Source organism: Perognathus longimembris, chromosome 25 (genome assembly GCF_023159225.1).
Source record: "Perognathus longimembris pacificus isolate PPM17 chromosome 25, ASM2315922v1, whole genome shotgun sequence".
Classification (NCBI taxonomy): domain Eukaryota; kingdom Metazoa; phylum Chordata; class Mammalia; order Rodentia; family Heteromyidae; genus Perognathus; species Perognathus longimembris.
In genome coordinates this window covers 5,174,453-5,317,357 of record NC_063185.1, presented here as the reverse complement: position 1 = coordinate 5,317,357, position 142,905 = coordinate 5,174,453, and the positions used below count along the sequence as shown (strand labels likewise).

The following is a 142,905-nucleotide window of genomic DNA, read 5'->3' as shown; positions in this document are numbered from 1 at the left end:
ACACGGGGGTCAGAGAGCCATGAGCCCTGGCCTCAGCCTTGTTTGAAATCCTGGGCCAGGGGTGAGGCCTGAGAGGTGGGGTCGCCACCCCCAGGGTCCTCAGGCCTAGGCTACCCCGTTGCTAGGGCCCCTCTTTCCAGGCATCAGGTTCTAGGGCCACGTGGAGCAGCCCATCTGCCGGCTTACTTCTCACTTTCCCCCCTAAGGCTGCCTGTGACCCGGCTCCCGGGCTCTGGCCCGGGTGTAAAAGTGGCAGGGGGCCTTTATTCCCACCAAGTCCCTCTCAGCAGCTTGCCAGCCAAACTGCTCTTGGATTACATTTTGATGAGTTTTCAATTTAGGCTCTGCCGACCGAGGGGGGAAGGGAGGGGAAGGGGGTGAGGGTGGTAGGGGCGGGTGGGGGGCGGGCAGGGGAGCAGGCAGAATAAATGCAACAGATGGGTCCAATTGTACTGCCTAGGCAAATGAAGGAAGACATCTGTAGCTCCCCGCATACTGGTGGTCTGAAACGCAATTAGCCCTCTGTGAAAGAGGCCCCTCTCAGCCCCCTTGGCCAATCCCCTCGGAGGTGCTGCTCACGTTACAATGGCCTTGACCACAATCCATTGAGCAGAAAAAGGGGGGGAAAAAGAAAAGAAAAGAAAGAAAGAAAGAAAGAAAAAGAAAAGAAAGAAAGATTAATCCAGGAGTTGCTGGGCAGTGAAGGCTGCAAAGAGAGGTGTCATGTTGGAAAGTTATTTATATTTCTATTTTTATTCTTTTCTTTCTAAAAAATTCTCTGTGTGTGTGTGTGTGTGTGTGCATGTGTATCTACTGTTGATAGAGAGATAAATATCTTATTATTATTTGTCTCTTGGCAAGATTATGTGGTCCCACGCCTCTAGTGGTTATTAATCTGTAAATTGCATAGAAATCCTAGTTTTCTACTGACTTGTTTGGGGAAAAACAATGAATGAAGGTACAAGTCCCCGTGGCTGAATTTGGATCCCACCCCTTCGCACCCCTGAAGGGAGAGAAAGCTGTTATCTTTTTGGTCTTTTTTGTTTTTTGGTGCTGATCCTTGGGGCTTGAACTCAGGGCTTGAGTGCATCACTGAGCTTTTGTGACCAAAACTATTGCTCTACCACTTGAGCCACATCACCATTTTCAGCTTTAGTTAGTTAATCAGAGGTAAGAGTCATCCATGGACTTTCCTGTACAGGCTGGCTTTGAAACTGGATCCTCAGATCTCAGCCTCCCGAGTAGCTGGGATTATGCCACCAATGTCTGGCTCATTTTTGTCATTTAACTGTACCATTAAGTGGCAAGAAATACGTCATATTGTTGTACAACCGCCACCACCATCCATTTCAGGACATTTAAAAAAACGAAAGACAATTCTGCAATAATAACATCCACCATTACTTCACTCCCTTTAGCCCCTGGAAAGACACCTTTCTACTTTCTGTCTCTTTGAATATGAACACTTGAGATGCCCTCACTGAAGTAAAATCATGGAGTATTGATGTTTTTGTGACCTCCTTGTTTCACATAGAAAAAAAAAAGTCCTAACTGGGTGCTAGTGGCTCACGCCTGTTATCTAGTTATCCAAGAGGCTGAGATTGGAGGATTCCAATTCCAAGCCAACCCAGGAAGGCAAGCCCACTAGACCTTTAACTTCAATTAAGTACCAAGAGAGTTGGAAGTGGACCTGTGCTCCAAGTGGTAAAGCACTAGCCTTGAGCACCCAGGCCTTGAGGTCAAGCACCACACAAACAAAATCCTAAAGATTCAACAGTATTTTAGAGTGTCTGTAAGAATGCCCTTCCTCTTCAAGGCCAAATAGGCATAAACACTAGACATTTTCTGTTTGTCTATTGATGGCCACTTTGTCTTGCTTCCGCCTTGCAGTTAGTATGAACAACTGTTGTGAACAAGGGCAGATATATGCCTATTCCTGTTCTTGCATTCACTTTTTTGAGAAAACATTCATTCGTGTAGTTGCTAGATCCTAGGATAATTCTACACTTCATTTCATTTTGTTCTTATTTTACTTTTTGTTCTCAGTACTGGATTTAAACTTGAGGCCTTTGTGCTTGATCAGCTTGCTTGTTTGCTCACTGGTGCCTACATACCATTTGAGTTATGCCTGTAGCCCAGCTTTTTGCTAGTTACTCTGGAGGTAAAGTCACAAATACTTTCTTCTTTCTTTCTTTTTCCCCCACCCCCAGCTGATTTTAAACCATGGTTCTCTAGATTTCAACTGCTAAAGTAGGTAAGATTATAGATGTGAGTCACTGATGCCTGGTGTGTGTGTTTGTGTGTGTGTGTGTGTGCGTGTGTGTGCGCATGTGTGTGCATGCGTGTGCAAGTCCTGGGGTTTGAACTCTGGGCCTGGGCACTTTCTCTGAGCTTTATTCTTCAAGGCTAGCACTCTTCCACTTGAGTCACAGCTCCATTCTAGCTTTTTGGTGCTTAATTGGAGATAAGAATCTTACAGAGTTTCTTGCTGGCTTCAAACTATGATCCTCAGATCTCAGCCTCCTGAGCAGCTAGGATTACCGACATGAACAACCAGCACCTGGCTTTATCCAACTTTGAACCAATTGGTTTAAACATGCTTTGATGATCTCGCTGTTTGATTGTTTTGTTTTGTGCTGGTAATGGGGCTTGAACTTAGGGCCTGGGCACTGTCCTTTATTTATTTATTTATTTCTCAAAGCTGGTGCTCTAACACTTGGATCACATCTCCACTTCCAGATTTTTTGGTAGTTATTTGGAGATAAGAATTCCATGGGTGGGGCACCAGTGGCTCACACCTGTAATCCTAGCTACTCAGGAGGCTGAAATCTGAGGATTGCAGTTCAAAGCCAGCCTGAGCAGGAAAGTTCATGATACTCTTATCTCTAATGAACCATGGGAAAACCAGACATGGTGCTATGGCTCAAAGTGATAGAGTGCTAGCCTTGAGCTGAAGAGCTCAGGGACAGGGCCCAGGCTCAGAGTTCAAGATCCAAGACCAAAAAAAAATTTTTTTTTCATATACTTTCCTGTCTGAGCTAGCTTCAACTCTTGATCCTCAGTTCTCAGCTTCCTGAGTAGTTTAGGATTATAGGGCTGAGCCACTGGTGCTGGCTAGAGCCTACACTTTAGGGCTTTGGGGAACACTTTGAGATGCAGTCCTTATTTGATACCTTACCTACCCCGATGGACTTCTAGCATACCGTCAGGACCCCCAGCTTTGGTACCCACACTTATTATTGAGCCCTGCTGTCAGCCAGATTCAGTTCTAGTCATGAAGGACAGAGGAATGACCAGACAGCTAACCTCAGCTGACGCCATCAACAGCCAACAAATATCTCACCTGGCTGTGTGATGTCATTGAAAAGAAATGAATGAAGCTATGCAGAGCAAGGGGTAATAGGAGATTCTGCCAGGGAGTGGTTATCTCTCTTGTGGGGTCCCTGACAGGCTGTTTTGCTGACCCCTAAGTCAGGTGGAGCCATGGAGCCAGTATGATGCGTGAGCTGTGAGCCACAGCATAGAATCCTTCATCACCCCGAGTCCCTCCAGTGCTCTCTCCTCTCTTTGGTCACGGTGACCCCCAGTGTTCCCAGGCAGGTGTATATTCATCAGAGCTCCCTGAGGATACAGCAGAACAGAGTTGCCCTCAAAGCCACGGTGAGCAGGAAGCAGGAGCAAGAAAATACTGTGTAAGCAGAAGCCACCAGATTTTTGAGGTTCTTATTGCCAGTCAGCCTCATCCATTCTTATCAAAGTGTGGTAAGGGGAATAGGTCAGGAGCTCTCAGTTTCCTCTCTAAAATATTGCTTTTATTTGCCTTAATTAAGTCAAAACTAACATTAACTTAAGAAAAAGGTGGGCATGGTGGCATATTCCTGTAATTCCAGCATTCATAGGAGGCTGAGATAGGAGGATCATAAATTGGAGGCCAGTTGGGCTACTTAAGTAGGAGAAAGAGAGGGAAAGAGAGAGAGAGGATTTTTAACCAACTATATGAGAACATATAACATTTTATGAAAAACTATCGTTTAAAAAATAAGGAATGAGGGCTGGGGATATAGCCTAGTGGCAAGAGTGCCTGCCTCGGATACACGAGGCCCTAGGTTCGATTCCCCAGCACCACATATACAGAAAACGGCCAGAAGCAGCGCTGTGGCTCAAGTGGCAGAGTGCTAGCCTTGAGCGGGAAGAAGCCAGGGACGGTGCTCAGGCCCTGAGTCCAAGGCCCAGGACTGGCCAAAAAAATAAAAATAAAAAAAAAATAAGGAATGAGGGGCTGGGGATATAGCCTAGTGGCAAGAGTGCCTGCCTCGGATACACGAGGCCCTAGGTTCGATTCCCCAGCACCACATATACAGAAAATGGCCAGAAGCGGCCCTGTGGCTCAAGTGGCAGAGTGCTAGCCTTGAGCGGGAAGAAGCCAGGGACAGTGCTCAGGCCCTGAGTCCAAGGCCCAGGACTGGCCAAAAAAAAAAAAAAAAAAGAAAGAAAGAAAAAAAAATAAGGAATGAGGACTGGGGATATGGCCTAGTGGCAAGAGCGCTTGCCTCATATACATGAAGCCCTGGGTTCAATTCCTCAGCACCACATATATACAAAAGGCCAGAAGTGGCGCTGTGGCTCAAGAGGCAGAGTGCTAGCCTTGAGCAAAAAGAAGCCAGGGACAGTGCTCAGGCCCTGAGTCTAAGCCCCAGGACTGGCAAAGAAAAAAAAAAAAAGAATGAGTGAGAAAGCAGCATTGTTCTATATTTTCCAAAGCTCTTTCACTTACAGGTTTGTGTCTGCTTATTTAGAATAGAGGAGATAGAGTCACATGCTTGCTTCTGCATTGAAGTTGTTCTGATGGGTGTTCACATGTATGAAAGTCCTTTGTCCTTGGAACACGCTTTGAGAATCACTGGGAAGGTCTTCTGCTTTTTCCAGGACCCTGGGTGAGGCCCTGCTGGTCACCGAACATCAGAGACTCCATTCTGAAAACTTGGGTGTTAGAGGTGGTGAGAAATTGTGGTGTGTGGGTGGCTTGGTCCAAATGGTGATCTTCAGATCCTAACCTCCTGAGCAGCTGGGATTAGAGATGTGTGCCACTGGAGCCCAGCCAGTGATATTAGTTCTGTCAATTGGCTAAGGTAGAGTCTGTCAGACTTCCCATTGTAAATTCATTATAGTTTATTATAATTAACAGGCAGGAAAGAGTTCTTGAGACTCAATGCTGGGATCCTCATCAAACCAAACTCATTCGTTAGTGAGCCATCTGCTCTGCTGGGACTAAGGTGGGGGAGGCCTGAGTGCCAGGAGTTCTTCTGGAAATTGTCACAAAGCCCACTCGTGCTATGAGGTAAGTGCAAGCCAAGAGAATATGCAAAGAATTGGAAGCATCAGAAGGGATCTGGAGTATTGTCCCTCTCCCCAAGTCCTGATACTTCTACTTGCAGCCCTGGCATGTCCCCGCCCGCCCCCCCCCCCCCATCTAAGACACAAATCCCACTGATTCCCCTCTGTGCGGGGAACTACATTTCAGAAAGGGGAATGTCAAGGGGAATGTCCAATGAGTGGGCCCATCACAGTGTCCCACAGTGCTCCCTCCCTCTCTCCTTCTGTCTGTTTCTGTCTGCCCCTGTCTCTCTGTCTCTGTCTGTCTGTCTGTCTGTCTGTCTCTCTCTCTCTCTCTCTCTCATCAGCTGTGGGATTTGAACTCAGGCTCTGTCCCTGAGCCTCTCTGCTCAAGGCTAGTACTCTACCACTTGAGCCATAGCTCCACTTCCAACTTTTTGGCAATTACTTGGAGATGAGAATCTCATAGACTTTCTAGCCAAGGCTTGCTTTGAACCCTGATCCTTACACAAGGTGCTGAACCTCAGATGTGGTCAAGCTTCCCTTTAACAAGGAAGAAATGATATAAATGTCCCTTTTTGTTACTTAGGTTTCATGAAAATCAACTATAGATGGTGTGTAATTGGGCACAGACTAGGGCCTAGAATATATTCTGAAACAATGGGAGCCTTTTATCTTATATATTAGATAATATATAGAGAGATGTGATATATAATATAGTTATAGTTATATAACATCTGATATACATTATAAGCTATGTATAAGATATATAACATATAGATGTATTATATATAATTAATCACATCATATATACATATATAATAAGGTAAAATACATACACACATATAATAAAATCAAAGAAAAGTAAAATCTCCATGCAAAATAATGAACTATTTGAAAGAAAAAAGAGAGAGCCTGGGGCTGGGAATATGGCCTAGTGGCAAGAGTGTTTGCCTTGTATACATGAAGCCCTAGGTTTGATTCCTCAGCACCACATATATACAAAAGGCCAGAAGTGGCACTGTGGCTCAAGTTGGCCAGAGTGCTAGCCTTGAGCAAGAAGAAGCCAGGGACAGTGCTCAGACCAAGTTCAAGCTCCAGGACTGGCAAAAGAGAGAGAGAGAGAGAGAGGAAGGAAGGGAGGAAGGGAGGGGGAAAGGAAGGAAGGAAGGAAGGAAGGAAGGAAGGAAGGAAGGAAGGAAGGAAGGAAGGAAGGAAGAGCTTGCGATCAGGCACAGTTAGGAGAGCATTCAAGGACTGAAGGGGCTGGTTTTTGGGAAGTCACCTGGGAGTGGGCTATAGAGCCAGGAAGCATTGCAGTCTTCACCAAATGACTTGGGCTTTGACTCAGGATGCAGAAACAGAGCTAGGCAAACAAAATCTCAGGAACCTTCTGGTGTGGCCCCATAACAGGCCCCATGCAAGGTTTGTGCGAGGTCTGACACCCCCTTCCCATCCTATCCTCTGAGCCCAGAGGCTGTGAGTCTTTGCCACCAGGAATGTGGATGAGAAGCCAGATGTGATCTGGGAGGCCCTGGCTAGGTAGCTTGGAGGGGGCTCCAGCCAGAGCCGGCTTCACTCATGGAGACCTGTTTGCTGGCTGCTGTGAATGGCTTCTCCCTGTCAGATGTTCCCTAATAGGCCATGCACTGGCTCTCTCTACCACTTAGGCAAAGGACAGGGGCAACTGGTCCTGCCCCCCTCCAGCCCCTACCCCTATGACATGCCACAAAATCCTGGTTTCTCTTGACCTGCCACTCCAGCATACCTGGTATTTTCCTCAGGTGAACCTCCATTCTCCATCGGCCCAGTGGGAATGGTACTTGCCAGCATCTCCCTCTTTCTGTCACTCCCCAATTCCTCCCCTTCTTCTGTGCTCTCCTTCAGGCTATTAGGTCTCCACACAGAGGGCAGGTACAGCTCAAAGACCCGGCCCCCAAACCTAAAGAGAAGGCAAGTCCAGAGCTCCCCCATTAAATACCACAACAGCAGAGAGGTGAGAGTAGGAAAGAGCAAGTCTCTAGGATACTCTTGTCATCACCATTACAGGTGTTCTTCCAGGACAGGGCCAGGCCCAGCCAATGGCAGCCACTGCCCCTGCAGCCCCCAGAACACTCTTCTCCAGCCCCATTTGATCTGGGGCATGACTCCTGACCACTAACATACTCTATGAAAGGCACAAACTCCAGCCTTTCTTGCAGATGGTGGAAAGCCACTCAGTTCAGGAATCCAGTACCCCCACCCCAAATACACACACACACACACACACACACACACACACACACACACACACACACACACACTGTCCCAGGGTCCTCCCTTCCCAGTGACCATCACAGTGAATTGCAATGATTCTGTCCATCTTCTTCACTGGTCAGGGAATGCTGAGTCCCTGGACACACAACACGGCCCCTGGAGCTCAGTGAGCACCCCATAATCGTTCAATGGGAGTGGTGCAGAAGCCTGCTTCTTGCTCTTCAGGGACCTGCAGGTGGATCTGGAGCAGGATGGAAAGTGGGGTTGGTTCGCCATCTACTGGCAGGTTGGTGGAGTGGCAGTCTCCTGCTGTGGTCCTTCTTAGGCGTGCAGGTATCCTGGAGGGACTGGAGGAGGTCACTACTTTGATATCAGGGGTTTTAAGAGTAAAATGCACAAGGTGGGCTTGAGGGAGGAAGGTTTGTCTCAAAGTTACCTTAGGGTAAAGATGCTGCCTTCTGAGTCCACACCTGGTGCATTTAATCATTCTGGCTGTTACACTGTTTTAGCAACTGCACCTGTATATTTTAGTTGGTGTACTCATTAATGGTGAGTCACTGTGACCTAGATGCTTGAGCATCATGTTAAACCAAGGGTGGATTCTGCCAGACGCCTCCTTCAAGACTACCTATCCTTGAGATAAGTAAATTTTCCTTTACAAACACATTGTCCAGAAGAGTCATTTTCTCCAGCGTTTCTCTCCCAACCAGGATAAGTGTATTTCTTTAAGATATTCTCACTCCTGGGCACCAGTGGCTCACACCTGTCATTCTAGCTATTCAGGAGGCTGAGATATGAGGATCACAGTTGAAGCCAGCCTGTGCAGGAAAGTCCACAAGATTCTCATCTTCAAGTAATCACCAAAAAGCAGAAAGTGGAGCTTTGGCTCAAGTGGTAGAGCACTAGCCTTGAGCAAAAGAAACTCAGGGATAGCACCTAGGCCCGAGTTCAAGCCTTTAGGACCAGAAAGAAAAGAAAAAAAGGTGTTCTTGCTTAGTTTCCAGAATGCACAAATTATAATTACTTGGGAAAGAGGGTAGGGCCTGAGGGAGAGAGATTCTCTTTTTCCTTTTCATGTGTTTAAGGCTTAAAGAAACTCAGGCTTCTGTGCTTTTAATCAAGCTATTCATTAATTCAATGCCTATTTGTAAATTCCTGGCTGCTGTTTCCCATGCCTCATTTTCCTCAAGCTATCCTGCTCCTGAATGAATTACCCAGAATTAAGGAACCATAAATAATTTAAATGCAGCTACTAGTTTGCAAGAAGCATCCAGAATAAATAATAATAGAGTTGAGATATCACTCACTCCCACAATAACAGCAAATATCAGAACTGAATGCAAAGTTGTGTTCTGGGTTTTCTTGAATGTTGGCATTGGGGGGAAAAATCACCTGTGCCAAAATAAAATTTAAAAGTCCCCAGGCTCTAACAGTTGTTGAATAAAGATGAAAGGAGGAAGATGACCTAGGTCTACTACCATCTATCTCTGAAGTATCACCTCACCTGATGCTCAACAGTTGAGTTAATGCCACCGAGAGAGGGAGTCTCTGAGAGATTGAGGTTGGGGTGCTCTGCTAGGGGTCCCACAGAGCTGACTGAGAACAGGGACAGATTTCCCCTTTAAGTACTTAAGGAGGATGAGCAATTTTGTGTATGGAAAAGTTGCCCAATAGCGCCCCCTAGCATTCATAATTCTAGGTTAGGGCAGGGCTCTGAAGTGTGTGTGTGTGTGTGTGTGTGTGTGTGTGTGTGTGTGTGTGTGTGTGTGTGTGTCAGTCTTAGGGCTTGAACTCAGGGCCTGGGATCTATCCCTGAGCTTTTTTACTCAAGGATAGCGCACTCTATCATTTGAGCCACAGTTCCACTTCTGGCTGGCATCTCTCTGTCTCTGTCTCTGTCTCTGTCTCTGTCTCTGTCTCTGTCTCTCTCTCTCTCTCTCTCTCTCTCTCTCTCTCCAATTAGAGATAAGAATCTCACAGATTTTCCTGCTCAGGCTGGCTTCGAACTGGGATTCTCAGATCTCGGTCCCTGAGCTTTTTCACTCAAAGCTAGTGCTCTACCACTTTAAGCCACAGTGCTAATTTCGGTTTTCTGGTAGTTAATTGGAGATAAGAGTCTCATGGATTTTTCTGCTCAGGCCGGCATCAAAGGCATCAAACAGTGATGCTCAAATCTCAGCCTCCTGAGTAGCTATTATAAGCGTGAGCCACCAGTGCCCAGCTTGAAGTCAAGCACAGCAGAGTGCTATGGAAGTTTCAGCTGACAATGGGACTGCCTACATGTTGGTGGTTCCACACAATTCTATCATTGAGTGATGTCATGGTCATTCTGGTTTGTATAAGTACACTTTGCAATGTCCATACAATGGTGAAATCACCTAAGAACACTTTCTCTGAATGATAAACTAGGTAAAAATATTACCTGTACACAAGAATGGAAAATTAGGAACTGATTTGTGTGTGTATGTGTGTGTGTGTGTGTGTGTGTGTGTGTGTGTGTGTGTGTGTGTGCTGGTAGTGGGGCTTAAACTCAGGGCCTGAGCACTGTCCTTTAGCTTTGTTGTTCAAGACTGGCACTCTACCACTTGAGCCACAGCTCTACTTCCAGCTTTTTGCTGGTTAATTGGAGGAAAGAGTCTTACAGATTTCCTGCCTGGGTTGCCCTTTCTGGAGATTAATTGGAGATGAGTCTCACCTCCTTTCTTGTCTAGGCTAGTTTTGAACAATGATCTTCAGACTCCTGCTTCCTGAATAGCTAGTATTACAGGTGTGAGCCATGGGCAGCAGGCCAAATTCAGTTCTTTGAGCCATACGTGTCCAGAACAGTGTAGGAATGGGAGGAGTGAGTGGGAGGACAGAGGAAAGAAAAGCTGAATTAAGGATGGCCATTGTCAAACCTGGCCTTGACAGATAGACAGAAATACACAGAGGGTCTGCCAGGGTACGAGCTCAGAGCTCTTGGGCTGTAGCACAAGGTACTGGTGGCATTCTAATGTCTATGGTAAATCTGTGGCCTCCAAAAGTTTGAACCCCTGTGGTCTTGAGCCCCTCTGAGAACCACCACAGCTCTCCAAGCCAGGATTTGGCTACTGCTAAAGCTGGAGCATCGTTTATACCCATGCCAAGGCCTTGCTTGACTGGCAGCAGGCAAGAGATGAGCAGAAAAGGAAAGTCCATCTCCATGGAGGGTCTGAGCAAGCCTACAGCACTGACACTGCTGGGCACTTTGGGTGCCATCAAAAGAGAACTAGGCCATGTCACTTGGTGAGGCCCCTGGGTGACAGCTTCACCAGGCCTTGGTGATTTACAGTTCACGAGGTTCTGCATTCCCTCAGAGCCCCTGGAAAACTACTTGGGGAGCCTGCCATGCAGGAAGGATTTCTCATCACGTCTCCATTTTAATGATATAGTTTCCCCTCGGGACTCAGGGAGAAGGAAAATGTTTTTTATATGATATTTAGTGACCATGTGGAAAAGCCATATTTCCCACAGCATCCGGTGGAGAAAGAAGATGCACATTTGTAACAGAAATGTGAAAAGTGACACATGTGAGGGCTATGAAATACTTGTTGGCATGGCTCAAGCTGGTTTTGTGAATTATCAGAGGATGGAGACAAATGTTAAGAGTGCACGCCACTGGGGAGAATGGGAGCTGAGAGAGTTGGACACTGAATCACATGCCTTTCCAAAGGCTTAGATCTCTGATTCAAATATTATTCAGCCTTACAAAGAAAGGATGAGCTGGGAAAGTAGCTTAGTGGTAGAGTGCTTGCCTAGCATACAGTACCACATAAACAGAAAAGGCCAGAAGTGGCATTGTGGCTCATGGTAGAGTGCTAGCCTTGAGCATAAGAAGCTCAGGACAGTGCCCAAGCCCTGAGTTCAACCTGCAGGACTTTCCAAAAAAAAAAAAAGTATCAGGAGCTGGTGGTTGGTGGTTTATGTCTGCTTAAGAGGCTTAGATCTAGGGATCACAGTTCGAAGCCTGCCTGGGCAGGAAAGCCCTTGAGACTCTTATCTCCAACTAACTGCGAAAAGCTGGGCGTAGAGGTGTGGCTCATTATGATTATTCACTTTTTTAGTGGTGTGTGATATTTTATCGTGTGCATATCAGATAATCCATATGTTCATTGTTATTCCTGCTAATTGACATTTGGGTTGTATTCAGTTTTTAGTGACTAGATTAAGCCACCAGGAACACCTGTACAGGATCTTTGTGTGATAATGAGGTTGTTACAACCCTCTGGCTGTTTCTTTTCTCTCTGGTTTTAGTAAGTCTTATATTTCAGAGTGCCTGGTGATTTTTCCAATTAATTGTGGAACATTGCTTATGAAGACTTTCAGTGGCCTTTGCACTGACTGCCAAGAAAGGATTTACTTTATTTCTAGAAGACAGTTTGAAAAGAGAGATGGAGATCATTTGAGGGTAGGTTTTAGATCTTCTTTCTTTCTTTCCTTTGGTTCAAGACCAGGACTTCAATTTGGTATCCTACACTTTTACTCATTGACTAGAGCTCTACCAGCTGAGCCATACCTCCAACGCTGGTTTTTTTGCTTCTTTAGGACTGGTTGATTTTGGTTTGCTCTCGATTCTAGGTATACTCTATGGAGTCTCAACTGAAATCTTGGGGGTATTTAACAGAATCCTTCTTCCCTGGCTGGCTCCAACTTCCAATTTCTGTTCTTCTATTGCTGTGAGATAATCAAAGCCTTGCTTAGCGTGTGTGTGTGTGTGTGTGTGTGTGTGTGTGTGTGTGTGTATCAGTTATGTGGCTTGCACCCAGGGCCTGGGCGCTGTCTCTGAGCTTTTTCACTCAAGGTTAGAGTGGAGTTTCACAGACTTTTCTGCCCAGGCTGGCTTCCAACCGTGGATCCTCAGATCTCAGCCTCCTGAGCAGCCAGGATTATAGGCATAAGCACCAAGGCCTGGTCCTATGTCACTTTTAAATTGTCAAGGGCCTCACAGGAAAGAGAGGCATCAGGTCAGGTTTGAATGAATAGGTTTTCCTTCTCATTGAGCAGCTGGACCTCTGGTTCTCAGTTGCTCTTTCAAGGCTTTAAGTATTTTTAAAAATCTAGCACTTTGCCAGGCACTGATGACGCATGTCGGTAATGCCAACGAATCAGGAAGCTGAGATCTGAGGATCATAGTTCAAAGCCATCCAGGGCAGGAAAGTCCACGAGATTCTTGTTTCCAAATAACTACCAAAAAGCCGGATATGGAGCTGTGGCTCAAGTAGTGGAGTGCTAGCTCTGAGAAAAAGTGCCCATGTCCTGAGTTCAAGCCCTAGTACCAACATACACACACACACACACACACACACACACACACACTCAGGCATTTATAGTTATGTTTGGGGGGAAGGTTTGTCTATTACCACCTGCCCATGGCTGGTTAGCTCCTATTTGTTAGGTCTGCTCTGTGCCAGGCACCCTACCTTTAATGCTTTTTTTTTTTTCTTTTTGAATACTGACAAGAGTCCTCTGACACAGGGATTCACATCTTATAAGGAGAAGGCCTGAGGCTTTGCAGGATGTCTCAGACCATCTTCCCTCCCTGAAGATCGAGTTTCCTAGACTTTTCTGCCGGGTCTGGCTTGCACCCCCACTCCTCTTGGAGAACAGGCATGAGCCACTGGTGCCCAGCTCACAAGGCCCTTTCTAATCCGCGTGTGCTGCTCTTGCTTCATGCAGCAGCTAGGGGGAGAGGATGTTTGCAGAAACGCTGCAGTTCTTAGGGCCTGAGTGGTAGAGATGGGGCAGGGCGGGGCAGGGCTGAGACCCAGGATAAAACATTGTTCTCAAAGGCTCCTTCTAGAAAAAGGGGTCCCAGATTTGGCTTTCTCAACTCTTGGTACCTCCTCCTCCTCTTCCTCCTTCCTCCTCTTCCTCCTCCTCCTCTCCCTTCTTCTTCCCTCCTGGTTCTTCCTCATCCCTCCTTGTCATTCCAAGTCCTTCCTCCTCCTCCCTCCTTCTTCTCCCCCCTTTTTCCTCTCTTCCTCCCCCCTCCTCCTCCTGCACTTTCTCCCCCTCCTTCTTCTTGTCCTGAGGCTCAGACTCAAGGCCTGGGTGCTGTCCCTTAGCTAGGACTTTACCACTTGAACCATAGCTCTACTTGAGCCACAGGCCCGCTTCTGGCTTTCTGCTGGCTAATTGGAGGTCAGAATTTCCTGGACTTTCCTGATTGGGCTGACTTTGAACCACAATCCTCAGATCTCAGCCACCTGAGTAGTTAGGGTTATAGGTGTGAGACTCCAATGCCCCCCCTCCCCCCGCCCCCTGCCAGCTCAACTCTTGGTAGTTCCACTTCTACCATGAAAAACAGTTTTCCCAAAAGAGAAAAAAGGAAGAAAGGGACAGAGTGCATATGCTCTGATGTCATCTTCCTCAAGTGTAACTGCAAGAGTCCCTCCCTGCCTGGAGTCAGCCCAGATCCCCTGGGGAGAGAGCTTCCAGCTACAGGGCAGATCCCAGATGTGGTTCTGAGGAAAGGTAAGGGGAAGGGGAAGGGGATTGGAGCCCCAGTAGGTCAGGAGACCTGGTACTCCACACCCCTTGGGTATTTGTCTCTTGCTTGGCCACAGCACCATTAGGAGGGTGGGTCTCTGCTCCCCCAGATCTACTGGGATCCAGGGATATGGGCTAGCCTCTTCAGAGTGCCACTCAGTGGGCTGTGAGCTTTCTGTCAGCTCAGGCTCAGGCAGCAGAGTGGAAATGGTAGATCTTTGAAGAAAGAATCCTTCAAGATCCCTGTGCTTGTTTCTGGGGGAGGGGGGTGAGCTCTTGAGTTTCAGGCAAGGCCTGGGGGTACAGGTGCACAACCCACTGTTCCAGGCTCAGTCTATACCCCGAGGCATTCTGCAAGAAGGGCCAGAGGAGGAGAGCATCCGTGTATGTGTGTGTGTGTGTGTGTGTGTGCATGCGTGTGTGTGTGTGTGTACATGCATGCCTGTGTGAGCAGAAAAGCCTGGGGCCTTAGTGTCACACCAGAAGCCTTCCCAATTTCCTGCTGCATCCAAAAAGCAGGCAGGGCAGAGGGTGGACAGTGAGGCACACTTGCTCTTAGGAGGCCAGGTAGACAGGCTTTGAGGGAAGGTTGGAAGGCATCTATAGAACATGACATGTTCTATGACATGTGTGACATGGAAAGTCAGCAAGGTGTGGACATTCTCTATACTGTGGATGAAAGAGGTCAAAGAGAGGTCATCTTCATGAGGTGGTGGTAGGGGGCTTCATAGAAGAGATGACATTTGAACCAGACCTTGAAAGATGAGCAGCATTTGAACACAGAACTTAGGAGGAAATATGCATTGTTAGTGGGGTGGAGATGGGAGGCGGGATATGTGAGCCAAAGCTAGTTGCTGGTGCCTTATGCCTGCCATCCTAGCTACTAGGAGGCTGAGATCTAAGGATCATGGTTCAAAGCCAACCTGGGCTAGAAAAATCAGTCTGTGAGACTCTTAGCTCTAATTAAGCAGTGAAAAGCTGGACGTAGAGATGTGGCTCAAGTGGTAGAGCACCAGCAAAGTGAGGGTGTGAGGTTCTGAGTATCGGTACATGCATGCATGTGTGTGTGCATGCACGCACACACACAATGTGAGCTAAACCCTGGTGGCAGGAAGGGAGGGTATAGTTATTCATTTGGCTCTGTGTTGGGGATTCAGCTTGGCCTTGAAGGGGGAAGGGCGATGAGAGCGATCCCGAGACGCTGCCCTTCCCCCAGCCCTGGGACAGTGTGGAAGGTAGCCACTTCCCACCTTCCGGCTTCAACCGGAAGAGAAGCAAGGCAGCCCCTGCCTCTCGGCTCGGCCACGTGTGTAATGGTAGAGACCCGGTCCTTGGGGGGGCTGTGGTCTCCGCCCATAGAGGAAGTTCCATGACATCACCTGATGGACAGTCCATTAGCTAATCGTTAATATACAGTAGCCCCTCTCCTGCGCGCACCTCTGGGGGTATAACTGTTAGCCCCTCCCTTGAATAAACCAGAGCATCCTTTGAGAGTTCTCCGGGACTCCCAAGCGCCCATGTCTTCCTTGGCGGGTATGGGGCGTCTCCCGACCATGCGCCAACCGAGGCTACCTGTGGTCTCCGCTCCCGCAGTTAATTCCCTACTGGCCAGGGGGATGTGAGAGAGCAGCAAAGGACCACACACAGAAGAGGCAGAGAATCCCAGGACCCCCACGTGGATGGGGGGTAGAGCGAAGCCCAGCACCTCTGTGGAAGATGGAGGCAGATCTTGGTCCACACTGGGTATGTGGATGTGGCAGAGAGTTTGTGTTCTACAAATCCATGCAGCAATAAAGCTGAGCATTGGACAGTCTGGAGGGTGAATTCCTCAGGACAGAGCCGTAGGATGAATGGTGTGTGCTCACTTCCCACTGTGGCAGACATGTCCAGTTACCTTCACTTGATCCCGTGGAGTCACGTGAGCTCCATCTCAGCACTATCAGTTCATAAGGGAAAATCGCTGAGCACTGTACCCGGCCCATGAGAATCATCTAGAAAGTGCTGGCTTGCCAGGCATTGGTGGTTCACACCTGTCATCCTAGCTACTCAGGATTTGCAGGTTGAAGCCAGCCTGGGCAGGAAAGTCCATGAGACTCTTATCTCCAATAAATGACTCAGAAAAAGTTAAGAGTGGAGCTGTGGCTCAGGTGGTAAAGTGCTAGCGTTAAGCCAAAGAAGCATTGGTAGTTCATTGGAGATAAGAGTCTCATGGAGGGCTGGGAATATGGCCTAGTGGCAAGAGAGCTTGCCTCGTATACATGAAGCCCTGGGTTCGATTCTCCAGCACCACATATCTAGAAAATGGCCAGAAGAGGCACTGTGGCTCAAGTGGCAGAGTGCTAGCCTTGAGCAAAAAGGAAGCCAGGGAAAATGCTCAGGCCCTGAGTCCAAGCCCCAGGACTGGCCAAAAAAAAAAGAGTCTCACGGACTTTCTGGCCCGGCCTAGCCTCAAACCTCAATCCTCAGATCTCAGCCTCCTGAGTAGCTAGGATTGCAGGCATGAGCCATCAGCACCTGGCTGATGTTCTATTCTTGCCCCATATGGAGAGATGAAGCAATGCTTAGAAGTACTTCCACACCAGCACCTTTCCTTAGCTTTGTACAGAATGACTGTATGCACAGATGTGTGGCTTTGATTGGCTAGAGGTGGCCCTAAAATGGAACAGGTGTGTGTGTGGGGGGGGTCAGGCTGTCTGGTCTTAGAAAGCCGCAGAGCTATATCTGTGTTCTGGAGAGGGCCTGCGCCACGCTGGACCCAGCTGCCTTCACCAGTGTCCCCCCTCCATCCTGCCACAGTGGCAGCCACTGCTGATTGGAAAAGGGGCCAGAGGCTCACCTCCAATTGCAGCTCCCCAGCTGTACCACAGACCTCTGGCCCAGGAGCCCTACTTGGAGAAGGCCAGTGTGCTACTGGCCTTCTGCCTCCAAGTCCTGAGCTGGAAGAGCAGTGTGTGGGTCAGCGGGCTGCCACTGGGGGACCTGGAGACGTTGAGCCTCATCCACAGGGTTCCTTCTCCAATGTCCAGGTGGTGATTGGGGTAGAGGGAGGGTTGGGTGCCTCCCTGGAGGCCTTGATCTGCCTCTTCCATCTCAGCCCCTGATTTACAGACCCAAGGCCAAGGAGGCTGATGAATGGGACACAGTCCCCAAGAGCAGCCTCCCCCAGGTTCAGGGGAGCCCACTCCCAAGTCATCTGGAGTGTCTCCACAACCCTTCCCAGACTCCCAGCAGCCTCTCCCAACAAACACTGGAGGAAGGACAGAAATACAGCCCCACAGGGAACCTTCCAGATGCTGCTGCCTTCTGCTAGCTAGCAAAGACTTTCTGAAGCAGGCTCGAAATATCGGAGCTGCATGAGGGGAGGGCAGAGGTGTCACGGTCAGGGTCAGCCGGCTCTGCCTCACTCCACGATGAACTGATTCTGCAGTTGCCCAGTGGCCCAGGGGATAGAAGAGCAAGTGCACTCCTTGGCTCAAGGTAAGAGATAAGAACTTCATATAGTTTTTAGAGGCCCTCAGGGATCCTGGGAGCCTCTCTCAGCCTCACTCCACCACCCACACCCCGTGGCCCCCATCCCTGTCCAAGCAGGAGTTACTTTATGTCGTTCATTTCGTGGGAACTGGAGTTGGAGGTCGCATGCAGGAATGCGTGGACACATGTAGGAATTACATTTGTGGTAGCTCGATCGGGGCTGCCTTCGGCTTTCAAATACCCACAGGCACTCAGGGCTTAGGGGAAGCCTGTGTTTAATAAATGGAATGTATTTTATTCAGCTGGCATAGCCAATAGGATTCCTCCATTTGCAAAGGGGGCCACGTAGACGCCACATTGCCACGTTGTCGTGCAAAGGCTGGGGTGGGAGACTGAAGAGGAAGTTGCAAAGGCAGGACGGGGCCTGAGCATTTGTGGGAAAGATGCAGCCAAGCTCTGAGCTTCCAGGATGGTGGCTGAGAGCCGGACCTGCCTGAAAATGCATTGCCACCATCACCCTGCTTGCCCTCATTTCCCCATTCTCTCTTATTTTGGATTTAACCCTAAGACCAGCAATTACTTCACTCTGGGTGTCAGTGCCAATGAAGGGAGAGTGGACTTTCCAAAACAAGGATTGGAGCCCAGGCACCAATAGCTCATGGTTGTCATCCTAGTTACTCAGGAGGCTGAGATCTGAGGATTATGGTTCAAAGCCAGCCCAGGCAGGGACGTCTGAGACTCTTATCTCCAGTGAATTTACACACAAATATTTACCAAGCACTCATCTAGTACCAGATATATGCAAAGCTTACTAATGAGATGTGAAGAAGGCTGGCAAAAATCTGAGTTCTGGGAGCTTATGAGGACTCGAGAAAGACAAATGTTCAAGAGTGAATGGCTGTTTGTTCATGGCTGTGATCATGCTTAGCTACTGTATTTTCACTTCTCTTCAGCTGGGTTTAACATTTAGCTCTTCTTCCCCCCCCCCCCCCCCAGTTTTTGCAGCTTGACACTCAGGGCCTGGGTGCTGCCCCTGAGCAGCTCAGGTCTGGCTCTCTACCACTTGAGCCACAGCTCCACCTCTGGCTTTTTGGTAGTTAATTGGAGATAAGAGCTTCATGGACTTTCCTGCCTGGACTGGCTTTGAACATTATCCTCAGACCTGGGCCTCCTGAGTAGCTAGGATGATAGGTGTGAGCCACAGGAACATTCCACTTTTCTTGGGTGGAAAATGACTTAAATCAGGGGCTGGGAATATGGCCTAGTGGTAGAGTACTTGCCTCGCATACATGAAGCCCTAGATTTGATTACTCAGCACCACAAATATAGAAAAAGCCAGAAGTAGCGCTGTGCCTCAAAAGGTAGAGTGCTAGCCTTGAGCAAAAAGAAGCTCAGAGGGCTGGGGATATGTCCTAGTGGCAAGAGAGCCTGCCTCGTATACATGAGGCCCTGGGGTCAATTCCCCAGCACCACATATACAGAAAACGGCCAGAAGTGGCGCTGTGGCTCAAGTGGCAGAGTGCTAGCCTTGAGCGGGAAGAAGCCAGGGACAGTGCTCAGGCCCTGAGTCCAAGGCCCAGGACTGGCCAAAAAAAAAAAAGAAGCTCAGAGACAGTGCTCAGACCCTGAGTCCAAGCCCCAGGACCGGCAAAACAAAAAGAAAGAAAGAAAGAAAGGAAGGAAGGAAGGAAGGAAGGAAGGAAGGAAGGAAGGAAGGAAGGAAGGAAGGAAGGAAGGAAGGAAGGAAAGAAAGAGAAAAGAAGAAAAAGAAAAGAAAGAAAATGACTTAAATCATCAGACCCACGATACCCACCTCACTCTCCTAACAGCTGGAATTTCCCAGTTGGCTTCCAGGCTCTGCTGTGTGCTGGAACACCATTCCCCTTTTCTGTGCCCATGACCTGAGCAGGGGCGTTAGTGTCTTCTCACCATTTCTACATTTTCTCAGCTGCTATTCATTTCGTGTGGCTGGTAGTGGGCAATGTGGGCATGTGGACACCCCCCTCCACTCCCTCCCAAAGCACCACAATGGCTCCAATCTGGGTTCAGTGGTCAGCCTGAGCTAAAATTCCAAGTGGATATGATCTTCTTTTTTTTTTTTTTTTTTTTTTTTTTTGACCAGTCCTGGGCCTTGGACTCAGGGCCTGAGCACTGTCCCTGGCTTCTTCCTGCTCAAGGCTAGCACTCTGCCACTTGAGCCACAGCGCCGCTTCTGGCCGTTTTCTGTATATGTGGTGCTGGGGAATCGAACCTAGGGCCTTGTGTATCCGAGGCAGGCACTCTTGCCACTAGGCTATATCCCCAGCCCCTGGATATGATCTTCTTGACAAGTGACCGCATCGCCCTGTGCCATGATTTCTTGTAGAAAATGAAGACAATAATAGTATCTCCCTGCTTAGGGTCATCATCACAGAGATTAACAGAGGCACCACATGTAAAGCACCCCATACAGTCTGTGGGCACATGGTAGGTGTTCAAGAGGGCCATTTCTCATTGACCAGTTCAGTGGAGCTCATGGAATGCAAGGACATGGGGACTGAGTGTGCATGCGCACACAGGCACACAGACACAGATCTGCTGCAAAGAACAAAACAGAAGGATATCAGGCAAACCCCAGAGCACAACAGTTCCCAGAGACAAAGTCTGGAAATTTTGAAGTCATCCCTCATTAATGGTTAAATCATTTTAACCCTCATAGTCTTCCAGGAATGCAAATATTTGCTTTTTTTTGGGAGTGGGGGCAGTCCTGGGGTACTGTCCCTGAGTTTCTTTTGTTCAAGGCTCGCAGTCTACTACTTGAGCCACAGCGCCACTTCTGGCTTTTTCCATATAGGTGGCGCTGAGGAATCAAACCCAGGGCTTCGTGTATGCTAGGCAAGCACTCTACCACTAAGCCACATTCCAGCCCTTGTGAATCTTTTCAACACAACTGCAGCACCCTGAGAAAGCGGTATTTTGCACAGAGCAATCCAGACTCAGCCTGCACACTGAGGCCCCACACCTTCCCTGTCTCTCTCCCTTAAAACTCCATGTAGTGGGCTGGGGACATGGCCTAGTGGCAAGAGAGCTTGCCTCGTATACATGAGGCCCTGGGTTCAATTCCCCAGCACTACATACACAGAAAACAGCCAGAAGTGGCACTGTGGCTCAAGTGGCAGAGTGCTAGCCTTGAGCAAAAGGAAGCCAGGAACAGTGCTCAGGCCCTGAGTTCAGGGACCAGGACTGGCCAAAAAAAAAACAAAAAACAAAAAAACAAAAAAACTCCATGTAAACATCCAAACGAACTCTGGGAAATGGAAACACGAAGGGTTTTCTTTCCTTTATTTCTGCTTCTGTTTTTGTTTCTTTTTGTCTTATTTGTTCGTTTATCTGTCTTTGGGAATGCAAGAGGAGGCACAGAAACAGAAGGACAAAGGAGATGAACAAATGCAGCAGTGGTACTCACTGAACACTAGGTGGAAAATGAACTGCACAACTTGCAGGTGAGGAGGAAAAAACTGGGAGAGAGTGAGGGAAGGGGTGACCTTGTCCAAAAAATATATATATATATACTAATTTCCTGAGCTATGTGACCATTTCCCTTCTGTACATCACTTTTACAATAACTGTTTAAATTTAAAAAAAAACTCCATGTAAAGGCCACAGGTTGGTGGACATTGTTTTTCGGGAGTCATTGTGGAGCTGGATGGAACATGATTGATGTTGGTACTGATGGTTAAGGCAACACTTCTGTCAGGCCTGAAGGGCTAAGCCAGGCTCCTCAGACCAGACCCTAGGAGTCCAAGGCCTGAATGGATGGGGAGGACAGGAACCTGGGCAGACAGTAAGGTGAACTGTCTCTGCCTCATTGGACAGCCCAGGGGCAGGAAAAAAGCAATGCTTGCTCCTCTCTCCTACACTTCTGTAGTGCATTTGGGCTCTGTTAAGGTGGCCACAGAGGACATGGCGCTCAATCATGGAGAGGGAGAGACAGTTTTGAGTCAACACTTCCGGCTCCCAGCAGAGACCAACAAATGGGGCCTCTTCGCCTGGCAGGCACCAGACAGCACCCACCTTGCTGAACTGAGATTCCATCTATACCTACCACAGCTGCCTGAGACCACCCAGGAGGAGGTGGCTGAGTCTTCAGAGAAAGGCAATGCATTCACAGAGGAATGACATTTGAAGCCGGGTGCTGGTGTCTCACACCCATCACCCTTAGCTATGCAGGAGGCTGAGATCTGAGGATTGTGGTTCAAAGCCAGCCAGGAAGTCTGTGAGATCCTTATCTCCGCTCAATTAAAAAAACCAAAAATGCCAGGAGTGGAGCTGTGACTCAAAGTCATAGAGCAGTAGCCTTGAGCAGAAAAGCTCGAGGATGGCTCCCCCTAGGCCACGAGTTCAAGCCCCACAAGCAAAAAGATAAATGTATGTGTGTGTGTGTGTGTGTGTGTGTGTGTGTGTGTATTTATCTTTTCTCTTTTGGACATTACACTTGCTAGGCAAGTGCTTTGCCTCTGAGCTACATCCCAGCCCTGCCACATAGATGTATAAAGCAAGACTTTGTGGAGGGTCTGGTACCAGGAACTGGACCTGGATTCTTCTGAACACCTCCCACCATGCCATTGGCTGCCAGTAGCAAAGACATGCAGGAGTGAAGCATGAAAGCCCAGGGCAGCGTGCATAGTATAACACACCTGCACTTGTCCAGCAACCAGCTGAGAGCCAGGACTCCTGTCTCCCACACTATCTGATGTTTTAGCTTGCTGGGGCTTGAACTCAGGGCCTAGGAGCTGTCCCTGAGCTTTTCTGCTCACGTCTAGCACTCTGCCACTTGAGCCACAGCTGCATGCACTTCCAGCTTTTTGGTGGTTCATTGGAAATAAGAGTCTCACAGATTTTCCTGCAGAGGCTGGCTTTGAACCTCGATCCTTAGATCTCAGCCCTCCTGAGTAGCTACAGGCAATCCATTTTTTAAAGCTTGCTTCCTTTTCTCTTTTTTTTAAAATTTTTATCAGTCATGGAGTTTGAATTTAGGGCCTGAGCACTGTTCCTGAGCTTTTTTTTGCTCAAGGTTAGCACTCTAACCACTCAAGCCACAGTTCTACTTTCAATTGTTTAGGTGGCTCATTGGAGATAAGAGTCTCACAGCCTCTCCTGCCCAAGTTGGATTCAAACCATGATCCACAGATCTCAGCCTCCTGAGTGACTAGGATTACAGGCGTGAGCTACAGCACTTGGTTCTTTAGCCCATGGCATCTGGGGGTGGTGGAGATGGCCACAGTCCAGGCGGTCAGCTGACCTGACCCTCTAACCTGGACTTCTTTGCAGCAGCTCTGCCTGCATTACAGTCACTCCCTGCCAACTCAGGCCTTCAACCTAGCCAAGATGGAGGGGTGGGGAGAGGCAGAGAGGGATCAACAAGCCCAGCACCTCCATCCTGAAGAAGAAGCCGGAGTTAATGAACTTGGTTTGCACGGCAGGGCTGGGATTCTTCTTTTGGTTCACAGTGAACTCGCAGGCAGATTACAGTGAAATAAAACCTGGCATCTGAGTTACATTCTCGGCTGATTGGGAACATGCCTTTACCTCCCCATGACCGGGCCCTGAGAAGGGAAGTTATTATCTTTCTTTAGAGTTTGTAAACCCTTTATGGCAGAGGCAGCTTTAATCCTGCTGGGATAGGGAGGGGTGGTGGTGGAAGGGATGCAGGAGGCAATTGCTCCCATTTACCTTTGTTTTCCAATCACACACTCCAGTGGGAACAAAAGATCCCACATGAGGAGATGTGGAGCCAGCCAGGTGAGCGCCTCACAGGAAAGTCGAATTATTTTCTTCTCTTGACACATGCGTTGAAGGGGCTTTTTGTTGTTATCATTGCCCAAGTCCTAGGGCTTGAAATCAGGGTATGAGCACAGTTCTTGAGCTTTTTGTGCTCAAGGCTAGCACTCTAACACTTGAACCTCCCCTTCTAGCTTCATTGGAGACAAGGGTTTTACAGACTTTCCTGCCTGGGCTAGCCTCAAACCACAATCCTCAGATCTCAGCCTCCTGAGTAGCGAGGATGACAGGCGTGAGTGACCAGTGTCCAGCTGAGTCTTGCTTTCTAACTACTGAAAGGAGGCCTAGCTTGGATGTCTGCCTTACTTTCCTGTAAAGCTGTGAAGGCTTGGGGTAGGGGAGATCCTCAGAATAAGACAGAAGCAAGGGTTGTCAGAGCAAGAGCTCAGCCAGGCCGCCAAGCCTAGGGTTTCTGTGATTGCTTTTCTGCAGGGTAAGGATGTCATGATGTCATTCGGAGAGCCTGCCACAGATGGGCTAGGAAAGGGGGTCCTATTAAATGATCCGGTTGAGGGAGGTGTGTCACCAGGATCCAGTCAAAAATGACTCTTACCACATGCCCATTGGTGGCTCACACCCATCATCCCAGCTATTCAGGAGGCTGAGATCTGAGGATCACAGTTGGAAGCCAGCCCCAGGAACAGGAAAGTCCCACACAGTCTTATCTCCCATTAACTACCAAAAAAAAAAAAAAAGCCAGAAGTGGAGCTGTGGCTCAACAAATAGAACACTATCCCTGAGCAAAGGGAAAGTGGTCTGGGACTATGGCCTAGTGGCAAGAGCACTTGCCTCGTATACATGAAGCCCTGGGTTCGATTCCTCAGCACCACATATATAGAAAAGGCCAGAAAAGGTGCTGTGGCTCTAGTGGCAGAGTGCTAGCCTTGAGCAAAAAGAAGCCAGGGACAGTGCTCAGGCCCTGAGTCCAAGCACCAGGACAGGCAAAAAAAAAAAAAGAAAGAAAGAAAGAAAGACAGAAAAAAAGCTCAGACCCTGAGTTCAAGCTCCAGGACTGGCAAAAACCCAACAAACAAAACTACTCTTCAGTATTCCGCCCCCCCCCTCAAAAAATATAAGTCAGGGAATTGTTTTCCAAAGTGGTAGATTGCCAAGAAACTAAATATGGAACACAATTCAGACACCAATGTGCACAGAGGTTGCTACAGCCCCCTCCCCCCCCAGGGGAGGGTGGAGGGAGGAAAAGTGAGAGACTGTGATTTAAGCAAAGCCAGAGCAGGCTCTGTCAGGCACTGGAGGAGACTGCCGGGTAGACTCCTGAGGAAGTGGGGGCCTGGGAGGGAGAGGCTCCCCACAGAGGGGCTGGAGCCATAGGGACAGGCAGCTACTGCCATCCACAGACTTGGGGCTCTATCTGAGGCAGTGGGGGAGAAGGAGAAAAGGCCTGGCTTCGCTCTTTTCCTTCCATCTCCCATCTGTTCTCTCTAGTAGCTGAAGGCAGCCAGAAGCAACTGGCAGGTAAACTGAGGCCTACAGCCTGTGAGAGAGCAGAGCTGAGAAGGAGCCAGAAATAAATGGGTTTGAGAACAATGCAGGCACGCCAATCCACAAGCCCATGTCAGCAGCCGCGAGAGCAGAGCAGGGCCACAGCACAGAGTTCCTTCCTCAATGGCAACTCACATGGTTGCATGTCCACTGTGTACTGTGTGCCATGCCCTACCTGCTTCAGATAATAACTTACTGGAAACTTCCACCAGCCCAGCCCCACAGGGCCTCATGGGGAGCAGAAACTGCCTTGCAGGTGTCTCCCAATTGGCAGCCACCAAGCATAGAGTGGGTCTTCAGTGAAGTGCCATCCACTGAATGCCCCGGGAGGAAGAATATTGGTAGGTAGGGGTGAGGAAACAAGACTTTGAAGAAGAGCAAATGGCTCCAGTCAGCGAATAGAGTCATAGGGTCCATAGGAATCTGAGCCGGGGAGGCTCCTGTGCCTCCTGCCAGTGGGTTTCCTGTTCTCCAGCAGGCTGCTGGGGTGGCAGGACCACCCAGACCCTTCACCCCTCAGAAACACGTGCACCGATCCAGAACTGGGAGATGGGCCCCAGGAGGATCAGAAACAGGCCAGCTGTGAGCAGGAGGCTTCCAGCACCTTCACTGGGCCTGGTTACTGAGGTCCCCTGTGAATGCTCATTGGAGGCCAAGGGCAAGAAGCTAATCATGGGAAGGCTCACCTTGTGGTTTATATTCCTCTTCCCCTGGACCTGTAGGGGTCTGTGCTTGCCAGGCAGATTTCAAATGGAAGCATTACAAAGCCTCACATGGAATGACTTCTCCTTGTCTTTCTCCATCAACATACACACACACACACACACACACACACACACACACGCATGCACGCATACATGCATGCATGTGCACACACGCCAGCTTCTGGGCTCTACCAAGTCCAGGTAAAAGTGTTGGCTAGAAAACCACAGGGTAATTACAAGCTGTGAATTTCACTCTTCAGTTAAAAAGACAAAATTCCTCTGGCTTTTTCAAAGCAGAGCAAATGCTTTGTTTGGTTCAGCTCAGGGGGAAAACAGGGGCAGACAGAGGCCCTGTTAGAGGTGGGTGGGAGCTCCAAGTGCTGTGATAAAGGAATGCCCTCATCACCCTGGCCACAGGTCAAGGGAATGCTAAGATATCCAGGCCTGAGGAGAAAGACATTGGGCTGAAAGACCTCCCCCACTCCCCACCCCCCAAAACACCTCCTACAATAGGAGAACTACAGGCAATTGTTGAACAACTGGCTCTCCAGGGGAGGAGCTCTCATGACAGCGTTTCCTGATTTCCAAGGTGGAATTTCCCGCAATGACAGGGTCATTTTATCAGGGTGACATTGTTGAATGATTGGGTAAAAGAGGCAGAGGCACCATTCCAAAGCATTTTCCACCCCCATGTAGCACATGCAAATGGCCCCAAGGTGGCAGATGCAGCAAGATGTTTTAGAAATACTAAAACTGGCCAGATAGGGTTGTGCAGGCCTGCAATCCCAGCTGCTCTGGAGGTGTGGAGACAGGAGGATTACAGTCTTAGAATGGCAAGGCCAAACAACACCACAAAAAAAAAAAGGGAAAAAAAACCCCAAGAGACCCTACTTACAACAAATTAAAATCAATAATCCTAGGGTTTTGACTCAAGTGGCAGAGCGTTTGTCTGGCAATCAGGAAGCCCTGAGTTCAAATTCCAGTACTGCCAGCAAAACAAAAGTTGCAGTAAAACCAGTGAGTTCTGACTATTCACATTGTATTAAATTCAGCTTATTTAACTATACAATCATTTAACTTAATCAGAATTATAATAATTCTTATATTAGATTAAATATCATTTGCTAAATAATTAAATTCCATCTACCAATCAGCTCTCACGAGACAATATGAGTGCTCTATCATGCCATGGTATTGGGGGGGGGGGGGAATTCTACTCCCTGTTCTCAAATGCTGGCCAGAGCAATACAGCAACCTGAATGAAAATGCCACAAGACCAGGCACTGGTAGCTCATACCCAATCCTACTCAGGAGGCTGAGCTCTGAGGATCACAGTTCAAAGCCAGCCCTGGCGGAAAAGTCTGTGAGACTCTTATCTCCAATAAACTACTCAGGAAAAACTAGAAGTGTTGCTGTGTCTCAAGTGGTAGAGCACTAGCCTTAAGCACATAAAGCTTAGGGACAGCTCCCAGGTCCTGAGTTCAAGCCCCAGGACCAATACACACACAAAAAGTGAATTCATTGCCAGGGCCTGGTGTCTCATACCTGTTACCTTAGTTCCTCAGACCTGGAGTACTTAGCTGAGATGTGAAGGAGTATAATTCAAAGGCAGCCATGTAGAAAAATTCTGCTAGACTCCCTCTCCAAAAATATCCAGCAAAAAGCAGGGATGGGCGGTGTGGCTTGAGTGGTAGAGGTAGTGCTCTCCAATGGAGCAAGCTGAAGGACTGAGTTCAAACCCTAGGTGGCACCCAAACAAAGTGAATTTGTTTATACTTATCACATTGGCTATTCAAGATAATCTTATAAGGGCGTCAAAGCATGGCCTGAGACAGATGAGGAAACAGAGGACCAGAAAGGGAAGTGTGTCCTGGCCGCCCCGCTGCCCAATGGTAGGGGGGCGGATCTTCTCCTCACCCCCTTCTCGAATGTCATCCTAGCTCCTCAGAAGGCTGCAGTCTGAGGATTGTGACTTTTATTTCTAATAAGCCACCAAAAAGCTGGAAGTGGAGCTGCGGCTCAAGTGATAGAGCACTAGCCTTGAGCAGAAAAGCTCAGGGACAACATGCAGTCCCTGAGTTCAAGTCCCAGGACCAGTATACACACACACGCACACACGCGCACACACACACACACACACACACACACACACACACACGGCACAGCACATGCTTAGTTACCCACTACCTAGCAGCCCCTTGGAGATTCCCAAACAGCCACCACCCTGCCCCTCTCTCCAGCCTGGAGCTGTTGGAGTCCGATGCCAACAGGGATTATATATACTCCTGCTTGAGATTATATATATATATATATATATATATATATATGTATATATATATATATACATATATATATATATATATATATATTTGAGACTGAGTCCCCACACCCTCCAACAGTATGCAGATAGAAAATGGAACACAAACAGCCACAAACCCTGCAGGGCAGGCTGAGCCCACCTTCCACTTCTTGCTTCTCCCGGCATGGCCGCTGCCCTGAGCTTCGAGGGAGGAGACCCCCTCCTTGTCCGGGCCACATCCCCTACATCTTTTGTCATTTCCGATTTTCTGGCACAGAGGTTCACACTTTATGGCCTTTTTTTTGCAGTGTAATTTGGTTCCTGTCCCACCATTCGATTTGAATTAAATATCAAACAGATGTCTCTTTTTTTTTTAACAGAAGAAGTTTTAATATTACAGAGCACGCCCTCCTATAAGATCAGGAAAGCCATTCAGAGGAATAAGCCTCTTCAAATTAAAAAAAAAAAAGAATCACACTGGTTAACATTAAGATGCTTTCAAACGATACATTTCCAAGCACTAAGAGAGAGAAGGTGTTTCTAGCAAGCTATAAAGCAGCCAGGAGGAAAGCGGGGAAGATATACAGCCCAAGGCTGACAGGGAAATTGGGGCTCAGAGAAGGGGCAACCCCACCTGGGAGAAAACTCTGAGCATGGAGATGAGATTCACAGATGATGTTGAGGGGGGTCTTCCCCAAAAGGCCCAGAAAGGAGTGGGGAACTATACTCTGCAGCCTGTGTGGTCGGGCTGGGAAGGAAAGCAGTGTATGTGCAGTGGGGTGGGGGTGAGGGGGAAGGGCTGCTGCTTGGGGACCATGCCTAGTCTATGTGCTCTTTCCCACCTTGGCTTGACCCATGTCTCCCCTAAAATCCTGGGGTGAATTGTCTTTCTGGACATGCTAGAGGCATAGGGCATGGGCCTAGTATTCCTGCTATCTTGGATGGTCAGATCTCTGGCCTTTTGTGGGTAACTGGAGAATATACAGAAAGCTGTGACTCCCTGTTACATCCCCCCCTCCATACAAGAACATGGATAACCAGGTGCCAGTGGCTCACACCTGTAATCCTAGCTACTCAGGAGGCTGAGATCTGAGGATTGTGGTTTAAAACCAGCCCAGGTGGGAAAGTCAGTGAGACTCTTACTGCCCAATTAACCACTGGAAAACCAGAAGTGGTGCTGTGGCTCAAAGTGGTAGAGTGCCAGTCTTGAGTGAAAAAGCTAAAAGACAGTACCTAAGGCCACTCAGTTCAAGCCCTAGGACTGTCACCAGAAAAAAAAAGATAAATAGACATTTAGACAACTCTGATAGATTCTGATAGATGTTTAGACAACTCTGATCTTCCAACCCCAACACAGGCACCAAGCATTTCATCACCAAGAGGCTGGGTGGGTGCTCAGGACAGAGTCCTCCCTTCACAGAGCACAGGAACCTCTGTCTCCTGGGCTCCCGCCCACCCAGCACCAGGCAGGGACTTTATGGGAGCCAGAGTTGCTGGTCAGTCTCCAAACTTCCCTCATTTCTTGGCAGCAGGCGTACCTGGAGCGCTGTGTTATTGGACCTGCCGCCATTCGTGGCTGCAAGCCAGGGCTCCGCTAAAGTATTTCCATGTGGTTCTTTGACTCCCTCCACCAAAAGGCAACTCTCCAACTCCAGCGCCGGCTGCAAATGGCATTTCCATGTGCAGGGCAAAGGGCCAGAAGAGCTCTGGTGCCAGCCAGTTGGTTCTGAACCTTTTAGACACAGGGCATGTTCTCTGCACACCCAAGCTTTGCCCCTGGGGCCAATATGCAAAGACCCAGAGAGCTTGCTCTATGGGGAGCTTCAGGCTCTGCTGACAAGACACAGAACTAACACGTCTACAATGCCACAGGAGAGAGAGAAAGCTGAGTGGAGGAATTCAGAGCAAAGAAAAGCTTGGATCTAGGGAGTCAGACAGCAGATATCTAGATCCCAGCTCTACCTTGTGACCTTAAGGGAGAAACCGGCCTCTAGGAGCCTTGATTTGGTCTGTCTGTAAAACATAAAGATCTCTGGTCTCACAGTGGGAGGGAGGAATGGCAGTGTAATGCTTTAGCCCCATGTTGGACTATCACCCCAACACCAAGGCCTCAGTATTAGGTTGTTACCTCTTATCACCCTTCTCTCCTATATGACAGTCCCTTCTCTGATGGCATTTGTGGAGTCTAGGGACAGGAAGGTGGGTTTGAGCCAGCCCTCCTTCCCAAGACTTACAGTGGCCAACCCAAAAGGAATGGGAAGCGGGGTGCTGCGGCTCACGCCTGTAATCCCAGCTGAGATTTAGGGATTGAAGTTCAAAGCCAGTCCAGGCAGGAAAGGAGATTCTTATCTCCAATTAGCCACCAAAAAAAAAAACAAAAACAAAAAAAAACACAACCAAACAAACAATCCCGGAAGTAGAGGTGTGGCTCAAATGGTAGAAGCAGCTCAAGGAAAGGACCCAGGCCCTAAATTCAAGCCCCATGACTGACAAAAAGAAAAAAAGGAAAATGGGCACTAGTAACTCAAACCTGTAATCGTAGCTATTCAGGGAGCTGAGATCTGGGGATCATGGCTTAAAGCCAGCCCTGGCAGAAAAGTCCCTGTGAGACTTTTTTTTTTTTTGCCAGTCCTGGGCCTTGGACTCAGGGCCTGAGCACTGTCCCTGGCTTCTTTTTGCTCAAGGCTAGCATTCTGCCACTTGAGCCACAGTGCCATTTCTGGCCATTTTCTATATATGTGGTGCTGGGGAATTGAACCCAGGGCTTCATGTATGGGAGGCAAGCACTCTTGCCCCTAGGCCATATTCCCAGCCCCCTGTGAGACTCTTATCACCAATGAACCATCAGAAAACTGGAAGTGGCACTGTGGCTCAAAATGGCAGAGTGCTAGCCTTGAGCAAAAAATGCTCAGAGACAGTGCTCAGGCCTTGAGTCCAAGCCCCAGGACTGGCAAAAAAAAAAAAAGAGTCTCACAGGGACTTTTCTGCCAGGGCTGGCTTTGAGCCATGATCCCCAGATCTTAGCTGAGAAGGGCGAGGCCTGGCTCTTGCTTCACAGAGAATGAGCAAGCATACATAATGCCCACCCGGGGTCCTCATAGGTAATAAATGAACACATACTATCTTCATCTAGCAATCAAGCACAGACAGGGCCTCAGTCTCTCTTGCTCCCTCCCCTGAGGGGATGTGAGGCCCTGGGCTATTAAGGAGGAAGACTGTAGGATGGGCCCAGCCCCTCACGTCAAGAACCTCCTCCTCATGACTGCTTCTAATCTTCCCTATGGGATGAGGGCCCAGTACTAGTTTTGCTCTAGCCAGTCTTTTGTCTTAAACCAAACAAATCCCACAGGCCTCGAGCTAGTAAAAACTTGACTGGTAGCCTACATACACCTTTCTATCATCATTCTTGACTCGGTTTGCATTTTGGTGCTACATCAAAGGATTGGAGGATGTTTAAATGAGCAATTGCTTACTTACACTCCCTATAGCCTTCCTCAGGGCCTAGGCTGCCCATAAGGCTAATTTTCCAATTATTTCCTGGACATTTAACCTGGATTCATACTTGTCACTCATTCTTACTGGTTACTCATGACTGCATTGCAAACTTATGTTAGTGTCTAATTGACAAGCTCTCCTGGTACTGGGGGTTGAACTCAAAGCCTTAAGCTTACTAGGGAAGCTCTCTTACCACTTAAGCCATGTCCCCAGTCCTTTTGCTCTTGCTCCCCCACCCCCCTATTTTTCAGATAAAGTCTCAGGCTTTTGCCTGAGTTAGTCTCCAATGCTGATCCTCCTACCTCTGTCTCCCAAGTAGCTGAGATTACAGGCATGCCCTCACCACTGCACCTTCGATGGCCCTTCGATGGGTTGCGATATTTGGTTGCGATATTTGGGGCCTGTGTTTTAAGACCTATTGCCAAGTATTCATGAAATGGTTTTTCCTTTGGAGCAATTGTCTTAGGAACAATCCGTTCCCCACAGGAGCCGCCTGCCTGGGTGAGAGCTACCTGTAAATTCTCCACAGGCTACTCACATGTCTGGTGTCCAAGGACTTACAGCCTGTATCTAATTAACTCCTAAGCAGGCATTCAGCTGCCTGCTGGTGACCATGTTGGGGGGGGGGGCAGGGGGAAGCCAAGCTGGGGACGGGGTGGGTGGAGTGGGCCATTGCATGGAGGCCCCTGGATGTCTCTCAGGTGTTTGTCTGAATATCTTCTCTCTCCCCATCCATTCTGGACTTAACGAGAGCCATGGATGTCATGACTCATGACAGAAAATGACTAATGGTGAAAATGCTTCCATGGCAACATCGTGATATTGTGGGATGGTGAAAGGTGCTTTCTTTGGGCTCTGAAAGCCACTCTTGCAGATGTCCACCTGGGACCAAGCCCAGTGCTGCCCTTCCTGAGCCCTCTAGAATCCGTCTAGGAGGAGGTTGTGCCTTCAATCTCCCTAAGCCATTATTTGGGAGAAGTGAAAATGGCAACAGGTCAACCCCATGAAGGACTGGCTACGATGTGTAAACACACCCCAGAGCCAAGCTAATCTCCCAGGTCAGGTTCTGGTCCCACTACCAAGTCATTCCCTGTAGGAACAGAGGCTGGAGTGATGTCAGCCAGGTGTGTGGTAGGTCCTGTGCCAAAGGCCGGTGGCCACTAGAGCTGCCATTTTCTTGGCATCTCTTTTTGTCCTGCAACATTTGGAGTGCCCTGGGATGTGAAGCAGCCACAGCTGCCGGGCTATCGAGGGGCCCTGGGACCATGCAGGCACCCCCTTCCCTCAGCCCCTGTTGGTGCCCCTTTGGCCGAGGTGCACAGGGCTAATCAGAAACACCTGCGTACATGGAATTTCCTGCCCCAAGCTCAGCCTTCATTTCCTCTGCCAGTAAAAAGCCAAGGCACACAAAGGTGAAAGAAACCAGCCAGTCAATCACCGGGGCCATGGCCACCGGGGCCGTGCAGAGACAGGACTTGGCTAAATTAAATTTTAATTCTCACCCGATGGCTCGTCTGGGACAACCATGATTCAAACCTTGTCACGGGTCACCCTCGCCAGGCAGATCCCCAATGGAGGTCCAGGCAGGAATTAACCTCACCCAGTCCCTCACCTACCCCCTCGTCCCCAGTCCTCAGGCCCCAGGCCCAGCGGATGGTTTTGTCTGCCTCTGTTATCAAGTTGTAGATGGAACCCCTCAGAATGAAAGAGAGGGACCCCCTTTCTCCTCAGCCCCGCTGTGCAGCTGGCTGATTAGCTGCTCCCTGCTTTAGGCCTGCTTGAATTATGAGGTGCTGGAGAGATCAGAGTCATCCAGTGACTTGGGGACATTCAGCAAGACAACATCAAAGCTGGGAGGGCAGCTCAGGTCCCGGCTGGAAGGTAAAGGTCAGCGCGCTGCAGGGCCCAGCCAGGTTTAGGTGAGGAGAGTCATAAACATATGTCTCCATTTGTTTATTTGTTTTTGTTTTCCTAGAATATTGGTTCCAGAGACTCCTACAGGAGAGGAGAGGGAGGTTTGGAATGAGAAGAAGGAGGTAGCAGGAAGTAAAGCAAAGTGAAGCTTCATGGGAGAAAGCTGATGCGCCTGGCCACATAGCCCAGTCATCACAGAAGACTGAGTCATGACTCCATCACGCCAGCTCAGTCAGACGTGGAGGGAGGGAAGGAGGGAGGGACAAGTGAAGGGAAGGAGGGAAGGAGGGAAGAACAAAGGCAATATTCTGGCCAAGAACCTGGACTTGGGGTCACTCAGTCTTGTGCTCATGTTCTCTCATGCAAGTTAATGTCACCAAGCCTCAGTCTTATGGTCCACAGAATGGGAAATAATGCCAGACACACCTGGAATACAAATTTGTGGGTGCTTTATGCTGAGGAAGGAGAGGAGCCAGGGTCTTCAAGACAAAGCTTCTACTATGTCTATCTGTCTATCTACAATCTATTCATCTCTCTGTCTCTCTGCCTATCTCTATCCTCTATCTACTATCTATCTCTACCTATCATCTACCTCTATCTATTTACTATCTCTCTACCTTTCTACCATCTATCTATCTATCCATCTATCTACTATTATCTATCTCTACATATGTACTGTCTATCATTATCCATCTACTACCTATTTGTCTATCATTTGCCATCTATTTATTATCTATCTCTATCATCTGTCTATCTGTCTATCTATCTATCTATCTATCTATCTATCTATCTATCTATCTGGCTATCCATCTATCTATGTAGCAGTAAAAAGGGGTTCCAATTCCACAAGTTAGACTGATGAATACAGTGCATCTTGACTAATACTACTCCTTCCATCATTCTCCCCTATCTCTTCCTCATCCATTCATTAGCTTCTACTTTTAAGCCCTCAACAGGGACCACCCGGCAGGAAGTAAGGAGTCCCCCTTTCAGGAAGATATGACCCCTCAGGATACCAGAGCCCCCCTCCCAGCTTAACCTCTTACCCCATTACCTACATGGCAGGGCACACACAATCCCTTTGATCCTGCCTGACTGGTCTCTCCCTCCTCCTCCTCCCCATCCTTCTCCAGCAGCTCAAACAATCATGAGCTGGTGTGAATGGAGGACCTGAGGATACAGCTGGGCAAGAGAATTCCAGAGCAGTGGCTAAGGGCTGGCGGCCTTGAACAAACAGCCTAGCAGGACTAAAAAGCATCGCCTAGGAAGTGAAAGTGTCCCAGAAGTTTAAAACTTGCTGTTTAGGGACTCCGAAAGTTGAGATCTGAGGCCAGTGCTCTGAAGCCAACCTGGGTAGGAAAGGCTGTGAGACTCTTCTCTCCAATGAATCACCCAAAAAAGCCAGACGTGGAGCTGTGGTTCAAGTGGTAGAGCGCCAACCTTGAGTGAAAAAACTAAAGGACACCACCCAGTCCCCAAGTTCAAGTCCTAGTGCCAGCACAAAACAAAATAGAACAAAACATGATACATGCTCATAGCACTATACCTCAACCATGCATAGTCATAATAACTTCCAGTGTTTGTTATTTTTTTAGTCAGCTTAGCTGAGGCCCTGAGCCCTGTCTCTGGGCTTTTTTGCTCAAGGCTAGAGCTCTCCCACTTGAGTCATACTTCCACTTCTGGTTTTCTGGTGGCTCATTGGAGATAAGAGTGTCATGAACTTTCCTGCCTGGGCTGGCTTCAAACTGCAATCCTCAGATCTCAGCCTCCTGAGTAGCTATAATTACAGCCATGAGCCACCGGGTCTGGTACTTACACAATTTTCTTTTATCGACAATATTAAGCTTAATAAACCAGCACAAAAAGAGTTTGTAGAAAGCTGGAGAATTGACAAACAGAAGCTATAAGTCATGGTCATTCTTTTCCTTCCTTCCTTCCTTCCTTCCTTCCTTCCTTCCTTCCTTCCTTCCTTTTTGCTTTCTTTCTTTCTTTCTTTCTTTCATTCTTTCTTTCTTTCCTTTGCCTAGTTTTAGGGCTTAGGCACTGTCCCTGAGCTCCTTTTGCTCAAGGCTAGCGTTCTACCACTTTGAGACACAGCTTTACTTCCGGCTTTTTTTTTTCTATGATTAGAGATAAGAGTCTTATAGACTTTCCAGTCCAGGTAGCTTTCAACTACTATCCTCAGATCTCAGCCTTCTGAGTAGCTAGGATGACAAGCATGAACCAGGAAATGGTCGTTTTTGGAGGTAGAAAGGACCAGCAGTTGGGAGGAGAGGCTGGTAGCCAGTAGTGATGTTTCTTGGTTTGGGCACTGGTTAGGAAAATAAAAGATCTACCAGGCCATGCCACTTCCTATATGCATGTCATATTTAGTAGAGATAGGTTTCCTTGAAATAAGTTGTCAAATCCATAGCAACACAGTGGGTACAAATAAATAAAGAGAAAGCATCCATCTTCATTGAGAAAAGCTTTTACGAATAGAAAATTGGAACCATATATCTTCTTCTACCATCTGGAGTTAATTCTTTTAATGTCTGAGTTTACTTCTTTCCCACTTTTTCCATCAGTGATGTGATGAGTTTAGTAAGATTCTTGTATATAAAATTATATGCACTACTTCTTTTGCTTAATGTTCGTGTGTGTGTGCGTGTGTGTGCACACTGTTCATAAGACTTGAATTCAGAGCCTGGTTGATGTCCCTGAGCTTTTTGTTTTATTCTCAAAGTTGGAGCTTTATTACTTGAGCCCTACCCCCACTTCCAGCTTTTCAGTGATTCATTGGAGATAAGAGTCTTTCAGACTTTCTTATCTAGTCTGGCTTTAAACTGCAATCCTTAGATCTCGGTCTCCTGAGTAGGTAGGATTATGGGGTAAAACCTCGGTGCATGGCTCACACTGTTTTATTTTTATTTTTTTGGTACTGGGGATCGAACCCAGGACATTGCACTTGCTAGGCAAGTGCTTTGCCACTGAGCTACATCCCAGCCCAAACTGTTTTAAAGAATAGGTCTCAGCCAGGTTCTACTGGGCCTCTCTCCACAAGGGCATGTCACATTGTCCAGGGGAGGAAAGGAGGCTGCTGACATCCAGCAGGTGGAGACTGAAGATGGGCTGGGTCTCATTTCCAAGAGTCTGGTTCAGCTCCTTCCCCTGCTGAGTGTTTGATAAAAATGGGTCTTCCTCCTTCCTGTTGCCCTGAAAAGCAGCAGTCTCCATTTTCAAGTTCCCAGGCCAGAATCTTCTGTGGTTTTCCTCTGGATGGAACATATTAAAATAGTTTCTGAAAATGGATCTAAAGGACTCTGAACCAAGAGAGAAAATTGATATCAATATATAGGGAGCTGGGCTCAGGTGGCTTACGTCTGTAACCCTAGCTTCTCAGGAGGCTGAGATCTGAGGATGGTGGTCTGTGAGACTTGTACCTCCATGAACCACCAAAAAGCCAGCAGTGGAGCTGTGGCTCAAGTGATAGGGCACTAGCCTTGAGCAAAAAGGCTCAGGAACAGCATGTCGGCTCTGAGTTCAAGCCCCACAACAACAACAACAAGACCATTTGGGATGCCAGGCAACCAAAGGACACAGCACTAATTCTCAATGAACAGTTGAGAAGATGGTTTAGACTTGTTTAGGATCTTTCTCCTTATTAGTCATCTGTCTACTTTTACTGAGAAAATACCATCCACTGGGGATTCCTGGGGGTGAGGTACTGGAAGTGAAGAGTCAAGATAGAGCAGTCATCTTCTAGAAGTGGCTGGAAATGAGAGCCACCTCCTTCCTGCCTCTGGCTTCTGCTTGAACTCTTGGAGAAACCAGGATGCAGGCTGGAGATGGAGGCAGGATGGGGCTGGCAGGGCTGATTTCAGAAAGGCAGAGGGCTTAGAGTGGCACAGTTCCCAGCACAGGGCCACAGGGCTGGTCCAAAGGTCCCTGCCCACCCCTGGCTGCCATGTTCAAACTCAGCTGGGAAGGACGAGGGTGCCCCTACTCTCACTCACTCACTCACTCACTGGGGGCTCAGAGAAAATCCCTGTGCCCATGTATGCATGAAGTAGCTGGCCTTCCTGCTTTTCAGTGTGGAAGAAAATGAGAAGGTTCTGCTTGGGAACAAACTCTGGAAAGCAGTGACTTCTCTTTTGTGTTCTTCTTTTGCCCAAAGGAGCTGGTGAGCAGTATCTGGGGTGTGTGTGTGTGTGTGTGTGTGTGTGTGTGTGTGTGTGTGTGTGTGTGTGTGTGTGTGTATGAGTTTCTCCCTTCCTCTGCTTGCTTTCTTTAAATTGTTATTACAAAGGTGATGTACAGAGGGGTTTAAGCCAGGTAATAAGTATTACTTTTTGGACAGTGTCACTCCTTTCCTTGCTCTCTCCCAGTTTTCCCTTACTATCCCCACCCACAAGTTATAGACTTCCTTTTCCACATAGTGTCCAGTGAGTACCACTGCTTCATTTGTTCACTCTTTGTCCCCCCATTTCTGTGTCTTCCTTTACCCTCCCAAAGACATAAACAAGCAAACAAGGAGAAAAGAAAACAACAAAGAAAAAAAAAGATCTTCTTTCCATTTCCTGGAGTCCATTTGGATAAATATTATTTTATATGATCTGAGGCACATGGGCACTGTGCCTTTGTGTTCCTAAGAGTATCCTCCTTTGGTCTCCCTGTGTGCAAATGCCTAGAGTCCTATATAATTTATCATGTCCCAGGGTATTTCTTATCTAGCTTCTGCACAGGAGAGAAAACATGCATCATTTGTCTCTCTGAGAGATCTGCACTTCCAAAGCAGGATGTGGTACTGTACCACAGACCTGAGATGCTTGTGCCAGGAGCCTGCCCTTCCACAAGAGCTTCAAGAAATTCTTTGGTGGGGCTAGGAATATGGCCTAGTGGTAAGGTGCTTGCCTCACCTTAGGTTTGATTCCTCAGCACCACATATATAGAAAAAGCCAGAAGTGGAGCTGTGGCTCAAGTGGTAGAGTGCTAACCTTGAGCAAAAAGAAGCCTGAGACAGTGCCCAGGCCCTGAGTTCAAGCCCCAGGAATGGCAAAAAAAAAGGAAGAAATTCTTTTGCATTATGCCAAAGCAGAAACAGTACAAAGCAGGCCAGTTAAGCCATTTTTAATGGGTAATTCTTTATAATTATGTTTATGTTATTGTGAAAGTATCACCTTTCATCATTTCAAACACAAACACTGTATCCATTAATCAATAACCCCCACCTCCCTCCAGACCCTACACACTTGAAACTATTTTTTTCCTGGCAATACTGGTTGAACTCAGACCTTTGTACTTGCCAGAAAGGTGCTCTACCATCTGAGCCATACCTCCATCTCTTTTTGCTCTAGCTAGTATGTGTATGTATATGTGCCAGTACTGGGCAAAAATTGAGATCCTATCTCAACAAACAAGATGGATGTGGTGGTGTGTGGGTGCAATCCTAGCTATGTGTGAGGCTGAGGTAGGAGGCTCTAGTCCAAGGCCAGCTGAGTGAAAATGCAACAACCTAAAGCAAAAAACAAAAGAGCTGGAAGCATGGCTCAAGTGGTGGAGCACCTGCCTAGCAAGTGTGAAACCCTGAGTTCAAAACTCAGATAAGGAGGATCACCATTTGAGGACAACCCAGACAAAAAGTATATGAGAACCTATTTCAACAGGAAAAGCTGGGCATCATGGCATACAGCTGTCATCCCAGCTATTTAAATAGGAGAAGATTGTGGTCCAGACCAGCCTGAGTCAAAGGTAAGATCATATCTCACCAATAACCAACACAAAAAAGGTTGCGAGGGGGCTGGGAATGTGGCTTAGTGGTAGAGAGCTTGCCTAGCATGCATAAAGCCCTGGGTTGGATTCCTCAGTAACACATAAACAAAAGAAGCCAGAAGTGGCTCTGTGGCTCAAGTGGTAGAGTGCTAGCCTTGAGCACACAAAGCTCAGGGATAGTGCCCAGGCCCTAAGTTCAAGCCCCAGGACTGGCAAAAAAAGGTTGGGAGGTACGACTCAAGTGGTAAAGTGCCTTTCCTAGCAATTGTGAAGCTCTGAGTTCAGCCCCACACCCCAATCTGCCAAAACATTAACATCAGCTGATAGAGCTCCCCCAGAGTCAAGAAAACATTCCACATGTTAATGAGAAAAATGCTTTTTTTAACTATCGGAAAGAAAAACTGTAGTATCCAATGCTGTTGTCAAACTTGAGGTTTTAGTAAAGCATGGAGATGAGAGGTCCAAGAAGGTCTGGGTAGCACAAGGTGAGATGGGAGAGGGGAGAGAAGGAGAGAGAGAGAGAGAGACAGAGAGACAGAGAGACAGAGAGACAGAGACAGAGACAGAGAGACAGAGAGACAGAGATAGAGAGACAGAGACAGAGAGAGACAGAGACAGAGAGACAGAGACAGAGAGACAGAGAGAGACAGAGAGAGAATATACAAACCATTTTATATACAAACCATTTACATCTTCTTCCTGGCAATATGCTGGACTATATTTCCCAGACTCCTTTGTAGGTAGATGCCACCTTGTACGTGAATTCTGGTCAATGCTACAAATGGGCTTAAGGGATGGGTACAGATCCCAAATCTGTCCTATAAATGCTCTTGTGGACCACCCTTAATTACTTTTTCTAAACTGCTGGGAAAGTTCTCCAGAGGAGCACTAGAAGAGGATAAAGACATGAAATGAAGAGTCTGGGTTCCACTGACATCCTATGGAAAAGAGCCATGGAGGCCGGTCACCTGACCAGAAAAGGCTAGGCCAGGACATTCCACAAGCACTGAAGTAAATATGAAGTGCATCACTTGTTACAGTCACTAACCTTTTCTGAATTAAACAAGAGCCCTTTTGAAATTAAGCAAACCTCTATTTTTCTAAAACCACTCCCAACCTCAGGACTGGAGGTAGCTCCAAAGTATATTTAACAATCTAAGAAGCCATGGTAGCGCCTTGCCTGGAACCTATAGATTCCTTGGGGTGTGTGTGTGTGTGTGTGTGTGTGTGTGTGTGTGTGTGTGTGTGTGTGTGTGTGTGGGTATTGAATTCATTACTATCCCTTAGTAGTTTTACTCAAGGCTGGTGATACTCTAATATCTACTATCTAATATCTACTTCTTGAGCCACATCTGGTTAAATGGAGATAAGAGTCTCACAGACTTTGCTTCCCTGGCTGGCTATGAACCGCAATCCTCAGATCTCAGCATTCTGAGTAGCCAGGATGAGAGATGTGAGCCACCAGCACCCAATAGAGGACCTATTGACTCTTAAATTAGGTGTACCAGGAAATGGAAACAAGAGGGTTTTTTTTCCCCTTTGTTTCTGTTTTTTTTTTTTCTTTTTGTCTTTCAGCAGGTAAAAGAGGGCACAGAAGTAGAGGGACAAAGAGTGAATAAATGCAGCTGTGGTCCTCACTGGCCACTATGTGGAAAATAACTTGACAGCTTGTGGATGGGGACAGGAGGGAAAAACAGAGTGAGCAAGGGAAGGGGTAGCATTGTTCAAAAAGAAATGTGCTCATTATCTCACTCATGTAACTGTCGCCCCTCTGCACATCACCTTTATGATAACAATAAAAAATGAAATTAAAAAATTAGGGGGTGTTCTAACAAGAGCAATTTGCAGGCTCCCTGGGTTGTTATGGTAATGGATATTTATTTATTATCTATTTTCCAATTGTTACCTGTCCTTGGGTGACAGGCTCTGGGAGACCCATTTAAAAAAGAACTGAGAGTTCTGAACCACTAGGGGGCAGTGTGATGTAACAGCTGATGCACCCAGTAACTGGATCTGGGTCAAAGGGAGAAATGATGTGTGGTTTCTAAGGGAAGAGAATGGGAGACCTGGGGATGATGGAGAGGTCATGGATAACGGGAGAGAGACACCCACCTCTCACTTCCAATGGCCTCAAAATTGTTCCAAGGGCTAATAACCCCACCTGCATCCTTTCTGCAGGGACAAAAAAACTCTCTGGCAGATGGGAAAATACACACCTATCATCCTAGCTACTCAGAAGGCTGAGATTGGAGGGTTGTGGTTCAAAGCCAGCCCTGGGCAAGAAAATCCATGAGACTGTCATCTCCAATGAACCCTCCAAAAGCTGGAAGTGGAGCTGTGGCTCACGGCTAAAGTGCTAGCCTCACATAAAAAAAAGATAAGGGAGAGTGCTAGGCCCTGAGTTCATGACCCAGCACCAACACACACACATACACACACACGTGTGTGCGCGTGCACACGCAACAAGCAAAAGAAAGAGAAGTATGAACATAAACGAAACCATGTTGTTCTCTACTGAGCCTAAGGCTGGGCATGAGTCTGTAAGAAAACAGCCGTTTTTCTGGCAGTACCTTGTGGTTTCCTATGAAAACCAAGGCTGTGAGTTCTGCTTTCTGGAGTGGGGTGCTCGCTGTCCCCTCTTAATCCCCAGAACTAGTTCCACCTGAAACTAACTAGAAGAGGAAGGAAAAGATAGACCATGTAACCTCTTTGACAGCCAAAAAGGGCAACTGAAGAATCTGTAGCAGGGAGGCCTAGGAGAAAAGAGTGGGGGTGGGGGGAGTGGAGTGATAAATGTTCAGAAATTTGAGCCCTAGTGTTTGGCTGCCCTTTCTCTTTGACATATTTACCAGCTCAGGATTTTTGTTTTTTTCTTTTTTTGGGGGGGGGGGGCGGTTCCTATCCTAGGGCTTGAACTCAAGTCTTGGGCACTGTCCCTGAGATTTTTTTGTTCAAGGCTACCACTATACCACTTGAGCCACAGCTCCACTTCTGGCCTTATTTTTTTGCTGGTTAACTAGAGATAAGAGTCTCAGGTCTTTCTGCTCAGTTGACTCTGAACCACAGTCCTCACATCTCAGCCTCCTGAGTAGCTAGGAATTCAGGGGTAAGCTACCAGCCTCCAGCTAGCTCAGTTTTTTTGGTTTGGGTTGTTTTTAGTTTTCATTAAAAATCTGATCAAAAGCAGCACCGAGAAGCTGAAGAGGACCTTTGCTGACTGCTCAATGGGCTGGAAGCCTTGAACTCCAGGTCTGGAACTGCAGATCGGGAGATGATTTAATAAGCAGTTCAGGTTTTTTATCAGGATCTCAAATTCTTACCTCTAAAAGAAGATAATTAACCCAGGTTTCCAAGTACACAGGAGCCCAAGTTCAAAGTCTTCGTGGTGAAAAAGAAGATACTCTCGGGCTGGGTATATGGCCTAGTGGCAAGAGAGCTTGCCTCGTATACATGAGGCCCTGGGTTCGATTCCCCAGCACCACATATACAGAAAATGGCCAGAAGTGGCGCTGTGGCTCAAATGGCAGAGTGCTAGCCTTGAGCAAAAAGGAAGCCAGGGACAGTGCTCAGGCCCTGAGTCCAAGGCCCAGGACTGGCCAAAAAAAAAAAAAAAGAAGATACTCTCGGAGAGAAACAAAGGTGCAAGGCCTAAGTGCCTCTTCATATTTGTATAAAATAAAATACATACTGAAACAAACTCCAAGACATGGAAACGAGCTCTCTCATTCATTCTTTCCTTTCTTTAAAAAAAGTATTTAATGATTCTGTCTTCTGTGTCTTAAATATGGTTTATTCAAGTGTATATCTTCAGATGGGTTGGGGGAGGGTACAGAATTGGAGAGAAAAGAGGGTGAAAAAGCACAGCAGTGGAGTTCACTGGACACTGATGAAAGTAAATTACACAACTCGTGAGTGGAAATGGGAAGAAGGGACTAAGGGAGAATGAGGGAACAGAAGACACTGTAGGAAAGGAAATGTACTATCTGACCCACTCATGTAACTGTAATCCCTCCGCATATCACCTCTATGATAATAATAAAGTAAATTAATTTTTTTAAAAAAGTCTTCGTGGTGACAAGGTGACCAGGAGATACAATCCCAGGGAAGCTAGAGAGAAAAGACAAGGGGAATAGAATATGAGCATTCAAAATCCCCAATCTTTCAGCAGCTCCAAGGCAGAAAATCGCCCACCACTTGAGCATTTTCTATGCTTAAGCTGGAGAAGCCAGGGAGAGAGGGAGAATAACATTGAATCCACTGCCTTGTTCAGGGGCAGAAAACCTGTTCATCTTTGTGACCCTGTTCCCCAATAATTCTTGTAGACCAGAGCTCAGGGATAAACAACTCCCTTACTAGGTGGCTAGAACAGCAGTTTTTGAAAAATGGGAGTGTTGACTTCAATTTGAATGCTACTCATTGTAATCAGGACAACACCCCAAAAGCGATTCAATGAATGAAGTTCTTGCTAGAACTGGTGGGTTTTTGTTTCATTCATTGAATCAGGTTTCTCTTGTGATTCCTTCTTAGAGCCTCTGAGCTCATCTGATTCAAGGGCTACTGGTCTCTTGTTTCACCCCATTAGAAATAGCTTGGGGTGTGCCGTCAGCCAAAAGTCAGGCAAGTAAGCATAGACTTTCCTGCCCAGGATGGCCTCAAACTGTGATCCTCAGATCTCAACCTCTGTTTAGAATTATAGGCAGGAGCCACCAGGCTTAGCTCCCAGCTGTGGTTTTTCAGTAGAAGAAACCGGGATCCTTGGAGACATTGGCTAATTCTAGGGTAGAGCAAGGAAAGGACAGGATCAGCCTGAAGTCACGACCCACGAAGGCTGCATGTCTCTGATTACAAAAGTACCAGGACAAGGTGCACTCTTAACAATGTCAGATGGTGAGTGCCAGAGCTACGCAATTCTCTGTACCACCTTTGTAACTTTCCTCAAATTGAAACCATTAGTTTCTTTTTAATAAAAGTAAATGAAAGAAGCCAGGCACTGGAGGATCATGCCTGTAATCTTAGTTACTCAGGAAAGAAGCTGAGACCTGAAGATCATGGCTTAAAACTAGTCAGGGAAGGACAGTCCTTGAGACTCTTCTCTCCAATAAACTACTCAGAAAAAGCTGGACGTGATGCTATGTCGGAAGTGGTAAAGCACTAGCCTTGACCAAAAGAAGCTCAGGGACAGCATTAAAGCCTCAGGACTATCAAGAAAGAAAAAAAAATAGAAAAGTGGTGGGGAGATGTATCTCCATGATACAGTTTGCCAAGAATGTGCAAGGTCCTGGGTTCAATCTTTACCAAAACAAAATAAAACAAAAAAGTAAGCAAGACCAGTTTTCACCACAGAAAACATGAATAATAATGTCCTATAATATAAAGACAAATTTGATATTAGCATGATTAGCTGTGTTATAATTAGTATGCATATTGAGTTTTAATTAAAGCATGTAGTTATATTCTATTACCTATAACTAAAAGATACAATAAGAACATAAAAAGCAGCTAAAAGCTGGGCACTGGTGGCTCACATCTGTGATCCTAGCTACTCAGGAGGCTGAGATCTGAGGGTCATGGTTTGAAGCCATCCAGGGCAGGCAAGTCTGTGAGACTCTTTTATCTCCAATGAACCATCAGAAAACCAGAAATGGAGCTGTGGCTCAAGTGGTACAGTGCTAGCCTTGAGTGGCAAAGCTCAGGGACAGTGTGAAGGGCCCAGTGTTCAAGATGTAGGGCAAATGTTTTTCAGCAAATGGTACTCTTGATGAATGGATAGTTAGAAATAGCTCGGGATGCTGGGGTGTCATGTAGGAATAAGGATACCAACTCAGAAAGGAACTCAGCAAGGTGAAGTTTATATCTGGAAAAGTGTGCGCCATCCACCAAAAGTTTGGCAAACAAGCACCCAGAGCTATAGGCTGCTCTCTTTTTATCCCTAATGCAGCAGGCCCCGCCCCTCTGCTCCCGTTGGCTGAGCTCAGGTTCACAATCCACAAAAGGATGTATCCTAATTAACAAGATGTAACTAAAATTCAAGGAGCTTCTAGTATCCTAATTACAGTGCTCAAGAAAATGATACAGGTAACTAAATTGTAATTAACAAGGGCCTAGCCACCTGGCCAAAGCAAGAACACTTCAGGAAAACCATTCTCTCAAGATTAGTAGGAAATGAAATGGTAAAATTAAAAAAAAAATCTTCTTGAAGTGGGGAGGAGGGGGAAAGGAAGAAATTTGAGCTCTGCCTCAAGTCCTTGTTTTGTTTCAGCTTTGGGCTTAGACTCAGGGTCTGGGTGCTGTCCCTGAGTTTTCTATGCTTAAGGATAGTACTTTCCCACTCTGAGCCACAGATCCACTTCCATCCTTTTTTTTTTTCTTTTTTTGCCAGTCCTGGGGCTTGAACTCAGGGCCTGGGCACTGTCCTTGTCCTCTTTTTGTTCAAGGCTAGCCCTCTACCACTTGAGCCACAGCGCTACTTCTGGCCTTTACTATGTCTGTGGTGCTGAGGAATCGAACCCAGGGCTTCATGCATGCTAGGCAAGCACTTTACCACTAGGTCAAACTCCTGGACTTTTTTCTTTTCTTTTCTTTCTTTTTGTTTTTTTGGAGATATACGAGTTTCACAGACTTTCCTACCCCAGCTGACTGAGCCTGGATCCTCAGATCTCAGCCTCCTGAGTTGCTGGGATTAAAGGTGTAAGCCACTCAACATTTCTTAACAATGTTTCCTACCAACATTTACTCAAAATGAATCATGGATTTCATGTAGAATATCAACATACAAAAAAAAATTAGAGGGGCTGGGAGTATGGCCTAGTGGCAAGAGAGCTTGCCTCGTATACATGAGGCCCTGGGTTCGATTCCTCAGCACCACATATACAGAAAATGGCCAGAGGTGGCGCTGTGGCTCAAGTGGCAGAGTGCTAGCCTTGAGCAAAAAAGAAGCCAGGGACAGTGCTCAGGCCCTGAGTTCACGGCCTAGGACTGGCCAAAAAAAAAAAAAGAAAAAAGAAAAATAAGAGACAATTTTGGGGATCTAGGATTAGGGAAAGAGCTCTTACTCTACCCCCCTCCCTCCAAAAAAAAAAAAAAAGAGCATGATCCACAAAAGGAAATGTTGAACTTTCTCAAAACTGAAACTTTTTGATCAGTAGGAGGGCGACGGGGCAGGATAAGAATCGAAACTGGTGTACCAAGAGGAAGCATTTGTTAGCCGTGAAGGTGATAAAGAACCCATACCTAGAATATAGAACGAATTCTCAGAAACTCGGCAATCAAAAGCGGTCTGTAGAAAATGGGCGAAGGACAGGTAAGGAGATACAGATGGCAAATAAACACACACAAGATATTCAGCAGGGCAGGACGAGTCACTGGGGAAACATAAGGGTAAAACCACCCGGAAGGTCAGAGGTGAGAGGCTTGCCAGCCAATGAATGAATGAGAGCGAGCATCAATGCAAGTTCAAGTCTGGTCTCAAGCCAAAAGAAAAAACCCTCATAAGATATGACTTCACCTGTCAAAACAAAAATGAGTGACAACAGCAAATGATGATGGAGTGATATGGCCCTTGCAATGCTAGTGGGAGCATAGATGAGTCTAGTCATTAATATTAAAAAAAAAAACCCTCAAGCTTGTCCATCTACTTCCCTTAAGATTAAGGGACCAAAGGCATTTAGGGGAAAATGAGGCAGGATAACTTGGGGAAACTGAGGCCTGGCAAAGGCAACTCAGAAATACAGTATTTAGAAACATAGAGGCGCCATCTTTGCTTCTACGAGAGACAACAGGATACATTCCTCACCCCAAGAATTATCATTGGTCTGACAGGATGTATGCTTTCCTGAGAAAGATGCTTCCCCCAAACTTAAGCAACTTAACCAAAAGGCAGATAGCAGGTACCTTCCTTATCTCAAGGATAAGGATCTATTTTATGGCAGGATGTATTCTTACCTGGAAGAAAGGCCCCAAACATCCAGAAACTCAGAAAGTAACACCAGGAGTGATTAGAGCAAAGATGAAACATCTATGTTTGCGTAACTTTGAAGTCATCAGACCCTCTGCCTTTACCATATACCTCTCCCTAAGGACCAAGGAGCTACGTAGCTCTCCTTTAGAACACTCACACACTGTAAGAATGAGTCTCTGCCTCTTGGCTTGTCTGTCTGCCTTTTGTCTGTTTGTCTGCTTGCCTACTTTCTCAGTAAGGCTCTGCCAAGTTCTCTTATCATTATGACTTGTCCAGAAATTCTTATTCTGCAATCGAAGTCAAGGACCCTAAGTGAAGAGTCTCTGCTTTTTAAAGGGAAACTTCACAAACCTTCACCTGTGTGGGGTGACAGGATTGTTGAGAATCTTGACTAAGATGCTAGATCCAGGAACACACACACACACACACACACACACACACACACACACACACACACACTGCACATGCTAAAATCAAATAGAACAACATACTAATGAACACAATAATAAAATTGGAGACATGAGAATAACTTATTTTATATCAAAGTGGTGTGGTATTTAAGGTCACTTTGCATCCATATACAATATCAACATTGACTCACGGACTATTAACAGGGAATCCATGTCAGTCTTCCAGTATTTTTTTTTAACAAAATATTGCCATTGTGAGGAATCAGACATCTGTTACAAGGCATATTTCTTACACAATTACCTGCAAATTTACAATGCTTGCAATAAGACTTCAAATAAAAGGAAGAGACACAAAGAAAAGGCAGAAAAGCAAGCCACAGCAATTCCCATAGAAAATTTATTTCTAGAATATACAACTTTCCAAATCAATAAGGAAAAGACAACCCAGTGGAAAAATATAGCAATAGTCTTGAAGAGGCACTTCATAAAATAAAACCTTCAAATGGCCAGGAAACATGAAAAGGTGCTGGTGGCTCAAGCCTTTCATTCGTGCTATTCAAGAAGCTCAGATCTGAGGATCACTGTTCGAAGCTAGCCTATGCAGGTAAGTTTGTGAGACTCTTATCTCCAATTAAGCAGCAAAAGGCCAGAAGTAGAGGGATGGCTCAACTGGTAGGGCGCCAGCCTTTGGCAAAAGAACAAAGTGAGAGTGTTAGGTCCTGAGATCAAGTTCCATTACTGAAATTTAAAAAAAAAAAAAGGAAAGAAAAAAGAAAAGATGAAAAGGTGCTGAACCTCATCAGTATCAAGAACGTGCAAATGAAAGCCACTAGATGAAAGACCAGTGCTCTACCATTTGCGCCACAGCTCCACTTCTGGCTTTTTGGTGGTTCACCAAACTCTCAACACTTCAGGATTTGTTTGTAATTCTTTTCCAGCCCTCTCCCTTGCCATAACACTCAGCTTGTAAATTATTTACATTCTTTCTCCTTTTCTGTAGAATGATGACAACTCACTTGAAATACAGTTGGGTTTATTGTTTTTAGTTTGCCTTCAGATTTAGGCATTTTCTCCCTACTTATCATTAGAGATGCAATTTTAAAACATTAACTTACACATGCATGCAAAAAGTATACTGGGCTGTCACATTTTTCTTATCCTTTCATGATTTCTAAGTAACTGTATTGAATGTTTCAACTGTCCTCCCTGTACTAGGGCTTGAATTCAAGGCCTCTTGCCCTTACTTGACTTTCTTACTCACAGCTGGTGTACTACTGGAGCCACATTTCTAGACCAGCTTTTTGTAAGAATCTCAAAGACTGTTCTGCACAGGCTGGCTTTGAACCAAGATCTTCAGATTTCAGGCTCTTGTAAAGCTAGATAGGAATGAGTCTCCCTCTCTGGTGCCTGGCCATCTTCAGTATTTTATAAGGAATTGATACTTTGTTTCGGTTTGTATTTACAAATGTGTATGTGTGTATTCTTTATCTTTTATTGTTATACAAAATGTAGCATAGTATATATGTGGGTGGGCGCTTAGCATTTCCTGGTTCACAGTTATTTCATGGCATTCTCTCCCTAGCAATCCTGGGGTTATCATCCTTTCCCTCACCACATAGTGTTCATTCTGCACTTCTAACATATCTTAGTTTATTCACCAACTTCCTGTGCTTGTTTGCAACTGTAAATAATGAGGCAATGAGTTAACCTTTGTGTATATGCATTTTGCATTTTGTTTTGTTTTGTTTTTGGTTGTGGGGCTTGAACTCGGGGCCTGGGCGCTGCCTCTGAGCTCTTTTGCTCAAGGCTAGCACTCTACCACTTTGAACCACAGCTCCACTTCCAGTTTTTTGTTTTGTTTTGTTTTGTTTTTTTTGTGTGGTTTATTGGAGATAAGTCTCATGGGGACTCTCCTGCCCTGGCTGACTTTGAACTGCAACCCTCAGATCTCAGCCTCTTGAGTAGCTTGGATTATAGGCGGTGAGCCACCGGCACCCAGCTACCTTTTGCATTCTTTTTTTTTTTTTGGCCAGTCCTAGGCCGTGAACTCAGGGCCTGAGCACTGTCCCTGGCTTCTTTTTTGCTCAAGGCTAGCACTCTACCACTTGAGCCACAGCGCCACTTCTGGCCATTTTCTGTATATGTGGTGCTGAGGAATCGAACCCAGGGCCTCATGTATACGAGGCAAGCACTCTTGCCACTAGGCCATATTCCCAGCCCACCTTTTGCATTCTTTTTTTTTTTTTTTTGGCCAGTCCTGGGCCTTGGACTCCGGGCCTGAGCACTGTCCCTGGCTTCTTCCCGCTCAAGGCTAGCACTCCGCCACTTGAGCCACAGCGCCGCTTCTGGCCGTTTTCTGTATATGTGGTGCTGGGGAATCGAACCTAGGGCCTCGTGTATCCGAGGCAGGCACTCTTGCCACTAGGCTATATCCCCAGCCCACCTTTTGCATTCTTGATAACATCTTCAGGAAAAATTTTTAAAGCAGAGTTGCTTGATTCAGGGTAAATTCAAGAGATATTTCCAAATCTTTCTCCAAAGAGGTGAAGAAGCTTGCATTTTTGTGTTTTAAAAATTGTATTGGGTTAGTTACACAAGTCAGGTAAAAAGTACATTCCTTTTTGGACAATGTCACCCCTTCCCTCATTCTCTCCCCGCTCCCCGTTTCCCCCTCCTGTCCCCACCCACAGGTTGTGTAGTTCATTTTCAACAGTGTCTAGTGAGTACCACTAGCTTGTATTCCTTATGCTATTTTTGTTTGTCTCCTGGGATAAGGGCTTGCTATGTTGCCCAGAGACCTACTCATGTCTAGAACTCCATGATCTTCCTGCCTTCACTTCTTGAATGCTGGGATTACAGGAATGTAACATCATACTGCACCAGGCAAAACCTGTATTCTTACCAAAAATGTCTGGGCGGGGGGGGGGGGGGGGAGGTGTAAACAATCTCTTAGTTTGGGAATACTTCCTTGATCCACACTAAAGAACCAGTTTAACACCTCTCCCCCCACAACACACACACACACACACACAGCTTTTGTATTATCAGCATAGTGAAAGCTGCAAATAAGGCTCTTCACAGGGTGCCATTGATTCCTGGGTCCAACCCTTGTTCTAAAGGTGGCTGGAGTCTTTTCAACCTGGCTCTAACCTTAGGCAGGGGAAAGAAAACATTTAAATCTAGGGAGGCCTCTAAGGCCTTTTTCCCACAGGCCCTGCAGGGTAGCTCCCCTGGCTCCTTTGTTATTCATCTGTGAATTAACACTCACCTACTGATCCAGGGCTTAACAAACAGCAGAGGGGGCAGAGCCTTAGAAAAACAGCCCTCAGGTGGGCTGTGGCTGTCATTGCCATAGATGGGGGGGGGAGGGGGAGGAGGGAGAAGCACCGGTGGTGGTGCCTTAAGTGGTTAGAGCCCTAGTCTTGAGCTTAAAAGCTGAGGGATAGTGCCCACGTCCTGAGTTCAAGACCCAGTATTGGCAAATAAAATGGATCTAATTGACGTCCCCCACCCCCACCCCAGTTGCTCTTTGCATGATTGGTGCAGAAATAATGGTGGGTATTCCTGCTGGTGGCAGGCCAAATCATCAATACCACCATTCTTCATTTCAAAGTATTCTGGGGGAAAATAAAGTCAGTTTCCTAGATCTTGCAGTCACAATTATTTATTTGATCCAATCTCAACCCCACAGGGCACACTTAAAATATTATGCAAGACTCAATGTGAAGTGAGTCCACAGTACTTAGGACACACCAAACTCTGATGTTTTTGCCCCCCTCCCCAAAGTACTTGAGGGTACTATTGTACCCTAAACTCACTCTACACCTGGGAAGGAAACAGAGGGAAGCCTTACACACCCAGGATGGGGCACTTACGCTGGGGGACAGGGAACTAGTGCTCGAATAGCGGAGTGTGAAGATTCATTGTTTTTATAAACAATAAAACAAACACTCGTGGAATCGAAGTAGCTACTTCCAGGCACAAAGCAAGGCTGGACTTTGGGGTGAGTGGGTTTGGCTCTGAAGAGTCAGGGCAGGGGTACAGGGGTGGGTCTTGGGCAGAATGCGGATGACTTGAATCTGAAGCCGGCGGCCAGGGCCGACGGCGTGGGAAGTTCGCATTGATTTGAGGATGGGGGCCGCAAGCCCCCTGGTGCTGATGAGGTTACTGGGGAGAGGCAGACACCCCGAGTTCAGACACAGGCCCGCAGTAAGTGCTCTCTGGAGTGCCAGGCTGGGCACTGCTAGGGGAGCACCTCTTCAGGAGTGGGGGTCACCCTATGCAAGGGCTCCGGGACCCACGCCTTGGGGTGCAGCCAGGGGTCTGTGAGGAGGCCGGGTGCAGTCCGGGTCCGGGTCGAGGCTGGGGAGCAGTCCAGAGTCGATGTCTGCGTGTGGGTCTGTGTCGGGGTCCAGACTGGGTGGATGTTGGGTCCAGGTCTTTGTTGGGTGCTGTGTGAGTCTATATCGGGGCTCGGGTCAAGGTCGGAGTCCAGGCTCACTGTCAGGGTTCGGGGCTCTGTCGGGTGCAGTCTGGGATGGTGTCAGGATCCGAGTCGAGGTCGGGGTTCCCCTGGAGTTAGGGTCTATGTCAGGGTGCCACCTGGGACGGTGTCGGGGTGCAGCCAGGGTTTGGGTCGAGGTTGGAGTGCCGTCCGGGTCAGTGTCCGTGTTGGGGTGCAGTATGGGTCGGTGTTGGGGTCCTGGCCTATGTCGGGCTGCAGTCCGGGACTGGGTCCGGGTCGGTGTGAAGGTGCGGCCCGGGTCGGTGTCAGGGGTGCAGTCTGGGTCTGGGTCCGGGTTGATGGGATGCAGTCCGAGTCGATGTAGGGGTGCAGTTTGGGTCAGTGTCGGGGTCCGGGTCGGTGTCCCCGCGCCCGGGTCGGTGTCGGGGCGCAGGCTGGGTCGGTGTCGGTGTCGGGGCGCAGGCTGGGTCGGGGTCCGGGTCGGTGTCGGGGTGCAGTCCGGGTCGGGGTCCGGGCTGGGTCGGTGTTGGGGTCCGGGTCGGTGTCCGGGCCGGTGTCGGGGTCCCACGCCCGGGTCGGTGTCGGGGCGCAGTCCGGGCCCGTGTCGGGGTCCCCGCGCCCGCGACGGGGGCGGGGCGGCCGGCGCGCGGGGCCGGATGGGACGTGACGGCGCGCGCGGCATTGTGGGAGCCCCGGGCCGCGGCGCTGCTTCCAGTGCAGTGGGCGGCGGGGCGGCGGGGGGCGAGCGCGGGCCGCGGGCGGGAAGGAGGCGGCGGAGGCGGGAGCGCGGAGAGAAAAGGCGCGAGCGGCCGACGGGCTCCGGCCGGACACCCTGCTGCTGCAGCGGACGCCGCCCTCGCCACGGCCTCGGCCTCGGCCCCGGTAAGTGCGGCGCGGGCCTGGCCGCCGGGCGCCGGGCCTGGCTCTGCTCGCGCCTCGGGCTCCGCGCGGCCCTCGGCCCGGGGCCCCACGGCCGGCCTCGCCCCGCCAGGCCCCGGCCCGGCGCGCGCGGCGTCCCGTTGGTTTTGTTCTATTAAAAAACAATAAATAATAAAACAAAACATCAAACCCGGAAACGAAGTTCTGTGGATTCGCCGCTCCCGCTCGCGGAGGCAGCAGCTTTTGTGGCCGGGGGTGGGGGGGGGGGGGTGGTGGCGGGCGGCGGCGGCCGGGCCCGGGGTCGGGGCGGGGGCCGGGGCGCGCGGGCCGGGCTCCGGGACGCGGGAGGCCCCGGGGGCGCGGCGAGCCGGCCTGGGCCCCGGCGCTTCGTCCTGCCGGAGCTGCGCGCGGAGTGGAACTTGGCGGAGCCTGTGGAGGAGGGGGGGATTCGAACCCCAGGGGTGCTTGTTTGTGGGGGGGGGGGTGGCCTGCGGCGGGGCGAGGGTTTGGGGGGGGGGTTCCGAAGCTCAGTTGGGGTGGGGGGTGGAGGTGGGGGAAGGGTCTGGCCGGGGGCCGGAGAACCCCGCCGCGCTCGTCGCCTTTTGTTTGCTTTGTGATGAGGAGGTGTTGTGTGGTGTGAGTGTGTGTTTTGAGGTGACGGGAGTGGGGTGGGAAAGACTGCCCCTCCCCCCGTCCCCGGTCCCGGGGTGGAGGAGGCCGGCAGGGCCGGGACTCGCAGCCGGCGGGGTGGGGTGGAGAGCGAAGGCGACGCGGCTGGTTCTCACCTGACAACAGGTGTGCAGGAGCACGGTCGGTCGCCCCACCCTCGCACCTCATCACCCGGATTGCTGCGCTGCAGAGTCGCTGGCGAGGTTCTCCTTAGAGACTAAAAACGTTGGGTCTGAAAGAAAAAAAAAAGTTTGAAAGTGTACGACTTTTTGAACCAACAGCTGAGCTAGATCTGGAATTCCGCTCTTTAGAATAACTAAGAAAGACCTTGTAAGGCTTTAATGATCCAATAAACAGCTGAGAAGAATAGACAGTTAGAGAAGCCCTCTTTGCTAACAGGTTTGTGGTTTGAGGTTTTACGGTTAAAAGGGAGGAAGTGCTTTGTTCTCAAGCTCCCTGCTTCAGGCAGTTCGTGGGGGTTTGGGCAAGCGTAGGAATCTGAGCTACAAACACAAGTTGCGAATTAAGCAGAAGCTGCCTGATAATCCACCTGCCGCCAACTCCCGGCCACCTCGAGGGCCCTGGTCCGCTGTCAAAGGTGTCATTAACACCGAAATGAGCGCCTTATAGCCCTGGCTGGAATGAAGACTCCTTATGCCCAGTTGGGCAGTTGTAACTCAAACTGCGTGGAGACTTGTCTACTAGGATGACTTTTTAAACTTGAATTGTCTTAAAGCAGCCAAACTCCCTCAAAGACTGCGCATTCATCCCCGATTCCGCTTTTACAAGGAGGGAGGGACAGCGCTCAGGTCTATCCCATGGATTTGTTGTTCTTGTTAACTTGGTCCTTAGGTAAGGTGGAGGCGAGGGTGGGACTGGAAAAAGTGTTTTCAGCAGAGTCCAATTCAGAATATTGCTGGGAGAGCCCTTGTAAACATCGAGAATCTTCCAGAACTTCTTGTGACATTCTAGTGCACCGTGGTGTCACTGGACTCCTTTTCACCAAATGGGACCAGGAGAGGTTGCTGGGAGACCCTCATTCATTTGCTCACCAGCAGTCTGGGAGTACTTGTACTCTTCTTGAGAGCTGCCTGTAATACCTCTGCTCATGCTGTTTCAATTCATTTAAGATATGTTTAAATAAAAGCATAAACTGAAAAACCTCCACTGAGAAAACAAGCCAGAGTCTCCATTTGGTTGGTGTTCAGATCTCATCAGCTCTTTGTTCTTATTTCAGATGTCCCTAAGGGGGCTTCGTGGACCCCCTTCCCTGGAATGAGGAAGGACAGGAATGAGTGGGGCATACCTGTCCTGTGAGCCCTTCCCTCTTTAGGACTTTAGAGGGACACCAAACCTCAGTTCTTCTGGGTGGGCCTGAATGCTCAGCTCTACATTCCAAAGACTCATATCACTGGCTGGTGTGTTGCAGTCTTCCAACACACATTTCCTGAGAATCAGCTTTGCTTCATGCAAAGGAGACCACAGACAGATGAAGGGCCAGGCCTGCCCTAGAGAGCTGACCTTAGGAATATGAGAAAGGCATGTGGCCATTAGGTGGTCAGGGCAGGAGGCCACAGGAGCCTCCAAGAAAGGCAGTAACTGTAACTTAGCCCAGAACAAGCACTTCTGGGGCAAGGGAAGGAGGGCAGATGGGGAACAAGGGTGTGAGGACTGCACAATGTGCAGATTGGAGAAGACAACAGAGGGGCTTTGGGGGAACTGCCAGACATTTAGTCTCAGAATCCTAGTCAGGTAAAGTGAACGGGCCACGTCATAAAGGATCTCGGTCACACCACAAGGACATTAAAGAGCCCCTAAAGGGTCCTGAGCAGGAAAGATGTGGTCAAGTGGATTTTTAAAAATCTTTTTTTGGGGGAAGGGGTGTGAGTTAAGGATGCTATGACGTGAGGCATGTTCCCAACTCTTTTGCTACGAAAGCAAAATGAATTATTTTTCAGATAGGGTCTGGCACTTTTGCTTGCCAACAGCCTTAGACTGTGATCCTCCTGCTCTCTCCCCCCACCATTCCTCCTCATAACTGGGATCACAGGTACAAATTACCCTTCTCATCTGTGCTCTTTTATTCTTTTTGGGAACTCTTCCTCTTTTCTGCAAATTCTGAGTGGCTTCCAGATACTAGGTCTGACCAAAGTTCTGCCCTCTGAAGCTTGCATTTAACTTTCTTCTTTTATCTTTTTTTTGTTTGTTTGTTTGCTTGAGACTGGGACTCAAACCCAGTACCTGACGCTTTCGCTCGTTGGCTGGTGCTCTGTCAACTGAATCATGCCTCCAACCCTTTTCCTCTTAAAGGCTTTCCCTTGGACTGGGTATCTTAGAAGTCCAGCACAGCCTTTGGGACTGAGAGAAGGTAAGTGGGAGAGTTTCCTTGTGAAGCAGGCAGAGTGACTTGCTGTTAAAATATTGTACAGGTCCTTTTGCCCTGCAGAGGGGAAGTTTTCTCTTGCTGGCTAGTTTCCCACAAGCTTTTCTGCTTGTGATGAGTAGCACTTGTGTTTGGGTTTTTCCCCCCACCCCCAACCCCACTAAAAGCCTAATGCATGACCAAGAAAAAAAAAGCATGGTGTCAGATTTATCTTCCGTTTTCCTTCTGTTTGCAATCCCTCCAATACCTGAGGGTGGACTGTAATTTTCTAGGTTCTTTAACTGATGGGCTTGTTTTATCATTTGGTGTGTAATGAATAGAGACAGATGTTTCCCCTGATTGGTTAGAGCATAAGACTAGACCTCTGTTCCAAGCCAATCAGTGAGCGGCTCCTGAAGCCCAGCTCTTGGGAGTCATGGTTGTGTAGTGTATATCTTCATGCCTACAAGGACCCGACAGCAATGCTACTGTTAATATCGGTCACAATAGGGGTAGACAACAGAATACGTCACACAGAGTCCAGTGTTGGAGGGCTGCCTAATGATCAGAACTGATAGAAAGGTGGCATATGCATGTGGATGCAGCTACAGGGAAAGTGGTAAGCCCTTCCTCCCTGACAGTGCTGACAGCTCAGATTCTCCCGTCCTTGGGGCTGGAACAAAGGCTCTCTGACACCGTTCTAATCAATATTTTATTCAGGATCAATATATGTGTATTCATTGCTACATTGATAATGAAAGAGTTCAGAATTGATCATTCCAGTGGTTTGGAGCGGGAACCAGTGTTACAGGTGGTGGCTGTAGGAGAGGCCGATGGAGCCATGGAATAGTCATAAAACTTAGCGGCCAGGCATTGGAGTGGTCCTTCTTGGGAACCCATAGGTGGTCCAGCAGGCTCCCCAACTTTCAAGGGGCCGGACCCCCACAGCATTTTACCAAGTTTGTGTATATGCATGCTCCCAGAGAAGATTGGTGGCCCAGTAGCCACAGCTCTGGAAAAAGTTGTCCTCTGCTTAGAGACACAGTGGTCAGCAGAGCAAATGGGTACTTATCCATTGAAGGCTTGCAAGCCAGCAGAGGCGGCAGGCTTTAGAATTTGTGTATGGATTGGATCTCAAGTAGCAAGCCCCTTGAAGGAAGGACTGGAAACTGCATTTGCAGAGCACATAAAATGGATCCAAGTTACTGAATAAAGAACAGGATAAGCTGAGGGACATTTTAAGGCATTTTTAGTGGGGTCCCAGGGGCTGTAGCTGCTCTGCCCTCAAATCCACTGGGGAAACTGGAGTGATTTAGTCTGGGGGCATTTGGCTGCTGGAAATGGGGAGAGGGGTTGGGGATCATCTGGGTCTGTGTATAAGGCTGGAGTCTCAGCATGGAGCTACCCCAGACCAGGCCGTGGGAAGGACCCAGGCACAAGCACAGCAGGATGGTGGAGCAGGAGCTCATTCATTACACTAGGGCTGGGACCACTAGGGCAACTGCAGACAGGGCTGGGTGCAATGAAGTTGGTTTGCATGCAGAGAGGAGAAAGAGGGCATGGCCAGCCCTCCAGGAACCCATGTCTCTCCCAGCTTACTGCCTGTCTTGCCCAGCCTACTGCCTGTCTTGGTGGTAGAGGGCCCTTGTTCTTACATCCATCCTTTCCCAGGGAACCTCCCCACTGCCTCTGATCGCCCTGTCACATCTCCATGTGACCCAGGGACAGGCTGTTCACTCAATCCCCACTTAGCTCTTCAACCATTTGTCATCGGATAAGCTTTGAGTTACTTCATACATGTCTTGTACTTATTGTGATCAGTTTATAGTTGGAGGAGTCATGCAGGATATTCCTTATTGGTGGTACTGCTGATGTATGCAAGTGTGTGCTCACCAGTACCGGGGCTTGAACTCTAGGGCCTGAGCACTGCTTTCAGTGTTTTCCACTCAAGGTTGGTTGGTGCTCCACCACTTGCACCACAGCTCTACTTCTTTTGGCTTTTTGGTGGAGTCTCCTGGACTTTCCTGCTTGGGCTGGCTTTTTGCACTGTGATCCTCAGATCTCAGCCTTGTGAGTGGTATTGTAGGACCTGACACTTGCTTGCTCATGGGGCTATCACTTGAGCCATGTTGCTAACCTGAATTTTTACTGGTTCTTTTGGAGATGGAGTCTAGTGGACTTTCCTGCCTGGTTTTAGATCACAGTCTTTTGGATCTCAGCCTCCTGAGTAGCTAAGATGATAGATGTGAGCTACCACTGCCTGGTCTCTTAGTTTATTTTTGTTGTTATTGTATCAAGATATCATAGGCAGCAACTTTATAAAGAAGAGAGATTAATTTTGACTCACAGTTATCGAGGTGCTAAGCCAAGGGCCCAAAGTCAAGAGTTACATCTGGCGATGGCCCTCTTGCTGGCAGAGTCCTGAGGCGGTAGAGGATCATGTGTCAGTAAGCAGGGATGGCACCTGTGTGTGGCTCTCCCATTTTCTCACAAAGCTGCCAGTGTCTCTCATGGGGGCTCCACCCTGAGCCCTTACCTAATCGCCTCTCCACCAGCCCACTTTTGCATACTATGGTCAGATTATTTCAGTCTTGCATTGAGGACGTAATCACATGATGCCTTGGGGATGTCTAAGCCCAGGGAGCATGGGAGTAAGGACCACCAGGATCCCTTCAGGGTTGGTGCAGGACCTTCCTGACCTTGGCTAATGACAGCAGAAGAGCTGCCAGGCTCGTGTGCTGTAATGACTGGCAGCAGTCCCCGTGTCTTTAGAGTTCAAGGGCTCCTAGGTTACCAAGCAGGGTGCCCTCCTGGACAGACAGGCACATCATTGCCAGTTTGACCATATGGCACGTATGTCTGTTCACCACGAGCAGTGCCTTGAAGGCAGGCTGAGTGCTGAGGAAGTAGGACTCTCCATGCCTCAGGGCCCCCATGGGGGCATCGGTCATCCAGACCATGACTTCAGGTTCTGCTCTTGACTGGTTTGTCATGTGACAGAGGTGAGCTCTTTCCCTTTTGTTTTCCTGAGCAAATAGAGTACATTTCTCAGTCTCTCTTACAATTAGATGGGCTCTTGTCGCCAAGTCCTAGTTAAAAGATTATTATCAGGAGTGATGTGCCCCACTTTCATGCCGGCCCCTAAAATCCTCCATGTGTCGTCAGGTGCCAGTGGTTCACACTTGTAATCCTTGTTACTTGGGAGGCTGAGGTCAGAAGAATCACAGGCAGAGAAGTGATAGGACATCTTCTGAACTCATAACTGGGCACAGTGACACTCACTTGTCATCCCAAGCCACATGGGAGGCGGAGATTGGGAGGCTTATGCTTACAGGCCTACCTGGGCAGAAAAAGTCTGAAAAATCCCATCTCCACCAAGGGAAGTTGGACACAGGGGCCCAGGCCTGAGGTCTAGCAGTGAAGGAAGCCTGAAGTAGGTGATGTCAGCTTCAGCATGTGTCTGAGCAGGAAGTGAGACTGTGTCTCAGAAGTCAGGGGCCTGGAGTGTGCTAGCCTTGGAAGCACGAGAGCCCCTGAGTTTAAATCCCAGTACTGCAAGAACAACAAAACACACCAACCTGGAGACCCCTTTGTTGGAGAGGGATTGGAGTCACGATGAGATGTGAGCCACTCACCTGCCACCAGGGAGGCACTGGGATCCTTGACCCCAAGGCTGTGCTGGCACCCAGGGACAAGCCCACTGCAGTGGCTGGAGTTCAGCCCCTTGTGTGCATCAAGTTGGGCAGGGTAGGTGCTGTGGGAACATACACTTGGCCATTCGGGCTGTGGCTGGGTTCATGGTGGTGGAAAACTGGGTGTTGTTGTGAGTGCCACTCAACGGACAAGCAGCACGTTCAAAGACATGGAGATGCAGAGAGGGCAGGCTGAGGAAGGCAGGCTGGCATGGGTGGGCCTGGGCAGGGCTGCCAGGAAGCAGTGCCATGGAAATGGTGAGGGATGCTCTTTGTGGCTGCCTCTGGGTGGCAGGGACTCAGCAGAGGGACAGAGGGGGGTTGGTGCCCGTGGGGAAAGCCTGGTGCTGAGGCCAGTGAGGGGAAAGAGGAGGCTGAAAGAAGGCAGGAAGGAAAATATTTTTTGGGGGGGCGAGGCCTGAGGCCCAGCAGAGCTCAGCTAACACTTGAGGCTATGGGTGGGCAGGACTATAGGGCTACGCCGCCCTCTGCATGGGCAGCATGTGCACATTGTTGTCATTGATGCTCAGATGTCCAGAGGACCTGAAGACACTGGGATGGACAAGTGGGTGCTTGCCACAGGCCATCAGCACAGCCCTGTGTGGCAGTCAGGTATGCACTGGCAAGCAGACTGGGAGTCACCTGTGTTTGGGCATAGAGACTTCTGGCTACCGTCAGAGGAGGGAAACACAAGGAGCATCACTCTCTCTATCTCTGCCTACATCTCTCTATCTCCCTCTCTCCCTTTCCCCTCTTCTCTCACCCCTCTCCCTTCACTGCAGTTTGGACCCAGGGCCTTTGTGCATTCTGCCACTAAGCTTTATCCACAGCCCTTTTCATTTTGTATTTTGTTTTTGGGTTAACTTGAACTTGCAATCCTCCTGCCATCCTGGTACCTAGGATTACAGGTGTGCGCCACTATGCCCAGATGTGCATCCCTTTGAAAGGAAGAATGTATGTAGGACCTGGCAGGCCTAGGTACTAATGGTCTGTCTAGGGAGAATGGCATCCCAGACTCTCAGCAGGTCTGCTGGAGAGCAGAGGCGAAGTCAGCCCTGTGAGAAGGGGCTGCAGGGCTGCTGGAGAGATGTTGGGATTATAAGCTTTCAGCCCACAGGCATTGGATTGTTGGTCTATGAAACATCCTTGTAGCCAAGCCTTTGGGTAACCCTAAAAACAGGCTCATGCACATACATGCATGTTCCCTACTCAGCAAGCTCGGGCAGTGTGCACGAGATAACATAATGGAGTCACCATTTATTTCAGAAATAACCCTCCTCTGTCACTCTGAGTCCTTAAGACCAGATGCCCCACGAGGGCCCTTCAAGGTGCCCTCATGACAAGGGTTTGCGCCATCTTACCCCTGCAGGGCCTGGCTGTACAGCTGCCCCAGAATACCCAGTAATTCTGCTATCTGTGGCCTTCACAGCTGTCTCTGTGTTGAACAGATGACCTGGAATGCTCTTGGGGCTGTAGAGACATTAGGGGTGAGCCGCGGTCCCTGGCATAAGTTTGAATGTCAGACTAACCTGGGCTCCTAGTCGTGTGGCCTCATGGAGTCTTGTCCAGTTGGTTCAGTAGTCTTGTTACTGTAGAAGAGGTATCAGGGGAACTCCAGAGTGGGCGGAGCCCCTGGCCTCTCTCCTCCCACCCTCACTGGCCCTCTGGAGCACTTGTTATGACCATTTAGAGGACTACCTCAGTTTATTTAATGTTTCTCATCCCACCAGCTCAGGAGGGCTGAGCAGCAAGTTCCCAAAGTGTGCACCCGAATGCTCGGGGCACTGAGGCAGCACTTGCCACTCCAGAAACAGTCAGGGGCAGCCCTCTGTCCATGGCTGTCAGCGGGGAGAGATGAGAGCACGCACAGTGCTGTGGCCCTCAAACGATGGAGCAGGTGGATGAGTACTCAGGGGTGGGCTGGCAGAGGGCAGACAGCAGGTGTGAGGGATCCAGGACATCTGGCACAAGGGAGCAGTCACTTTGGAGGTGAGGAGAAGGAGGAGGGCCTGGGGGTGGTGGGGGAGGCTTTGACTCCAGTAAAGCTGGACAGATGTGCTGGGTCCGGATTTCTAGGGCATTACTTGGTGGCCCAGTGTCCTGATTTTGCCTTGGGACTTGTGCAGCTCAGACAAGCTTTTCAGACAGGACATGCTTGAATGAATCTGAGCCAGGTTGCCCTGCCCATGACTTATAAGGTGGATTGGAGAAGATGACTAAGTCGGGGAGACCTTTGCAGGAGACCTTTGTGATCATGTGGCTACATGAAGTGCTGGGTGAAGGATGCTCAGCATCCTCTGGACTGGGGATGTTTGGGTTCTGTAAAGACAGCCCTGGCTTCCACAGAGCACTAATTCCTGTATTCAGCTCTTCCGTCTTCCAGGTCAGGGTTGTGAGATACTGATTAGAACCAGAGCATCCGGCTTTACATCTCCATTCTCTCCCCCCTCCCCCGTTCCCCCCCGCCTCCCGTGTGGGCTTGAACTCAGGGTCTGGGTACTGTCCCTGAGCTCTTTTGCTCAGGGCTAGTGCTCTGCCACTTAGAGCTACATTGCCTCTTCTAGTTTCCTGGTGGTTAATTGGAGATAAGAGTCTCATGGATTTTACAAGCCTGGGCTGGCTTTGAACCATAATCCTAAAATCTCAGCCTCCTGAGTATCTAGGATTACAAGTGTGAGTCACCAGCACTTGGCTTTTACATCTCTATTCTAAAGGGGAGCCAACATTGTCTTCTTTTTACTGCAGATATATTCCCCCAGTCTCAAAAATATGAAAATACAGTTATTAAAGTATGTGGAATATAAACCAGGAAATCCTATTTAAAAAAACAACATGGTAGGGTATAAAAGAAAGGCAGTTCTTGTCAGTGTGGTACTTAAATGAAAGTGGCCAATGTTGATGTTGGGGTATAGAAGGTACAAAGCTACATGTATCTCTTGAGTGGAGTGTGTGAATCAGAGGGCCCTGCAGTGGCCCCTGCTGGTCGGGCCTGTGCCTATCAGAGGACTACACACACCTGGTGGGAGGGTACTGTTCACAGTGATCCTGATGACTGTGTTTCTTGCCTTCACAGTGTGTTCACTGATCCGCCTCCAAGACCACCGCCATGTCGAGCCGCGGTGGGAAGAAGAAATCCACCAAGACCTCACGGTCTACCAAGGCAGGAGTCATCTTCCCCGTGGGGCGGATGCTCCGGTATATCAAGAAAGGCCACCCCAAGTACAGGATTGGAGTGGGGGCACCTGTGTACATGGCTGCTGTCCTGGAATACTTGACAGGTAAGTGTGCCTGAGTCTGTTACAGACACTGAGCCTCAGATGTGGCAGTTGTGTTTGCTTTCCCAGGGCAGAAGGACCTTTTCCTGTTCAAACCTACTCACAAGAATAGCACAGTTATCATTTCCATGGAGATTTGCCAGCTATGAACATTTTGTCCCATTCGCTTTATTTCTTTCCTCGTGTGTGTGTGTGTGTTAATTTTTTTTCGTTTTTTTTTTTTTTTGCTAGTCCTGGGACTAGAACTCAGGGCCTGAGCACTGTCCCTGGCTTCTCTTTGCTCAAGGCTAGCATTCTACCACTTGAGCCGCAGTGCCACTTCTGGCTTTTTTTTTCTATATATGTGGTGCTGAGGAATCGAACCCAGGGCTTCATGTATACAAGGCAAGCACTTTACCACTAGGCCATATTCCCAGCCCGGTGTATGTTAATTTTGAGCAAGTTTGCATTCTTGCTTGATATTGACCTCTTTTTGGTGTTGGAACTGGCGCTTGAACTCAGGGCCTGGATGCTATCTTTTAGCCTTTTCACTTCAGGCTGGTGCTCTACCATGTGAGCCGCAGCTGCCCTTCTGGCACCTTGGTGGTTAGTTAGAAATTGATTCTCACGGTCTTTCCTATCTGGGCTGGCTTTGGATTTCCACCCTCAAATGTTAGCCTCCTGAATAGCTAGGATTACAGGCGTCAGCCACCAGTGCCTGGCTTTGACATGGACATTTTTGAAGTTTCCTGGCAAGTTATCCTGCAATGTGTCCATCTATCTGGGCTGGTCTGTGATTAAAGACTTGGGCCTCCCAGGGGCAGGGTACTCACCAGTGTGATGTTGGCTGCTTTATGCCTCACTCCAGGCGCAATCTGTTCTGTGGCTGATGTTGTACTCATTCCACTGAGGTGACACATGCTGTCTTTCTGCCTGTTTTGCGCTGCAGTATTTCACACACTGGCTTTTGCAACTCTTACCAGAATCCCATGCTACCAGGCAGCTTAGGAAAAATAGATGCTCCCATTTCTTTCCTTCTTTCCTTCCTCATCAATCAGTGCTTTCCCCCTGCCCTTGTCATATTTTTTGTGTTGATAGTGTTACTTTTTTGTGCTGTTAGTATTGACTCATGAACTGTTTAATTCAGTGGATTCTTTTCCACCCATGCCATTATTCATTTTAACACACAGATTATGTGCGCCTTGAACTTCAGGCTGTCTCCTAGGTCCTTCAGTTCTGTCTCCACTGGCTTCTCTGCATTTCCTGGCTGTCAGCCGAAGGATGTGCCAATCTCAGCTTTAACATCCCCTGCCCCAGTCTTGGAACTGGTCATCTCCAACAGGTCCTTGGTCCTTCTCACAGATCTATCTGATCATCTTTGTGACTTCATGAAAATTGTGGGAGGCCAGGAGATAAAAACCAGCTGGAAGCATAAAAGTCTTGCCTAAGGTTGTACACACACTGGCCATCTCCAACAGGTTCTTGGTCCTTCTCACAGATCTATCTGATCTTCTTTGTGGCTTCATGAAAATTGTGGGATGCCAGGAGCTAAAAACCAGCTGAAAGCATAAAAATCTTGCCTAGGGTTGTACACACTATTAAGAGACTGAGAAGGCCCAGCCTGCTTTTCCTGATAAGTGCTTTCACCACTTCACTGCTCCCTAGTGATTGGATAAGTTTGGGGGAACAGGGAGTAACACTCTGATTTCATGCAGCTACCTGTCCTACAACCAAGAAGAAGAGATTCATCAAGACAAGGCACCTCTTCCACAGTGGCACAGCTAGGTCAGATAGGAGAGGAGGGGGGTCTGTACCATGCTTCTCCGGGGATCTCAGCATGGCAGAGCCAGCTCCCTGGAGCAAACAGTTGCGAAAGAGGTTATATTCTGTTGAAATCACCAGGCATGAAAAATAATTATGTTTGACTTCTGAGGTGTCTATGCGCACGCACGCGCGCGTGTGTGTATGTGTATGTGTGTGTGTGTGTGTGTGTGCATGCATGTGCATGCATGCACTAGAGCTTGAACTTAAAGCCTGGGCACTATCTCTTAGCACTCTACCACTTGAGCCACAACTCCACTTCTGCTTTTTGGTGGTTAATTGCAACTGAGTCTCACTGATGTTTCTGCCCAGGCTGCATTTGAATTGTGTTCCTCAGATCTCAGCCTTCTGAGTAGCTACAGTTACAAACTGCATAGCTACAAGTACAAGCCACTGGTGCCAGGCTTACTTGAGACATATGTTTCATATCCTTTTGGAGCTGGTCATTGAGTTACAGCCCACCTGGCCCTCATCTCCTGGTGCAGCAGAGAGTGTCCTCTTCTGTCAGCAGCACATCCTGTTACAGAGATAATCTTTAAACCAGCACCTACAGCTCTTGTCACCTCTGATGTGGGAAAGAAGAATCCTCCAAACTTGAAAGATTGGTTCAGGTGGGGCCCGCCACTAACTCTGTCACTTACCTTGAGAATGAATTCTGAGCCTCTTTTCTACTTTCTATCTGGGACACCCAAGTGTGTCCTGGACTCACATATCTAAAAATAGAGCAGGAAGGGGACCGTGGAGCTCTGTTTTTGAGGTTCCACAGCCCTCTGAATGCCTCTGTCCCTTGTTTATTTCTCTAACCGCCTCTGTCTTAGATGGACACTTCAGGCCAGGACTCAGCCAACCCTTGCTAGCATCTTCTTGGGCATTCATGCTGCCCTAGAGCTCAGAGTCATCTGTAAGCACTATCAGTGCTTACAGTGTTGGGCAGTCCTTTGCGCTTCCCATTTCCTTAAAAGCACACACATACAAAGAATTTTAAGAGTTGGAAGATTGCAGCTAGAAGAAAGTTGGAGACACTGAAGTTGCAGCTGCAGTGTGCTAGGCACTTTGTGTGTGCAGATTACCTATGAATATGTGTTCTCTTTTCTGATAAGTCCAGTAATTTGTGTTTAAAATTTTAAGATGTTGAAAACTCACTTGTAATCCCACTACCAAATGATAGATACCCAATGATGTATGAGCAGGTGAGCATATGTGTAAAACACAATTGGATCAGAGTCTGATTGTGAACAGATGTCATCAGTGACCCTCGTTGATGACCAATGTCAGAATCATTGCTATGCAGTCTTACAAAGCCATGAGGGAGGTGCTGCCACCTGTGGAATAGCCAGTCCCCCTCAGCCTCCTGAGGGGAGTGGGTAGTCTCAGGGTGGGGGCGCTTGATGAGGAAGTGGTCCAAGTGGTCCAGCACTATTTCCTGTGTAGTGTGGTGGCCAGGGGCCTCGGGGCTTGAGCCTGGACTTCCCCAGTCCTTCCCAGCCCCACCAGGGTGAGGAAGTGCCCTGTGGCTGGCTGAAGGACATGCTGCTTCCAGGGCACATGTAGATAAGAGCTGAGTTTTTAATCTCGTCCTTCATCCCAAAGGGTTCCTGAAATTGTGTAGGAGTGTTTTGGGTCACCCCATGAATTTCCCCATGTCTTCCTTCCAGTGCTGGGGTCTAACTGTAATAACTCGCATTCTAGTATTAGAAAAGGAAAAGGCCTCAGTGCTTGCCCCCCCACCACTTTTTTTTTTAATTCATTTTTGAGACAGGGCCTCATGATGTAGCTCAGGTCAGCCTTGAACTCAGTCTTTCCTGCCTTAGCCTTCTTGGAGCCAGAATTGTGGGTACACACTGCCACGCTTGGATTCTTACTACTTATATTTTGAAAATCACCTTTGTTTTTTTGGAAAAAATTTTCTTTCCATGTTGGGTCCTCATGCATATAGGCAAGTGCTGTACCACTGAGCTTCATCCTCATGCCTCAGTGGTGTCTTTACAGAGTAGAAAATATTACATTGGATGGAGCCCAGACTGTCAGTTACTATTTTGTGTGGCACTAGGGATTGATTGAACTGAAAACCTTGGGCTTTTTAAGCAAGTATTCTACCATTTGAATCACGCCCCTACTCCCCTTTTTGCTTCAGTTTGGTTTTTATTGTATTTATGTCTAGCATGCTTTTGCCTGGGCCAGCCTTGGACCAAGATCCTCCTATCTTCTAATGAGTGGTAAGGATTACAGATTATAGGCTCCATCGTGTGGTCACCACCAGACCCAAAGATCATCTAGATTTTCCCCTGTGTTGTCAGGAGTTGGATGGTTTTCTGATCTACATTTAGGGCTATGATCTATTTTTGAGCTAGATTTTGTAGAGTGTATCATCAGGGTTGAGACTCAACATCACCATTCTCATTGCTTTCTTTAGGATAAGTGGTATTGTTTAGAAATGGTTAATGGATAAAAAGTCTTACATTTCTCCACTACATGACTTTGAAGGGTCATGAATAAGCAGTGTTCATCTGTGTATCAGTTGACCCAGACAAAGCTTGAATCAGTGGACTAGTTGACAACACCACAAAAGTCGTGTTTGATTTTAGACAAAGATAAAGGTGTAGTCAAAATGAAATGTGCCTTCTTTCCTCTAGATTCTTCTTCTGAAACATTTGTCTTTTGATGCTAAATAGTTGCTTTTGTCTCTATCCCATCCATAAAGTTTACAGCCATCTTTACCTTAACTGTATTATCAGTCCCAGCCACTCTGCATCAAACACGGAATTCAACACCTATTAGTGTTTTCATTTAATCTCACACATTTTCTATTCATGTTTTTCTGTACTACTTTCTAGGTAATTACTTCTGATCTGCCTTCCAGAACTATCTTCCAGCTTACTAATTCTCTTTCTTCAGCTATATCTAATCTTTAATTATCACTGAATTTTAAATTCTAATTATGACACTTTCATTCCTGTAAATTCTACAGGATAAATGTATGTGATATATATATATATATTTTTAATGGTATTAAAGATTAAAACAGGGCTTTTGCTTCCCCCTCCCCCCCCACTCGCAAGTACTTTATCTCCGAGTGACATCTCCAACCCTTTGGGCTTTCTAATCTGTTGTTTTTTTTGTCATTTATTTATTAATTAAACAAAAAATTTTTGACAAGGTGTTGTGCAAAAAGGGTACAGTTACATAGTAGGGCAGTGTGTACATTTCTTGTGATATCTTACACCCTGTTTCTAATCTGTTTTTTTTAACCTTATGTTCAGTTATTTTGTATAGTTTTTTTTTATCTGAATGAGTATTTAAAGTCTTTATGAGTCTATTTCTGTTGAGCTTCCAGTCATTATGTGGCAAGCCTGGGAATTCCTTCATAATTTTGCCTTGTATTTTTAGTGATTTCACTCTATATGTTTTTTCCTTTGAACCTTTTAGAATTTATCCTAATACATGGTGTGAGATAGAGATGAATCTTAATTTTGTTTCATGTAGTTAGTGAGTAGTACCAGCATGATTAATTGAATATTCTGTCTTTTCCCTGGTGAGGTATGATATACCACCTGTAGTAGACATAGAATTTCAGACATAATTATTTCAGAACTTCCTTTAATGTTTCATTAGTCTGTTGTATTAATATATTCCATTTTCATATATATACATTTATATACTTATATATACTCTTATATACTTTGTTTTCTTATAGTCTTTTCTTGTCTGGTAGGCCTTGAATTATCTTTTTTGCCTTTTTTCTTCTTTCCTTTGTTGAGGGTGTGGGAGTTTGTGCTTGGGAAATACTGTACCACTTGAGCTATGCCTTTGAGTCACTGTCTTTTATTGAATTTATGTCCTTTTAAATAAGTGATTATACACATGGTAAAATTCACACATCAAATGATGTGAGACATGCATCTCCAGTGCGAACACCCAATTTTCTTACGTGAGAAAACCATCTTTTCTATCAAAGTAGATTGCTTCCTTTCTGTCAGTCTCATGAGAATTGTTTTTCCTGAAAAGTTCTTGCTTTGACCAGATGGCTTGGTCTGGTTGATTACATTTCAGTTACATCCTTTTCCTGCTACACTGTACAACAGCCTGTTAGAAGCTCATTGAATGTTAGGCATTACATCCTGTTAATTAAGCTACATCCTTAGCCAGTCTGAGTGGAGTAGTGGGGCCTGCTGGATTAGGGATAAAAAGGGAGCAGCCTGCCTGCTCTGTGTGCTTGCTTGCCAGAGTTTTGGCTGATGATGCACTCTTCTGCAGAAGTAAACTCTGCCTTGCTTGAGTTCTTTTCAAGTTGAGTCCTCCCTTGTTCCTATTCGACACCCCCAAATCCTGAGCCATTGTGTTAGAAATTTCTTATATGTGTTATATGTCTTCCTAAAGGTATTTCTATTTCCCCTTTGTTATCCAAAATAAGTCTAGAAAATGAAATGTCCCAAGGACAATAAATCAGGAGGATGTAAGGCTGACAGCTAGTTGGGAGAATCTGAGGATCTTGGATCTGCTCCTCACCTCCCTTGGTCCCTCAGGTGAGCTGGAGTCTCCACATGGGACAGACAGGGGAGGGCTGTCTGCATCCTGGGCCCATCTTGGGTTACTTCCCTCTGGAAAGGCAGCTCTGCAGTTCACATGTCCGCCATGCATGCAGAGCATGTCTTCTAATACATGAAACCAGCACCTTGGACAACGTTCCTGCACGTCATATCCAACTTTCATCGGGCCATCCGGAAGTGACTGCTGCAGTGCTTAGTAATCCATTCAGAATGACCTACTTTCCAAAGTTACCAAGCCCTGACCCAGTATGAGGTGCCAAGCTAGCAGTGTCTGTATGTGCCAGGCGTACCAGAGGCCATCTCCGTAATCCTAGGGCCAGGCCAGTGCCTCCCTCCTGTAGATTCAGCTACTAGAATAACGACTAACATTTCGCAGCTGCCCAGCAAAGTTTGTTTTTCTTTTGGCATTGGTCTTAGGGCTGGGCAATTTCTCTGTTCAAGGTTAGTGCTCTACCCCTTGAGCCACAGCTCCACTTCTGGCTTTTCATTGGTTAATAAGAGATGCATCTCATGGACTTTCCTGCCTGGGCTGGCTTTGAACTGTGATCCTCATATCTCAGCCTCCTGAGTAGCTAGGATGACAGGTGTGAGCCGCCCATTCCTAGATCAGCAGATCATTTTTTAAATTGGAAGGTAAGGAGTCAGAAGGAGGATGGGTTTCAGGATGGAGGGGTGTGGGTGATGTCAAATACTGCCTAGAAATGTTGAGTGATGAAGTAGGTCCTGGAGTTTGAGAGGAAGCATCATGAAAGGCTGACTTAAGAGCATTGCGGGCCTCGCTTTTCTGACAAGGTTTACATGGCAGGGCAGCTGTTACCAATGGACACCAACGGATAAGCAAGCCCCAGAGGCATGGCCAGGGCAGCTCTCTCCCTCCATTCCCAAGACCACAAAGGCTCTCAGCTATTCACTGGCTGCCCCCTGGTTAAAGCATGGCATCCTTTGAGGTGTGCTGTATATATCCCAGTACCACCACTGGCAATGGCTTCTAAAAGGGGAGAAATAGCTAAGAATTCTGTAGGTATTTTCTCTGTCAATATCCCCAATTAAAACATCAGCAAGCAGTGGGCCATATTTAACAGTCAGCTTGCTTGCTTTCTCCAGACCGAGGATTGCTATGTCTAGTCAACCCAGATTAAAATATCATGAAAGCAGAAAGTCACTCCTCAGAGCTATAAATAAGTTATAGCAAGAAGACAGACCCAGAGGGTGTTAATCACAGCCAGCCCCCCTCTGTCTCTTCCCACTACCCCCTTCTGCTTCTGCTTGCCAAGAAGATGAGGTAAACCCTCCTTGGATTTGCTGAGCTGCCCAGCTCTGCCCAGGGCTTTGACCCTGGTCCCTCTTTTCCTCCCTCCCTCCTTCTCTTCCATCTTTCCTCCTGCCCTCCCCACCCCTCCCAGGTTCTTCCTTTTTAGGCAAGTGTATCTTCCACTTACTGGGAAGCACCGGTTCCTGGAACTCTGGCTGCCTCCTTTAACAGCTTACCAGAGCGCCTGGTGCTGAGCTGACCTCCACTAGCCTGGCATCACTCTCCTCTGCCTGCAGAGGGCCCTACTGGGTCTTTCTCCCATTGTAGGTTGGGTGGGTGGGCTGGGGGGAGCCTTATGGCTTTTCTTGTCATGGGTATCTTGAACGATTCCATGTAGTAGTTGGTGGCTGAGGTGGTGCCTCTGCAAGTCTGGAGAGGGACTGCTAAAAGCCAGTGTCTGCTATTCATCCAGAGGATGAAGCACTTAACGGGAGCAGCACTGATGTTCCTTCCCTCCTCCCCAACTCAGGCTATGTTCAAACTGAGGTTTGCTGCCGGAAGTTGTTTTGGGAGAGTGGGAGAAGGGCTTTTGAGTTCTCTGCAAAGGTGGAGCCCTTTAAATCCTGGAATATCTGCTGTCTACAACACGTAACCTGGTTAAATGCCCTACATACTTTTTTTTTTGTCTTGAGACCTGGACTTGAACTTGGTATCTGACATTTTCACTCACTGGCTGGCATTCTACCACCTGGGCCATGCCTTCAACCCTGTTCATACATTTGTTAACTTCCTGAATCTTCAACCATCCATTTTGCTTAAGAGAAAGTTGAGGATCGTAATTGCAGTAACTTCTCCAAAGTCATTCAGCACACTAGCCCGTCTCTAGAGGAGCAGTTTCTGTTGATCCCTCCCATTGGGGCTGGAAAGTTGGCAGGTTTTTTTTTTTTTTTAACCTCGTGTGTGTGTGTGTGTGTGTGTGTGTGTGTGTGTGTGTGTGTGTTGGTATGTGTGTATGTGTATGTGTTGAATGCATGGGAGCCAATACCAGGGCTTGAACCAAGGTCTTTGGCTTGCTTGTTCATGGCCAAAACTACCATTGGAGCCATGCCTCCACTATGACTTTTTGCCAGTTAATTGGAGATAGAGTTTTGCAGACTTTCTTCTCCCTGGGCTGCCTTCAAACCCACGATCCTCCAGGGTTCAGTCTTTTGAGTAGCTAGGATTTCAGCTGTGAGCCACCAGTACCTGGCTGACTCCCTTTATCTGGAGCAGCCAGCAGCCACAGAAGGACTGGTATATGCCTAGTCTACCAGGCCAGCTTCCTTTCCCCATGAAGCCACAGCCCAAGACACCCAGTGTGTGGTGTGGACCTGCCGTGGTTGAAGACATTGTTGTGGCCTGGCATGGGAGGGGTCCTGCAAGATGAGTGTTGAAGGCCAGGCAGTCAGGAACAAGGGGAGTCCTTGGAGTCCCCTGTGCTGGGTGCAGAAACAAACCATCTGGTTGTATGCAAGGTGAAGCTGTAGCAGCAGCAGAGCCAGGGGCATGCTGGAAAAGCACTGGGTGTCCTGAGGGGGTCCGTGAAGAGCCCCAGCACCCCTTGGAGCAGGAGGGCCCTACCCTGTGGTTCTGGGGAGGAGCATGAGGGAAAGAAACCCCAGGTGACAGCTTGGATAAATCCTTAGACAGGTGGCCCTTAGCCCTGGAAATCTACTGGGCACCAGGATGGAGGCTGGGTTGGGGAGGATGGTCCCACATCCCTCCTTAGGCACTCCCTTTCTAGACACACTGTTACTGCTCTAGAAACAACCCGGATAGCGTCCTCTGCTCAGAGCCTTTGTTGTGAGAGGTGAAGCAGGCTGGGTGGGTGTCTGAGGTGGGCAGGGACCTGTCACGAGTGCTGGCAGAGGTGCATTGGGTGGTGAAGAGCAAGGCCCTCTGCAGCTTCTCATTGAACTTGATGTGGGGAAGACTGCAGCTTCTCATTGAACATGATGTGGGGAAGATAACCAGACAGCCGGGAAGCAGCCTGGGCACAGCCTCTGCTCTGGTTTCCTCCCTGACTCTAGTCCCCTGTGGCTGTGCTGGGTGTGTGAGTGGACACGGCAGGCACCACCCCTCCAAGGCAGGGCACCCATAAGACACACTATTCTGCTTCTTGTTTCCCCCTCTAAAAGTGCATCTGGGAAGTGATACCACAAGGCTCTTTACATGAACTTCCTTGTACATGATAGTCTTCAGATCATTGCATCCGACATCTCTGATTGTTCTCCCCTTCCTGAGAAGAATTAAGAACAAATGGCTGTGGTTTTCCACATTAAAACAAACATACACATTAGCCATTTCCTTACAAATTAATTTAAGGACCTTGAAAGCGAGTGATTGGTGGGCAGAGGGATCTGCCCAGCTGCCAGCCAGAACAGGTTTCTCTGGTGTTCCTCTCTGCATCCTCTTTTCCTTCTCCTTGGGTCCCTACTTCTGCAACCCCAGCAGCTGGTCCCGGCCCTGCCCTGCTGTGGTACACACCCCACTGGGGTCAGACAAAAGTCCAGACCCCATCCCAAGGCAGAGACGGCCAGTGGGGCCGCCTGGCTGCTGCATTCCATCAAGACAGGTCTGGCATCGCTGAGGTTAATCAAGTTCAAGTGCATTTTTTCAAACATATGTAAACGGTTAAGTGTAGCAGAAAAGAATAAACTACTCAGGGAGGAAGCACGAAGCTTTTCTGTTGCTTTTCTCCTTCTTGTGCCCCTCAACAAACATCAATACATCCACCCAGTTATTTACACAGAGGAACCTGAGGGAAAGGAAGTCTAGCTTTCTTCCCCTAGTAATCAAGGCGCCTGCACTTGTGTCTGTATGTGTGTGTCTGCGTGTGCACATGTGTCTGCGTGCCAGTACTAGGGCTTGAACTCAGAGCCTGGGAGCTATTCCTTAGCATTTCCACTCAAGAGTAGAGTTCTGCCACTTGAATGACAGCTCCACTTATGTCTTTTTGATGGTTAACTGTAGACTAGAATCTCACACACTTTTCTGCCTGGGCTGGCTTAGAACCATGAACCTCAGATCCTACAGTGTCCAGCTGCCCCCCCATCCCCCTTTTAAAGGAAGGGGTGTAGTTGAAGCACTCCTAGAGAGTAGCTTGCACTTACCAAGTACACTAAACATTTTACTCAGTCTTCACAGCCCTGACATATGATGTCAGTCTCCACTTTGTAGGTGGCGGTGTCTTGTACACATCTCCCAATGAAGTACGGGAGCTGTGTGCCCAGCCCGTGTGTGACAGCAGGCCCTGGCTCTGACCCTAGTGCCTCGTGGTGTCTGCCATCCATGCACACTGACGGGAGGTCACTGAGGCACAAGCGCAGGTGTGGGAAGGTGGAGGAGGGCTGGTTAGATCTTGGGCTGGGCTGTGGGTTACAGTGAGGTAATGTTAGCCAGCAATCACAGTAGCTCCCTTTCGTTAATCTATCCAATGTGAAGTGACCTTTTTTTTAACTCTAAAATATGAAGAACAAGGAACTTTCCTAAGTTAAGCCACATTTTTGTCTTATGGGGAGACTTTTGGGGAAAATGGGAGACTAGCCTGAACCTTGCCTCTGAGACTCCTGGCTCATGGGCCCAACAGCAGGGAATGAGGTCACTCTTAGAACACATTGTGCTCAGCACAGAACGTGCCGCCTATAATGCCTGCCCTAGGCTTCGTGGAATGTCCAGTTCCTTTGCAGTTCAGGGACAGGCCGACTGGGGAGCAATGCTGTGCCCCAGTTCCCCAGGCTTCAGGCTGGGTCACTCCCCAGTGGTCTGGGGACAGTGAACTTGGGGATAAGGTTGCAAACACTGTGGGCCTTCAAGGTAATTAGACAAGGACATGTGTGGTGTGGTCAGGACACAGGATGCCCTCTGAATGGGGCCAACTGGGTTAAGGGGTTGATTGGGCTAAGGCCTTCTGCAGTGGTGTCACACAGTCCTGAACTTGCTGAACTTGAACTGGAAGGATGACGGAATCGAGGGGGAGACAATAGACAGATCCCGCCATCAGGTTGTTGGCTTTATAACAAGTATGTTTTCTCCTTGGGATTATATGAACATTTGCTCTCTTTGATTTCTGGTTGTTATGTCCAATCTTCTTTTTGCGAGAGAAAATGCTTCAAACAACTCCATAAAAGCCCAGATTCTTTCCTATGGCAAGGTTTGTGTTTGGAGTTTGGCTCAGCCCCATCACATCACCTGCTAGCTGTTAGGAGTCTTAATTCTGCAAACCATTACTTCATCTCCCTGAAGGAAGGTAGATGAGATGCTTCCATATAACAGATATGGTTTCGTTCGAGACAGTTTTTTGGGGGGAAAATAGGCCCTAAGACTGGTTTCAGGATGAACTTAGAAAGTAGACCTGTCAAAGGTGTTCATGCTCACACAGCTGGTCTGTGCTTGGAAACACTGCCAAATCTTGCTGCTATCCAAAGCTATGGGAAATCTTGTCAAGTTGTCTTAAAGTGATTATGTTCAATGAGACTGGGAGCATTTGGCCCGGGATATCTCTAAGCACTGTTGCTCGGAGGAAAGAAAGGGGTGTCACTGGTCTTTGCCACCACAGGAGATGAGCCAGCTGCTCACAAGTTGACAAGACACTGGGCCTGGCCAGCAGTGGGAGCCAGGAGATGGCTTGGTTGTTTTGCAAATCACATTCTAAAAAAGTACCCTAAAAGAATAGCTGACATTCAGCCAGCACTGCCCCTCATTCAGCCTGTTTCCCCTTAGGGAACCTTTTCACATCTAGACTCCTCAAGAGCTGACCCCAGTCAGGCCAGTGTTGTTCATTGGACACAAAGTTAGACTGCCCTTAGCCAAGCTGCCTTGGATCTGGGGGGCTGTTGGGGGGCTCCTGGTTCTCCTGGTTGTTCTTGTCCCCATCTCCTGTGGGGTTCTTACAGATTCCATTGGTTTTAATTGCACCTTCCAGAGCTGTGTTTCCTGGAAATCCCTCTGAGGGTGGATACAGAGTTTGAGATCTAGAGATGACAGAGCAAAGCATCTGTGCCTGTAGATCTAGTATTTTCCCAGTTCTTCCTCAGAATTACTTTTCCCTTCCACTAGCCAGAGGCAAGACATTTTGCAGAAGCCCAAACCATTTGAAACTGTGGGAATAACTGTGTACAGTAGCCGGTCTGTGTGGGAAGGCACGAGCACCTGGAGGCTGGGGCAGAGGCTGAAGCCGGCCATGGTCTAGTCTAGCAGGGTGTCCTTGCTGGTGGGCTGTGAGCCCATCCTGGGGACATGGGGTGCTGTGGCAGGAATCACTGTCCAATTCTGAGCCTCCATGCCTTTGTTCCCCCCATGTCATTTGCATAGCAGAGTATCACTAGGAAAGAATGTCATCAGGCTGTCTTCTCTGGTGGCTTGTGCCCTGTGCAAGTGCCTTGCCAGTCTTTGTCCTGTGAACACGAGGGCACCCTGGGGTGTAGGTGGAAACTGGTTGCAGGCATTTGTACTGCAGCAGGAAGCCCTTGCCTGGCCAGGGAAGATCTTTATAATGTCTGCTTCTAAGGCTGGGTTGGGGATGAAAGGCGGGCTTGGCAAGGGGTGTGTGCGTGCTGCGGGTTCCTGCTTTTTGTGAGCAGCCAAGATGTGTCCCCTGTCCCCTGCCCTGCATGGCCGTTGTGAAAATGCACAGGCCCTCTGCCTGCTGCAGTGCAAGGGCAGGCTGGGGTGTGGAACCTTGTGTTTGCGCGGTGCTCGGTCTTGTATGTCCCCTGATGACAGTGTTGCTATGGTTACTCTCCATCTGGAAAAATGCAGCAGAGAACAAGAGAAAGTGCCTGTTCAGCTGGCTAGAGTGACTCTGTGCCCCTCTTGTTGTCCTTTTCCCCCACAGAGCTGAGGGGTCATTCTGTGGTGGTATGGGTTAGATCTGGCAGTGGTTGGTTTTTTTTTCTGTTTTTTGGCAGTATTGAGGTTTGAATTTGTGGCCTCATGCTTGCTAGATGGGAACTTTTGCCGGTTGAGTCACACTCCTGGTCTTTTATGCTTTAGTTATCTTTTGAATAAAGTCTTGTTCCCTTTCACACGTGGCCAGGATGATAGGCATGTACCACAGTGCCCAGCTTTTTAAAAATGCCCCGAATGATAGGGAACTAAGCTGCTGGGGTACCAACAGCAGAGCTCATGGGCTTTGAGTTTCACTTTTCCCCTTATGCTTTTTATTTTTTTAAATTCTAAACACACAGAATACTAAAGAACACTACTTTTATTTATATTTTACCTAACAAATGGTCATATTTATAGTGTGCTGTCATATACATGTGTACTTACATGTCACAGAATGAATAGATCAGGCTCGTTAGAATAGCTGTCCCTCATATGCTTATTTCTTGGTGTGAAGACCATGCAAAATCTACTCTTTTCATGATTCTGAAATACACGTGATCAACCGTAGTCACCATTCTGTGCAGTAGATCACTAACACTCCTGAATGACTGAAGCTTTGTACCTTGTGACCAACACTCTTTCCTCCTCTTCTCCCTCCCCCAGTGAGGTGACTGCTTTCTGCTCTCTGCTTCTGTGACTTCACCTAAGACTATGCACAAGTTACCTGCACCTGGCTTATTTCATGTAAGGACTATAGAGTTAAGGCTTGTGCTTGTTAAAGTCACATGGCTCTCTGCAAGAGGAACAAACACTCCCACAACATTCCCACACAGCTACTAACGTGTTGGCACAATTAGTCGATGGACAGACACAAAGATGCTTCACTATTTGAGTGAGTAATAACCACTATTGAACGCAGGAAGGCCAGTTCCTTAGGGGGAGGTACCTGCTCCATAGTCAGCTCTCCTCACTTGTCTCCAGGCTGACTTTTGAGGATCCCATTGTAGTCAGTTGTTCTGTCTCTGACCTGGTTTAGCACCCACACTGCTTTTGTTTTATGTTGATATGATACTGAATTGTAGTCAAGTCTAGTCAGGCAGCAGTGACTCCTCAGGCCCCCAGGATATCAAGCTCCCTCCCCCCAAGCCCCACAAATACACGGCATTCTGGAGATGGAGGCACTGTGTGCCCTCGTGCCATACCACCAGGTGCCAGCAGGCCAGCAGCCATTTCTGGAAAATGAGGGCTTGGAGCTGGGTTCACATCTTGGTCACTGTGAATGGGGGCACAGGGGACACATGGAGTTCCCTGGTCCTCTTACTGACTACATGCTGCTCTCTGTCCCCATAGCCGAGATCCTGGAGCTGGCTGGCAATGCAGCGAGGGACAATAAGAAGGGACGGGTCACGCCTCGGCACATCCTACTGGCTGTGGCCAATGATGAAGAGCTGAATCAGGTATGGGGCTCTTTCAACACCTACTGTTAAACATGGGGTCAGACCAGCTGGGAGGAAATTTTCTGAAAGAGAGGCTTAGGCAGGTGGCTGGTCAGCCACGTCGGGAACTGTTTTTGGGACTATGAGTTGCTTCTCTGCTTCCCCATGGCAGTTTTTCCTCCAAGCCTCATGGGAGGTGGGGTGAGGGGACTGAGACAAGGTGCCAGTTCTCCCTGGAGGAATGATAGGATCAAACTTATAGCTGAGCGAGGGGTCTGCAGGACTTGATCTCCGCACAGGGCCTGAGTCCAGTCAGCACCCTTGTTGGTTAGCTACCAGAGAGGCAGCAGCTGAACTAGCCAGGAGCCAGCAGGAGCATGCAAAGGCAGGGATGACTGCTCAGAAGTCAGGAGCAGGGCAGGCCGGCTCGCTGGCTCACCAGCTACTTTGGTTTTCCTGCAAGCTGCTAAAAGGAGTCACCATAGCTAGTGGGGGAGTGTTGCCGAATATCCACCCGGAGCTGCTAGCGAAGAAGCGAGGATCCAAAGGAAAGCTGGAAGCCATCATCACTCCACCCCCAGCCAAAAAGGCCAAGTCTCCATCCCAGAAGAAGCCTGTGTCCAAGAAAGCGGGAGGCAAGAAAGGGGCCAGGAAATCCAAGGTATGTGATCTGTCAGAGATGGGGAGGGGTGGGCAGGGCTTCACAGGGGCTCGTCCCACTGATGGGAAGTTGAGAGAGGAACCACGGCAAGAGTGCAGGGCAAGTCAGGAGGTCCTCCCATCAGGAGGCTGATGTAACCGAAGGATGGAAACAGTGGACGAGGGAGGATGGGTGACGGGCTTGTGGGGTGCAAAGGGGTAGGGCGAGGCACAAGCCTGTAGGAGGGGCTTCTCATCCAAGTTCTGGGATGCTGAGCAGCTCTCCCTGTGCTGTTGTGGCCACCTGTCTTCCTGGCAGGTTTTGGCTGTCATGCTCCAGATAGTCCCCCTTTTAGAATTTGTGCTTCTGTCTGTGGGAGGTGGGGGGAGGGTCTGATGTTCAGGCATTTTCTCCCAGACCTAGTGTGGGCCTAGATGCTTGCCTCTGGTGGTGGTGGGGGAAAGACTCTCGTTAATGTGTCACATGGGGTGGGAAAAAGCCCCGAGGCCCTTCAGCATGGAGCCCTGCATCCCAGTCACTTGTCTGAGTGCTGACTGGAGACTGCAAGGCAGTTGCCTGGTGCTTGCTGGGCCCTGGCCTAGCAGCTGTGCACCAACCTCCAGGGCCAGCCCCTGAGGGGAGTTGCTGGATCCTTGAGACATTGAACCACCTCCCTGGGCATCCCCTAACCGGCAGAAGGTGACACTCACATTTGTAAGACCCTTGGTAAGAAGTTCTTGGAAGGGGCTAGAGGGACTAAGGAGCAGCATGTCAGGTGCTCTCAGCTGTCGGGTTAGTGGGCACACTGGCTGGAATGGGCTGGAGGGGTTCCAACCAGGTTTTCTGAGCTCCTCCAGCAACCCCCCCCCCCCCCGCCAGCCTGTCTTTCACTCCAGGTTGGAGCACCTGGTTTGACCTCAGCCACGTTCTCTGTTCCCACTGTTGTAGGTATCTCACGCTAGTTGAGATACAAGATGTTGGATTTCCTTGCATACCCTTCTGGGTGCATAAACCCCACTCCCCTGAAAACAAAAACTAAATCCCTCTTCACCCCCCACTCCTCCCCCGGCCCAGAGCCACTCCTAGTGCTTGAAGAGAAACTCCATCTTGAAGTTCAGCCAGACACTCCATTCTACCTCCCTCACAATCCTGGAGGAGGCAGGGCCAGCCAGGCAGGGATTTTGCAGAAAGCTCCCTTATTCATGCCTGCAGACTATAAAAATAAAGAGGATAGAAGGTTCCCTCCCCTCCTCCCATGTTTGTAGCTGGGAGAGTGGTGGGCAGGGAAGGCAGGAGGGTGCCCGTGCAGCCCTGTCTAGTGTTAAAAATGACACAGGTGCCAAATACAGCCTCTTTGAAATAGCCCCCAGGAGACTGGCTGCCCCCCGAGCCAGGACCCCTGGCCTTGGTGCGGGGGTCCAGGTCCAGCAGAGGCAGAGCCATGTGCCCATCCTGACCTTGCTCTTACCATGGTCCACCGTGTTTTGTTGCCTTTGCCCACTTCCATGTACAAGTTGCTGGGATTTTTGAGCCTGGCTTTCTCACACAGGGTCTGTAGCAAATCTGGCCTGAACCCTGTTCCTCTGACCCCCAGCTTGCCCAAGTAGATTTTGCCCTGAACTTTCCAGCTTACCAGGAATCCTTTTTTGTTGGTTTTTTTTTTCCTTTCCCTGACATGAAACTGTGTGTGTGTGTGTGTGTGTGTGTGTGTGTGTGTGTGTGTGTGTGTGTGTGTCTTTGGCTATATTTGGAACTCGGTGTTTCTAATACCCATATGTCAATAATCACTCGAATGCTCAACTTTTCCCTTGATTACAAAAGCAGGAAGTCTGTAGTGGTGGTCTGTTTTTCTTCCGCACAATAAAACACATTGTCTGCTTACTGTACCACAGCTTAACTAACATTAAACCCTAGGGGAAGCTGAAATTGGAACCGTGAACAGCTAATTTTCAAAACATTTGTTTAATGTAAATTGTGGTGTCAGCTCCCAGAATCAGTGGAGAACCCTGCATCTCAAGGCTTAAGTGGAACATTCTGGAAATAACCTTTCCAGGGACATTCAGAGAAAGCCTCAGAAACACACTGAAGCACTCAGAAACACGCTGAAGCACTTGTAGTGGAAGGGAGTTGGTATTTTTCAAGTGTCAACACTCAAATTCCAAATCATAATTTCCCTCTCAATTCTATATAATTTGACGGTTTTGAAAATGTCCAGTTGTGAGGGCTGAGTCAGCCAGCGTCAGCCAGCGTCAGGACAGTCAGAGGGCAGCAAACCCCACAGGGGGCTGTGAATCCAGGGTCCCGGCTGTGCCCTGTGGCTCCTCCTCCCTACCTGGGTGGCCTCAGGAAATTCTGTTCCTTCTCCGTGCCTCAGTGTACCCCTAGCCCATAAACTGATGGTCTGTTCCAGTCCACAATCCAATGACTATACATATTGCATGTGTATTTGTACAGGCAATAAATATGTATGAGAGTTTGGCAGTGCAAAAAAGTATGTCATCATAGTCCTTGTCATGAGTTTTTAAGTCGTTTTAGAAAGTCAGTACAGATAGAACTCAATAGACAATGTGCAAACCCCTCTCCTGTTCTTACCCACTTTTAGAAAATATGAATCAGGTCTAGCAGTGTGGCTTGATGGTTCTTTTGTGAGTAACCTGGCCTTGCATTTGAGTTCTGCCATTTTCTGGCTGTGTGACCTTAAGAAGTTACTTCTCTGGTGGTGTTTCCTCAACTGTAAAATATACCAGGGTGGTGGTAGACTTAAAAGAGGTGTCTTGTAAAAACCTAGGAGCAGGGTTGGGCATCGTGCTGCCCTTAGGTGGCAAATTTTCCCCATCTCTGCCCACGAGGCCACCATGGTTAATGCTGTACAGCTAGTCCTGACACTTCGTGTCACCGTACACCACCTCTGCTCACGTGTCATTGTATCTGTAGTGTGTGTGTGTGTGTGTGTGTGTGTGTGTGTGTGTGTGTGTGTGTGTGTATATATATATATATTTGGCCAGTCCTGGGCCTTGAACTCAGGGCTTGAGCACTGTCCCTGGCTTCTTTTTGCTCAAGGCTAGCACTCTGCCACTTGAGCCACAGCTCCACTTCTGGCCGTTTTCTGTATATGTGGTGCTGGGGAATTGAACCCAGGGCCTCATGTATACGAGGCAAGCACTCTTGCCACTAGGCCATATCCCCAGCCCCTGTAGTGTGTGTGTATATTTTTAATCTTGATGGTTGTTACTTATGTATTATTTTAATCCCATTAAATTTCAAAAGCTGCCCCTTGTTAACATTTGATACCGAGTAAAAAATGTCCACTTATGGAACTACACATGTAGTTCCCACCCCCATTAGTGCTCAGTGAGGGTGTTAGTGGAGGGGGAGCCAGCAGGTGCTGTGGCAGAAATAAAGGGGTGCCTTTTGTTTTGTTGCCAGTCATGGGGCTTGAACTCTGGGCCTGAGCACTGTCCCTGGCTTCTTTTTTTGCTCAAGGCTAGCACTCTGCCATTTGAGCCACAGTGCCACTTCCAGCCTTTTCTATATATGTGGTTCTGAGGAATCGAACCCAGGGCTTCATGTATACGAGGCGAGCACTTTACCAGTAGGCCATATTCCTAGCCTAAGGGGTGGCTTTTATCAAGGCAGTCAGGTGACAAGAGCAGAGGAGAGAGACCGGAGACAGGAAGGTGCTGAGCACTTCAGGCCCTGGGAGCACAGGGCTCCAGGCAGAGGGTCAGCATTGCTCCGAGCTTGGGAGCCAGCCTCCCCCTCTCAGAGACAGGGTTGCCTGTGGAGTTCCCAGTGCTTCCCCACTTGGGACTGCACTGGCAGTGGGGGCCTGTGGTGCCTCTCCAGATAAATTTTCATATGCTCAAATAAAAGACCCACACAGGGGAAACCATCACCTGTGAATCCCTGGGGTCCTGGGGTAAAGACCCCCAAGGAACCTAGGATAATCTTTAAGCAGTTTCGAAGAATAGCCTTTCTTGGCCAACAATTTGGAGAAGTGACCTAGGGATTTTCATATATAAACCTTGCTCCTACCCTGCCTATACGCTTGTCTGTCCATGCCTTGGTAGACTGCCTCTTTTGACCATTTATACTGAGTACCCTGGCTGTATGCCTGATGTCTCACTAGATAGTGTAGTGGTTTTCAAGCTTTGTTGCTTGCCTACCTCCTGAAAGGATGTTTTTTGTTTTGGTGCCAGTATCAGTGCCAGTAGCAGGGCTTGAACTCAAGGCCTTGTGCTCTTGCTTCACTTTCTGGCTCACAGCTGGAGGAGCCTCTACTATTTGAACCACACCACTTAGTCTGGTATTTTACTAGTTAGAGGTGGGACCTCTTAGATTCTACTGCTGAGACTGGCTTCAAACCATTTTCCTCCAGATCTCAGCCTTTTGAATAGCTAGGATTATAGAGATAAGCACCTGATACCTGGTTCTGAGAGAATTTTTAAAAGGTTTTGTGCTGTGTGGTTGGCGGCTCACACCTATAATCCTAGTTATTCAGGAGGCGGTTTGACATCTGCTGGGGCAGGAAAATCTATGAGACTCTTATCTCCAGCTAACTACCAGAAAAGCCAGAAGTGAGGAAATAGAGCTGTGGCTCAAGTGGTAGAATGCTAGCTTTGAGCAAAAAAGCTCAGTGACAGCGTCTAGACCCTGAGTTCAAGCCCCAGGACTGACATCAAAATAAATGTCTTGTATCTTACATATTTAAATTTTTTACTGATAGCTTTTTAAAGTTAAATTGTTGCAAAAGATATCATTTTGAGCCTGATATAAATATTAACATTTAAAACGTGTGTGTGTGCGTGCGTGTGTGTGTTGGTTCTGGGCACTGTTCCTGAGCATCTTTTACTAAAGGCTAGCATTCTACCACTTGAGCCACAGCATCACTTCAGGGTTTTTCTGAGTGGTTTATTGGAGATAAGAATCTCATGGAATTTTCTGCCCAGGCTGCTTTCAACAGTGATCCTCAGATCTCAGCTAGGGTTATAGGCGTGAGCCACTGGTGCACTGATAAAATCTTTTATTGTTTAAATGTATCCAGTGGAATCCAGCTACTCTGACTAGATGCACTATTATCCATTAATAAATGCACAAAGGAGCTCTTTTTTATAGTAGATACATGGTTTTCATTCCAGTGAAACATTGTTATGCTTACAGTGATATCTGTTCTGAGGTAGAGGGTGCCTCCACTCGAGAGCCAGGGTTGGAGCGATAGCTCATATAATTTATGGCTTTTTAAAAATTTTTAGTAATTCCTGCAACAAAATGGTGTACATAGATTTCAGTATATCTTGAAAACAAATCCTCTGACCACATATAAACACACTAAATGATATAGATTCCCCAAGATGGGTAATGAACACTTACTAGTAATAAACTGGTCAGACCAACAGAAGCATTAAGGAGTAAATTTTAGAGAAAAAGTAAAATGTTCTTGGGGAAACTTCTTATAACAGGGTAAGTAGGAATATAATTTATTCCTCCAATTACTGATACTTATGAGTATCAATACTTATATCTGGGAAATCTGTTCACTAAAATAGTTAAATGGCCAGGGGTTTTGTTGTAACACCACTCAGTTTTCCATGTTCTCTCTGATGTGAGTCATGTAATCTCTCATTGATTTAAGAAACATTTTATGTTAGAATAGCTTTAGCTTTTGCAGAAAGATTACAAAGATAGTTCAGAGTTCTTTTTTTTCATGAAAAATTTATGAAGTAAAAGACTTCACCAATATTTTTTTTTATTTTTGTTGGTCCTGGGGCTTGCTGCACTCAGGGCCTGGGCATTGTCCCTCAGCTTTTTCCTCAAGGCTAGCACTTCTGGTTTTCTGGTGGTTAATTGGAGACAAGCATGTCACAGACTTTGCTGCCCGGGCTGGCCTTGAACCGTTATCCTCAGATCTCAGCCTCCTGAGTAGCTAAGATTACAAGTTTGAGCCACTGGGGTCTGGCTTAATAATAGTGTTTTTTAAACAATCACCATCATGAATCTGCTCATGTTGATTGCTAAGCAGAATACTAAAGCTACTAGAATGTGAATGGCTGGTTTTATTTATTCACACCTTTTATTTACAGAAGCAGGGAGATCTTAAGTGGTTCTCACATGAGTTCTGTGTAGTTAGCATCCTAAATAACCATGGCATACAGGGTCAGTACAGGGACATTCTTGCCAACTAAACCATCAGTCTGCTTTTCACAGTTACTGTGTCAGGGAAGTTTAACTCATTTTTATTCCATGTGTGGAATTTAAAACACCTGCATTGTGGAAGCCTTATTAGCCTTTCCCTTTCTTTGTTCCTGGAAACTATCAGAAAAGGGCTTACTGTGTAATTATTGATTATACCTATTTGGCTTTCACATGTCAGGGTGATATCGTCTAAGTATTAGGAAAATCAACATAGTAATAAATTATCTTTGCCTGTACCTTATTTCTTCATAACATGCTTTTTGTCTTATATCAACATTGTAGAGCTTCAGATTTAGCTCATTTAATTAATGGAACATGTCAGGTATCATAACCTGCCTGCCAAAGTTGGCCTTACTGTTAACAGTCAGCAAAATTGGATGTCATTTTTCAGTGGCGTACAACTGCTATTAATATACCAATGTGAATGAACTTGAGCTCTAAACAGGCAAATGGGAAAGGTACAGGCCTTGCTCTGAGCTTATTGTCCAGGTATATCCTTCTTGAAGGCCCAGCCATCTGTAATATCTGTCCCCCTCAACTCTGGTACTGAGGATTGAACCAAGAGCCGCCTTGTATGTGCTAAGAAAGCTCTACCACTGAGCTACACTTCCTCATTTTCTCCTCTTGATTCCTCCTTTCCACAAGAGTAATGTGGGAAAAGGTTACATGTGTAAACAGAAATCACTATTTCTCCCACTATCCTCTCTTCAGTGTATGAGAATGCAGGAAGTCCCCAAATGAATATGTCCAGTTTTATGTTTTATTTTTTGCCAGTCCTGGGGCTTGAACTCAGGGCCTGAGCACTGTCCCTGGCTTCTTTTTGCTCAAGGCTAGCACTCTACCACTTGAGCCACAGTGAGACTTCTGGCCTTTTCTGTATATTTGGTGCTGAGGAATCGAACCCTTCATGTATGCTAGGCAAGCACTCTACCACTGGGCCACATTCCCAGCCCCTATGCCTGTTTATATTACAGGCTTCATCTTCAACGGAATCATGCAAAGGCCTGTGTTCCTCCCCCCAGGACACACAGCCCTACTAGTGTTTGCTCTGGACATGGGGAACAGTCTGTGTGTGGGAACAACACAGGTGCCACCTCTGCCCCAGGTGTGGAGTCCTCTGTGGCAGCTGAGGTACTGGAGGGGGCACAGCAGAAGCTGAGGATCTGGGCCCCATGCCCTAGAAGGCCCTCGGGAACTCTGGGACCTGGGCACAAGTCTGAGAGACACAGAGGAAGAGTCCCAGAAGTGGGTAGTGATCCACACCGCTATGGGGAAGGCATCTTCCCAGCACGCTTATGCAGGAATGTGGAAGAGGGTCGTCTCTGGGGTAGGGAAGGTTGAAGGCTTGCGGTCCTTGTGTTTGGCTTTTTAGAATGAGGGACCTAAAAACAGTTTATGTTCTTCTCAAACCTGAAGAGTATGCAGATACCTAGGAAGGAGAGACCTGGAGAGACATTTACTTGGTCTGAATGACTGAAAATGAGTCTGTTTTCAGTTATCACTGTATAGTTCTAAATAGCTTTTATAAAAGATGAGGGAGCTGGCTGCCTGTGGTTCATGCCTGTAATTTTAGCTGTTGGGGAGGCTGCGACCTGAGGATCGTGGTTCAAAGTCAGCCCAGGTTAGGAAAGCCCATGAGACTCTTTAGCTCTAGTTAACCAGCAAAAACTGTAAGTAGGGGTGTGGTTCAAGAGGTAGAGCGCTAGCTTTGAGCAGAAATAAGCTCAGGGACAGGACCCAGGCTTTGAGTTAAAGCCCCAACATTGGAATGTGCATGTGTGTGCACGTGCATACACACACACACACACACACACGATTATGAAGTGATTTTTTTTTTTTAATTACAATTTCAGGGCTGGGAATGTGGCTTAGTGGTAGAGTGCTTGTCTAGCATGCATGAAGCCCTGGGTTCGATTCCTCAGCACCACAAAAAACCGGAAGTGGCGCTGTGGCTCAAGAGGTAGAATGCTAGCTTTGAGAGAAAAAAAAAAAAAAAAACTGCCAGGGATGGTGCTCAGGCCCTGAGGTCAAGCCCCAGGGCTGGCCACAAAAAAAAAAAAAAAAAAATTAACAGTTTGACACCTTTCACTGAACTCAGCCCTGAAATAAGCATGTGGTGTCTGCAGTGAGAAATGCCCAGGTTGTGGTTTCATTTCCTGTGTTCTCACTGTGTTATGGGCAAGGCATTTGGGCCTCTCTGTTAGGAAAACTCAGACTTGTGTGGCCCTGCTCAGTAGCACGTCTTCTGACTCTTCTGTTTGTGCAAGAAGAAGCAGGGAGAAGTCAGCAAGGCTGCCAGCGCCGACAGCACAACTGAAGGCACGCCCACCGATGGCTTCACAGTTCTCTCTACCAAGAGTCTCTTCCTTGGCCAGAAGGTAGGCAGACATGGGCTGCCAGCCTGCTCCTGGGCCCTGGGACAGAGGGCATGGGTCATTCCAGTCCTGCTAGGTTGGCATTATGGGGGCCATTTCAGGCCTAGTGGGTGGACAGAGTGGCAGGGGCTTTGGGAATCGCCCTAGGGAGGAGGGGACTGCAAAGCCAGGACAAGGGGCTCTGGCAAGGGGAAAAGGCAGCAATGGTGAAGAAGGTAGCAGGTTCCTGTGGGATACTGGGGGCCTTCTGCTCAGCCCGGGGAAGGGGCCCCTTCGTAGGGCTGTCTGGCCCTCAGCTAGCCTGGACCATACAAAGGATCTAGCAGGCACCTCCTAGTGGGCACTGAAGGTAGAGCTCCTGATAGGTTTGATGGGGGGGCTCTCCTAGGCAGATGAATGGGTGCACTGGGCGTCTTCACTGAGCCTCCTTACAACTCCAGTGAGTGTGTGTGTGTGTTTAACCATAGGCCATATATTTTCAGCCATCCCATTAACGTAGCTTTGCCAGGATGCCATGGTTTTGTAAAAGATGATTCGCTGTTATTGAAAATAAAAATGATGCAAAAGCTTCTAAGACCTGAAAATGAGAGCTAATTTTTATTGCTCCATTAATTAAAAAAGAAGGGATGAGAGCTCAGTTTTTGATCCTAGGTTAATATGTTAGAGGACAACCTGATTTGACCTGGCATGCGCATTTGTTAATGGTGGTGGCACCTTGGTCCTGAAGCTGCATCATTTTTATACCATGGGGATACAGTTCTCTTGCTCACCTCATTGCAAGTCTCTCCTCCTCCCCCTCCTCCCCACTCCCCCCTCCCACCCGCCCCTCTTCTGTTGCTAATTGCACTCTGTCTCTCATAATGCAATTCCTGTGAAGTGGACTCTTGCAGAATCTAACCATTGCTTCTACATTCTATAACCATCATCTGTATTTTGTGTTCATCTTTCTGAAGAGGGGTGGGGGAAGCAGCTCTAGTTGTCATCTTAAGGTCTTAGATTTTAAAGTTTCTGTTTTAATTTTTTTTCTCATTTAAGAAGTTTCAGCTCAACAGTGAAAGCCGTCACCCGGGTCACTTTCACACTCTTTCCTGTTTTCTCCGGGTGGCCCATGGAAGGTTCACATTCCTTGTCATCCAGATGCCTCACATGGAACTGTGCACACACAGTGTGTCCTAGATCCCTAAGGCAGAGGTTACCCAGGACCAGGGGCCTATGGAGTAGAGGGCACAGGTCAGCCCTTGGGGCCACCTTCTTCCCTCTCCATCCCTGCCTCCTTTACCTGGGTTCTCGCTTCTTCCTGCTACGACCCAGCAGCAGCTTCAGGTAGAATGCATACTGCCCTTGATGGAAATAAAGCTTATAGTCCTGAATAGCTGCCCCAGCTGTACAAATGCCATGTGCTTACTGGCATGTACTTCTCACTTCTGTGCTCTGGGCAGGAAGAAGGGTCAGCTACGTGTCCTGGCCCACCCCCTCAGGGCTGGGCACAGCTCACATCCTGACCAGGGTACTTCTGGCCTCAGGCAATGGCCAGAAACCCCAGGAATAAAAAAGTACACGCCTGGTTACCCAGACTAGAACCTCACTCAGGATTAGAGAGCGGGGCTCTAAAAAGCCATAGAAAATTACAGACCTGCTGTTCCAGGAGAATGAAAGTTGTGGGCTGGATGTGGAAGCCACACACCTGTTTGAGATCTTGACTGCGGGTGAGATTGAACTGGAACCCCATGTAAAATTAAGAGAAGGTGCAGAGCGCCGACCCTGACATCTAGCCAGCCTCTGTCCCATGTTGGCTACTGTGAAGTTGACATCCTGTTAAGTGTGTGGAGTAGCGTGCCAGCTTAGATGTGCTCAGCTGGGGAGAGGTTCCCACCTTGCCCTTGCTGGCAGCTTTGCAGGGCAAACAGTGCCTGGGGTCAGCCTGGGCACTGGTGTTGGGGAGTGGGACCCTGCAGTTTGGGATGATGGGTTGTTCTGAAGCTGTCCTTTCTGGGCTCTGCATTGACACGGAGCGCCCTGGGGGCAAAGGTCAGGAAATGGACACACGTAAAATGTTAGGCCAGGCGCATTAAAAATGTTATTGCAAGTGCCCATTTAGAGTTAGGTTTTAGGAAGTGTCTCACAAAAGGCCCTTGAGAATGATGACTGGAACGCTGTATTCTGCACACTTTGTTTTTCCATTTGTGACAGTGAAACCAGTGCTAGACTATCACAAGCAAGCTGGAGGAGAGAAAGGTGATACTGTGCACCACAGCCCAAGAGGCGTGGTTGCTAAGCTGCTCGCAGGAGTCCCTGGCTCTGGGCGCAGGGGCCTGGAATCTAATTGTTGTTGTTAATCATGTATTCATAGACGTAGGTCTCAGGAGTAATCACCCTCATTACTCTTAGGATTTTGCCCTCAGTTCACACACACTGTTGAATTGCTTTAAAAAAAAAAAAAAAAGAAGAAGAAAGAAAACAGTGCTGTGAATCTGAACCAATAGAATGTTTTTATTTCATGGTTCAGGGGAAATTGGCAACCTTTTTCAGAGGGTTTAAAACCCAGTGGTTTTATTTCCAAAAGAACACTTACAATGTGTGTATCTATAAATTTGTGTTATGGTCGTAGGTCATGTATTTGAAGTGGTTGGAAATCAAGTCGAGGCAGTGTGGGAGTGAGTCTCCGTGCTTCCTGATGAACGATTAGGATCCTGACACCCCATGGGAGCCCATCGAAGGGCAGTCCTCCCCTTGTTCTTGGGGCCGCAAAGCCCTAAGGAGACAGGTTGCTGTTTGCCCCTTGCTACCACTCTGGCCAAGGCAGATTAGGAAACTGGTCTTTCATAGGTGGTTCCTAGAACTTTCTGTGACCATCACAAGGAAGTGACATCAGCTAACCCCCTTCCTTGTCTGTCATAGTCCTCAGACTCATAGCTAGACTCAACCTATTACTCAGGAACTTTTATCCATCACTTTCATTTCCTAGAACTGAATTTCTGATCATGTTATCTATATTTGCTGTTTTCTGTAGCCAAGTAGGTCAGGGCAAGGCAGGCATGCTATCTTCTTCCCTGTCTTCAGTGTCTTCCCTCCTGGCCTGACCCATATGGTGGGTGCTGGCCTCCTAGCCAGACAAGGCTGGGTTGGCTTCAAGCACTGAGTTACAAGTTGGGCCAAGAGCCCAGTTTCTGAGCTCTGTCTGGCATTCTAGCAACTCTCCTTTGAGGGAGGCAGAGACGTTTGTTTCTTCTGAGGATGTTTGCCACGGAGTGTTACTATGGACATACCTCTACAGTGAGTGGCTTGAAGACAGCCACTCAAGGTCAGGGCAATCAGATCCCTGTGGGGAAAGGATCTGGAAGTTGGCAGGCCCAAGTCCCTTTTTGTCAGCTTACCCTAATCGCCAAGGCCCTGTAGCCACCGAATTCATTGGCCAGGATTCTTCATAGCCACTTTAAATTCTCCCATGCTGTGATTAAAATTCAGGTTTTCCATCTTTATCAATGGTTATCAATACAGTAGTAATCACCTTATTCAAACTGTAACCATTAATGATTCTCCTCTGTTCTGGATAATCAGAATGTGTGCTTGGAGAAAAAAAATCTGATTGCTCACCCACAAATACCCATTCTCTGCCAAATGCTTTACATAGCCACGTGGCCTCTGGCTTGGGGGGGGGAGGACACATGTCCTCCTGGGACAGGGCATTCCTGCCCTGCCACGCCCATTCAGGGCCCAGCACCTGGGCCGTGGGGTTCCTGCCTGGCTGGCATATGCACAGTACATTTGTACCCTCTGGTCATCTCATCACTGACCATTGCCCCACCAGTCCAACCTGCGCAAGCCATGTTGATGATCCATCTTTCTTCCTAAAGTGCCTGAACCAATTTGTCATCTTCCCTCCCCACCTCTCTACCTCCTGTCCCACTTTCTAATCCAGAGAATTTAAAACAATTCATATCTGAATATATTTTGTTAGCAGCCCCATGATTTTGTAGCTCAGCCCCACAGTCTGAACACTTCTGCTGAGCCTGGTACACAGTAGAGCTCAGTGGGACAGTCGTCCTGACCTGGCTTCATCCCCAGGCATGGGGGACGACAGTGAACCGAACTTGATTGGCTGGTAATTCCCTGTTGGTAGGCAGTGGCTCTGGAGGCATGGTGGTCCTTGCTTCTCAGAGCTGGTCTGCCTCTGGTCAGAGGAAAGGTGATAAATACAGAGAGAGCTGGAAATTCTCCAAGAAACTTGAGTTCTTTGTAGCCTCTCCCTCTCTCCAGCAAAGCCAGAACACCCACAGTTTCCCCGAGAGAGTCTGTTGCTCTAGACAGTCAGAGGCAGGCCACTGCGCCTTGCCGGCTAGTAGAGCCAGAAGCCATGGAAATAGCCAGCCCTCCAATGAGGCACAGCTGAAAACAGACCCCGAAGATTCTGAAGGCAGCAGGCTTGGCCTTGCCTATGCTAACTGTGTTAGTCTAGGCACACGGGGCCCTGAGCCTTATCCTTAGATGGGGGTATCCCAGCATTCAGCCTCAGGGATGTGTGAGTGGCAAAGGACCAGAGGCTTGAGGTAGAGAACAGTGGTTCCTCTTCCTTTCTAGAGTTTTTTTCTTGGCCATAGCACCAAACTTAGCTCTACAGCTGCTTTTTACCTAAAGGCTTTCAGCTCACCCCCCCCTTTTTTTTTTGAGAATGTAGCTATTTCTAAGATTTCTCATGTTTATTAATATGTTATTTTGTTTAGTTTTTTCCTTTTTTTTTTTTTTTGGTGCATCCCTGGAGTTTAAACTCAAGGCCTGGGCACTGTCCTTGAGCTTTTGTACACAAGGCTAGTGTGCTACTACTTGAGCCACAGCTCCATTTCCTCACTTCTGACTTTATTGGTAGTTAATTGGAGCTAAGAGTCTCACGGACTTTCCTGCCTAGGCTGGCTTTGAATCATGAGACCCTCAGATCTCAGCCCCCTGAGTAGCTCAGATGACAGGCGTGAGCCACCAGCACCTGGCTTCATTTCTAAGATTTTCTCATGCTCATGGGATATTAGTCATTTGGTTTAGTTTTCCACAAAAGGGTTGGCCCCCGAAATTCAGCAACTTGTAACTCCATTGCCAGGAGCCTCCCTGCCTAGCATCTGTGCCTGGCCATTGCCACCTTGGAGTGGGCTCCTGCCCTGTTCCATCCCGCAGGCCACAGCCACCTCCCAGACTGCATCCCAGTGAGTCTGAGCAGCAGCCCCTGGGGGCTGGTGAGGCTTTGCACGTTGCTACAGCGATCAGGAATTTGTCACTGGAGACAGTGTGGCTCTGTTCCAAGATGGAGTACACACACAAGCTTACTGCAGGCACCAGTACCTAAAGAGAGGAGGAGGAAGCTAGGGTCAGGACAGCAGAGTCCTGCACTCCTCTTAGTCAGAGGCCAAGTGTTGCCATGGCAGCAGAACAGTGGGGCATGGGGAGCAGCCAGCAGCTCTTCAGAAAGACCTGCGGTGATTAGGTAGACACAGAACTAAAGGAGATTGCCTACCGGCCACCCATTGGGCTTCAGAGCAGCCTGACCAAGGATGTGAAAACTCTTTAAAGATACCTTGCCTCGCTGGAGGACTGTTAGTGTGCTTCCTGGGTTTCGCCAGAGTTTTGGGATTGTATGACTAAGTGCCAGACCATTCCTGCTGCTCGCCTGCTTGGAGCAGGCAGGACAGGGCCGACAGGCCCACTGGCAGTCACAGTGGTGAGAGCAGCCTTGAAGACCCACGGCCGCTTGACAGGTAGTGGCAGGGCCTGGAGGATTCCTGCCACTGCCATAACCCCCAGGGCAGGACAGTTGCCCCCATCCTGCTGAGCACTCTGCTTTCCTCTGGCCCCCAGGTCTCGAGCTTCACCCCCAGGCCTGTGTGGCTTGTGCTTCCTCTTGCCCTCAGCCTTGCCCACAGGTTTTGACTGCTCCGCCTAGCTTGCTTCCTTTCAGCTCCGGCCGCCCAGCTCGGCCACACTGGAGTCTCCCGTTTGAAGCGGATTCGTGTTAGCAGCTCCCCGGCTCCCTCTGTGCCCAGGGCACTGTGAGTGCCCAGTGCCCTCACCTGTGTCCAGGGCTCCTTCTCTGCGACCTGCCGGCTCTCCCGTTATTTCCCACCTCATGCTTTTCTTTTCAGCTGAACCTTATTCACAGTGAAATCAGTAATTTAGCCGGCTTTGAGGTGGAGGCCATAATCAATCCTACCAATGCTGACATTGACCTTAAAGATGACCTAGGTAATTGGGGACGGGGTTCGGCACCACCAGCTGTCAGATGAAGAGTTATGGAACCCAGAATTTAGACTTTGCATCTACCCATGGCGAATCCCCAAATCCATCACTGAGGTTTGAGTGTGCACCTTGAGTGCTTACTCCCTCGGAGCCACTTCCGGTGGAGATGGCCTCCTGTTTCCCTGAGTCAGATTGGCTTCTTCCTTCTCAAGGATGAGCACATTACATCTGAATTCTCTTCCATAACAATCACACTGACTGCTGGTTACTCGGGGGGATTGTAAAACATGTATTCTTTGTTTTCCTTTTTAAGCTGAAAAATTTCAGGTAACTGCAAAATAATAGTTTCTCCATTTGAGCCTTGATGAGATATGGCACGCAAAGTGCAAAGCAAGGCGAGCTACCTCCATATGCCAGTGAGCTATCTTTCAGCCACAGGCAGATTGGTTTGCTCCAAATTTACCACCTTACCATCACTTCTCCAGCTCTTCCTGCAATGAAAACAGTGTGTGGCTGTATGTCTCCCCCCATGCATTATTTGGGGGCAGTTAAACCGAGGGCACCATCTCTTTCTGAGTGCATGCCTATGGAGGAGACTTGCCTACCCCCCCTCAGGCCTGGTGCTTCCCAGCAATGGAGGGCAAAGAGTACAGGGCAGGCTTGAGTGAAACACCTCTGGTTCATCTTTTCCATGGCACAATGAAGCTCCTGTACTCTCAGTAGAGGGCCTGGCCAGGAGACTTGCTGTGCAGATGAACACCAAGGCAGTCCCCAGCATTGACCTCAGTACATTTCCTGTGTCTTCATCTCCCAGCTTCGGCTACTTCTCTCTCCTGCAGCAGATGCCCTTGCTGGGAGAGTTGCTTATTCCAGAGGACCAGCTGGCTGGCCCCACACAAACTGGACATCTCAGTGAGCTGAGACTCACTCTCAGAGGGCTGAGACTCCCAAATGCCCTGTTTGAAATGGTTTACACAGATACTTGCCTGAAAGTAAGACATCACAGGCAATGACTTGATCCTGAGTACATTTCACATTAAAATACATGAAAGCAACACACAAGCCAGGCCTGGAAAGCATTTCCACCCGTGGTGGGGGGAGGCAATGCTTTACACATGTCTACATTGTTTTTGAAAGGAGACAAAATGATGGATGCCACAGAACAAAAATCAAAGCCTCCAAGTTGACCACGGTAGACTAAAATGGAGAAACTCATTGTTTTGTTTGGCCTGATGGTCCACTTTTTTTTTTGTTTTTAAAGCAGATGCCATGTTTTAGTAGTCTTCTCAGTGGGGTGCCAGTTTTATAGGTTTTTGCAAAGTGAAATGGGGCATTTGTTTTATTTCTTTTAACCTTTGAAAATGATCTCATATGTGTATTTTTTTTAACTTGTCATTCAAGTGTTTAATTTAAACATGTCACATTTGATATTCCTCCTCCTCCTCCTCCTCCTCCTGTCCTCACCCCCATCCACATGTGTGCGCACTGCGTGGACTGATTGCCCCTTGGGCTCATATGTTGGAATCGACCAGGTAGGCCAGCCCTGCCATTGGGGCATTAGTAAATGTGCCTGTGCGTGGGTCTCGGTCCAACACAGTTGATGTACATTTGTTTACCTATTATAGTTGCAAGTTGTACAGGCTGACATTGCCTCGATCGACAGTGATGCTGTCGTTCACCCGACAAACAATGACTTCTACATCGGTGGTGAAGTAGGTAATGCCCAGCCGGGTGCTGCCGAGTGTGTGTGTGCATGGGCAGTCGGCCGCCGCAGACAGCTTGATCCTCTGACAGCTATGCAGGGCTGCATTCATTTCACACTTCCAGCTGTCCCGGCCCCTGAGGCCTCCCGACCCCGGGCTGTGAACTGGAGAAGGTCCCGCTAGCTGTCAGCCAGGGGTAGCCACAGCTCACCAGTGAGCACTTCTAGTTTGGAAGCGGGCCCCGGGCGGTATAGTTTATTCCCCTGATCAATGAGGCACAGCTTTGTTGGAGACTGGGTTCTGGGTTCCAGAGGTTGCAGCTGCAGGAGGGTGAGGGCAGATGGCTGAGCAGCCTTCTAGACTTCTGTATCCTCTAAAGAGCAGACACACACAAAGCACCTGTGCATGGGTTCTGCCCTCCCACCTGCCTCTCCAGGTTAGAAGCGTAGTACACTGTGCAGTGGCCTCGGCTCAGACACCCAGGTGACCACAGGGCTCTTAGACTGGAGCCACAGGAAAACTGCCTGGTGTTGATGAAATACCCTCAGCTCTCGAGAAACTGTCCTGGACCCAGAAGGCACCTACTTACCTACCTGTCTGCTGGCAGTGGGCACTCCTTGGTGGGTCTCCTAGTACGTGAGATGTTGGTGCCTCACGAGTCCTTGGTGCCCTGCCCTCGTGGCACATGGGAGGCTTATGTAGGCGGAGACATCCAAGTACAATGAAGAAATTGCATTTCTGACTAGGAGGAACTTGAATCCTAGCCTTAGCATCTACAGGCTCTAGGGGTCTGGGAAGGCCACTAAACTCTCCATGGCCTCATTTTTTTCCATCTGGTAATAATGAGAATCCCATGAAATGTTTGGTGCCTGGCCGTCCGTGCATGACTAGTGCTTGCCGTATGGTCTTACTCTCATGTGCACATACAATTTGACATGTGCATGCGCTGAGCCCGAGAGCAGTGTTCTGTGTGGAATCAAACACAGCAGATGGCACCATTCTAGTAAGCCTCTCAAGTCTAGTCCTTTCGTAGCATAAGGAGCTGAGGGCTTTCCTGAGTTCCCGACTCCAGCGGGGCCATCAAGAGCTTGGCTGTCTGACTGCCCAGTTCTCCTCAGTCCCCGGCAGAGCCTGTTGTCCTCCACCTCCTCTGGATTTGCAGCATGGGCTGATTACTCTCCTGAGCCTGCTGGAGCTTTGGATGTGGGTGGAAAGAAAAACTAGATGGAAAGTTGGGATTCACCAAGTCTGCTGAGCCAAAATGAAATCAGGCTGTAGGCCGTCGAAATGAACGCCCCCTCCACAAGATTTTAGAGGAGTTTTAAGAGCTCCCCAGACAGGCAGCTTCCTTTTGTAACCTGAGGAAAAGGTGATGGGAGGGAAATACTTACTTGTAGAAAGATAAATCAATGAACAGCAGAGGGCTTGTCCCTCTTTTAGCTGGGCGTGATCAAGGTCTGGGTTGTCCTGCCAGCTAGGCCATTGGCCAGCATGGAAATGATGCTCCTCCAGTGGGAGGATCCACACAGGCCCAAGGAGAGGAGAGACTGGGCCACATGGTGGCCTTGGGGGAGTTACCATGCCAATGGGAGAGCTGGAGGCTTTGGGACAGGGGCCAGCCCTTTCTGAGCCCGTCTAATGCGGCTCCTCTGACACGCATAGGGCAGTGCCACTCAGTCATAGCCATGAGAGCCTCAGCTGCAGGGAAGACCTCATCAGGCCAGAACTCAGTCTTCCAAAGAAGCCCACCTTTGCCTTCTCTGCCCGGTGAGCCGATCCAAAATAGGACCCACCCCACATACCTTGTCAGAGCCCAAACGATGAGATACCAGACTCGTGCCTGGCCTCAATTGGTTCCAGCTCCCACTTTGATGTGCGAGAGGGGAAAAGAGGAAGCTAGGAAGTAATGGCTCCACTTCCCACTTTTGGTATGAATTCCTGAGTCTGAGACCGCTGGAAGAAAGAATTCGAGTGCAGGAATGCTTAGCCCCAGTGATTAACTTTTACCCATCCAAAGTTCTTTCTAACAGTGAAATAGACCACAGGCTTAGCCTGACATTTGTCCAAGCCTAAATTTTCGCTTAGGCTGTTTTGAACACTGATACTTATGCCTGCTTTCTAAGCATGAAATAATATTGAAGAGTAACACATGTTTTTGCTTGGGGGCAAATAAGCCCATTGCTTTACGATTAACCCTGAAGTTAAGCCTAAAAAGCAAGAGCCTTACATTGAGTGTTGACAACACAGTTGAAAACGGGCCTGTTTCTTGTTAAAAAGTACACGTGTGTCTACATGAACATGTGCATACATATGTGTGTGTAGGAGTCCAGTCCTGACTGGGTTGATTGCCTGCGAACTAGGGTTTAGTTTTTAAGTTTGAGAAATGCATCAAGTATACTTTTAACTTGCAATTTCACTTCTAATTAAAGCAATATTTAATTATAAGTAAATGATTTTAAAGTAAACACTCTTCCTAAGATAACACCTTTAATTATAAACCAGTCCATTTTCTTAGGAAATGTTTTATGACATACAAGGGACTTGGTAGTCTTCCTTGGTACACTGCTGATCTTGTTTTCCAAATTTCCCAGCTCTCACCAAAGAGCAGACAGGATAGAGAACGAGGGCTTGAGCAATCTAACCGACAGATGGCACGTTGTCTTCACCCCTCATGCTTGAGGATGGGCTAACAGGGGAGGCAGCAGATTTGGGCTCTTGCCCTTTTGCTCAGCTGCATGAATACTTCCCGTGAACCTGTATTGGGGTCTCCCACCCGGGCTATATCTACTTTCTGGTGGGGCGAGTTGGGCTGTGAGGCCCTGCACCTGCGCCCTCAGGCACTTGGTCCATTCGGCCAACACCTGTGATGTTTAATTATCATAACCACACAGCAGCAGCAGAGTAACCTTTTGTGACACCTGCCTTATAAAGCTCATGCTGCTGCCCAGGGCACTGAAGGCCTGAGTTGAGGACTGATACAGGGTCCCCTGCGAGTCCAGAGTTTGTATCTGAAAGTCCTGCCTTGTCTTGGCCGAGAGCTCCCTGTGTGGGCTCATGCACCCCAGACCCACACAGAGTGGCAGTGTGACAGGCTCAGTCCCTACCATTAGCCCTGGTTCTGTCTTACTTGTGACAGTGACCAACTGATTGGCTCTTCCAGATACTTCTCTGGGTTAAGTTCACTTCTGCAGAAGAAGCAGGCAGGTTTTGCCAAGATAATTAGACCTAATTTGGGTCGGTGCATTCCAATACACCTTGACCAATCCATACCAGAATTATGTCAGGTACACTTTGAATTTTCCAAGACAAATGGTGAATCTTAAGGGGAGTTATTTTGTCCTCTTGTGAGGAAAAGTACTTTAAAATGTGCAAAATGGAGGAATCAGAGCTTAAGGAAGAATTAGACCCCGTTCTGGCCAGCCCCCTGGTCATTAGCCTTTGATGGTTGCTTGCTGGCCTGTCTGAGAGGCTTCCCAGGTTCTTATGGGCCTTGGTAATCTTGTTGAGGGACTTGGCTTTCATCACAGTCCAGGATGACTTAGCAAGCACCCTCTCTCCAGAGAATGCTCATTACACAGTGCTCCTGGCCTCCACTGGTTGGTTTTTCAAAATCTGGTCCCCTTCTTCCCAAGCGTTTATATAGTACATGCTCATCTTTAAGCTCTGCTTCTGACGTTGCCCTCCCTTCCCCAGGATGATTCCGAATCATTAGCATAATTAAGAAAATACTGTCTGAGGCCATTGTTCCTTTATTTGTATTCACCTATGACGCCAGAGCTGCAAAGCAGGAACTAAGCATGCAGCGTTGGTGCGAAGGTGGCTGTACAAGAGTGCCTGCTGCCCGACCTCCCGCCAAAAGGGCGTGTGGTGTGCAGCTTCACAACCTCCTCATTTGGGGCTTCTCCCCAGAACCAGAGGAAAACCAGGGTGGGTGGATGTTAGCTGTGGAAGCTAGTGCCAGGGGGTTTCTCATGCCTGTGGGAAATGCATGCGGGGCAGGTGTGTTTGCACCTCCGGCATTGTCACCCAGCTCAGCACCCAGTGCTGGTGGGGGTGGGGGAGGGGGGCCAGAGGAGCCACAGAGGCAAATCCCTTTGCAGTTTCACCTCTCCCAGCCCAGGCATAGTTCCTGTTTGCAGCTCTGCGGGAGTTTAGCTGGTCAGATCATTGAAAGTATGTAATCACCTGACATGCTCCGTGTCTGTGTGTGCCGCAGACACGGGTGGCCCCTGACCCTGCCCTGTCCTTGTCTAGGGAACACACTGGAGAAGAAGGGCGGCAAGGAGTTCGTGGAAGCTGTCCTGGAACTCCGGAAAAAGAATGGGCCCCTGGAAGTAGCCGGAGGTGAGTTGGGGCGCACAGAACTGGGGAGGCAGCTTTGGACCACAGAGGCACTGGCACAGGGATGTTCCCCAGACCGTGGGCCTGGCCACTTAGAGGTGTACCACACACCACTTGCTGATCTTTCATCATCATTAGATGATCTAGACCTCCCATTTTGAGGGATGGATGGCACTGGGGAGCTGTCCGACAGGGCTGGTGAAAGATGCAAAGGAACAGTTGTACTTAGCCATCTGCATTAATGGGAAACACACACACACACACACACACACACACACACACACACACACACACACACACACACACACACACACACACACTCCTCACCTGCCACTCACACCCTTCCTTCCCAGAGAGGGAAGGAAATGGCCAGGAACCTGCCTGGGGAAGCAGCTTTATTACAGCCTAGAGGCAGGTGCTTCTCAGAAGAGTACAGAAAAGAGAGGACTTCCTACATCCTCAAAGGGGAAGGTATGCCCCGTACCTATTCTGCTAAATCCTGCTTGGTTTAAAAGTGAATCTTAGCTGCACACTGGTGGCTCACACTGGTAATTCTAGCTCTCAGGAGGCTGAGATCTGAGGATTCAGGTTCAAAGCCAGAACAGGCAGGAAAATCTGTGAGACTCTGATCTCCAGTGAACCACCCAAAAGGCTGGAAGTGGCACTGTGGCACAAGTGGTAGAGCGCTAGCCTTGAGCAAAAAAGCTCAGGGACAGTGCCCAGGCCCTGAGCTCAAGCCCTAGGATTGACACATATACACATGCTCAAAAAAGTGAATCTGGACTAGATGTGGACCCCAGTAATTACTAGATAACTCCACACACAGGCCTTTCCTCATTGGGGCACTGACATTGCCCACCCCAACCCTGGACCAGTCTCAGGGCCCAGTAGGAATCAAGGAATGGCCTTCCCCATGCTGACCTCTGCTCTGCCACTTCTGTTTGGCCTGAGAACTAGTTGTAAGGCTGCCCAAGCCGCCCCCCCTTGTGTGGGGAAGGCACACACACCATGGTTGTAGCCCACTGTGACCCTGGCACACGACACAGTGGGCAGGAGGCAACCTGGTGCCCAAGCACTCCCATTTGACTTAGCACAGTGCAGAATATTTTGGCTTATTTTATGAGGCAAGCAGTCTACCACTAGGCCATATTCCCAGCCCCCTTAATGATACATTTTGTTCTTGAGTCTAGGAGCTGTTTTAGAAAAAAAATTGTGTGTGTGTGCAAGTATGTACTAGGGTTTGAACTCCAGGGCTTGTGCTTGCTTGGCAAGTACTCTAATCACTTGATTCATGCCCCAGCCCCTTTTTCTTTTGCTCTTAGTTTTATCTTTAGAATATGGCATTGTGCTTTGTGTATATTATATATACATACATTACATTGTACTGTTGTGTATTAGCACTTATCAGTAGTACAAGGGGTTTCACTGCAGTCACCTGCTTGCTACCTGGTCCAGCCATGGACTGTGGTCCTCCTGCTTCTGTTTCCCATGTAGCTGGGATGAAAGTCTCATTGCTGTCCCATCCCTGTGAGCCACCATACCCAGCTATTTAGTTTTGAGACTGGGTCTCGGTTACCTCAGGCCAGGCTCAAGTGAGCTCACGTTTTGAACCTTTCTTTTGTCCATGCATAGTAACCATGGCTTCACAGATGGCGGTTTGGGTCAGCACTTGTCTCCACAGTTACTGGGCTCTCTCTGCTTCCATGAGACCCTGCCCCTCTGGTTGTGGAGGGCTCACAGTGGGGTGGAGGCATTAGCAGGCCTGGACCAGAACCACCTTCTTTGCAGAGTATCTTGTAGACAGCAGATGCTGGAAGAGCTCGGAGAGACAGGTAGGCTTGTTACAGCAGTCCGAGGCTAGCCTGAGGTTTGACAAGGGGCTGGTCAGGTGTGGAGATGGCGAGCCAAAATCAGGCTCCTCCCGAAGAACCCATCTCAGCTGCACTGTGAGGCCTGTGACACAGGGAGAGCCAACAGGCATGGGTGGTGGTCAGGGCGCAGGGCGCCTGTAATGCGTTGTTCCCCTGGATTTGTCTTTTGTCGGGAGGGCTGATGTGCATCGTGGCTAGGGGCAAACATTCTGACAGTCCAATTAAGAGGTGGAGGCCCTGCCTTTGGAGAGCACCCTGTGTGCCTTGGAGGTGGAAAGAGATGGTTCCCCAGTCTTGGTCAGAACTCCTGATAAACCTAGCTATGTCATGGTGAGTAGTGGCTTGGCTGTACCACAGGTGAGGAGAGGAAGGAGTGAGCTGATGCTGGGGTTGGCTTCTCGTGACATGCCTCTGCACTGTCCTCTCCAGCTGCCATTAGTGCCGGCCATGGCCTGCCTGCCAAGTTTGTGATCCACTGCAATAGCCCAGTCTGGGGCGCAGACAAGTGTGAAGAACTCCTGGAAAAGACGGTGAAAAACTGCTTGGCTCTGGCTGACGACAAGAAGCTGAAGTCCATTGCATTTCCATCCATCGGCAGTGGCAGGTAGGGCACGCACTGCGCACAGCCCACGTGGCTGCTCTCTGCCTCTGAGTCCGGACAGTGGAGCCGCTGCTCTGCCGGCCTTGCCCCTGGCAGGCCAGAGAGGAGGGCAAGTGTTAGCGTGGGCCGCTACCAAGGGGGGCGGCAGCTCCGATGGACAGGAAAGGTGAGCGTGCAGAGCCTGTCCTAGAATAAGCCTACAAGTCCTGTCCTTAGGGCTGAGGTGGTCTTACGACCCGCGGCTGCTGTGAGGGACCGGATGGAAGTGCCAGGCCTAGTTAGGCAGGACTGGGCCTACCTCACTGAGGTGTTCAGAACAGCATGCTCATTCCTCCCCCCCCCCCAGGGCTACCTCTGGAGCAGGGGGTCCCTCAGCAGCTGAGCATGCACCCCCAGATGCCAGCAGGTGGTCCTGCGCTCGGCCTGGGTGGGGTCCATCCTGGTTGGGCCATGCAGCAGCGGACAGAGGGCATGCAAGTAAGTGCTTGGGAAGATGCTGGCACAGCCATGCCCCACCCCCACCCCCACCCCACGTGACGCCCTGGGCTGTTCCGAGGGCAAGGCAGCTCCACTGTGATGGGGCAGAGCCACCGCGGAGCCCAGCCGCTCCTGGGAAAGAGGATGCCACCATCAAGGCCTTCGTCACTGGCAGGCAAGGTGGCTGGGGACTGTCCCAGCTCCTGGGAGTCAAGGAGGCAGGGCTGAAGGGCAGCGGCGTGGGGCCCTCCAGAGTCCTGTCCCTTGGTATGTGGAAGGCACTCCCTCCCCGCTCTAGGACGGCACTCCATCATGAGCTGCAGCACCAGCAGAGCCTCACCTTTGGAGGACCCCACGGTGAGACACTGGGTCCCCTGCCCCTCTGAGGGCAGGCTGTGACACTGCGGCTGGGCCTCTCTCTCTGGTTCCGGCGGTTCTGAGCACTCAGGGCTCCTGTGAGTGAAGTCCGGAAACTTTTGCTCAGGCAGCTCTCGGACTCTTAATCGAAGGACCTGTAAGAAGTACAACCAGAGTGGACAGAGTGGAAGATAAGCAAGCACCTGCACCTGCTGTTCCTGGTAACGGCACTCGTTCACTGTACTGGACAAAGCGCCCAGCGCCCTTCCACCCAGCTCTGAGGAGAGCTGTGTCCTTCCCACGGTGACCCCCTGGGGAGGGACACGGGGTACAGGTGCCAGACCGGACGTGGCAGTTTTTCATTTTCACAAAGTGCCTTTGGACCAGGGCTCTCCCCCCTGTGTGCTGTGCAGTGTGACATTTGGGAAGCAAACTCAGCCTCTCTGGTCCTGGCTGGCCTCAGCAGCCAGCGAGGCCCTGGACTGCCTCACACTGAGGGTGCTGAGGCTCCGTTAATTATTCATTAGTGCCTCGAATGCACTTTGATCTGCTTGGATGAAAGGGGCTTCCGAAGAGCAAGGCAGTCGGAGCCTTTATTGGAGGTAATAATTTCACGCTCTTTCATATGGCTGTTGGGAAATTTTTAATTGAAGCCTAAAAGTAATTCCCATAAAAAAGAGCATCTGTTATTACAAACTTATTTATATTTTTCATAGAGTAAAAACGTTTATTTTTAAAAATAATCAATTGAAAGCTTTTAAGAGGGCAGAATGCCAAAGGCAGCACATGTGCGGGGCTCCCTGGGCCCACATCTGCCAAGCAGACCTCCTTCTGCAGCTGTGTGCACAGCTGCCCTCCCCTTCATACGCAAGGAACAGGGCTGCGCCAGAGGAGCCCGCCAGTCAACCCCAGGCCTGGAGGGGACTATGCTGCCTATGCGTGGCATCTAGTGTCTCTGGCATGCAACCAACACAAATGCGGTGACAAGGGGGCGCTGTCCCTGGCAGGGTGAGGGGACCCTGCTGTGTAACCCCGGCCGTTGTGGTCACAATATTTATGCACACCTTGCTCCCTCAGCTCTGGTTAGCACTAGGGGCAGGACGGCGGGAATGGCTCATTTGGGGGCTTTGATTAAACTTCTCTTTGATTTATGGGCACGAAATGAAAGCTTGCTTTGCTGGTTTTCGAGCCACCATTCAGGGGTGTTCACTAGCCCCAGGTTCAGCCCTTCACCTGCACTTTGCCAGCCACCCTGAGAGGCGGGCCCTGGTCAGACACTCAGAAAAGAATAACCAAAGCGTGAAAGGGTTCATGACGCACCTGAGGTCACACAGCTTCCTCTTGGCAGGGCCAGAATCAAACCTGAGGCCCTGTGCTCCTAGCTTGCCCTATCAGGCCTGCATGGGTCTGCAGGGAGTTCTGAGCACCCCAATGTGCCCACCCTACCTGGAGAGAAGAGGACACACGAAGCCAGAAAGTTACTCTCCTTAGGGAGGCCAGGCCCTGGTCAGACGCCAGGAGGAGGCTGCCGGCAAACCCTCCACAGACATCCACCTTGTGGGCACCTTTGCGTTCAGCTCTGGATCCTGACAGCCTGACTCCTCCTCAGCAGTCACTCAGAGGCCCACCCGCAGCCCAGGTGGAGACCTAGCACAAGCATCCACGGTTAGGGTGACAAACACATGCCTAAGCCCCCATGCCAGCCTCACCTGGCTCCTGAACAGAGTCCACCTCCTTCCTGCTGCCGTTCCCTGAGACTCCAGGCTCCCTCAGTGCAGGTGGCCTGTGCTTGGAAGATGGGCCCACAGAACTGGGGGAGCCCCACCCTGGCCCCGGGTGCAGCCCTAGTAAACCCAGATCTCTGCCTACCATGTGGGGACAAGTATCTTCCTGTGCCACCAAACATTGTAGAGCAAGCAGAGTCTGGAGGGCTTCAGACTGCACTCGTGGCCTCGCATGAGCTGAGGGGAACTGGAGATGCATCTTCAGACATGAGCGGAATGGCTTCCATGTGCCTAGGGCACAGCCCAGCACCAAGCAATTGGGGGTCCCTCCTGCTGTGTGGGGAAGCACCCCTTCCAGAGGGGACAGGCCAGGGGGGTGGCTGCTCCCAGGCCACCAGCTCTGTGCCAGAGAGCACTGTCCTGCCATTGATGCGCACCGGCTGGTGGCTCTCAAGGGGCCTCACCCCAATGCCAACATGGTTAACCAGTGTCTTGATGGTGACAGTGAAGTCACCACTGCCATGCGGCCCACAGTGTGTGCCTTTGGAGACCACCCGGCGTGTGCCCTGGCCTGTCTGCTGTGCAGAGATGCAGGATTACACTGGACTTCCCTGTGGTACCAGGAAGTATGGGGCTGAGCCACTCTGCTGGGACAGCTGAGAATCCGCCTGCCCAGGCTAGAGCTGTGTCCATGTTCTCAGGGCAGGGCTGGGCGTGTAAAGTTATCAGCACCTCAAACGAGGGAACAGTTGGAGCCTTACCTGGAAACGCCTGGAGAGCTGTTGCTTTGCCATTCTTTCCTGGCAGCCTCCACCATCCTGAAGGGCTCTATCCCTTGGCGGGGTAGCATCGTCCTAGGACAGAAATGGCTTTGTCAACAGAGGTTTTCCTGGAAGCAAACCCAGATTCACGTCCACCCAACCACAGTCTGAAGACCAAGGTCAGGTGCTGTGGGAGCAAGGACAGCCTGTTCTCCCGGCCAGGCGCTGTTCCTGAGCTTTTATGCTCAAGGGTGGGGCTCCACTTCTGGATTTTTTGCTGTTCATTGGAGATAAGAGTCGCATGGCTTTACTCTCCAGGGCTGGCTTTGAACCAGGATCTTCAGATCTCAGCCTCCCGAGTAGCCAGGATGACAGGCATGAGCTACCAGCACCTGGCTAGGTCTTAACTCTTTGACCCTAGCTTATTGCAAAGTCAATCCCTGCTGGCGTCAGGTAGCAAATGCTTCTCCAACTGCAGCCCCCAGACCTGCAGAGCCACAAACCCAGCAAATGGAGCAAGGCCTCCAGGACACAGTGGCTGGCTCTGGTTGAGATCTGTGGTGTTAAGACCTCAGGAAGAACACTGCCCCCTCACAGAAAGCAACATGCTCTTCTCCAAGGTCAGCACTGCCCAGGCAGGCGTGACTACACTGCCTCTGCCCATGGGGATGGCAGGGCGGAGGGGCCCGCCCCGCGTGGGCTAGACGAGCTAAGGTTGCTGCTGCGTGGCCTGCAGAGCAGATGGGCCGGGACCAGGTGGACACGGCAGGCTGGTGTAGCAGGCCTTGAGCCCGGCTCCCGGGTGCAGGATGTGGCGAGGCCGGGCACAGCCTGTGGACCTGAGAAGATGGGGTGCTGCAGGGCCTCAGCCTGTGCGAAGTCGAGATGGTGACTTTCAGAGCCGGGAGTGGGCTGTCACTCACCGCCACCTGCATGGCCAGCTGTCCCCACGGCCCCCGGTGCCACCACGTCTCTGCCTGTAGCAGCAGGCTCTGGGGCCTTCACTGGCCAAGGTGCTGGCTGAGGAGCCGCCCATGTGAGAGGGATCGCCAGGCCCGTGGGCTGCGAATGGGCCTTTAAGAACAAATACCATTCCTGAAGCACCCGGATGTTTCTGACTCCACTGTCCCGCGATGGGGGAAGCTGTGTTTGTTCCAAAGCAAGTGACACTGTCCCGGGGGCAGGCGACTCTCCAGGGCCACCAGGGGGTTCGGCCTCCCCACCTGGCAGAAGGCACGGGGTGGGGGGGGGGGGGGGGAAGAGCGCTGGCTGGAATGCAGGCTGGCCCCACAGCTGTGCAGGGCAAGGGACACAGCGCAAACAGAGCAACAGCTTCTGCCTGCCTCAGACAAGGACACAGCCTCGGCGCTGCCCTGGATCGGGAAGGGGAGAGGTCAGGATGACTGCCCCACGCTGCTCCTCTCCAGGTGCCCGGGGTTGGCAGTGCTGACCAGGACCGGCACCAGTTACACAGGACCCACCGGTGCCAAGGTTCCCCGCCCTCCAAAATGGTCACATGTTGAACCCTACATACATTCCAGAACATTCTGTGTGGAGATTTTGCTGATGTCCTCGAGATGGAGAGGCCGCTTGGCCCAAGTTCTTCCCCACACCACAGGGGCGGCCTGGTCTTCCACGAGGGGGGTGGATTCTGCGTTTTGTGGGGAGGCGAGTGTCTGCTCACAGACCTCTGGTCAGGGTGGACACAGCAGACCTGGAGTGCAGCGCAAGCACAGGGCTGGCTGGGAGGAGCAGCGTGGAACACTGGCTGTCCTGGGACCGCACGCTGGTTCCCTTCCCCCACACCCCGTGTGCTGCCGGGGGCGGGGCTGGGGGGTTGCTCCCCTGCCTGACACAGTGGCCATGAGACTGCAGTAGCTGAGCTCCGTCACAAAGCACGTGGGTGCTTATCCAAGAGCTTTTACCCAGCCTGGAGCTGGGGTCCCAGCCCCCCTGCCGAGGTGCCCGGGGGGGGGAGGGGTGGGACGGGGGAGGGTGGGTCCCTCACCACCATGTCCTCCCCTGCAGGAACGGGTTCCCGAAGCAGACGGCTGCCCAACTGATCCTGAAGGCCATCTCCAGTTACTTCGTGGCTACCATGTCCTCCTCCATCAAAACCGTGTACTTCGTGCTTTTCGACAGCGAGAGCATAGGCATCTATGTGCAGGAGATGGCCAAGCTGGACGCCAACTAGCCAGAGCCTGCCCGTGCCGTGCCCTCGCCTCCGAAGAGAAGAAAAAGCCCCTCGTCCCCATTGGGAGGTGGGGTCCCCCTTTCAGTTTCACTCATCTAGGAAAATAAGGTTTTGGTTTCCAGTTTAATTGTTTTCACCCTTCTGAAATGTTTTTACGTTAGCACTGATAGTTGGCATTGCTGTTGTGAGCACTGTTCGGACCGTGTCTGACTTAGTGTACCCTAGGAGGCTTTCTAGTTTTGTTTTACTGAGCCCTGGCTGGCGCAGAGCAGCGGGGGGCCGCCTCTGCAGTCCTCGGCGCGGACGCCGACCCTGACCGTGTTGTGGTGCTTTACCGTACACCCACGATGTTCTTTTTCCTATGATTTTTTCCCCCCTTCAGAAACAAAAATCATGAAATTTGCAACAGACCTAATTTTTGGTTTACTTTTTGTCTTAATGATTTGAAAATGGGAAAATTTAAAGGCACAACAAGACGTGTTGTCCTTCATTATATTTGCAATTGGGAATTTGTGTGAACTGGTTTAGTAAAACGTTAAAGCTGTTGTTACGACTGGCATGTTTTGAGTTCTTGTGCCCGTGACTCAGTTTCCCTTGTAACATGTGGGTGAGGCAGGCAGGGCCCTCTTCCCAGTGACTCCACCATGGCCTCTGCCCTCAAGGTTTATACAGAATTCCTAGAGCTGTGACTGCTCAGAGCCAGTTCCCCCACCCAGACCAGGAAGGTGATGGGCACAAAGCCACACACAAGACCTCCCCCCCCCACAAGCTCTGCCAGCTTTCCCCTGCTGCCCGCCCAACGCACAGACTCCGCCAGCCCTCCCCTACCTCGCCCCCCCTCACACAGACTCACTCACCCTTCTCCGCCACATCCCACACAGACCCTCCTGCTACCTGCCTCATGCACAGACTCATCACCACTCTCCTCCTACCCATCCCAAGCACACTCACCCATTCATTCTTCTCCTGCCTCTCAGCCCCCAGACAGCCGGCCTGAGGCTGGGCTCAGCTGGGAAGAGTGGCCAACACCTCATGCCCTGTGTGGGGCAGCATTCCCATAGGATGGGGTCCATGGTGTAGGGGCTCCAGTAGTTTCTAAAGGAAAGCCGCCATCATCAGGATCCCTAGTTTGTGCCTCCAGCTTACTCGCTGTCCGGACTGGGCTGCCAGGGACAGAAAGATCCCAGCTAGACCAGCAGCCAGTCTGTCCCCAGAAAGCCTGGATGCATTGGGCTTCAAAATTTCATAATCGAATCTGCCTGATGTGCCCAGAAACCATCCATCTCTGAGGAAGAAAGTGGAGCAGCACCACCATGTGGACCTCACCCCAGCACGTGGACAGCACCACAGTGCATGGGCACCCACCACAGGCGTGGACACCCTCTACACCACAGCGAATGGACATAGCAGTGTGTAGACACCTCAGAGCGTGTACACCACAGCGCATAGACACCACCGAGTATGGACATCAGCACGTGGACTCTGTAGCACGCGGACACTGAAGCATGTGGACACTGCAGTTCATGGACACCACCAAGCACAGGCACTCGTTGCATGATGGACACTTAGGGGCTGGCCTTTCCTAGCCAAGCGGGAACATTAGGGCTAGCCCTCCCAACATGACCAGCCTGCAGCAGAAAGGCCCATTTCCAAGTCTCCTCTAGATGGCATGTATTAAGAAATGGTTCCAATACTGGCGGGGGGGGGGGGGGGGCTTGAACTCAGGTCCTGGAACTGCCCCTGAGCACTTTTTCTCCGGGCTGTTGCTCTACTGTGAGTCACAGCTCCCCTTCCAGCCTTTGGCTAGTTAACTGAGGCATCTTCTCAGACCTTCCTGCCTGGACTGGCTTCAAACCTTGATCCTCAGATCTCAGCCCTAAGTATCTAGGATTACAAGTGTGTGCCACTAGCACTGAACTAAGGACTTTTTAACCATATCTTTCCCAGGTCTAAGTTATGCATTTCGATTTCTTAATTTGAAATTGGCTGAGGGAGGCAAAGTGAGAGGGGATGGGGGAGGGGAAGAGAAGAGAAGGAAGGGAGAAGAGGGAGGGGAGAGGAAGGAAAAGAAGAGGGAGAGGAGGAAGGGGAGAGAGATTGGCATTGATCTTTTGAGAGGATGCCTCCTAAAATGTTCCCAATTCATAATAATAGCCTGTGTGTGCTACCTGCATGCCCATCCATCTGAGGGCTTTGTTTCCCGTGCAGGCCCTGCCTGGTGGGTGGGGATGACCTGTACCTGCTGTCCAATGAAAATGCTCATGTCACCATGGCCTGGTCACTGTGCCAAGCCCTTCCTGGGCACCGTTTCATTGGCTCCTTTGCCCTAACACTTTGCCATCCCACTGCTAAACCAAGTGACCCACAGATTCAGAGATGGGGCCGGCTGTGTGGCAGAGCCTCCAGTGGCACCCTCACAAGAGAGCCCATCCAGCTTTAACTCAGAACCGTCTAGAAGGGAAGGGGGAGTGGGTTAAATAGCCTCCCTGTGAAACCCATCTCCTTACCTTTGAAGACACAAGGTCAGGGGCCAATATGCTGGCCTCTTCCACAACTGTCCACTAGATGTCGCTCCAAGGATGAGGCGAGCGCCCTGGTCCTGCTGTTTCCCGGTGAATGACTGCACAAAAGAATACATTGCATTTGTCAGGATTTGCCTGTTATTTACCGTAATCACCTCCATGTTGCTAATCTCTGAATCATCCTAAGTACATCGTGTCCCCAGGATGTGGGTGCCCTGAAGAGGCTCTTCTTTCAGTGAAGCCCAGAGAAAGAGCCAACAGCCTGCCCGGACTTCCCTGACCTAAACTACCCAGCCAGGTCTTCAAACCCGAACGAAATTGCTCTCTGATGGCGGCCTTGGGTTTAAATGAAGAAAAGAGCTTGCTGCTTTGAAGAAATTGGTGCAACCAAGGGAACCCCTTGGAAGACAGGCAACTGGGCCCCTCTGTGAACCTGTAGATGGCACCTGAGATGGGACACACTTAGTTGACTAAGCCTGGCAACTCTGTGGAAATGGAACACAGTCGCTTTTTAGGCTAAGCAAATGGCAGCAGAGAGGTGAAGCTGTAAAGGAGAAGTGGGATTCGAACCTAGGTCTATGTAACTGCAGTCAGATCTCTGCCCCCCCACTCCCATCTGAACCCTCCCTCAACATCCACCCCGACATTTTGTTCTCCCGTTGGGCTGTGTGTCCCTCAACAGTCATATGTGGTCCCTTCTGGAGCCAGGAGAGGCTGCCGAGAGGTAGAAGATGAATAAAACTCAGTGCCCCACCCAGATGGACAATGCCTTTGCCCAAAGATGGGGGCTTAGAGCGGGGAGTCCTGCTTACTGGCCTGGAAGGTTCTGGAGGTACAGTTTTGAGATGGGGTGAGCTGGTGCTAGGTTTTGTAGGAGCTGTGGCCTTGCTCTCCGCAGAACAGCCCCTTCCAGCAGGCTCTGAATGTGGAGCTGCTGCATGGGCCGGGCTGAGCCCTCCGAGGCCAGGCGAGCCCCTGCTTCCTTGTCCCCTGCAGTGGGCGGGGGATGGATTCATTAGCAACCATGATATGAACTATTCACTGCTGACACCGGCACCAGCATTATCTTGGGTGCTGGCATTGAGCAGGGTGAGGGGATCAGCTTGAAGGTGCTGGGGCAGGGCAGGGTGGGGTGGGGGGGGGACCCCATGAGAAGAAAGGGAAATGCTGAATGGCCTGGGGTGAGGCCGCCTTTGCTTGGGCTTTTCTTCTCTTTCTAGCCTGGCCTGTTGTGTTTGCTCCTGGGGCCTCTCAATATCAAATTAATATCCCAGGGTCTCCTGACAGGTGAGGCAGCAATTGTGCTCACGAGCCCCTCCCTGCACACCCACAGAGGTGTGCAAACAGCAGCCTGTCTCTGACCCCCACACCAGCGCGCCCGGCTGCTCTGTCACACTTGGGGAATGAGCGTCTTGGAAACACTGCTGCCTCCTCCCCCTCCTCCCCCTCCCCTTCCCCCTTGCCTCTGAGGGGTGTTGCTAAGAGACACTCTAATAAATATTACTCAAACTCAAACAGAAGGCAGCTTCCATGATCTTCCACAAAACATAGCTGGAAACTTCTGGAGACCCTCTAGGCCCTGCTTCACCCTTGAGATGTTCGGAACTGTCTTCGGATCTGTTGCCAATGACCCCTTCCCCCCTCCCCCGTGGAGCACTCAGAAAGTGGTGCTGGACCCCAGGAGACCCAGCCCACAGCTGCTCCGGCCTGTGGTGACAGACACTACATGTCCACAGGCATGTCCCCCTAGTGCCCACGTGCACACCCCAGCCCCTGCCATGAAGCCCTGACGGACTCCCCGCCCCCCCAGCTGTCCCAGGGTCACATGCTGAAGGTCATCAGCGTAGCCTCAGGTTGACACCTGCACAGGGGAGAGGGATGGGGAGGGGGAAGGGGACTCATATCCAGAAATCACAGTGCTCTTCACAGCCAGAGGAACGCAGTCTGGGACACATGGGAGCCTCACCGCAGGAGTGCCCACTGGCCCAGAGCCCTGCACAGGTGACTTTGATTCTGACTCTGCCACTGGATGAGATTCCCTCCCACCGCCCCCCCCCCAATTCCACTGCATAACCCTCTGGGCCCTGAGCCTCTGCTAGGCCACCATGCCAGCTCCCCTGGACACAGGTGATGGCCTGTCCCTCGCTGACCCCCACACTCACCTGGCTCAGGCCCTCAGCATGCGCACTCCCTGGCCCGGCTGCTCGGGAAACCTGATCTTTCTCTACCTTGAAACGCCCAGGCTTCCTAAGCTGAAGAGAATAAATTAGAGCTGTGTTCAAGGAGGCTCAGCTGTGGCCAATGGGCAAATTGATTTGCTTCCATCTGGGGGATTAAATTCTGCTGCCCCAAAATGGCAGCGAGGTAATGAGCTGTCAGTCAAATGGTGCAAGTTGGGGGCCCTGGCGCCTCATTGAAACCCAGCAGCTCCTTATTAGGTCCCATGCAGGCCTAGGCTGTGGGGGTCCTGCCTGGAGGAGCCCAGAACTTCTGATCCTCAGAGGAGGCAGCCCAGGCCCTGTGGCCACCGGGGTGAGTGCAGGGCTGGATTTAAGGGGCTTGTAGTATGTTTACCTGAGGTCACTTAGGACCCTAGCCATGTCAAGACATATTGGGGGGCAGCACCCCCCCAAAACTTCCTGAGATGATGTCTCACAGAGGCCCATAGATGTTGGAAAGCAACCTTGTATTTCTTCGGAGGCCTGGGACCGGAAAAGGCTGGCGGCCCTCCCCAGCCTCACCCCACCATCCCCTCCCACGCTGCCCCCGCCCTGAGCATGGAGGGGCCAGTTACTCCCAGATCTGTGCTTCTCCACAGCTCTGCGTACCCTGTGGGCCTTGGTGCCCTGCCATCCCTTCCACCTCCGCCAGGAAGACTTCCCTGACTTGCTGTCTGCTTTACTCACCACCCGCCAGCTGGGTAGCTGACCTGAGCCCACAGGGCATGCACGGCCTCTACCATACACTCCTGAGGCATTCTGGGAGGGGGAGAAGGAATGGAGGCCCGCATGAGGCTGGGCACCGGCAGCTCACACCTGTCATCCTAGCTACCCAGGAGGCTGAGATCCGAGGATCACAGTTGGAAGTCATCCCCAGGCAGGAAAGTCCTTGAGACTCTTATCTCCCAGTTAATCCAGAAAAGGCCAGAAATGGCAGTGTGGTTCAAGTGGTGGAGTGCTAGCCTTGAGCACAAAGGAGCTCAGGGATAGTACCCAGGCTCAGAGTTCAAGCTCCAGGACCAGCATAAATAAATAAAAGCACACCTGCATATGGCAAGTCACCCAAACCCTCCCGGCATCTGTGCACCAGGAACCTTGGATCCCTGGCTGATAAAAGCATTTGGAGTGGAGCGGGGATGCGGCTTACCTAGATCACACAGCAGCACTGATCCACGCCAGGCGGCGTTCTCACGCATGGTTGCTGCGACCCCCCCCCCCCCACACACACACTCCCATGTTACAGATGAGGAAAATGGAGATGGGCTTGGTGCTCTACCCAAAACCACAGAGCTAGTGACCCAGGAGCGGGGTCTGTGCCCCTGGGGCATCCTGGTGAGGACCCTAAGACTCCAGCCAAGGCCAGCCAGGACCAAGCAGACACCAGCCCGGCCCCCCTCAGCCGGGCTCTTCCCAAGGATGGGGTCCCGGTTGGGGCCTCCCAGTCATTACAGGGCTCTTGCTAAGACCCAGTCGCGCCATTCTCGGGCCAGGACTTGTTTTTGTTCCCAAGCGGAGGCCCTGGCAGGAAAGCCGGGCACACGTGCGCAGCCCCATAAATCCAGCCGGCGTCGCTCATTACAACGTTCCGCTTCACAACTCTGCCGGCCCAGCCTGCGCAGGGCTGCGCCCGCCATGGGGCCCTCCCTGCAGCCGGAGCCCCGCTCTCCCGTGCCGCCCCGCAGCCTCAGACATGAGCTCATGCCGCCCGGGAGGGCGTGGGAGGAAGTGGCCGGGCGGGACCCTCACAGGCAGGGGACAATGTGTCTATTAAGCCCTGTCAGCCCCCTGCCCCGCCAGCCGGGACCACCCCACTCCACTCTGGGCCAGTTCCGGAGGGCGCGCCGGCGGGCGGCCTGGGCACTCCGTGAGTGCCACAGAACGCGGAAGGCAGGCAGGCAGGGCGGGCATAGGTGGGTGGCAGAGCTTTGGCCTGCTGTCCGGAACCTGGCAGCTCCCATGGGCTCCCAGGCAGGTGGCTTGGCCCTTCGAAACCTCCATTCCCACACCGAGGTCAACGGCTGCCCTGGCCACCCCGGGGCCAGGGCTGTGACATGGCAGGTGGACGGATCTACGATGTCTCTGCTCTGGTCTTGCTGCACAAAGTCTGGTGGGTCTTTGATTCCGGCTTTGACCTACAATTTTTAGATCTGAGCCTCTTGAGTAGCTAGGGTTACAAGCATGAGCTACTTGTACCCGACCACAAGGAACCATTTTTATTATCTTTACTGCTACATAGGTGGGAGTTAAGGACCTGCCACGGTTGAAACTCGGGCTCTAGCTCTGGCTAGTATTTGAGAGTGGCCTGCGAATGTCACCATGTGACACCCAACCTCCTGTGTATGCCTGAGCTTGCTGGAGTAGTGGAAGCTGGGCCATGTCCAGTTCAGAAAGAATATTTTAGTACATTTCTGTTCAACACAACAGACATCCCTGTGGCTACATGTAAGCTAATCAAGGGAAGTTGAGAATCCAGTTCTTCGCTCACGCTAGCTACGGTTCAAGAATATGGCAGCCACATGTGGCCAGCAGCTGCCACGTGAGGCGACGCTCGGGACACAATGTCTCCAGCATGGCAGAACGCTGTCACTGGCAGTTCTGTTCTACAACATCACGTCCACAGGCCCCTTTGGTGACCCGCTTCTGTGCCACTTGACTCGGGGATGGAGCCAAAATCCACAGGCGCTTCCAAGAGCCACCAGGCCCGTGTGGACAGCAGTGGCCACGGCAGCGAGAATGGCGTGGGGGGAGTGGCCCATCTGTAAGTACCCCCTCTGCATCTGTGGTGCAGGGTGGATGCCGGCACTCATTCCTGCCACCAGCCCCCTCCAGCCCCCCTCAGAACACATTCTCATGGGTGATAAGGCTTCACTGCAGAGCAGCAGAGGCAGAGAACCTGAGCCCACTGGCCGGGCAGAGCCAGCCCTGGCCACAGAGCCACCTGCTCTTCACAGAGGGGGAGCCTGGCCTCTCCAGGGGTGTCCACCTCCTTCTGATGGGTCATCTGCCTTCTCTAGGGCCAGCTGGGCTTGCCTGAACCTGGCTGATGGGCCCCAAGACCTTGGTGGGGAACCTTGCCTCACATGGGGCTGGGGTGGGGGCACTCTAGTGGGGCTTCCCTGGTCCTCTCAAGCACCCCCAGATCCCAGGGGGACCTGCTCACTACCCCCCTCCTGCCTTGCCTTCCCAGGCCCAGCTGCCATGGTGGAGGCAAAGGGAGTGCCCCCAGATGTGCTGCAGCTGTCTGTGCCCTATGGTGCTCAAAGCCACAGCTGGGACCACACCAAGGCCCAGCGCGAGGCAGGAAATGGCAAAGGCTCCCAGCGCAGGTGCCTTAGCCACTGTCCACCTATTTGCTGAACCAAGTGTGTGGCGGCTACTGGCCTCAGTGCTGTGTCACCTGACATTAGTCCTGTGGTTGTCTCGACCCTCCGGGCCACCAAACACTCATCCACAACCCCCCAAGACTGTCCCGCTCTGTCTCTCTGTGTCCCTCTGGCAACCTCATGAGACTAGCCAGCAATGCAGGGGCCCTTCCTAGCCTGATATATGGGGAAACTGAGGCTGGAGGAGGGTGGATGAAGTTTCCCAGGCTTCCACATTGCCTTCTGGCTACACCCCTCCACCTCAGGCCCTCACCAGGAAAATGCCACCAGCCCCAGGCAGCCCCGGGTCTGCCTCACCGTGGCCTCCTGGCATGAGCCTGCAGTGGTAGAGCTGGCAAGCCACAGAAGCCAGGCTTCCAGGCTGGGGCCGCGGGCTCCATGCTGGAGGCCAAGGGAGGCTCTGCGAGGCTCCCTGGCCTCACCCTGCATTTGTCTTGCTCAAGCCCCCGGGGCTCCAGTTTAAGAGCCTTTTTATAGACTCCTGTAAAGGGGAAAGTGAACTTTTACCACGTTTGCACTCTGCTAAGTCAATATGCGTAAAAGGGACAACAGCTGAGCTCCTCTGCCCACTTGTGGTCCAGTGGGGCTGGCGGGAGGCTGGTTCCATTGGCTCTGATGGGCATCGCCAGGCTCTCCTTCCTCACTGCAGGCCTGGGGCACAGCCCGGGCGTGGCAGGCTGAATGTCCAGCGGGGCGGAGGGTGGGCACTAATGACACCGGAAGCCCCCACCCCGGCTGCGCTAATGGGGGCTTCTGCCCTCACTCAACCGAGACGGCCCCAGATGCATGGTTTCCATGGGACGATGCAGAGGCGGGGGGACGCGGAAGCTGTAAAGTTTTACTAGGAATTCCCCACCATCCTCCTTGGGCCCCAACACTCAAGCTGCCCTTCAGTGTAGAGAGAGAGCTTCCTCTTGACTTTGAACTTGACCCTTCAATCTAAGCAACCCTGCACCCGCCTCCAAGACTCAGCTCATCTGTAGAGATGCCTGCCATTGTGCAGGAGGGGCAAGGAGATGGCTCAGGGCGCTGCAGAGGGCACTGTGCCCAGGGTCACCCCCTAGGCGCCATTTGGGCACCCCATCAAGAGCGCTGGGGTGTGCACCTGAGACCTCACCTACTTCTGGGGTTTGAGCTTGTAGAGCTCATATCCCTTGGTCACTCGTTCATACCGGGCATCCAGCAAGTACAAGACACCCTGGGTGATGCCAACATCTCAGCGAGTGAGAGCGTGGCTCACCCTCTGCCACTTACTGTGCTCCTTCTCGGTTGTCTATTTATTTGTTTATTTAGATGCCAGTCCTAGGGGTTGAACCCAGGGCCTGGGCACTGTCCCTGAGCTTCCTTTTGCTCAAGGCTAGAGCTCCACCACTTGAACAACAGCTCCACTTCGACTTTTTGTGGTTAATTGGAGATAGTCTAGTAGGCTTTCCTGCCCGGGCTGACTTTGAACCTTGATCCTCAGATATCAGCCTCCAGAGAAGCTAGGATGACAGGTGCGAACCACTGGCGCCTGGCTCATCATCACCATCATTATCATCATTCTTTGCTGGTCCTAGGGCTTGAACCCTGGGCCTGAGTACTGTCTCTGAGCTTCTTTTTGCCCAGGGCAAGTGCTCTACCACTTGAGCCACAGTGCCACTTCTAGCTTTCTTGAGTAGTTTATTGGAGATGAGAGTCTCATGAACTTTCCTGCTTGAGCTGGCTTGGAACCACAATCCTCAGATCTCAGCCTCCTGAGTAACTAGGATTACAGGCATGAGCCACCAGTGCCTGGCTATTATTACTATCTTTAAGTAGCTATATATAGGGATCTCAACTCAACATATCAATTAATGAGTATAATGCATCTGGATCTGAGTCACCCCTCCCACCATTCTCCCCATCTCTCTCCACCCCATCCACCCCCTTCAGTTTTCCAAGTTTCATTTTCACCTAACTTGAGGGTGTCTCTTAGCTTCTCCAAGTCTCTAACTCAACTAGAGAACTACAGGACTTTAAGAAAAATAACCAGCCCCACAAAGATGTGCACAACCACGGTGGAAGGGCCGTGACCTAAGTGATGGGTTCTGGAACTTTCTGCACCACAGGGCTATGTCTCTCACCATCTCTGTCTGTGGTGGCTTGGAGTCTTCACACCTCTGTAAGGAGATGTCCTCATCTTGACTGTCTCAAGGCTTGGTCCCTCCCTCCCTCTCTCTCTCTCTCTCTCTCTCTCTCTCTCTCTCTCTCTCTCTCTCTCTCTCTCTCTCTCTCTCTCTCTCTCACACACACACACACACACACACACACACACACATCCTTCCCCAGGTTTCCTTGAGGCAATGGCTCTGTCCTGCAAGGGTGAGTGGCCTCCTCATTGCTTTGAAGTCAACTGACTATGGGTTGGAACCTCTCCAATATGACCCCAAATAAAACCTTTTTTTCCTTTATAAATGGATTCTCTCAGATATTTGTGACAGTATGAGAAAGCCGAGTCATACATGAGCAAATTCAGGTGAAATGACTTAGCCAAAGATACGCAGGGAGAAAGACAGACTGTCCGGCAAGGCCAAGTTTCCTTGGGCAGCAAAGCCCACTCCCAGGGGCACAGGGCTGCAGTGGGAACCACTCTGCAGGCGTACGGGAAAGCCAGGCCCTTAACGAAAGGAGAAAAGCTTACAGGGAAAAGCATTGCGGCTTATGTGTTGTCTCTTCTCTTGAGTTCATGATGGTAGGGAAGTGGGGGTGCAATTATGTTTTGGGGACTTGAGTCTCATGTAGGTATGTATGGGGGGAAGATTTTGAATCTACTGCAGGAAATCAAACTATTTCGAAGCTACCGGAAGGCCAGGACACCCCAAGTTCTCTGGCTGGCTGTGTGCTTGGGGAAGGGCCAGGCAAGGAGGAATTGAGGCAGGAATTAAGCTGCTTAGCATCCCTTTGGCAAAACTGGCACCTCTGGAAATCTCTGGAAAATCGATAATCTCTGCCAGATTTGAGGATTGTCTGCCTACAAGCTATCAATGTGAAACCCTTATCCTCTAAGGAAATCTGGAAGGGGATTGTTTGGGACATACTTTCACCTTGTTTCTGGATGGGACAAGCACTGGGTGTTAAAGTAGTATATGGTGGTCCAGCCTGGAATGTTCTAGCTGCACACGCTAAAAGTGGACACAGCCAGGAGAGGTGTGTGGGAGAGCCCATGGCAGGACAGGGGCTTGGGCTCAGTAGCCAGTTCCCAGATGTCCGTATGTCAGTCCATCTGCCTTTCTGTCCTTGCTTCACCCAGCTTCATTACAGCCCTGTGGGAAGTAATCGTCTTCCTCTTCTCAATCAAGAGTTGTTAAAAGGCCCAGGCACGGGGAGGGGTGGGGCCTGAGCCAAGGCTGGCCTGTTCCACAGAAGGTTCTGGAGACCCTGACCCTTCCTTGTCTGTCACCATGCTCAGACTGACTCTTTCTCGCATGCAACAGATTGAGACTGAGCTCTGTTCCCGAAGACATCTCACCCAACCCCAGAGCCCTCTCTCTACATTAGTTTCCTGCTGCCACCGTGGCAAATCACCATGAAAACAAAACAAAAAAAGTGGCCTAAAATAACACAGAGGATCTCACCATGGTGGAGATCAGAAGTCCACGATGGATGGATTTCATTCTACAAATGAAGGCCTCTGCTAGGTCTCTGCTAACCTGTCTTCTCCAGGTCTACAGGCTATCCCCCAATCCTTGGCTTAGGGCTTTTTCCTCCATCTGTAAAACCAGTGCCTCACAGCTTCCGGTCATCACCCTGCCACACACACTTCCATCCTCACACATTGTGATGACATTGGACCCATCTCCAAATCCTTAACCGAATCCCATCTCCTATACCGCCTCTGTGTGCACAGGTTTCTGGGCGTGGGCATCGCTCAGTACCTGTAAGTGAACCGGAACTCCCAAACTGGGGGATGGATGGCGTCATCAGCGGAAGGAAGGTTTCATTAGTTTATGGGATTTCCCAGAGATAACAGAACTAGAGAGAGGAAGTACGCAGAGATCATGGCAGATGCTTCTCCAGAATTAGAGGGGCTGGAGGCATGGCTCAAACTCACGTGGAAAAAGGAATGGGAATGGGCGATCTCAAATTGTGAAAACCCACTCTCCACCCTCTCTCCTCCCAGGTGACAGACCCCTGAGTTCCTCAAGAAAGCCACACCAGACTAAGCAGGGGGTCTGCTCAAACAATAGGTTCCTGGAACCAGGTACTGGTAATCAACTTCAGGCTGAGAGGAGGCAACAAACTTGTAAGCAAGGACCAGCCACTGTCCCCACCCCTAGGGCCATAACTTAAGTCCGTCCACCTCTGCCCCCCCTAAGTCTCCTGTCTCCTGACACTTCTCAGGTTACCACAGCGTCCCTTTTCAACTTCCCATTAAAGCTGATCTGGTCTGTTGCGCTTCCTTTCTGCAATTTCTGTATTCTAATACCCTCATGACTCAGTTTCCTAAGAAAAAGGGCCTGCCTAGGCAGTGTGAGGCCCTGAGTTCAAACCCTACTCCCACTAAAAAATAACCCCAAACAACATTAACAACAACAAACACCTAAAGAAAGAATTCAGTGAAGAGCATTCATCCTTACATTTAGAAGGCCCCACAAATTCCAAGTAGGACAGATAAAAAGCAATTCTTGTATTATGTGGAAACTGCAGACAGAGAAGAGAGGGGATCGATCTGTTTGCGAGGCTCCCTGCCCAAGGGACAGCGAATGGGGACAGGTAGAGCATCTCACTAGCAGCCGGCTCTGTGGGCCTTCTACTATCTGGAGGAAGTGTCAGAAGGCCTCTAACGGAGGCCTCCTTGTGAAGGATGAGTGCCCCACCTTCAGTCTCCCCTGAAGGGAGACTGCACCCCTGTGCATGTTTTCCCACAGCCTTGACACAGGTGAGATTAAGATGAGGCCACTTGCCTTTCTGTGTGGCCTCCTGCCACAGGGCAGGAGCAGGGAGCACAGGGACAGCCTGTGTTCCCTGGGCTCGGTCTCCAGAGGAAGAGAAAGGCACAGATAGCCAGGATGCCCCGACCATACAATGGCTGTGTTTGGGGAGAAACTGCTTCTTCCTGCATGAAGCAAGTTGGTCCCTTCTCCCCTGCCACTGTTCCCAAGAAAACACACAGCCCAAACCCAAACCAGGGCCCGCCATCAAAGGACAGGGGTGACCTCTACCAGCTTTCCCCCATCAGCTCCTCACTGCCTGGAGTGACCTTCTAGAATGGACAGTCCCTCACTTTCCTCTCCTCCCACTGCAGCCCCGGGCTGTTTGGAGCAGAGCAGCCAACACAAACAGCACATAAAAATGACTCCAGAAACCAAAATCCCAGCTCCCAGATGATGGATGTCTATTTGTGGGTGGCGGATCAAGCTCCCCGGGAAAGCTTCCCAGAGCTGGGGGCCTCTGTCTTGTCCTGCAGCTTCTAAGCCAAGAGGGGTCACTGGTAAGGTGGGCTCCACCCACATAAGCCTTCCAGGCCACCCAGAGAAAGACAGGCAGGGCTGCAGGTCTTATAATGGCCCAGTCAACAGGCACCAGGCAGAGAAACGCTGAGAAGAGATACCATTGGTCCCTGGGCCGGAAGGTGGGGCCTGGAGGTGGGGCCCAGGTGGGCCACAGCCAATGTTGTTACTTTCATTCAAGGAATCCTCTGGCTGGCCTTTCCCTACAATGGCACCCTTGCAATCCCCTCTCAAGTGGCTTCCTTCGGCAGACAGTCCAGGCTGAGCTCTTGGTAACCTCTGGGTTCCTGTGTGAACCCCCAAATGCGAATTCCCACATAACTGGTACCTACAGGGCGGAAGAAAAACTGCTCCAGGGAAAGAAAGTCGATGCTCCCCGAAACCAAATACGGTCACAACTTGTCACATGGACTCCAATGCTGAGGCAACCTTTCTTTTCCTTCGGAATGTTCCAGAAGCCAAGAACAGGGCCACAATGATCAGCCAAGAGTTGACACAAGGTCCATGTGCAGAAAGCTCACCCCTCCTCCTGACACCATAGAAAGCAAGGATTGACTGCCGTGTGTCTGAGGATCATCTGGGAGACCGATACTACACAAATGTATCTTTGCTGCTAAGTGTGAAATGATTTTAATTAATTCTGCCCCCACTTAATGATTAGTACACCAAGTGATGGACAGAGACTTGTGTAACCCACTCAGATGGACAACCCAGAGACGGCTGTTTAGTGGCTTCTAATGCAGCCTCATCTTTACATATATTTTGGGGTATGCATGTCCCAAGTTGTGCCACCAGAAGCCTTTTCCTTCTCACATGTGCGTCCTCCTGTGAGGATGCCTACATTTCTGGCAGAATGAGATTCTCTGAGCTCATCTTGTACTTTTTCTTTTCTACCCAGTCCTGAAATCAGCCAGCTCCCCAAGGAGTCCTGATCCCATTTGTGTCAAAATCCAGCAGAATGCATATTAACTGAGCAACTATGTAAGCTGTTTGCTGTGAAGGTGTCAATGTTTCTAGGGCCTTCTATGAGGAAGGGCACAGATCAAGTCCCCCCCTCCATACTGAGTTTTGAACTCAGGAATTTGAATTCACTCTGCCTGCTTGCTTAGTTGGTGCTCTACCATTTTAACAATGCCTCTAGACTGTTTTTTTGCTAGTCACTTTGGAGTTGGAGTCTAGTAAAGTTTTCTACTCAGGCTGGCCTTGAAGTGAGATCCTCTAGGTCTTAGCCTCCTAAGTAGCTAGGATTAGATTGCAAGCTACCAGTGCCTAAAGAATCAAGCTATTGGCACATTTCAGTGTTTCGTTAAATTCTCAAACCTACCAGGCTGCTGCTCCCCACTTAGCTACCTTCCATATATGGCCTTTAACTTTTTTCCAGTTGTATTCTTTTGCTTGCTTAACTATTTTACACACACACACACACACACACACACACACACACACACACACACACACAATGTTTATATATTGTTTTAGCCTGGTGCCAGCAGCTATAGCTATCATCCTAACTATTCAGGAGGCTGAGAGCTGAAGATGATGACTCAAAGCCAGCTGGGAAGGTAAGTCTATGAGACTCTTATTTCCAATTAACTACCAAAAGAGCCAGAAGTAGAGCTGTGGCTCAAGAGGTAGAGCACTAACCTTGAGTGAAAAAGCTCAGGGACAGCACCCAGACCCAGGAATTCAAGCCCCAGGACTGGCACGAACAAACAAAAAAGAAGCCACAACTCCACTTTTGGCTTTTTTTTTTTTTTTTTTTTTAGTTTAGTGGAGACTTTTCTGCCTAGGCTGACCTCAAACTGTGATCCTCAAATCTCAGTCTCCTGAGTAGCTAGGACTATAGGTGTGAGCCACCAGCTCCCAGCTCACGTTTTGTTTTTTGTTTTGTTTTGTTTTTGTAGCTGGTTTAATTCACCAAGTATGGTGTTGAAATTCATTCATGTTATGACATCTATACATTGTTCCTTCATTTTTTGAGTTATTTATATATGGAATAAAAATCATACTTTGTCTATTCATATGCAAGTCTTCACATGGACAACATATTTCCATTTATCATCGGAAGTGGAGTAGGCGAAAATAATGGTCTCTCAGAAATGCACAGGTTGCTAATCCGCTGACCTTACGCAAGCAAGATTATCCCGGATCATGTTATACTAGACCCACGTCCTAATCTCCCGTGAATGTTCTATTACGTGACAAGAGGGAATTAAGATGGCAGATGAAGGAAAGGGCACTCATCCGCTGCCCTTAAGAAAGTGAGATTCTCCTGGATTATCTGGGAGGCCCCGTGTGATTATCGGAGCCTTAAGAGTAGAAGAGCAGAAGAGGAAGTTGGAGTGATGGGATAAGAAGAGGCCGTGGCCCATGTTGCAGCTCAGGACATGGACAAGCTGGCCTGCAGCCGAGGAATTGTGGACAGGCTCTCGAAGCTGGGTGAGGCCAGGGGAAAGAGTCTCTTGAAGCCTCAAGAAAGAAAACACGGTCTCTGTCACACTTGCCATGGGTCCAGGGAGACCCTACTGGACCTTTAGCCTGCAACACCATGCGATCATCAACTGGCGTTCTTTTTTTTTTTTTTTTTTTTTTGGCCAGTCCTGGGCCTTTGAACTCAGGGCCTGAGCACTGTCCCTGGCTTCTCTTTGCTCAAGGCTAGCACTCTGCCACTTGAGCCACAGCGCCACTTCTGGCCGTTTTCTATATATGTGGTGCTGGGGAATCGAACCTAGGGCTTCATGTATACGAGGCGAGCTCTCTTGCCACTAGGCCATATTCCCAGCCCGCACTGGCGTTCTCTTAAACCACTAATCATTTGAGAAAGCTTCATAGTCATAGTAGAAAACCAATACGGATAGATTACCTAAGGAAGGATAATCGGGTTGGACAGTAAATTTGCTTACATTGTTCTTAAGGAATAAGCTTTATGTGGCTGTACCATGTTATACTCTTACCAGAAGTATATGTTTGCTCAGAAGTATCTGTTTCTTTAGACATGTTACTATTTTTCTTTATTGTTTGATCTAGTTTGAGGGCTTGTCCCATCTCCTACCCCTCTTCCCCCCATGCTTTTTGACTGAATCATTGGAAAAGGAAAGGAAGAAAAGTTGATTTTTTTTTGCCAGTCCTGGGGCTTAAACTCAGTCCATGAGCTTCTTTTGCTCAAGGCTAGCACTCTACTACTTGAGCCACAGCGCCACTTCCAGCATTTTCTGCATATGTGGTACTAAGGAATCGAACCCAGGACTTTATACATGGTAGGCAAGCATTCTACTGCTAAGCCACATTCCCAGCCCAAAAGGTTGCATGCTTCCTGTTGACTTATAGGCAGCACTAATTTTCTGAGAATTCCCAATGCAGAGCCAAAGAGTCCATATCACAAGGAGACTTGTACTAGTTGTGTGGTTTGGGGCAACTGTCTCATTCTTATAGAGAGACGCCAACTCACTATAAAATATTGCAAATGGTCCTGAGATTTGCCTACTCAGGACCGAGGTGAAGATTAAATTGGCTGATACAAGAAAATGCACATACGTGAGGCCAAGAGCTGTCAGCGGGCTAACCAGAACAGCCTAACTTTTGCCTGCTCTGCACTATTGAGGAAGACAGAAGGAAATATAATTGACTGTAAAAAATAAACACTGTGGGCACTTAGGAATGGAAATGGTTGTTGTAGTTGACCCATTGTCTAAGTCACTCATAGATGTCAGAAACCCTGAACCTGACAGAACTGCACACATCACACGTGGCCAGAGCTGGTCCACCATGTTCTTCCAACAGCCACAAATCGATACAAGCATATGCATCTCACCCGTTGCAACTTTCAAATCAGGCCTGGGGAAGGGTAGAGGAAGAATCCTCCCATTGGGTACATTAAGAAAAGGGCACTGGTGGCTCATTCCTGTAATCCTACTCAGGAGAATCTTGGTTTGAGACCAGCCTAGGCAGAGAAGTCTATAAGACTCCATCTTCAAAAGGTGGGGTTGGAGGTATAGCTCAAGAGGTAGAGCACCTGCTGAGCAAGCCAGCCAAGCAATCGGGAAGACCTGAGTTCAAACCACAGTACCTGCAAGAATATAGCAGCAACAACAAAAACAAATAGAAAGAAGAAAAGAAAGTAGTCCTAATACTCAGGAGGCTGAGTTCTGAGGATTGCACTTGGAACCCATCCCAGACAGAAAAGTCCACCAAAAAGCTGGAAGTGGCACTGTGGCTCCACTGAGTGCTAGCCTTGAGCAAAAGAAGCTCCAAGACAGTGCCCAGGCCCTGAGTTCAAGCCCCAGGACCGGCATTAAAAACAAAACAAACAAACAAACAAACAAAAAAACAGAACGCCAAAACCCACTAACCCAGTCTCTAGATAATTGGGTTGGGGGGAGGGAGGAGAGAGACACAGAGAGGAAAAGGAGGAGGAACGGAGAGGGAGGAGGAGTGGGGTCAGCGTGCCCCTCCCTTCCTGCCCCCTCAGCAGTGGGACAACACACCATGCACCAGGCTCCTAGGACCCCTCAAACGACAGGTCTGCATCCACGGATTCAGGTTTCAACTCCACCTCTCCTCTCCCGGCCTGTGTGGTGGGCTCAGTGTGGAGAGGCCTGTGTGGAGGGTCTGCGTGGAGGAGTCTGCGTGGAAGGAGGCCCAGAGATCCAAGCTCTGCGGCAGTGGTGCCGTCCAGTTTAGGCACACTGGAAGGACTGGGGCCCCAGGCCTATTTTCTCTCCCTACCCTGACTCCCCAGTGAGAGAGGAGGGGGACGGAGGCTGCCATCTGGCATTGGTGAGGCGTTGTCCGGGGGATCTGGGCCCACTTCACAGGCAGGCGTCCCCCGTCCTCGCCTTTGTCTGCACCCCTGTAACCGAGAGGCCTGTCTAGACTGCGTGGCTAGCAGAGGTAATCCCAGGAAAATCCCCCTGAAACCTGATCGCCCCCCTTATCGAGGGCCGGGTAGATTAGCCTGATTGATTGAACAATGGACGCAAGGGCCTTGACACATCTCCATGTGTCTCCCATGGGGAGGGGAGGCGGGACCTGTCCTTGGGGGCGCATCACTCGGCCACCCAGGTCCCTGCAGGCGGCGAGCTGGGGGGACCCAATGTGCCCAGGGTATCAGCAGTAGCCTGACCCGGGGCCCAGGAGCCCTGTCCAGCATTGTCTTGTTGCTGTCCCTTGCATGCAAGGGCACTGGCCCTGCACAACCTGCTGGGAAACAGTAGAGTCTAAAAACTGTCTCGTCCCCTTGCCAGAGTCCTTGTCCACACTCCCATCATCCCCCAGGGCCACGCTGCAGTCAACAAACCACGGGACCTGCTGACTGCACCAGACTGACCTTCCACACCCACCCACCATGTTTTCACCATCACCACTGAGTGTGTGGGGCACTCAGACAGCCGCCTCTACGGTGCCCACCATGTTACCAAACATTGGTGACCTAACAACTCAATGGGAACCATGGAACATGGGAATGAAGCTGTAAGCCAAGTACGGCTGTCTCGGGCTGTTCTGCCAAGAGCCTCCCAGAACAAGCGCCATGTGCAAAGATCACCAGGGCCACTGGCCACACACGTGGGGCCTCAGGGAACAGACAGACCACCTTGGCCATGGGCTCCAGGCCCTATGAGGACTGGTAGCAGGAAAGCTCTTTCTGTAATCGGTGTGCTTTGTGTCAGAGGGCGGAGGCCTGCCAAGCAGAACTAGAGCCCTCAGGAAGCTATGCCTAGCACTGCCACGCGGGACCGTGAGGATGCCACCTTCCCTGTGTGAACCATGCCCATTCTGCAAGAGAGGATGCCCGCCCCTCCTCCCTGCCCTGCTCTCTGACAAACCAGGGCCCTAAATGCAGATTGTCGCCTCCTAAAGAATCCTCAACACGCAAACATATGAACTCAACTGACGTGCCCTAGCTGGGCGCTGGCACGGCTCACATCTGTCATCCTAGCTACCTAGGAGGCTGAGATCTGACGATCACAGTTCAAAGCCAGCATGGTCAGAAAAGTCCATGAGACTCTTATCTCCAATGAACCATCAGAAAGTCGCAAGTGGTGCTGTGGCTTAAGTGACCGAAGTAAAATGTGAAGGAACAAACAGCGCTCGGGTCCTGAGTTCAAGCCCCAGTATTGGTGGAAACACATGGACACACACACAGACACACAGACACACACACACAGGCACACACACAGACACACACAGACACACACAGACACACACAGAGACACAAACACACACAGAGACACAGACAGACAGACACACACACACACACACACACACACACGTAATCAACCTAACATAACCCCTGGGAGGCAGGGGCAGGCCAGCCGTGTTCTGCCATGGCGACTACTGACACCAGCTGGTGGTGGACACAGTGACTCAATTCCCCTCCAGTGCTCGGGCCTCAAGCCACAGTGAGGAAACTGAGGTCCTCCGGGAGATGAGATGAGTGTGCTCTCCTTGTCGGACTCAGCCGCAGAGTTTCATGGAAGCACCTCAGCTCATTAACTAGTGTGGGGCACAGTGATCCCCCTTACTCCACTGAGAGGGTTTCTGCAACCTGAGCGCCCAGCTTGGGTTCGACTTGGGTGTCAGCAAACCTACTACACCCCATGCATTTCTAACTCTCTCATCTTGAGTCACCTCATCCCTGCCCTGCTGGCCAGGTGCCCCCTGGCTCCAGGCCTTCCCCTTCCCTCCCCTGGCGCTCCACGTGTGTCCCGTCCTTCCTTACTTCACCCCACACCTCTGAAGTCTATCCAGGACCAGCCAGAGCCCCGGGATGCAATGCCCTGCCCCCTTTCTGATTTGGGGCACCATGGATCCCCCTTTTTGCCATTCACCTTGGCCTGTAAGGACAGCTGGTTCAGAAGAGGGCAAAACCTTCCTCTACAACCGTGGTCTATTCCTCCTGTGACGTTAGCACCAGGCAGGGGACAGCCCGTGTCTGCTCCCCAGGGATGGGAGGGGGCTGGAAATGTCCCAACGCTGGCCCTGTGCCTGCCAGGACATGGCCATGAGGTTCCTTGGGTGCCAAGAACCAAGGAAGTAAAAGATAGGTGTTTCCATGACAGCTGGCGGATATCCAGCTCTGACATGGCAGGAGTTACAGATAGACAGACAGCTGCCCCTGCCCCCCAAGACAGGTGGGCTGTAGTTGGGGGCTGGGCTTGAGGAGTGGGTTGGAGGATGGGCTTGAGGAGTGGAGTTGTGCCCCTAGCAGCAGCATGAGGCCAGGGCACAGGTTTGCCAGGGGCCCATGTTTGCTGGGGGTGGGGGTGGGGGGGGCGGGGAGGACCCAGGTGGAAAAGTCACAACTCAGCCAGGAAACTGAGGAAAAGAGATGCCACATTCAGCCCACCACGAACACAGTGCATCTTAGGAAAAGGCCCCTGCAGAGGCGGGGTGGCGCTGGTGGAGGGGGCGCCGGATGGCAAGAGGAGGGAAGTGGGGGCCAGGGTAACCTGGGCAGGTTAAAGCAAGCAACCAGGCCCTCTCCCTTGACTATCTGTAAGCTGTGTAGCCCGGGCCAATTGCTTCACCTTTCTGAGCTTCTGTCTCCTCCAGGGTTGAAAAGAGACCTTAACTGGCCAGAGCTGGCTGTCAGGAGGAGTCAGGCAACCCAGGGGAGCCTGAAAAGCATTTGGCAGGATGCTGGGCCCACAGTAAATGCTCAATAAATGTTTGCTTAGAAAAAAAAATGAAAAGGCAAAGGCTGACTTCTACTCTCCCCTTCTCTCCCCCCACCCCGCCACCCCCCAATCAATAAAAGCAGTTCTTTTTTTTTTTTTTATCTAAATCCCCGGGACCAAAGGGAAACCAAACACAGCAGCTGCTGCTCTGCCCCGCCCGCTCGGGGGTGGGGGTGGGGGTGGGGGGCGCTGGGGCTGAGGGCCACCAGGGTGACCTGGCCGTGAACTCCCTCACCCCACCCCTAAGCCTGCACAAAAGCATTTCTCCACCTCAGCCATGGGCACCCCTCCCCAATCGCCCCACCCCTGCCTCGTCCAGGAGCCCATGGGCCCCAGGCAGATCTGTGCAGAGAATCACACACCTGCCCCATTGCCCTGCTGCTTGTGACCCACACTAGAGCACCAAAGGGGGAGGAAAAGAAAAAAAAAGAGAGAGGAAAAATGTGTTCTTCATATTCATGGCTCTGGTGGTATTTTTTTGTGTTGGGCGCGGAGCTCCTGCTTAAAGAAGGGAAATTCAATCCGGTGTAAAATGGGCCTGCTAGGAGGTGGGGTGGGGTGGGGGGGGGGTAACACAAGATCTTAAAGCCCTGAGAACTTTCTCTGCGGGTCTTTTCACAAGAAAGTGGAGGGATCTTTCAAGGGGGCTGAGAGGTTGGGAGGTACACAGGCTGTAAAATGACAGGGGGTGGGGAGGGCGGGGACACACAGATGAGCCCAGCCCACAAGGGACTTCAGACAAAAGTCCTGATGGCCATTTGCTGGTGGCGACGTGCTGGTGGCCCCTTCCAGGTTGTGGTCCTCAGCATGTCCCAGTCACCGGCCGGGCGGGATCTTAAGGGTCTGGCTTATCTTTGGATCCTTATTTATTTATCCATTTTCACATCATGACTCAGGGGTGAGATCCCGGGTTCCATTCCCTTTCATCTAGAAACAGCTGCATGACTCACATCTGTAATCCCAGCTACCCTCCAGATCTAAGGATTGTGGTTCAACGTCAGCCAGGACAGCAAAGTCTATGAGACTCTTATCTCTAATAAACTACCAAAAAAAAAAAAAAAAAAAAAAGCCAGAAGTGGAGCTAGGGCTTTCCTTGAGTGGGAAAAGCTAAGGAACAGTGCCCGGGCCCCGAGTTTAAGCCCCAGTACTGGCACATATAGACACAGACACACAGACACACAGACACACACATACACACACACATACACACACACACACACACACACACACACAATCAATCAATCAATAAAACAGCTCCATAGCTGGCTAAATGGGACCTTTAGCCTTAGGGGAAAACTGACCCAGAAAAATTACACATGATGCTCACTGGAAATGGAGCAGGCCTGCTTCCCCTAGCAAAGGTTTATTTCAGAAGACAATACACCTACCCCCTCCCCACATGTAAAGTGGGCCGGTAGAGTGATTATGCAGATAAAGCAAAATAATTTTTTAAATGATGGATGACATCTAGATCATTGAGATCATGGGGATTCTCCTTGACCCCATGGAAATGATCAAAATCAGCCTCAAGTTTTCAGTGTGTGCGCAGGAAACAGAAGACTGATAAACAACAGGCCTCATGGCCTGAGAGGCAAGCGCCGTTTAAATTCCCAGGAGATGAAAGGACACTCCTGGCTCTGCAGAAAGTGGGAGCCATGTGCAATTGCCTACTTCTTGGTACCTGAGTCTCTGGGTGCAGTGATTTATGCAGGAAGCAGAAATCCTTACCAATGTGATTCGACCTTTCATCTTTTATTAAGAGGCTTTTCAGGTGACATTGTCTAAGAAGAAGTGTACTCATTACCTGACTTATGGATTATAATGTTGCCTTAATAATAGCAATAAAATTCCATTTTTTAAAAAAGAGACTTTTAAGCTAGTGCCAGTGGCTCACACCTGAAATCCTAGCTACTTAGGTCGCTGGGATCTGAGGAGGGTGGTTTGAAGCCAGCCCGGCAGAAAAGTCCCCATGAGACGTTATCTTGAATTAACCACTCAGATATTGGAAGTGGTGCTGTGGCCCAATTGGTGGAGCACTAGCCTTGGGCACAAACAGGCTCAAGGATAGCACCCCAGCTGAGTTCAAGCCCCACAAGTGCAAAAAAAAAAAAAAAAAAGACTTTTCACAATTAATTTATGTTTTCAGTTCTTAACCAAGAATATCTCAAACCAGATTCTAAAATACACATGGATTGCAATGATGTTTTCAAAGTTTCAAGCTATATATAGATCCTCACTTGCATCTTTCTTCTTTTAATAAAGTAGGATGAACCTACAAGCTGCCTTCAAGGTGGGTATATTTTACTTTGTATTAAACATAGGGGCTGTTAAAAAAAAAACACTTTTTTTTTTTTTTTAGTACAGGTACTAAGGCTTGAACTCAAGGCCTTACATTCTTCTTAACTTTCTTGCTCAAGGCTGGTGCTCTACCACTTCAGCCATACCTTCACTCTCAGCTTTTTGCTGGTTCACTGGAGAGATAAGACTCTCCTGGGCTTTCCTGCCTCAGGATGGTGTTGAACAGAGATCCTCAGATCTCAGCCTCCTGAGTAGGTAGGATGGCGGGCCTGAGCCATTGGCAGCCCTGGGCTGGTGAATTTTGACCAATGTGTGAATGCAGGTAACCTGACCAGTGGAGAGAGTTAACATTTGTTTCTCCACAAGGTTCCCCTGGATGTTTTCAGTCTAGCCTCTCCAACTCCTCAGACAACAGCTCTGCTTGCTCTGTGGAGTCACACAGAGTGTTCTCCATCTGTGATGTGTAATGTGCAGAGTTCATTGATTTCCATAGCCATGTAGCATTCCAATGTAAGGGTCTCCACCATGCTCCCGTTCACTCGCTCACCACCATCTTGGCTGTCTCCAGCTTGGAATGCTGATGGACCAAGCTGCTATAAGTATCCACAGAAAATTCCTCTCTTGTTTCCTTTCTCTTGAGCCAACATCTCGGGATGGCATCACACATGTGTTTCACTTTGTGAGGAACTGCCAGCCTGTCTCCCAGAGGGGCTGCTCAAGTTTACGCTATGGCAGAACAGCCTGTGACGGTGGTTCATATACTCCAACCATCTCCTCAGCAGCACTGGCGTTGCCAGATTTCTGTTTTGTATCTATTTTATAATACATATATATATTACATATATTATAATATATACTCTTATTCCGATTGAAGTATAAATTATGGGGAGTATCATCTGCCTGTCTTAAGGACACAGTTTGATTAACTTTGATAATTGAATATAGTTGTGTAATCATGACTACAATCAAGATATTATATGTATACATATATATACATATATATTCAACAATTTTATCTCTCCTAAATGTTCCCTCCAGCCTCTGTAGCCAATTCCTCACCCTGAGTCAGTTTCCATAATTTGTAGCACTTTTGCAGTGTGTATTTTGTTTGTTCGTTTGTTTGTTTTGGGGGGGTGCATGTGCTAAGAGAGGAATTGAACTCAATATCTGATTCTTTCACATCTTGGCTGGTGCTCCACCACCTGAGCCATGCCTCCCACCCCAGTGTGTGGATTTTGTTTTGCACTTCATAGTTTCAAGATTCACATTTTTTGGGTACATATGAATATTGTGTTTCTTTTTATTACCAGCTAGTATTTCAAAGAATAGATATACTATTTCTTCACTCATTCACGGGTGGCCACTACACCACCATTTCTAGTTGGGCTGTTAGGAACTCATCTAAGAATACCCAAGTCTTCTGTGGGGGCACATTTCATTCTTCTTGGGTACATAACAAGGCGTTTGATGAGTGGGGACATTGGACTCCTGCTTCACTTCACAAAACATGGCTAAGAAAAATACAATGGTGGTTTGGGGGGTGACAGGTATATACCCCCACATCTCACTTTTCTCTGTTGTAATGAAGCCTTGCAGACTTTCATGCCTGGGCTGGGCTGGGAACTATGACATTGCGAATCTCACTCACCTAGGTAGTAAGATGGCAGGCTTATATGCCACAGCACCTAGCCATCAATTCAGAAGGGGTCAGGACAGTCTCAAATGTGCTTCCCCCCTACCCCCATTCTTAGCCTCAAGTTGCTAAGAACAGGTGTGTGAGCCACCTGGCTTTCTCTCACCATTCTTATTAAGTATTACACTGAAAGTCCTCATCATGCAACAAGTCAAGGGAAAGAGATAAAAGGCAGGCAGACATGTGAAACCATAGCTTCTTTTCTCGATGATCCTCTTGTTTCCCCTTCCTGTGGTTATCCCTGCACTATCACTGTATCTCATCTGAGTACCCTGGATACTGTATATACTGGTATTACAACTAGGGAAGTGAAAGGGAATATCAAAATCGAGGGACAAAGGCTAAAATAACAGACGACTCCAAAAGCAATACTTGCAAAACCATTTGGTGTAAACCAACTGAACAACTCATGGGGGGAGAGGGAAAGGGGGAGGAGGGAGGGGGGAGGGGGAATGAGGGAGAAGGTAACAAATAGTACAAGAAATGTGCCCATGGCCTAACGTATGAAACTGTAACCCCTCTGTACATCACTTTGACAATAAATAAGTAATTTTTTTAAAGGCAGGCAGACTATAAAGTAGGAAAACTTATTATCCAATGGTATAATTGCCTGCATATCACACACACACACACACACACACACACACACACACACACATACACACACTCACACACCTTAAAGGCTTGAAGAGTAAGTTTGACAAGATCATAAGACACACAGTCAATACAAAAATCAATTGTATTTCTCTATATTAGCAATAAACAGCTGGAATTCAACATGATTAAAATTAGTGCCAATTCCAGTAGTTCTAAAAAATTAAATCTTTAGGCACAAATTTAGCAAAATATCTACAAGGATTGGTAGATGAAATGATAAATCATGGATGAAAGACATCAAAGATCTAAATAGATGGGGAGATGTACCACGTTTATGAGTTGGATAAATCATTCTTACACAGATTCACATTCTCAGACTGTGGCACACATACCAAGAACGTGATCCATAAAAGAGAAATGTAAGCGACTTTTTCCAAATTAAAACAACAGCACCAATGACAAAAAACCCACAAGAACTTTTCTCTGTGAAATACAGTATTCAGAAAATGAAAACACAAGCTATGGGAGGAAGAAAATACTACAAATCACCCTTCTAATGAAGGACTTGTTTCCAGATAGGGAACTACTGGCTGGGGTCTGAAAGCCTGTCAAATAAGGCTTGGGTTTTCTGCCTTCTGGTTTGCACATGTTTGCTCTTGGCCAGGACTGCGAGCTCTGGCCAGGTCCTGAGAACTGCACTATTTCCCTACCTGACCCCATCCCACACGGTGAACTGCTTAGCAGATTTGAAAACATGGCGGCTCTCTCCCTTCATGTGGAGTTTGCTTAGCAGGACCAGAGAGCACTGAGTCTGGCAACGATCGTGCCTGAATCCCTCCATTCTTTCCCGGCTAGTGCAAACCCTGGTGATTATTTGTTCCCCAGTTTTCTGACATATCTAGGAGACACCCTTAGGCTTGGATACTTGCTGGTCATGGGGTGAAAAGAGGGGAGTTTGTAGATAAAACTGAAATGTGCCCAGTCTACCAGCTACAAAGCTCCTTGAAGCCAGGAATGACTCCCATTACACAAAAAAGGGAAGATACACAAGTGACTATTACAGATACGATCACATAAAACAAGAACCTATACTTGAGAAATGACAAGAGAACTCAGTTCATTTTCCTTTTAGTGATGCTGGGGATCAGGCCCAGTGAGCTAAGCATTGTGGGCAATTATTTGGCTATTGTAGTAAGAATCTATCTCAACCCTGCCACTACAAACTCCTGCTCAAACACTGAAGATCATTTTAAGATCATGTGATTACAACTCCTAGCCAATGACGGCCTCAGATGCGTAAAATCCCAATGCAGAGAGACAGGAAACATGAAAAAAAAGAAGTCAATATGACTCCTCCAAAAGACAATGACTTGGCAGGAACAGATACTGATGAAGGTTAAGTGGATGAAATCCCAACAAATTCAAAAGAATGGTTGTAAAAATGACCCATGAAATTAAAGAGGACATGTACAAACACCGGAATGAATTTAAAATGCATGCAAATAAACAGATGAATGAATGCAAACGGAGTATAAACACACACCTAAACGAAACAAGGAAGCCAATGCAGGATATATAAACAAAGAATTCAATAAAGATACAGAAACCCTGGGGGGGGGAGGGGGAATCAAATTGAAATTCTGAAATAAAAGGCTCAACAAGTCAAATTACAAGTTGAGTTGAATGCCTTGTCACTAGACTGAATCAATGTCAAACAGAATTACAGGGTTTGAAGGTGAAGTAGACAAATTAGATGAAGTAGATGAATTAGAATATTCATACTTAGAATAGTCAGATAAAAATTTGAAAAAAATAAAAAAAACCAACAAGACATTCACACACAGTGAGACCAAAAGAGGATTCTCTTAGGTGAGGAACACACGGGCTCAATGCCTATGTGCCTCTGATCATATAAAATAACATTTACCAAAATGAGCTCCAGGGGGCTGGGAATATGGCCTAGTGGCAAGAGTGCTTGCCTAGTATCCATGAAGCCCTGGGTTTGATTCCCCAGCACCACGTATATAGAAAATGGCCAGAAGTGGCTCTGTGGCTCAAGTGGCAGAGTGCTAGCCTTGAGCAAAAAAAGAAGCCAGGGACAGTGCTCAGGCCCTGAGTCCAAGCCCCAGGACTGGCAAAAAAAAAAAGAGCTCCAGGAAATGGAAATGAGGTTTTTTTCATTGTTGCTGTTTTTGTTTTCTTTGTTGTCTTGTTTGTTCACTTATCTGTCTTTGGAAGGGTCAAGAAGGGGCCCAGAAATGGAGGGACAAAGGGTGAACAGACGCGGCAGCGGTAGTCACTGGACACTGTGGAAAATGTCCTCTACAGCTTGTGAGTGGGGATGGGAGGGAAAATGGGAGAGAGCAAGGGGAGGGATGACCTTGTCCAAAAAGAAATGTACTCGTTACCTGACTTGTACAACTGTAACCCCTCTGCATATCACCTTTATAATAATAATGGGGGGGGAAAAACCCAAGAAGGTATAAACGGAACACTTAAGACTTCTGGAACCATGAGGATGGTGAAAAGACCAAAATATACCAATGAAGGACACAGAAGAAAAGGTACAAGTTAAAGTTAAGTCTTGGGTAAGGAATGTATGTGGCTTAGAAGTAGAGTCCTTGCCTGGCGTGCATGAGGCCCTAGGTTCAATTCCCTGGTACCACATAAATACAAAAAAATAAATAAATAAAATCATCTAAAAAGTAAAAACAAAATAAAGTTATGCCTTTGTCTGCTAACATATTCAGTAAAATAGAAGTAGAAAAATGGCAAATCTGAGTGACCATCTAGCTATAGGATGCTTTTAGGACCCCAATCAGGCAAGACCAGGAAAAAAAAAAATACTTCTCCAAGACATAGTATAATTAAAATATTAATTGCATAGAACAGAGAAAAAAAGTGAAAGCTGCAAGAAAGAGTGACATATCATATATAAAGGTAAACTCAAAAAATAGATTTCTCAAGGGCAAGGAAAAGAAAGCAATGAGCAGATGGACCAATGTGTTATACACCCTGAAAGGTAAGCACTGCCTGCTAACCCAGAAACGCTTTTGTTGCATAACAGGAGATATAAAAATTTTCCTTGATAAACAAAAACTAAAGGAATTCATGACCAGTACCCAGCACTCAAGAAGATACTTAAAGGAATCCTATGTACAGGAAAAACAAATCAACACAATCATGAAAGTACAGGCAAAATTAATATCACCAGGTGTGAGGCTTAGGGAAGAGCACCAAAATGACAGAAACGACTACAATTTTCCCAGTAATAACTCTGAATGTTATGGGTTTCAGTTCTGCCATGGAAAGTCAGACTTAGTAGATTGAAATTAAAAACAAGACACAGCCATTAGCTACCTACAAGCACCTCACTGGCAAAGACCAAGAGCGAAAGGATGGCAAAGGTATTCTAAGGGAATGGAGCCTGCAGTCAAGGAGGAGTAGCTAAACTCACATCTGACAATGCAGATGTCAAACCCAAATTAGTCAGAAGAGATGAAGAAGGTCACCAATATTAGTAAACAAAAGAATCCACCAGAAGAAATATTGAAAACACATGCACTCAACTTCATAAAACAAACATTCCTAGCTGGGTGCTGGTGGCTCACACCTGTCATCCTGGCTGCTCAGGAGGCTGGGATCTAAGGATTGAGGTTCAAAGCCAGCATGGGCAAGTAAGGCCGTGAGTCTCTCATTTCCAGTAAACCACCAGAAAACTGGAAGTGGAGTTCTGGCTCAAAGTGGCAGGTTGCTAGCCTTGAGCAAAAAGAGCTCAGGGACAGTGCCCAAGCCCTAGGCTCAAGCCCCACAACTGACCATAAATAAACACTCCTGGACATAGAAGCACACATCAGTACCATAAGGATGAGTGACTCTAATGTTCTATTCTCATCAAAACACGGGTCATTAAGACAAAGATATCAATGGGAGCCTCAGAATTAAAGGATTCTATAGATTAAATGGATTTAACAAGCCCCTACAGAACATTCCACCCAACAACCACAGAATATACATTTTCTCAGCAGTCTACAGAACTTTTTCAAAAACAAAACATATTTTAGAATATCAGCTAAGTCTTAAATACTTAGAAATTTTAAATAACTTCCTGTATTTTATCCAACCACAATAAAACTAAAAATCAACAACAGCAACTACAGAGAATAAAGAATAATTCTTCATTCATAAAGAACCTTCCGAATGACCACTGGGTCATCAATGGAATAAGAGGGGAAAATCTAAAAACCCAGAATCAAGTGAAAATGAAAACTCTATTTACCAGAATCTTTGTGTCACAGAAAAAGCGTGCTAACAGGAATCTTACATGAATGCTTACATTCCCAAACAAGTAGCGTAGTTCTGTACCTCAGCTTCTTAGGAAAGTTAAGAACAGGCCCAAACCAAAAGTAATCATGGGAAGAAATTAAGATCAGGGAAGAAAATAATGAGATAAAAGAGCAATACAAAAGGATCAATGAAACAAAGAGCTGGCCCCTTGAAAAGATAATCAAGATTGAAGAACCCTTAGCCAAACTCACAAAATGGTAAGAGCCTATTTAATAAAACTGGAGATAAAAGGTGATATCACAGTCCACACTAATGGAACTCAGAAAGTCATTAGGGAATACTTCAAAACATTCTGCCATAAACTGTAAAACCTGAAGGAAATGAACACATTTCTAGCCACATATGACCTACTACATTTGAATCAAGAGGATATAGACAACTTAAACAGCTCTACTACAACACGCAATAAAATTGAAACAGTAATAAAGAACTTCCCAACAAAGAAAACCTCTGAACTAGATGGATTTACACCAGCTAACACCAAGGCCCCTCAAATGATTCCACAGATACAAAGGGAAATTCACTCACTCAATCCATGTATGTATGTATGTATGTATTTATGTATGTATCTATCTATCTATCTATCTATCTATCTATCTATCTATCTATCTATCTATCTATCTATCTGCTGTGAAACGCATTCTATGAAGCCGGATACAAAAGCTGGATTAAGAACACAACTAAAGAAGAAAATTAAAGTTCAATTTCTCCAAGAAATATCAATTCTCAATAAAATAAGTGCAAATCAAATTCAACAACACATTAGAAAGATCACACACCCCAAAGAGGACCCCAGCTGTGTGGGAGGTGCTAGACAATTATGATCTGCGGCTGCTCCTATGCGAAAATACAAGACCCTCCCTGAAAAATAACCCAAAGCAAAAAAGGGATGGGGTGAAGCTTAAGTGGTAGAGTATGCCTACCTGGGAGGCATGAGGCCCTGTGTTGAAACCCCCAGTACTGCCAACAAACAATCGAACAAATGAACAAATAAGTAATCCAATTAAAAATGAGCAAATGCCCTAAACAGACACTCCTCCCGCCCCCCTCCCAAAATAAGTACAAGGGCCAGGCACCAGCACTCATGCCTGTAAACCTGGCTTCTCAAGAAGCTTAGATCTGAGCATTGTGCCAGCCTAGGTCAAAAAGTCTGAGAGAGAGAATATGTCCAATTAACCAAAAAAAAAAAAAAAAGCCAGACTGGAGATATGGCACAAGGAACAGAACTCCAGCCATGACACAGCCAAGTGAGGGTTCACACCCTTGAGTTCAAGCCTTGGTGCTGGCACCAAAAAAGAAAACAATAAGATGACAATGGCCAATAAATACATGCAAAATACTCTATATCCTTAGCCTACAGAGAAAAACAAATCAAAACACCCCTAATATCCCACAACATTTAGGACGACTATATATAAAACTATAGATAGATATATAGGTAGATAAATCTCTCTCTTTCTCTCTGTGTGTGTGTGTGTGTGTGTGTGTGTGTGTGTGTATTTTTTGTCTGTCATGGGGCTTGAACTCAGCTGCCTGGGCACTGTCTCTAAGCTCTTTTGCTCAAGGCTAGCACTCTACCACTTTGAGCTACAGCTCCATTCCTGGCTTTTTAGTAGTTAATTAGACATAAGAGTCTCATAGACTTTTTCTTCCCCCCCCCCCCCCCACAGGCTGGCTTTGAACTTCAATCCTCAGATCTCAGCCTCCCGAGTAGCTGGGATTACAGGTGTGAGCTATTGATGCCTGGCTGGGAATTCTTATAGATTGTGAGTGGGAATGTCAATTACTATTGCCACTATAGAGGCCAGAATGGTGTTTTCTTAAAAACTAGAGACAGCTCTCATAAATGAGCTAGCTATCCCACTTGGGTTTTTATCTAAGGGAAATGATGTCAGCATACAAGAGAGACAGCTGCACCCCCATGTTTATTTCAGGACTATTTATAATAGCCAAATCATGGGATCAGTCTAAGCACTGGGTGTAACTGTGGTAGATATACAGCCATAAAGAAACCCTAAAGTCCTCTGGGTGTTTCTGGTTTTGTTTTGTTGTTATTTATTTATTTTATCTTGTTTGGTTGGCTCTAGGGACAAAACCCAGGACATTGTACATGCCAGAAAAGTACTCTACTACTTGAGCCACACAACCAGCTCCTTTTTTTTTTTTTTTTTGAGATAGTAGCTAACGTTGCCCAGGATGGCTTCAATTCACAATCCTCCTGCCTCTGCCTTCCAAATAGTTATGATTTCCTAGCATCGATCACCACACTTGGCTACTTCATTATACATTAATGGAGAAACCCCCCCAAAAAGTACTCCACTCAAACACGGAATTGGAGGTGAATTCAGATCAAGCAGAAATGGAAAATGTGGGAATGGCTAAGATAAACAGCCATCTTTCAACAACACCTTCCAACAGATCTAGAAAAGCACCTGGCTGATTTGGAAGTCCTAGGTGTGATTTCGTGGAGAAGATGAAGTTGGAAGATGAAAGGCTGTTAAACTTGGGCTCCTTGGCGCAGGACGGAACTTCCTTAACAATGACCCAGAAAGGCTACAAATCAAAGAAAGGTTGGACAAATGGGACTGCATCAAACTGCAGAGCTTCTGCACGACAAAGGACATAGCTCACAAGATAAACAGAAAGCCCACAAACTGGCAGAAGATCTTTACCGGCCATTCAATGGACAAAGGCCTCATCTCTAAAATATATGCAGAACTAAAATAATTACCTTCTTCCAAAACAAAACCGCAAAGAACCAATAGCCCCCTCATCAAGTGGGCTAAAGACTTACAAAGAGACTTCTCTGATGAGGAAATGAGAATGGCCAAGAGACATATGAAAAAGGGATCACTGGCCATAAAAGAAATGCAAATCAAAACAACATTGAGATTCCATCTCACCCCAGTAAGAATGTCATATATCAAGAAAACTAACAATAACAATTGTTGGAGGGGATGTGGCCAAAAGGGAACCCTACTTCATTGTTGGTGGGAATGTAAACTGGTTCAGCCACTCTGGCAAGCAGTATGGAGATTCCTCAGAAGGCTAAATATAGAACTCCCCTATGACCCAGCAGCCCCACTTTTGGGTATCTATCCAAAAGACCACAAACAAAATCACAGTAATGCCACCAGCACAACAATGTTCATCGCAGCACAATTTGTCATAGCGAAAATCTGGAACCAACCCAGATACCCCTCAGTAGATGAATGGATCAGGAAAATGTAGTACATATACACAATGGAATTTTATGCCTCTATCAGAAAGAATGATATTGCCCCATTTGTAAGGAAATAGAAGGACTTGGAAAAAATTATACTAAGTGAAGTGAGCCAGACCCAAAGAAACATGGACTCTATGGTCTCCCTTATTGGGAATAATTAATACAGGTTTAGGCAAGTCATAGCAGAGCATCACAAGAGCCCAAAAGCTATACCCTTATGAACACATAAGATGATGCTAAGTGAAATGAACTCCATGTGATGGAAACAATTGTTATATCACAGTTGTAACTACTTTCAATGTCCCATCTGTATCTGTAGCTTCTATTATTGATGATGTTCTTGTATCACCTTCCTGTGGTTGTATCTACACTATCTCTGTAATCTTATTTGAGTATATTGGAAACCGTGTATACTGGTATTGGAACTAGGAAATTGAAAGGGAATACCAAAATTGAAAGACACAGGGTAAAAAAAGACAAACAACTACAAAAGCAATACTTGCAAAACTGTTTGGTGTAAGTAAACTGAACACCTCAGGGGGGGGGGAGGGAAAGGGGGAGGAGGGAGGGGGGTATGAGGGACAAGGTAACAAACAGTACAAAAAATGTATCCAATGCCTAATGTATGAAACTGTAACCTCTCTGTACATCAGTTTGATAATAAAATTTGAAAAAGAAAAAAAAAAGAAAGAAAGGCTGTTAAGACGAATCCTAAGGTGAATGTGATTTAGCCTAGGCAGAGTTGGGTGTTGAATTAGTGACAAACACATAAATAACTCAAGCATGGGTGCGAGGGAAAACAACTTCACTCCAGGGAGGAGAGGCTGATGGGGAAGCGAGGTGCCCCAGCTCCACCCTGAGCCGTGGGGTGAGGGTCAAAGCCACGTATGCACTGAATGCAGATCGGATGAAAGCACCCTGGAGGATGAGACCCAGGATGCAGCAGGAGGTGGTGACAGGAAGCGATGAAAACCCCCTAACTCGTAACTCCATCCTCCTGTGAGAAGCCACCAGTGAGAGAATGAACATTCAAAGCATGTTCTTTAAAAATAAATAGAGATTGGGCTGGGAATATGGCCCAGTGGCAAGAGTGTTTGCCTCGTATACATGAAGCCCTGGGTTCGATTCCTCAGTACCATATATATAGAAAAAGCCAGAAGTGGAGCTGTGGCTCAAGTGGCAGAGTGCTAGCTTTGAGCAAAAAGAAGCCAGGGACAGTGCTCAGGCCCTGAGTTCAAGACCCAGGACTGTCCAAAAAATAAATAAAATAAAAATACAGAGATAAATATCAAACTGGACTGGCTAAATGACTAAAGGTCAGTCGGGTTGCTTTTTGGAACTAGAAAGAAGGCAAAGGAGCAGAGGCCAGGACTGTGTGTGTGTGCATGTGTGTGTGTGTGTGTGTGTGTGCATGTGTATGTGTGTGTGAGCATGTGTGCATACAGTGACGATGCACAAAGGTAACTTCTATTGCAGAGTGAAAATCAAAACCAAATCCCAGACAATCTTTAAGTCTGTGGCGGGGGGAGGAAGGAGGAGGAAGGGGGGGGGAGGGATGAGCTGGGAGTGACATCATGACCATGACCTCTCAGATTCACTTGCCAGAGCCGCCGGAGTCAGCCATGGTGCCCTTCTGCCCTTTCCCTCCTGAAGATGCGAGATGTACGGAGTAAAGGCTTCACCCCAAGTCCAGTGCACATGGGGGCCACTTGCCTGGGGGATTCAGTTAGCCAGACTTGCCCAGGTCAGCCCAGACCTCCGGTCTCTTCCCTGGGACCCAGGCTGACTGAGGGTGCGCTGAGACCCCGAGCCCCAGCTCTGTAGGGGTGAGGCGCAATCTCATTCCACAGGACAGCCGTGGCCCCTTCTCCATCCTTGCCCCCGAACTGTCACCCCTGCTCTCAGCTGAGAGAGCAAGTGATGACAAAGCAGGTGCATGGTCAGCTTGCAGCTTTGCTTTCTGCCTGCATTAGTTCATCTCTTCTCCAACACACCCCATGCTGCTTGCACCACATTGTCCCCACAAACGAGGAACGCCACAGAGAGGTTAAATAAGTTGCTGAAGGTCACAAATAGCAGAAGTAGGATTTTTTTTTTGTATAGGGACTTGAACTCAGGACCTGGGCACTGTCCCTGAGCTTTTTTGCTCACGGCTGGCACTCTCCCCCTTGAACCACAGCTCCACTTCTCTATGGAGGTCTTTTCCCCCTATAAGAATCCTAAGGGACTTTCCTGCCTAGGCTGGCTTTGAACTGTGATCCTCAGGTCTCAGCCTCCTGAGTAGCTAGATCTCCTTGCTCCGAATCTTACTGCCTCTCAAACTCAGCCGGGCCACGTGGTTCCCAGAAGCGA

At 49.0% G+C, this 142,905-nt stretch overlaps 2 protein-coding genes across 6 annotated transcripts; both read left to right on the top strand.

Moving 5' to 3' along the window:
* The first annotated feature begins 12,693 nt into the window (after positions 1-12,693).
* Tifab (TIFA inhibitor) lies at positions 12,694-17,407 on the top strand. The gene is given in 5 exon segments (XM_048333871.1): positions 12,694-12,699; positions 16,919-16,952; positions 16,955-17,101; positions 17,104-17,187; positions 17,190-17,407. Coding segments are annotated over 5 exon segments (489 nt in total).
* A 35,257-nt stretch (positions 17,408-52,664) lies between these two features.
* Positions 52,665-107,667, top strand: LOC125341821 (core histone macro-H2A.1). 5 transcript variants are annotated; one of them, XM_048333905.1, is made up of 9 exons: positions 52,665-52,768; positions 62,561-62,766; positions 77,581-77,687; positions 78,130-78,327; positions 86,766-86,876; positions 94,718-94,808; positions 99,050-99,139; positions 101,437-101,611; positions 106,956-107,667. In XM_048333905.1, exons 2-9 carry the CDS (start codon positions 62,595-62,597, stop codon positions 107,119-107,121), a joined length of 1,110 nt encoding a protein of 369 aa, XP_048189862.1. In that variant the 5' UTR covers positions 52,665-52,768; positions 62,561-62,594; the 3' UTR covers positions 107,122-107,667. The 5 variants fall into 5 exon arrangements, with proteins under 5 accessions (XP_048189862.1, XP_048189863.1, XP_048189859.1 ...); XM_048333906.1 differs by having other exon boundaries at positions 52,667-52,768; positions 86,769-86,876; XM_048333902.1 differs by lacking the exon at positions 94,718-94,808 and adding an exon at positions 92,999-93,098 and having other exon boundaries at positions 52,671-52,766.
* Positions 107,668-142,905: the final 35,238 nt, after the last annotated feature.

Coding starts and splice junctions, on each gene's coding strand:
- LOC125341821 (XM_048333902.1), top strand. CDS start 62,595: ATGTCGAGCCGCGGTGGGAAGAAGAAATCCACCAAGACCTCACGGTCT. Junction 78,328..86,765: donor AAGGGGCCAGGAAATCCAAG/GTATGTGATCTG, acceptor TGTTTGTGCAAG/AAGAAGCAGGGAGAAGTCAG. Junction 99,140..101,436: donor GCCCCTGGAAGTAGCCGGAG/GTGAGTTGGGGC, acceptor TGTCCTCTCCAG/CTGCCATTAGTGCCGGCCAT.